Raw genomic sequence first — 144,179 nt, 5'->3', positions numbered from 1 at the left:
ACTCCACCATAAAGGTGATCCTCGCAAAACAAAAAAAGGGAAGAGGCCGCCTGACACAATCAGAGCTCAACACAACTGTATATACATACAACTTCTTGCATCTTTCAAAAAACTCTCACACTACTCCACCATGAGACATTTTGTGGCTATTCCATGGCAACCCTGGAGGGGAAATGATACCCAGGCTGGAAATAAGGACACATGGGCCATGATAAAGGACATGGCCTCAGGGAAATGGCAAGGTCCATGCAAGGTATTAATATGGGGTCCAGGGTATGTTTGTGTTTCCACAGGAAAAGGGGATGCTTGGATTCCCATCAGAAGGATCCACAGGTGGGAGCCACCATTGGAGACGATGAAGATGCCAGAAGCGAGGGGTTGGGAGGCCTCAGAAAAGGACCATGCACTGCCTGAGTCTACTGCTGATGGCCCTGACCTTGCTACCCAAAGGGGGAGTGGCACCAATCCCGACCACTACCACACCGATACAGTGCTGGGTGCTCCTGCCAAATCTACCATGGCTGGTCCTCGTTGAGTGGACCAACACGTTGCCACCTGTTGTCCATCAAGGCAACTTCTCCCAGTGGCTGAAGGAGGACTTTGACATCACAGATCCAGGATGCACGGGAATGATAAACTTTTGCATGAACTTCACAGGCTTGGCTGTGCGGCCCATTTGCATAACTCAAGGGGGTGGTAAGGTGACTATGGACACCTGTGTTGTGCTAAGAAATGAGACTTTAACACAATCCTACAGCTTGGGAAGGTGGCCCTCCACCAAGACAGTGTCCTTATTGGTACCCAACACCACTAGTCTGGATTGCTCAGTGAAGCCCCACAAACCCCCATTTCCACCATGCCCACACCTGAATTACACCTGGGGCTCTCTCCCACACTGCCTGCACTGTGCCACCTCCCATAGAGAATGTTTCACAGTGAAAAATTATACTTTTCAATCATGGCATAGAGAATTCAATCAGAATGAGACCCTGACTTTCCCAGTATGGGTGCACCCCAACGGGAGAATCAGCCCTCTCCAAGCTATATTCACTGCATTTTAATCTAACTGGGTCATTACACCACAAGATCAAGCAATATGGGGAAATAACTACACTGGTACAGGTTTGTACCAAAACGGCTCCAACAAAAATTATTACGAGGTCAAGATTAGAGCTTGCCTCACTGGCTCCCTCTATGCCTTCCTTTGGGGACTGAATGCTAGTGTCACCCCGACAGGAGGGCTGTACAATATCACCTGTACAAATTGCAACATTGGCGAATGTATAGGACCAAAAACAAACCAGAATGCCACTATCTTCTTGGTAAAACGAACACACATGACTGCCCTAATAGTTAAAGTTACAGCACCTTGGCAGGCCAGCTGGGCCGACACAGTTCTTGAACAGCTCCTGGAGAGAGTTAAGAGATGCATTAGCTGTGTGGTCTTCGGAGTGCTCCCCCTCATAGAGATAATTGTACCTTCTGCGAGCCTCGGAGAGGCCATCACCGCTGTGCAGCAGCAGCAACAGCAAGCTGCCTTCGTAGAGGAACTAGCTAGAAATGTCACTGTGGGCTTCCAGATACAGAAAAGGATAGATGATGAGGTATATAGAAACATCAGAACCATGGGCTTGGTGATCGAGGCATTTGGAGACCAGGTTGATGCAATAAATCAGAGGCTGGCGGTAAAATGCGATTACCGGTACTCCTAGATTTGCGTCACTCCCCTGGTAAATAACCAAACTATACACCCTACTTGGGAACAAATTAAGAATCAATTACATGGGATCGTCAAGGGGAAAAATCTGACCTTAGAGATAGATAAGTTACAGGATCTGATTAACCAAATGGCACAAGCCGCCCCGAGGCACATAATCGCCTTGGCCCTTCTCAGGTGGCGCAAAGCATTGCAGACCTCTTCCGCCATGAATATAACGCCTGGGGAAAATATGCTTTAAGATTAGTGATCACCCTTCCTCTTGTTGTAGTTGTTTGATACTCAGTTATTCCATTAATGGTTAAGGCAATAATCCATATGTCAAAGGCCTCCCTAACCCACTTGGCCTCCAACCGCTATTCGCTCTAAGGCCACATGCGCTCCACGCCAAACAGAAAAGGGGACATGTGAGGACACAGGCTCAGTCTCACGGGAACAGTCTTGGGTCAGGTAAAGGTGAGGGTCTCTTGAAACCACGGAGTTCTCACAAGGCCCCCCGGATTACATCTGGGAATTGAGGAAGTATGATGGGTTACATCCTGTTTTCCACCTCTTCCCTGAGGGAACACGCTGGGCAGAGCATCCCACCCTTGAGACTGGTCAGTGGTCTGAGCATGCCCTTGCTCCCTACACTCTAACTGGCTGATGGGCTGAGAGCATGCACTGTCCACAGTGAACCCTGCAGCTTTGGGGGCTTAAGTAGGGACGGGAAAGCCTGAGGGGGGTGGGGGCTCTCTCTGGGACAGCTCTCCCTACTTGATGGTATGTAGTTTTATCCCGAATAAAGCCTGCACCTCTGCTTTGCTCTGGTGGTCTCTTCTCTCGTATGTTCATCCGGCTGATCACCGAAGACCTGGTCTGTTAAGCCACCCGGCAGCCCACGGCATTAGACCAGACATCAAACACTCCTCAATATACATCCTTGCTTCGCAGAAGCTTCTCTTAAAATATAAAAGAGAAAAAGTTAAATCAAAACAGGTTTTTTTTTCCCCTATGGTGGTATTTTAGATACATTTTAAAGAATTGTATCAGCAAATGCAACACTCCTTACCTCTTTCGAGAGAAGGAAAGTGTTTCATCGTCTGTGCTCTATCTTCAAAATAGGTCGTTTACATTCATTTTTAAATAGCAGTTCATCAGAAAACTGATGGACTCTAAGCATAGAATGAAGTTCTTTTATTTTCCTCTACAGTTTTCCTCTCCCCTCCCTCCCCCACAACATGACTAATGTGGAAATGTTTTTGCACAACTTCATATACATAATGGGTATCATATTTCTTACCTTCTCAATGGATGGGGAAGGAATGGAGGGAGGGAGAAAAATGGTGCCAAAAATAAAAATGTTTTTAAATTAATAAAAAGCATTTGCAGTAGTGATTGGGGTGCTGGATTTCCATAATCCTTTAAATCCTTTAAATAAACATCCAGATAGACTCATTTAGGTCATTCCACCTCCATACATATCCCCTACTATGTGGAGCTAGTCACAGGAGGTGTGGTCATGAGAGAACACACCAACACAGACCAGGCCACATGTTTCTGTCCCGATCAGGTTAGAAACAGAATCACAGGATCCCAGAGTTAGCACTAAGGAGGACCTTAGAGGCCTGCCAGTACAGCCCCTTCATTTTTTAGATAAAAGAAACAGGCCCAGAGATGTAAAGATAACCTCACAAGGACACACACACAGTAAATGGCAGAACTGGAACTCAAACCCACAGCCCTTGACTCCAAATCCATCATTCTTTCCAATGCATCGTATAAAAATAGCTACCATTTACATAGCACTCTAAGGTTTGTAGATTGCTACAAATATTAACTCATCTGATTTTTCCAATAGCCCTGGAAGGTAAGTACTATTATATCTTATTAACAATGATATTATTACATACAGATGAGGAAACTGAAGTTGACTGATTTGTCCACAGTGAGACAGTAAGACCTCTAGTCTAAGTGTCTGGCATTCAGGTCAAGAAGACCTGTTCAGTTTCCTATCCACTGCGCCACCTAGCTGCCACTGATAAACAAGTGGCCATTGATGGGCTAAAAGATTTCTGCAACACGAAATGAAAAACTGATACAACGGTGCCTTTAAAAAACAGAAACAAAGTTACCTGCAAAAAAGACCGAATTTTTTACTTTGCCGATAAGAAATGCGGTCTTTAGTGACTCAGCTGCTGAGTAAATAAGAACCCAGAATTACTTTTTCCACATATCATTGAGTAAATACTACTTTCCTTTAACCTTTATTACAAATTCTTGAAGATGATCCTTTTCTGAAAGAAGTCAAGGCTACAAATTGATTCATGAACAGTCTGTTTGGGATTCAGAAAGTTTCAACTGTTTTCATAAGAGAAAAATCTGCAATTTGACAATAACACACTGAGGAAGAACTCTGTAGGAGAAGAGTCTTTGTAAATATGATTACCTTATTTTTAAAAAAAAATGGATCAGTTATGGGAATCACTTTCTCAACTATTGGAAATCTTGGGGGAAAGATTCAGAGGATGATGACTTCCCTGCTGTTCCAGTTTAAGTAGTGACTTATTTTTGGTGGTTAACTTTTTTCCCCAAACCAAAATAGCATTTTATTTGAATGAGATGATATTCTACAAATATTTTTTTAGAAGTTCTAATTAATGGCTCAATTCAACTACAGCTTGGTTACCTGACTAAACATCTTGTGCAAATGGGATGTCTGAATAAGAAAAAAAAGGAAAAATAGAAAATCACATCATATACTAACTCAGTTATCTGTGGTCAGCTCTAGCTTTCTTAGGATCCCATGAATGAGTTGCGTAAAAAAGAAATCAAACTGACAAAATACTTTAATATTTCAATGGATCATGATCTTACTGGTGTGGATGTTGTCTCCCTCAGCACAAATTGGTTCTTGTTTATATACTTCCATAGATCTCCCACAGAGTATCCATGTTCTTCAGGCCTTCCTTAAAATTTATAGGATCACTCAGGCTGTCCTTTCTTGTGAGGATGGTTAATTATTTCTTTTCTCATCATACTTTTCCTTGATGATCCTTTTTGACCCTTCTAGTGGTCATTGTTGAAAACATGTGGCAATTCTATTTGTGCACACCATGTGTCTCTGCATTGTCTTTTGGGTGACTGACAAAATTAATTCCTTGTAGATCATGGTGTTCAATCATCACAGTCATAAAAAATTCCCAAGAGAAGGTTGCTTTTCTGTTTTTGTTTTTGTTTATAAGGTGCAAAATTTAATTCTGCTTCAAGGAACTCTTTGAGATCATTAAAACCACTGTTCAGGTTCCCAGCTGCAATCCATCCCACCATCCCTATTTGATTCAATTCTAGGCTCAATGCATTTTCCATCTGCAGTGAATATTCCAGTATAGGCAATGATGTGCTAACCCACTGGCCAGCCAACTGCATGTTGGATGCGTCTGAACAACTGGTATGTTTCATCATAGTTTTTCCTACTTGGATTCATAGGATGATCTCTTTTAAATAATCATAGATTTCATTGAGGAAGTTTTATAATAGTCTGGGACTCAAAGCAATCAACTCAACATCACTGACAAGCACAAGAATCTGTTGGGTCTCACCATTTGTAATCTTTCTTTCATTTGGACCTTATGTAAGACATTCTCCAACATAGAGGCAAACTTTGGTGGATGTATTTCTTTCTATGGCCTACTTGACATTACTAATTGCTGTTACTGTTGTGTCATTTCAGCCCTGCCTGACTTGTCACCCCATTTGGGGTTTTCTTGGCAATGATAATGGAATGTTTTGCCATTTTCTTCTCCAGCTCATCTTGCAGGTGAGAAAAACGAGGTAAATAGGGTTAAGTGACTTGTCCAGGGTCACACGGTAAGTGTCTGAGGCTGTATTTGAACTCATAAAGATGACTCTTCCTGGTTCCAGACCCAGCGTTCTCTCCACTGTGCCATCTAGCTGCTCAGACATGACTAAATATAGACTCATTGAATGGATTTATCTTTGTGGTTGCATTTTTTTCAAGTTTGTGAAACATTAAAGAATTTTAAAATTATGGACTTGGCAGTCATCAGTATACATGGACATTTGCTTATACAAAGGAGGGGAAAAGAAGATTATCTACGAACCCAGAATCTAGCATGTATAGCTTGTTTAAGTATATGATGAGTTTAATATAGTAACACCAACATGGCCCTTCTTCTGAGTCCCTTTCTGCTTTCTTTCTTTCTATACATACATACACACACTCACATATGTATATATGTATACATATATACATACATATGTAATGATTCACTGAGGCTCTTTTCTTTCTTTTGCAACACCATCACAACCTTCAACCCCATCCCCCAATAAAAGCTCTCCCTTTCTAAGAAATGTAGTCAAGTAAAAAAAATCAGTTTTATCAGTCACATCTGAAAATATACTTTCCATTCTGTAACTACAATTTATCACATCTCAAGATGGTCAAGAGGTTGAAAACATACTTCATTACCAGTCTTCTAGAATCAGAATTGATCATTATATTGCTCAGATTTCTTCAGATTATTAAAGTTGTCCTTCACCAAGTTGCTGTCAATATGTAAATTGTTTTCCTGGTTGTGCTTACTTCACTCTGAATCAGTTCATACAAGTCTTCCCAGGTTTCTCTGAATCTGTCCCCTTCATCATTTTTTATAAGATAATAATAATTCATTATTACTATCACAATATTTTCAGTCATTTCCCAATTTTTGTTTACTTGCTTTGCTTCTACTTCTTTGCTATAACAAAAAATGTACATATATGGGTCCTTCCCCTCTGACTTTGATTGATTAGATGAATACATACAGTTGTAATACTATTGCTGGGTCAAAGGGCATGCACAATTTAGTCATTTGAGGAGATTTACTTACCATCTCTATGCTGATGATTCTTAAATTTCCCTATCCTACCCCAAACTCTCTGCAGACATCCAATTTTGCATCTCCAACTACCTTTCAAACATCTCAAACTGGATGTCCAGTAACCATCTTAAACTCAATATATCCAAAACAGAACTCATTATTTTCTCCTCTAAATGCCATTCCCACATGCACACACATTCCTATTACCATAGAGGTCAACACCATCCTCCCAGTCCCTCAGGTTCACAACATAGGAGTTATTATGGACCTGTCACTATTTCTCACTCTCCATATCAAAGCTATTGCCAAGGCCTGTTGATTTTGCTTTGCAACATCTCTCTAACACATCTTCTCTCTTCTGACATTGCCACTCTTCTAGTGCAAGCCCTCATTATCTCACCCCTGGATTATTATAATAGCCTGCTGATGGGTCTGATTCACTCAAGTCTTGAACCACTCCAATTCATCCTTCCTTCAGCCACCTCCTGGCTATTCCATGAGCAAGACACCATCTCTTGGCTTCAGGTATTTTCTCTGGCTATCCCCCATGCCTAGAATGTATTCTTTCCACTGCTCCTCCATTTACTGACCAATCTGGCTTCCTTTAAGTCCCAACTAAAATCTCATCTTCTACTGGAAGTCTTCTCCCATTCCTCTTAATTTTAAGGTCTTCCCTCTGTTAATTATTTCTATTTATCTCCCTTATTAAATTGTAAGTTTCTTGAAGGTAGAGACTATCTTTTGTTTCTTTTTATATCCCCAGCACTTAGTACAATACTTAGCACACAGTAGGCACTTGGTAAATGTTTACTGATTGATTGATTATAATTCCATATGGTTGCCTGAATGTTTTAAACATTCTTAGCCTCACCAAGAGTAGATTGACATTCCATAGTCTCTTTAACATTTGTTATTTTTCTTTTCATCTTTCTTAATATTAAGTGGAACCTCAGAGCTGTTTTAATTTGAATTTTCTCATTACTAGTTAGAGCATATTTCCATATGATTAGTTTTTAAAAATAAATTTATTTCTTATTTGTTTTTAACATTCTTTTAAAAAAAATTTTGAATTCCTAATTCTCTCCCTTCACTCTGCCCCTCCCTCACCCACTGAGAAGGCAAGCAATATAATATCAATTATACATATGGAATCATACAAAGCATATCTCCATATTAGCCATGAAAAATCATACTATAATCTTCTCTAAGAATTCATCAGTTCTCTCTCAAAGGTGGATAACATTTTTTTCATCATGAATGCTTTGGAATTGTCATGGATCATTGTATTGATCCTGTGAGCAGTTAACTCTTTCATAATTGATCATCATTACAATATTGCTGTAACAGTATACAATGATCTCCTAGTTCTCCTCAATTCATTTTGCATCAGTTCATTCAACCATTAATTCCCATAATTTTCTGTTATCATTCCCTTTGTTATTTCTTACTGCATAATAATATTCCATCACCATCATATGCTACATCTTATTCAGCCATTTTTCATTTAATAAGCCCCCCTCAATTTCTTACTATTTGCCACCACAAAAGAGCTGCTATAAATATTTTTGTACATGTAAGTCCTTTACCTTTTTCTTTGATCTCTTTGGGATGCAGACGCAACGGGGTTGCTCATAGTTATAGCTCTTTGGGCATAGTTTCAAATTGGACTCCAGAGTAGTTAGAACAGTTCATAACTCTACCAACAATTCATTAATGTACCTATTTTCCCTTAACACCTCCAGTATTTGTAATTTTTAATAGTTGTTGTCCTTTGTGCTCTAAGACAACCAAAATGACCTTGTTATATTGGGGTCAAGGTACAATGTGTCTGACTGTGGCTGATCAGATCAATACAAGCACTAATCTAATGACGTTAAGTTTTCTGGTAGCCACCCTGACTTGGGGCCACTGATTTGTTGAATGCAAATGTTTAACTTGGAGAGGATAAGTCTATGATTTGCTCAGCATTCTGTACTATATATCACCTTCATTCCTCTCACATTCTGTCTGTCTCTTCTTCTTATAATGACATAGTATATTAAATGTTTACCATAAGGATCCATCCAAAAAGTTTTATTGCATTTAGGTAAATGGAAGACAATGTTGTTGTCAGTGATGTACAAGTCTTCAGCAGTAAGTGACTATTGCTGTTGTTACATCCTATTCCATTCCTTCTAAGCACTTCTTACCATGTCTGATTGTCTGCATCTCTACTCTGGCATTAAAGTCACCCAGAATTACAAGCTTGTCCTCTTTTGGCATATTGATGATGAGCATTTTCATAAAATTTTTCTTTGACCTTTTTGAGGTCAGTCATGGTGGGAGCAAACATGTTGATAAAGGTGGCAAGGCACTTTCCTGCGGGTGGCAATCACATTGTCATGAGCCTGTCATTCACTCCTTTTGGAAGCCATAAAAGCCTGTGGACTAGATTAGCTTTAATTGCAAAACCTAAGCCAGCTCCACACTGCTTTCTATCACTGCAATTACTCAAGGAAAAAGTGTACCCAGCTCTAACTTCCATAAACTGGCCTTCATTTGCCAGTCTTGTTTCACTCAGAGCTGTTATTTGGATGTAATACTTGCAGAATTCTCTTGCAACAAGAGTTAATCATCTTTCAGGTCTACAGGTTTCTTGTTGTCCATAAGCACGCACACATTCCACATGCCAGTGGTGAGTGGAATCATCTTCATAAAAGTTTTTGTACTTTCTTTTTCATTTCAGCTGCAGGATATGATACCTGTCTGGCATGGTAAGAAACCATGGTGAGGTTAGATGAAACAGACAGTTATTAGGGCACCTTTTCTAGCTCCTTTCTCACATCAGAAAGTGCTTTTAAAAAACTTCTCAGACACTCAGAGGGCTGCTGAATCCCACTGCTGCTTCGGTCCAGTATGGCCAGAGTTGTCTGTGTGCAGGGTTGTGACTTGTAGCTCCTAGAGTACCTGTACCTGCTGTTTCATCACTTGCTCATTGTCACATAACTTTGAGGAAGATAAAAGTGGTAAAATAGTAAGGGTGATATTTTTTAACTAGTTCTTAAATTGGATTTAAGTGAGGCAGAGTTACACAAAGTTGTCAGCCTCGCTCTCTTCCAGAGTCATTGAAGTCCAATGACAAAATAAAAATCAAGACAACTGGTGATGGCTTAGTATACAGTGGATGACCCTGAAGTCTTCAATGTCTGACCAAGCTCTAAGCACTCTATAGTGCCTGCTTTCACCACCTTCATGGCCTATTGGAACAAATTGTTTACATCTTCCCATTTTGCTGAGGGGAAGTATTTACATGCTTGGAGTAGACACCCCTCTGATGCACCAAAGAGTTTGAGGACCCTCAATTACCCTCAACCTGGCTTAGTTGTTCTACTGAGACAGTTTTACTAGGGTGTGGCTGCTGCACATGCTACAGCTTCTTGGAGTCACAGGTAAGAGTTAGCTACCAGGTGGGCAGCAAAGGGCTCAGCAGTTCTCACACCAGAGGTGCCACTTTGCCTTGAATACCCCACACCCCTGTCATTTCCGATATGTTTGAAGTGGTCCCCCAGAGTTATTTTAATTTACCTTTCTCTATAGTGATTTAGAGCATTTTTTACATGACAAGTGAAAATTGCCTGTTCATGTTCTTTGACCATTTATCAGTTAAGGAATAGCTCTTATTTTTATAAACTTAACTCAGTTTCCTATAGATTTGAGTGATGAGGCTTTATCAGAGAAATTTGCTATAAAAATTTTGATAATTACTTCATAGTCTATGGTACCTTTTGGCAAAACATAATTTCTTTGATTACCTCTTTGAATTAGATCCATTTTTGCTTTTTCTTTGTCTGAGATCATGATTGTTACCCCTGCCTTTTTTAATTCAGACTAAGCAAAATAAATTCTACTCTAGCACCTTATTTTAATTCTATGTGTGGGTCTTTTCTGTTTCAAGTGTGTCTCTTTTAAACAATATATCATTAGATTGTAGTTTCTAATCCATTCTGCCATCTGTTTCTGTTTTATAAGTGAGGTCATCCCATTCACATTTTCTTCTGTTTATCCTTTTCTCTTTTTATCATGTTCCTACTCAGAAGTTTTGTTTTGCTTCTGACTACTGCCTATCTTAATTCCTTTTCTCTCATTTCCTTTCCCTCCTTTTTCCCTGTTGGGTAAGATAGATTTCTATACCCAACTGAGTGTCTGTGTATGCATATATATGTATGTTCTTTGAATCAATAACTTCTCCTGGACTCCATTAGAGCAGAATTTAAGGGTCTCTAAGGGCAACTGCTTAGGACTATCATGTGGTAGTGTAAAACAAAGTACATTTCATAATTATGCAGATTTTTTTTAATGCTAGAAGAATTCTATTTTCCATGTAATGTAGGCTTTAGATGTCTATTTGCAATTCACTGAAAGCTGTAAATCACCAGTAGACAGAGGAGCATACTTTTATGTATATATAACAATAAAGAAAATTTAATTTTATCAAGAATTCCCCATCAAAGGCAAGAGAATTCTAGTCTAACATAACAATCAATGTAGGTAGTAGGCCATCCTGCCAAAATTAAAGGATTTACTTGCCTCCTTTCTGTTAATAGTTGATAGTCTAACTTTTTTTCAGAGAATTAACTTTGTAAATGTTTTGTTTGGGTGTTTATTATGCACTTGATTTGTTGTATGAAAGCAAAATATAAAATATAATTTTTTTAAATCATTAAATGTCACCCAACACAAATGAGATGACACAAATCATTCCATAATCATACAGTGTTGAGAAATGCTTTGTGTACAAGATGGAAAAAAATATCTGAAGAGTTTACCTAAGAACACAAGTCATGTAACTGACAGTGACTCCAAGGCACTCCCTAATAGAAGAAGCAAGTTATGATTTGTACTTCTCATTTTTTATCTTCAGGCCCCAATTCTTGAAAGATATTTGGTAATCAACAAGGGAAGCACCATTTTAAATGTTCAGTCAAGCAGCAGTTTAGTGACACCAGTTATCTACCACCCCAGTTGTCAGTAAAATAAGGCTAGTGACAAATGCTTATTTATGATTGTCAAATGATGAATGGCATTCTGTCCACAATGTTTCCTAGGAGCCAAAAAAGGAGGGGATGCCTAATCATGTTGACATATTCATTCAAAATCTTCACATTTAGATTTACTTGTAAAAGTGGCTGAAAAGTTATAATATGGTTCCCCCTAACAATTAATCTAAGTAGATATTCCTGCTGGGTTTAGAATGGCATCAAAATAACTACCATTTAAGAATTTGTTTTAGAAATAAAGATGTTAAAAGAGTTGACATTCAGATTAGTGCAAGAATGGTAGAGTTAACTAGAGTTATGAAAATTGTTGCTGAAAAACAAAGTCCGTTCAGTGCCTTTCCATTGACTGTCCTCCATGCCTCTCCCTTTTTTGCCTCTCCCTCTTAAAGTCCCTGGCTTCCTTCAAGCTTTAGCTCAAATGCCACTTTTTTTTTAGGACCTTTCTTCTCCCATTCCAAAACTGTTAAAGCCTTCTCCTCAAAGGTTACCTGTCATCTAATCTGTATGAATCTTGTATGGACCTATATTTATTGACATGTCTCTCTTTAGAATTTAAAGTCTTTGAAGAAAGGGACAATTTCTACCTTTTTTTGTCTTTAGCACTTAGTGTAGTGTCTGACAATTTGCAAGCATTTAAGTAATGCTTGTTGATTGGTTGATTGTCTGTCTGCTCAGGCAGAGTAGGGATAAACAGCTATAAACTACTGTGAGTTGAAATGGAGCATAAAACATAGACCAATTTGAGCGGTTCAGAAAAAAAGGACAATTTTTCAACTACTTGATGAGATCCTTTATATGAACTGTGGGACTCAGAAGGTCTAAATAGGCTAAAGGCACTCTAGGCCCATTCTAAAAAAGTACTATAACATTGTCACTTGAAGCTCCAGTACAATTATCCCAAGTCCCAGCCTCTTTAGAAATCGGAATGTACAGAGAAGGTAACTAAAATTATCTGAGGAGCACCATAGAAAAGAAGGGAGTAGTGAAGTTGAGCTAAGGAAAGAGAATGTAAGGTTAACCCACAACTCCTGCTATGAACAGTAGAAAGCAGCAATAGATCACTGAAGCACTTGTAGGAGAGCTGGAAATGAAAAAGCAGTCAAGTACAAATCATTCACAGGGAGGAGTAAACCATAGCAATTGCCCTGTTAGAGAGGAGCAACTAAGGGTAGTACTATAAGTCGCAAAGCTTGTTTGGGTTCCTGGAGGTTGATGGAGTGAATAATCCACTGGAACACGAAGCAAGGCTCTTGACTCACAATGAGTTCAGATGTATATGCTCTTTATAGTATAGACAAAACTGTGCTATGTTTTGAAGCTTTGTGAAACTGGGTGCATGTAAGAGGAACTATTTACTCTCCTTAGAGGAATGCCAACTACTGAAGTTTCCAGGTTTCACTTAGGTGGTAAACAGATAAGTGAGAGGTCCTCCAAATGTACTGGGGATCACTGTTACATTTCAAGGAATCATAATTTTTTTAGTGGATGTACTCTTTTCACTAACATAGATTGATATCATGTCTCTTAATTTGTAGATGTTCTCCTAGTTGCTTTAGTTGGAGGAATCACAGTCTTGCAACTTGGTGACAAAACTCTCTCCTGAAGTTAGTTAGATTTATCATTGAATATCACACATGAGGGACATCACTAGGCTCATACTAAAAAGCATTCCGGTGTGAAAGAAGCTGTCAGAGTTTGTGTTCCTTGACATATGCTTTGAGAACCTGCCACTATAAACAGAGTATCTAATTTTACAAAATAACAATGAATAGTACCTTTCTGTAAGCTGTTCAATAAGTAATATAAATTAAAATATTTCACTAAGCTTAAATGATCCTCAATTGTGACTAGACATTAATGATCAAGTAAGATGTTACTTAGTACAACATAGTCCAGAAAAGAGTTATGATGTCAATTTTAAAACATCAACACCAGAATGATGAATGTGGCTTTTGAAGGTTATTGGTTTGCCAAGGACTTTTCAAGGGAAATTCAATACACTGAAATTTTATGATGTTTTACAATTCAAATAAATCATTATCTTGCTTTCCTTGTTTTCTGTTTGGGAAACAACACGCCAGTACCAGCAAATCCCCTCAAAAATGCATTCTGATTGAAAAAATTTACATCTGCAAACAAAGGATACCATGAATTCCTTGTTAATCCATAATATTCCACATTTTGAAATAAAAGTCCAGGAAAAAAAAGCAAGGAGAGAAAGGCAGAATCAATGAGAAGCAACAATTAATTTAGGGGTGTACTGGCAAATATTTAATAATCAACTGCCTCCTCTCCCCTCTCAAAATGTGCTCACAACACGTTTTTAAACATTTAATCTGCTTTACTAATATTTTCTCCATCACTTCCTTAAGTTTTGACAATCAATCAAATAATAAATCCATCCCTAATTTGTAGTTTAGTAATTTGCTGGTTTCCATGGTGTAAATGTTCATACTGAAAAGTTAGTGCAGCCAATATAAGCTCGGTCTAGTACACCACTGAATCAATTGATTCAGATGAATATAAGTAACCAGAAGTTCTTAAAGTGTGCTTTACAGAAATTTCATTTTGTGTGAAAAATTATCTGACCTAAGCCTTAAGAGTTCTAATGATAAAACTGGAAGATCTGATATTGTGCTTGGTATTATAGAACATATCATTAAAGGACAATATATCAATGCACAGCTTTGGTTTAGCAGACTATTTGTCTAAAAAGTTATCATGTTTCTGGGCAACAAAATTCAATATAAACTAATTTCTAAAATTAAAAAAGCAAAATCATGGCCACTAACAATAAGTCAAATAATTTAATATGCCATTGCAACCAATGAAAATGTTTTTGTATGATGCACATGTTCCAATTTCCTGAGGTCTAGGCTTCAGTGGACTGGATTCAGTTTGGGGAACCTGTCAAAAATAAAATATCTACTTTTTTTCCCTTTCCAGGATTTCCAAAACCTTTCCAGGGTTTTTGTGGGGGGAAAATCTCAGAATTCTAGTGGAATATAGCTCATATCTAGCTATTCGTAGGTGTGGGTAAAAGGCTCCCCCACTGCTATGTAAACTTCCAAGGTAACAAGGCTTCTGTTTGTCCTTCATTTTCAAAGATCATTGACATCACAATGGGTGATGTGTTGACTTGCCTGGCAGTTGAATTTGAGTGAGATAGAGTTGCACAAAGCTGTCAGCCTCACTCTCCCAGAGTCACTGAAGTCGTTTCAGATTTGTGAACCTTTATTCCACTCCATAAAAACCCGGAAACAAAGGACTTACAGGAACCCATAAAAAAAATCAGTGCAATTCTTTCTCTCAGGAAAGTACCACCTTTTTCCCAGGACCTTACACAGTCCCAGAGACTTCTAGTGCCACTAAGTAGTTTGGATTCCCTTTGGAAGAGAAACAGATTTAGAGCCAATAATGAGACAGTCCTCTCAAATTCACACTGTCACCTCTGGAGTACATATGAATGCCCAGTCTTAGAGTATACTAACCAAAGAGTTTTGATCGCCCCAAAAAAGAAAATAAGTTTGGATTTGTTAGAGAGTTAATTCCATTACTATTGGAGCAAGGAATTTGGAATCTAGATCCCCTTTTATAGGTCTAGCATAAAGGAATATTCAAACTCACAAGCCAAAGCTAGGCAAATCATCCCCAGTAGACCGAAGATGAGCTTAATTCTCTTGATGGAAATAGGCCCCCATGCCCTCCAAAGGGAATTTCAGTCAAAGTCCCAAAGACTTGCCTTGATGTAACCTCATGGAGTTGACTAGGGAACTTCTCTGATCATAAGATTATGAGTATAGAGCTAGAGACAGATCTTAGGGTTCATCTAGCTCAACACTCATTTTTCCGATGAGGGCATTGAAGTCCAGGAAGGCTAAGTAGCTTACCCAAGATTATGGGTAATAAGCATCCCAGACATTATTCTAACCCAGGACCTCTGACTCCAAAGTCACTATTTGTACTTGCCCATGAAAACTCAATTCTCACAAATTCTTCATAAATAGCTAGCATTTATTTAGCACTTTAAGGCTTATAAAGCCCTGTGCCTATTTAATCTCATTTAATACTCACAATAACCCTGAGAGGTCGGTGCTATTGTTATCTATACCTTACAGATGAGAAAATTGAGGCAGAGAGTGGCTGGCCCACAGTCACAAAGCTAGTAAATATCTCAAGCAGAATTTGAATTCAGCTCTTCTGATTCCAAGTCCAGTGTTCTTAACCACTGCACCATCTACTTAGAAATGAACAGCTGTTAGGAGTTCAGTGAATAGAGAAGGTAGATACAAAGGAGTGCAAGCAGATATTCTTCAGGAAAATGAGTTTGTCAGATTTCTATCACATGCCACACATAGACTTCATCTAGTGGATATAAACATAGTGTATTTCACAGAATCCTAGGATCTCAAAGTGTTATCTAAAGTAGTCTGAACCTAAACAAGATTCTCCTCAACAGCATCCCCAACAAATGGACATCCAGTTTTTTGATCAATCAGTCAATACATTTATTAAGCACCAACTATATATTGGTAATGATGCTAAGCACTGGTGATATGAAGACAAAAACAAGGCAATCCCTAACCTTAAGGAGCTTAACATATTCCAATGGAGAAGATAACATGTAGATACATAAAGGTAACAAATCTCCGGAAAGGGATTAGGTTGCTAAGAACCCTCTGGGATTTGTTGTTCTGTCCAGTTTGGAGAGGAAATAAACTTGAAATCAATCTTCAGACAGGGGAATAGATGTTTTCATGTTGGCAGAAGTTTGGGTGACTCTAGAGGGGAGAAGAAGGAAGAAGTGGGAGTTGGTTCATAGCAGCAGCTGGTGCCTATCACATCTGTCATGTTTTTCTTTAAAATCCTGAGAGACAAGAATAAAAATAAAAATAATAACTAACGCATGATGCTTAACGTGTGCCAGGCACTGTGCTAAGAATTTTACAGCTATTATATAACTTGAACCCACTTTGGGATATAGATGCTGTCATTATCCTCATTTTACAGATGAGGAAACTGAGTCAGAGAGAAATTTAAGTATCTAACCTAGAGTCACACAGCTAGTAAGTATCGGTGGCCAGATTTAAACTCCAGGTCTGGCATTTCTATCCACTGTGTTACCTAGGTATCTAAACAGACAAACTGAGAATGAATGTGTGCATATGTGCATGTGCATGCATGTGTGTGTGTCTCCTGGAGGTATGTGCCCATATGTATGAAACTGTGTCTTTTTATTCCTGTCTCTCACTCCAGTAATGAGTGCTCAGAGAAACAAGCCAGCCATCTGAGTGCTTCTGATTCCAAATAGAGCATTCTGACTGCTACACTGGACAAGTTCTCCATTTTTCAATTTCACTATAGCTGATAGAAATGGGAGAAGTGATGTTTAGCAAGGAACTTCATTGGATTTTGAATTCTTTTCTGGTTTCACACTGACAAATATATAATAGATGAAATTCAAAGGAGCAACAAACAGTCTGGTTGTGAGACAGAACAGGACTCTTACAGCTTCAAATCCTGTTTAGAGGTGGAGCACCTCAAGCATCAAATGCAGAATCTGGAATCAAAAAACAACCTTGATTCTTGCCTGCTGATATTGACCCAAAATAGAAATGATTTTGAAAAAAATTTTTTTTACTATCCAATTTAGCAACCAGTTATTTTGTTTCTAGCATGATAACAGCATTTATATAGTGCTTTCAGGTTTGCAAAAAAAAAACCTTTTATAAATATTATCTCATTTAATCCACACTATAACCTTAGGAAGTATTACAATTTTTATTTTACAGATGAGGAAACTAAGTGACTTTCCCTGGGTTACTAGAACTAAACACAACTTCTCTTTGGTCAGTTTCCTCATCTGTAAAATGAGGATCACAATAGCACTTGCATCTCAAAATGGTGAGGATCAAATTACGTAGTCTGAGGAGGGATTTGAACTGCGGTCTTCTAAACCCGGGTCCGGTGCACTATCTTCTGTACTACTTAGTTGCCTCTAGCTGCTACTATGTGGGAAACGCTGTGCTAGGTCATAGGATACAAAGATAAAACAAAATAAAAAAGCAATGAGTCAGTACATCCTTAATCTCAAAGAGCATACATTTTGACCAGAACAAAGTGATATATAAAATAAGTATGATTTAAATGAGTCAAAAGAGGGAATCAGACTAAGTACTCCAAGAAAATTTGAGGGAAGGGGGGGAAATGAGGGAAAGTTTCATGGATCAGGTGGCATCTGAAAAGATTTCAACATATGCAAAAGGAGGACGCTCCAGCCATGGGAGGTGTCCTGTGAAAATGCACAAGAGCTGGCAAAACAATACTGATCATCCAGTTTGGCTCGAATAAGTAACTTATAAAGGGGAATAATGTGAAATAAAACCAGAATTTCTATTGTTTATTGTAGCAAAGAACTGGGGGGGAGGGGGGAAGGAAATGGGTGCCCATCAATGTGGCAATGGCTAAACAAATTATGTTCCATGAACATAATGGAAGATTATTGCACCGTAAGAAACAATTAAGCGAAAGGATTCAGAGAGCTCTGGAAAGACTTGTATGAACTGATGCAGAGTGAAATGAGAAGAACCAGTAAAACAGTTCATACAAATACACTAGGGTGAAGGAAAACAACTTTGAAAGACTTAAGAACTCAGATCTGTGCAATGACCTTTTACAATTTCAGAAGACTGATGAAGAAATATGTTTCCCACCTCTTGGCAGAGAAGTGATGGACTCTAAATAAGGAATGAGAAATGACCAACATATAAAGTTGTTTTGTTTGATTATACTTTGTTACAAGGGAGCATTTTTATACTAGGGAGAGAGAATTGTCAGGGAGGCTAGTTATAGTAATGCAAATATAGAAGAAAATAAAAGAATAACAATGAAACACTTAAAAATATATAAAAGGACACAGAGGAACAAAGATAATCAGGGCAGTGTTAATGCTGTTATGATAGGTCCTTTTCAAAAACCCAAGCTACACAGGACAAGGACTCATGATTTCATGTGTATGGGTATATGTATGCATGTATACATATATACATATACACACACATATATATATATCCCTTCTTCTGCTCTTTGTATGTGGAGATGTTCATCTTGTTGATGTCTGTCAGGTCTACAACAAAATTTTGTTTTTCAATAGCAAAATAATGGGAAAGAACAAGTGATAAAAAGTCTTTAAAAGCTTCTACCAACTACTATAAATGGGAGATAAACAATTTCCTGAAATATAAATGGGTCTAGGATTATTTTCTCTCATCTCTAGGTTAGCCTTGAGAGTTAGCCTTCTCTTTTATTTTTGGTCATACTTGCTCATAACTAAGACTTCCTCCCTGGAAAGAAGCCCCATCCTTTTCAAAGACTACCTAGATTCCTTTAGGGAACAATGGGCACCATATGATCACTCCTTTGGGCATGGAATCATGGATCTGGAATAGAAAAGACTCCAGAGACCATCTAATGCTACCTCTTCATTTTACAGATGATGAAACTGAGGCCTATGCAGGATTCAGTGGACTTGTCCAAGAGTACACAGGTAATTAGAAGCTGAAATTCAAAACCAGGTCCTCTGAATTGTTAGATTTCTAGGTTTCCTAGATTCTTTCCACTACACCACAGATGTTCCCACATTCAAACACACAAAAGGAATTCATTTACATCTCAGGACAATCCTCAGCTTGGTGTCGCAATCACATAGTTCCTGTGCTTCAATCTAGGGAAGTCAAAGGTCAATTCTGCCAAGTAGCAAAGCGTGCGAACATCTTAAGTCAGTACACAGAGTCCCCAATTTATGAATGGGGTTGTGTTCTAAAAGTTCATTTGTAACATGGTAGTTTGGTATTTGGAATGCATTTCCCCATAGTAACAATGTAACTTGGTAACTTCCTGAAAACAGTTCAGAAGAATTGTCTCTGTAACTGACCTCATTGGCACTTTTTACTTTTACAGTTTATTGATTGTTAAGAGAAGGAAGGGCTGGTGGTACAGTGAAAAGAAAGTTATAGTTAGAATCAGAGAAGACAGATCCAAAGCCTGACTCTACTACTTATACTTGTACTTGTGTCTCTGGGCTTTAAATTCTCCCATCAATAAATTTAGGATGGAGGTGGGGGAGGGTGTATTCGATGACCTTTGAGGTCAGTTCTGATTCTAAATCTGCTTATGATCCCAGATCTGCTGGCAACAACCCATTTAACCCTTAGTGAACCTCAAGTATAAAGTTACTTTATGCTGACCACAATTTATAACATGGTTTCTGTGGATAAATGAGTCCTATGACATAGCATGATGTATGAGTCAGGACAAGCTGGACTTGAATCCCACCTCAGACAGACACTTACTAGTTGTGTAACCCTGGGGAGGTCCCTTAAACCCTTTGAGTCTCATTTTCTTTATCTGCAAAATGGGGATGAACACATTGCAGAGTCTTTGAGGATTAAATGAGATACTATATGTAAAATGCTTCGCAAACCTTAAAGTGAGACTATTTTTTTAAAAGCATACTGTCTTACTTTTCCTGGATGGAGGGAGGAGGAGGAAAATAATACTCTTTAGCTTGTTAACACTATTCTTGTATAAGAGAAGGTGCTTTTCTAGGTCATTCTTCAGATGTTCTGAAAAGAAATTGCTTTTTGTCTTTCTTTGTATCCCCAGTACTTAGCACTGTGCCTAGCACATACAAGGTGTTTAATTGACACTTATGGACTCTGAGAAGTAAAAGATAGTTGCCATAGTGGAGTTAGAGAAGTGGTTCTGGACTGCGTATAGTTATATCCAGAAATGCCATTTACCTTATTAGGAATTCTGGACAGCTGCTCTCCCATAAAGACAGCCTTTCTCAGACCAGAAAGACTTACTAAGCCAACGATGGAGCCTACAAGGTGGGGATGGGGTGGAAGGTACAGGTTAGAATAAAAAGGGGAGAACTTTGGGTCTTTTTCCATGATGTAATGGGGAAAACACTGAATTTGGAATCAAAGGATCTCTGCTAAATTCTCAGATCTATTCCTCACTAAGTAACATCTGAGCGCCTAGGTAATTTACTTAACATCTCTGGGCTCCAGGGTCCTCTTCTATTAAAAGAAAGGATAGAAGTAAAAAGTTTCCTAAGATCTTATAAAGTTCTCTAGCTTTCTGTGGATAAAGGTGACTCTGTTAGGATTCTTTGAACACTAGAGGGCAGTTTGGTACAATATTTGACGACTCAACTCTAGAATTTATTTTAAAATACCGAGATAGCAATCAGAGCTAACCAGAAAAATGCAATACAGTGCTCACTGGGTGAAGAAAGTCCCCTAAGAGGGAAGTCATCATGACAAAACTAGAAATTTAAGGCAAAGAAAACAGGGTTTTTTGTTTTGTTTTTCAAATCTGACAGAATTTCAGAAATTAGAATCTCACAGGGCAGAATCACAGAATATTAGGTTTATAACTGGAAGGAACCTCAAAAACCCTTCATTTTACAAGTGAGGAAGCTGAGGCCCAAGGAGTTAAGTGACTTGATCAAAGTCATATGAGTAACGTCAGAGGCAGGATCTGAACCTATGTCCTCTGACTTGAGAGCCAGTGCTATTTCTGCCCTTCCATGTTGCCTTCTAGAAAAGACCCTAATATCTGCTTTCCAAGAGTACCCTCCTATCCTCAACTAAAGGAATTTTTCTGCTATTATTGTGACACACAGTCTGTGGCTCTTATTCTAATGGAGCGTCTTGACATAGAGGCACGTTTTTATTGTTTAATTGTTGAATATATTTTATTGAAATTTTCACAAATACTCTGTGAAATAGTTGCCTTTATATCACAGTCATTTAACCGTTCCTTCTCTAAATTAAACTCTTAGGATGAACCTAACAAGGGCAACCTGTGTAATTTTTAGAAAATCTGACCTGAATGTATTAGAGATTTATTTACATACATGCATTAGGATCACACCCAACTCCTGTTCAGGGATGTGGTGATTCCTACCTTTGTGGAGAACAGGAGGGGTCTTGTCTCTAACTGGGATAGCAGTTTAGAATTATATCTTCTACTAAATAGTAGACACTTTCAGTCTGAAGGAATGCTGGGTTTTGTTTTGTTTTGTTTTTTGGAGGGGGGGAGTCAAAATCCACTTTCCCTGATCCATTGGATGGTAGTAGTCCTATTCCAGATTAAAAGGGTATTAGTTCACCTAGTCTCAGCCAGTTTAGTTTCCCTTCCACTAGACCCTTACTATGAAAAAAAAATCACAGATAGTAAGCAATAATATTTGTCAAAGCAAAGAGTAAAACAGTAACTCGGAGAGTTCTAGTGATTATTTTTGACACTAGAACACACAGAAGTCACAGGGCTCTGTGATGAAATTGTAGCTTATAAGGTGACATCTTAGCTCAACCAAGGAGAAAACAATCTCATCTGAAAAGTGTGCTTTTAGTGGTCTCTGACAGTGCTGGGAATCAAGGAATATGTTGGGGTACCATCTTTCCCCACTCACTTGAGGCTTGGGATTTCAATTAGCCACACAAAGTATGTTACTCTTCTCCCCCTCTGTCTCAAACTCTACTTTTCTCTCCCTATCCTCTTTCCTAGATAGCCATACCAATTCAAAGTCACAATTTCTCTAAATCAATCCAAAGTTTCTATTTTATGTAATCAAAGTGAGGTAAATGAGGTTAAGAGCCTTTCCCAGAGTCACACAGCTAATGGGTATCTGAGGCCAGAGATGAACCCATGATGATGAGTCTTTCTGATCCCAAGCCCAGTACTTTTCCTACTGTGCCACCTGGCTGAGCCCTATTAAGTTCAGGACTTCTCCTCTAACTGTAATTGTGAAAGATATCTCTTTTTCTGTCCCTCTAATTTGTTAATGACACAATAGTGATAAGGTCTGAACCTGTGATTTCATTGGTATAGGGCACTCCTAGATGATAAAACTCACTCTATTAATTTTAGATAGCACCTTGTCTTCATCATGTACCCTTAGAGAGTTGCCTAGGAACTGAAAAGTTAAGTGAGTTGCCCAGGGTCACACAATCAGTATGTGCCAGAGATAGGCCTTGAATCCTAGTTGTTGGTCTTTGGTTGGTTACTTTTTATTTTATTTCTAGGCCAACTCTCATATGCTGTCTCAACAGAATTTAATAAAGGCAAACTGAAGTGCAAAGGTTTATTAACACGGAATGAACCTGTTAACTAATGGCTGCCTGAGTTAGGACAAAGACCCAGAGGAGGAGATGCAACTCCTTTGTCTAAACATAGTACAAAGAACAGAACTGGGTAGGTGAAGAAAATAAAGCAGTTGGTGATGGGGTTGGCAACACAATTGGCTGGAAAATGGGAATGAGAAGCTAGCAATAACCCCCTCTTTCCCTCCTGTCACTAAGAAATGTTCTTTGTTTGTGAGTCTACCTGTAAGTTTAGAGATAGTGCACCAGATTTCTTTGGATAGCAAACCAGACATTCTTGAAGGATAGCTTGGTGGTGTGGAGATGTTAGACTAGACTCCCTGATGCCCACCTGCATCCCTCAAGGATAACAGATTTCCTTGAGGAAAGAATAAAGCAGTGATTAGCAGGAGAACTGAACTTCTAAACTTAGATCATAGGCAAAGAGACAAAGAAACGCAGCTTGAGCTGTCATACAGAATGGGGCAGTAATACAAAATAGGATCAATCACAGAATTAAATCAACTATAAAATGATGCAGAATCAATCTAATTTCTTCAATGCATGCTCTCTCTATTCATGTGATCTTTTATATCAAGGTTCTGATCCATTTGGAGCTTAGGGTAGCATATTTCACAACATCTTAGGTGTGAGATATTGTATTAAAATGAATTTCAGCCTGATTGCTTTCCAATATTCCCACCAGTTTTTAATGATTGATTATCCCAGTAGATGGCATCTTCAGGTTTCTACGCTTTTGGCCCTTGAGCTTGTGTCTGTAATCTGTCCAGCTAGGTGGTGCTGTGGGGCAGCAAGGTGGCACAGCAAGTAAAAGGCTGAGCCTCAAGTCAGAAAAACTCATCCTCTTGAGTTCAAATCTGGTCTCCAACACTTACCATCTGTGTGACTTTGGGCAAATCACTTAACCCTATTTGCCTCAGTTTCCTCATCTGTAAAATGATCTGAAGAGGAAAATGGCAAACCACTCCAATATCTTTGCCAAGAAAACCCCAAATGGGGTGACTAAGAGGCAGTCACAACTGAACAACACCAACAAGTTCCATCATGTTTACTCCTGTAATACACTTATATTCTATATATTTCTATATGCTCCCATTGTAATTGGCCTAGTTCAGACCCTTAATTCTTCTAGAAAGAAACCTGGTGTAGGTTTTTAAAGTTAGAGTACCTTACTTTGAATCCTGGCTCCATCACCTAGGTGACATTGGGCAAGTCACTTAACTTTTTATGCGTCAGTCTCCTCAACGGTAACATGAAGGGACTAGGATTATTTGGCCAAAGTTCTGTACTGTTGTAAATCTCTAATCCTAGAACAGGGGTTTCAAACCTTTTCGTGTAAGAAATAAAACAAAACAGAAGAGGTTGGGATCCTTACATGAGAGTTGTAATTAGTATTCAATGATAACTAAAACAGAAATTCATTTTAAATCATTACTGAATTCATGGGAACTAGGTGGCACAGTGGACAGAGTGCTGGGCCTGAAGTCAGGAAGACTCATCTTTCTAAGTTCAAATACAACCTCAGACACTTACTAATTGTGTGACCCTGGGCAAGTCATTTAACCCTATTTGCCTCAAGTTTCCTCATCTGTGATATGAGTTGTGGAGAAGGAAATGGCAAACCACTCAAGTATCTTTGGGAAGAAAACCCCAAATGGGGTCATGAAGGGTTGAACACAATTGAAAAATGACTCAACAACTACATTTGTTAGTATATTGTATATTGTAGTATAAAGCCTGTGCTGTCTATATACCTCACAGGAACAAGATATTGTTGCTCTTGCTTTGAGAGATTGTTGTTGTTGTGTTTGTCCTTTGTTGCCGAAGAAGACCATGCCATCAGAGAAATGATGACATGACTTGCACGTGACTTTGTTTTGAGTGAGGGAGGGCTGTTCAGGTCACCAACCTCACTCCTCCTCTGGAGCCATCTGAATCCAATGACCAGACATTCATCAGGATGACTGGAGATGACCCAGGATGAACTGTGAAACCTTGACCCCTTAGATATATTCCAATGGAATGTAAAAAAAAACCCAGTCCTTTGCTGACAGGTTTTAAATAACAGCTGAAAATATTTTGCTCTGAAATGCATCTCTTTATGTAGTCAGAGATATCATGTATTTTATCTGGGCTCTGAAGATCTATGAGAAATCTACGGAGAGGACAAAAAGGTGATAAGAATGGACTTTGTTCTTTTGAGATCTATCTTGAGTTACTTATTTCACAAGAAAATCCTATAAAAAGAAGTTTATATAAAGAGAATTTGATGAAAAGTTTGTGAAGAGTTGAAAATTACAGTATAGTTTGGAAAGACTACTTTCTGTAATTATTAAAGAGAAGATAAATGGAAAAGATGAATCTTGTTTATTTCATGAGAAACTGAATTTAACTATTATCTTGAGAAAGAATATGAAGAAAATTCTTAAGAGGATTTAAACAGTGTCTGAAGTGAATTGAATGGAGTGAGACTATTTCTAGCCAAGTGAAAAAAATGAATCTACTGTAATATTGATGGTATGTGATGATATTTGCCATTGCCAACATATGGTAAATTGTTATGTGTCTTTGAGTCATTATTGCTTTCATTTGTTAATAAATTGCATCTGTATGTATTCAAAACTTTTGATATTTATAGATAAATAAGACTACCAGTTGGAAAGTTCTCTCTAGTTAAGTAATTAATATTTAACAACCTGGGGTAGGTCAAGTTAATGCGAAAGATTACAAATTTACAAGCAAGAAATAGTTCCAACATACTAGTAGATTGTTATAGAGTTCAGGGGGATAAAATTAAGTATATAGCAACAAATCCAGTGGTAGGCTGAAGACTGACCAGATCCCATAATAAATACCTTGCTACACTGGAGAATATGTATATATGTATATCATTACCTTGTTACAGTAGTTTTTTGTAATTGTTTTTTATCAATTGCAACATCAACATACATTTGGGGGGGAGGGAGGGAGAGTAATAAAAATGTCGTAGACATGTATTTGATTTCTAACAAGTCACTTAATGAGATGATGGCTACCACTGTTTCATAGCTTTCAGAGACTAGAAGTCTGGTTAAAGTGATTAATGTTTCAAAAGTGGATCTGGTCATACATAGTCAGTAGCAGATCCCTTTTCAGTCATGTAAAGGCCTTATCAGGCATTTTCCTCTATGAAGTCTTCTCTGATTCCCCTGAATTAGGATCATTTTTTCCTTCCCCAAATCTCTCCAGACACTTTGCGTGGACCTCTTCTTTGCATTTCCATACCTCATCTCTCCCTTGTATCAGTTGTTACTGTACCTGTTTCCCCACCCTGTTTATTAGATCATAAGTTCCTTGGGTCAAAACTATCTGTGTAGACCTAGTCCCTAACAGTTTCTTATAGAGGTGCGATGATTTTATGGAAAAAGTAGCACAGAAAATAAGAAACCCTACATTTCTTTTCTAATGATTATGTTAGTTTGGGTAGAATGTTAGAGAAAATTTTTTTTAATCTGGTAGATGTTTCTTATGACACTGAGGTTTTTTAGTCAGGATTTGTTGAGTACTCCATACACACAGCTATTGTTATTTTGCTGGGAATGTACTATAGACAGAGGAAATGTTTCTGTTCTTAGGGACTTCTGACTTCTGTAGAGGGATTACAAAAATTAATAAGAATAGGTCACCAAAGAAAGAGTACAAAGGGAGATACAAAGAAAAAATTTGTTGCTACTGTGTTTAATAAACATACACATACATATGTGATCTTTTTAAAAAAGCTAACAAGTTCACCATTTCATATACATTTCTTTCTTGTTCTTTGTATATTGAAATGTCTGCTTTCAACTGATTGTTAAATTCACAGTAGGAGTTATTTATTTAAGAATAAGGAAAAACAAAAAAGGAAGGAACATTTATCGCAATTGAATAAGAAGTGCATGTAAGAATGATAGAAAAAAAATCATCTTTAATTACATTCAACAGTAGAGAAAATACAAGCAGAGAAATAAAGACCAACAGACAAGGCTTTTAACTGTCTGACGATAAGCAATACATACATCACAGATCAACAGACAGATCCAACTGTCTGACCATTACATACATACATAGTTACCAGAGAGAGAAGCACCAGCATCTGGGTTTTCAAAGCTGGGGATTCCTTAGCAGCTGCCCAGAGTCTCATCTGGTATATGAATCTTCTTCCAAAGAGTAAGCCCCTAAGCAGAACCTCACCTCAGAGTATATACAGACTTTTCAGAGCCAAAAGGTATCACAACCCTTGTGCTTCAGTGCTTAATTAACAAAAGGTGTGAGCCTTCCTACAAAACAAGCTTCCCTTAAATGACTCCACTTGAGACCTATTAATGGGTGGAGAAGATCTTTAACTGTCATTACAACCATGACCAACCACAATCACTCAATCCACACTTATTAGGTGCCTGCTAGGTGCCAGGCACTATGCTAAAGTGCTAGATTCCAAGCAGCTCATGATGAAACAGGTTATCTACCTCCAGAAAGAGAACTGATGGACTCAGAGTGCAGACTGAAGCATACTTTCTTCTATTTCTTGCTTTTTCTTGCCCTTTTTGGGGGAGTGGGGTAGGGATATAGCTAATGCAGAAATTTGTTTTGTATGTCTATACAAGTTTTTAATGAGTTTTATTTTTCTTGCTTTCTCAATAGGTAGGGGAAGGGAGAACTGAAAATAAAATTGAATTTTTAAAGAGGTAGAAGGCTAAATTTGACTCATCTACAGATATGGATCCCTGCACATAAACAGATATTCTTTAAAACAGCAAAGGCCTCTATTACTGTTCACATGGAAAACCACAGTAGTCTAATCGACCTCACTGATTCCAACTGACCCCAACCCATCCCATATCCTACTGTAATACCTTCCTACAGCATAATCCTAATCAGGTGACTCCTCTGGTCAAATACCTTTAGTAATCCTACCTCCATCCCTCTCTTCTTTGCAAATCATTAAAGGTCCTTTAAGAAGTGGTAATAATCTATTTCCAGTCTGACTTCTACTAGTGACCTTATATATAAATGATGGTCATAATTGTCTGCTCATCATACTGGACTACTTGGGCTTTCCTGCCTCCATGCCTTTGTTTATGCTGTTTTTCTCATTGGAATGCTTCCTGCCTTCTCACTTAACCTCCTTGGGTCTCAATTTCCTTGTCTTTGAGGTGATGTGGTTCAACTTGGTGCCTTTTAGCTGTAGATCCATAACCCATCCCAATTTTTTCCCAACTTCCATCTGCAACTGCTAAAATCCTATGTATCCTAAAAGGTCTCATTTAAATATCATTGACTTCAATAAGTCTTTCCTGATTCATGAACTCCAACCTCAAAGAAAGGTTAAGATGAGAGAACATGACAATCTACCTAGAAAAGCACATTTATTTTGCCTATCCCTGATTTATCTCGCTATAGAATCTCACAAGCCTGGGAATTAAGAAATCTTAATCCCAGTCCTGGCCCTGTCATTAATTAGCTACAAAGCCTTTCTAGTTGCTTTACTTCTGGAGCCGTTTCCTCTGAAATGAGGGATTAGATGATCTCTATAGATCATATAAAGAGACAGCATGAAAGAATGAATAAGGAGCAGGACTTAGAATCAGGGAGACTTTGGGTGAAGTCTGAGCTCTGATATATGTTGGCTTGTGTGACCTGGCCAAGGTTGGTACAGATCTAGAGGAAATTCCCCTAATTCTCTAACCTTATAAAATCATGTCTTTCTCTCTGTCTTTCTCTGTTTCTCTGTCTTTCAGATTAAATGACAGAGCAGTTTATGGTCAATATTTGTACAGGAAAATTCATCTTCAAGGGATCCCCTTATAAAGTCAGAGATCTGATTTTTTTTAAAAGTCCCTCAAGTCATTTTATTTCTTAGCTTCTTCATTTGTAAAGGATGCACAATATTTCATACTTACATGAAGGGTAAGGAGGACCAGATGAGATAATGTATAAAAAGTTCCTTTGTACTCCATAAAAATACTACATATTTTGGCTACTATATGATACTATGACAACATTTTTTAGGAGGTGGGGGGACTGGTAGGTGGTGCAATGGATAGAGCAATAGAGTGCTGACTCCGGAGTCAGGATGACCTGAGTTTGAGTCCTGCCTCAGATACTTACTAGCTGTGTGACCCTGGACAAGTCACTTAACCCTGTTTGTCTCAGTTTCCTCATCTGTAAAGTGATCTGGAGAAGGAAATGGCAAACCATTCCACTATCTTTGCCAAGGAAACCCCAGATGAAGTCACAGAGAGTCCAACATGACTGAAACAACTCAACAACAAAATGACCGTGTTTTATTCATCTTTGTGCCCAAATATCAGCTGAATAAATTAGTTCAAACAATCTGAAACAGGTCAGTCTCTGCTTGCTGTCTTAAAGGTCAGAAGCATTTAAAGAAAAATCACTTAACAGGATTCTCTTCTATTCCCAGGGCCTTCTACCACTCTTAGTTTATTAATTTTTCAACCCTGGGTAACTCCTACTATCTGACTCCTCTGTTCCTATTCCTGGGCTATTGAACTAAAGAAAATCATGGATCCCACTGATTTCACCCACTGTAAGTTCATGATACAAAATTTCAATTGGATACTCACTGCTGTTCTGTTATCCTTCTATGTGACTCTTATGGACACCCTATAATCTTTCCCATAGAGATGGTAACAAATCTTTTCCTTTCAATGCCAACTTTCTTCAAGTAGTTGTCTACTAGGCTCATTAATACGATGTCAATAGAGCTGCTAACTATGCTTGCTGGAAAGCAATCTAGAATTATGCTTAAACAATAAGGTGGAGAATGAGAGAAGCAGCCCATCATCCTCTCTATATAAGGTTACATAATATACATGTGTTTCAAGGAACTATAATATTCTATTTTGGCATTCACTTTCTGTCCTAGTATTAAAACTTTGAGGTCTCCAATCTGTGAATAAGATGGGCCTCATCCAGCATCCTATAGTCTGGTGTACTGATTAGTTGATGTATTGGGTAGTTTTACTGATTTTTTTCCCTTCTTTTTTTTCTTTATTATAAGGGATAGCTTTCTGAGTAGAAAAGCGGAACATATTGAGAAATGAAAGTGATATAAAAATAAAATACATGAATACAAATTTTAAACTAAATAGACTTAACAGATTTAATCCCCTGGGAAAGCCCCAATTCTCCCCTAGAGTCATTGAATCAGCTAAAACAGGGTGAGTTTTGAAAGTCTGAGGCACCACATAACAGAACCACCATGTAAGTGCTTATGTGCCAGGCACCATGCTAAGTGTGACATGAGCCTAAAATGCTGAGAGTCTTAAAAATCAGAAGTGAGAACACATGAATTTGAGAATTTATTAGCAACACAAAAAAATGCAGCATTAAATGATCGAATCTCATCATATTCTCTGTCTTATCTCTTGGTCCACTCTATTACGAAGTAGCATTGTGGGAGTCCAAGGGAAAATGATATCTACTGGCAATCTCCTGTGCTTAAACTATATTTCATATATTGATCCTTGAGGTGGCTAACATCAACAAACAAAATTAACAAGATTACATTCTCTTTCTACCAAATTAGAAATACTAATCCAGTTCATACTGGATTAGCCCTTCTATCATTCAGAATCTGCTCTGCCATGGTCCAATGCGGTTCTTAAATGTCTTCAGGGATTTGGCCATCATAGGAGCAATTTCTATAAGAAAAAAAGACATCCAATGCTAAGGTTCTCAGTCTAGGAAGGACCCTAGAGATCATCTCTTGCTCTTAACCAATGTCTCAAATGACTAGACATAATAATAAACCACCACACTTCCCCCATCAATTCCTTCAGATACTCCAAAGCAGAAGGGTGATGGAAAGTGGGATGCATTTGGAGTCAGAGGACCTAGGCTCAAATCCTGACTCCGCAGCTGTGTGAGTGAGTTACTTCTTTCTAGTCCTTAGTTTCCCCATCTCTAGAATAAGGGGGAGTTGGGCTATATGTCTTCTAAACTTCTTTCCAGTTCTAAATCTGTAATGCTAAACCAATTTCTTCATTCTGTGAAGCATGATGATTATATTTTTCCCTTACCCAACTAAAGGCAAATTTGAACATTGTTAATGAAGGACTGAAATGTTCTGCCTGCCCTGAAAGACAATAGGAGTCACGCCCAGAGTTCCAAGGTGTGGGGAAGTCAGGTGTGACTTAGCTCTCCTTGTCACCATCCCCAAGGGTGTGCTTGTCAAAAAGATATTCTGTCATGCCAGCTTGGTGACATGATCATCCAGTTGTTTGATGGACTTTTCCTCTCCATTCACGTAGTGTACATCTGGAACCCTTTATACTAACTTGAGCCATGTTTTTTTAACTGGACTTAAGATTTCAATGACATGCAGATCACAGGGTGAGGAAACTCTTATCAGTGCAGATCAGGCCTATAATCGCTATAGTCTTAGAGAATTATCTGTAGCACGAAGTGTTTAAGGGGCTTGTCCAGGATCATGAAGTCAGTAAGTGCCAGACACAGGATTTGAAGTCAGGTCACCCTGCTTCTGAAGACAGCTCTCTAACCATTGTGCAATACTCCCTCTAAATAAGAACCATAATATCTGAAAAATGTGAGGTTTGGGGAGGAAGGCCTTAGTTGAGGCAGACTTACTTTTCATCTTTTTTCCATCTTGCTGTGACCTCCCAGAAACACTGGTATTTCCTGCTGCCACACTGTCTTTTCCGGAATCATTTATCTTTCTATTTCCCAGCGTCTTTTTGCTGTAGAGAAAAAATAGATTAACTTAATTTCCCTCCTTATAAAAAAGCAGGAGGAGGATGTGATAAGAGGTAGTAATGTGTTTATTGCATGATCTCTCAAGTCAATTAGACAATTACGTATCCAGGGATTAGCCCACCTTTCTCTCATTACTTTGCCAACATCACAGTCAGAGTGGTTAGAGGACAAAGTATCTCTCCAGCCTGGACATCAAAGGTAACAACAGGTTCTCCAGCAGGGTCCAGCCTAAATTTAGAGACTCCCTAGTCAATAGGCAGACTTCATTAGCAAAAACAATGATTAGCCTAATCATTGATTTCAAATTGGAAAGATTAGGTCAAATCTCTCCAAGGTGCAGCGCAAGAAAGAGATTTACCAAGGGAGTATGTATGTGTATGTGTATGTATGTGTGTGTCTGTGTGTGTGTGTGTGAAATGAGTAGAACATTTTTCTCTTTTCTATTTTATTTTCATTTCTGATAGCTCAGAGGCTATCGAATCCAACCCTCTCATTTTACAGAGGAGAAACTGAGACCCAAGGACATTATGTGACTTGCCTGAGGTCCCTCTAGTAGTAGGCAGATTGGGATTTGAGCTCATGTCCTCTAACACTAGAGTTGACTCTACTATGCCCTATACTACTATGTACTATACTACTATACACTACTTGCTTTCCAAATATATCCCTCCATCTTCTCTTGTCCAATGAACTAGCTGGCCTTGAGGTTCCACATTTTATAGTCTAGTTGAATTTACAGTTCCACCAACAGTTTATCAGTGTTCCTGTCTTCCCAATAGCTCTTTTCATAGCATGAAAATGATGAATGTTGGAAGAATGTATGTCATCTTTTGTTTATCTAATGAATATAAGTTGAAATCTCAAGCTGTTTTAACGTGCATTTCTCTTGTTATTAGTAATTAGGCTAATTATCATTTCCCCATAAAACCAGCAATATTCAAAACATCAAAGAGAAAAAAGTAGATTGGAATAGTGGAAAAAGCACTAAAGATAGAGAAGTAGATAGTATTCCCAGTTTGGCCACTGAGTGACTTTGGGAGAATTATTCACTTTTCCAGGGCCCAGTTTTCCCCTGAATAAGGATGATATGAGATAAAGTTGTAGAGTGCTTTGTAAACTATACATTATTATTCATCAGAAAATCCTTTTCTCCTGCATAAGGATGATATGAGATAAAATTGTAGAGTGCTTTGTAAACTATACATTATCATCCACCAGAAAATCCAGAGAGAGTAGGGAGCTAAGTACTGGAGGAGGAGTTAAAAAACTCAGATGAGATCCCAGAAATGAGCTATTTTTACACTCTTCCCTCCCACCCCAATTACACTAGTGTACTCATGATACTCACCTGGGTTTGTTAAAAGGAACTCTAGATGAGCCACGGTTCTCCGGATGACCCTTGAGGTCCCTAGCAGGTTTTGCCATACCCTGAACATAGGCCGTTTGGATCTGACGCCCTAAATAAAAGGGAATCAAGAGGAGTGTTAGTCTTAATATACCATGCGGCTGGTGTAGGTTTAGGGGCCAAGGACTTTGGGCTTTTTTCTCCCCTTCTAATGTACAGAAATATAAACAGTAATTTTGCTAGCCTAGAAAAGACCTTAAGTCTTTTGCAAATTTAATCACCAAATATGAACATTTCAATATGCAAAAATAAGAAAGGACTATTTAAGAAATATGAACCTTACATAGTACAATATACAAACAAACATGCATACAAACATAAATATATAATTTATATATATATGCATATGAATTTAATAAGATAGGAAACAAAAGGCTACTAAAGGATCAAACCCAGTCTAATTTCTGGGCATTATAATATTTCCAAACAAAATATGATTACTAAAAGTGAACAGAAAGTGAAGACAAAAGATCTGACCCAAATTTGCTCTTTAAGAAAAAAGGAGGAAGGGGATTTCCAGGAAATATACTAATGTGGAAAGAGTTCTGGCTTTAGAGTCAGAAGACCTGTGCTCAAATCCTGCCTCTGATGCTACTTTTTGTGTATGACCTTGTGTAAGTCTTTTAACCTCCCTGGGTCTCAGTTTCCTCATCTTTACAATGAAGGAGTTGGGTTAAATGGGCTCTGAGAGCCCTCCTAGCTCATATTTATGAATCTATTTTTCTGTTCAATTGTTCCAGAAAAAAATTTTGCTTATAACTGGCACAAAGGAAGTTATTTTTGATGACACCTATCTGGATTAAACACTAGCTATATGGCCTTGGTGAAATCATCTGACTTCCTTCAATTTCATTTCCTTCGTTTGAAAATGGAAATTGTAGATCTAGAAGGAGGAACCCTTGAGGCCAGCTAGTCTTCAGATCTTAAGAGGTTAAAGGAATTTCTCAAGTAGTTAATAGAGCGGTCAAGATTTAAACCAATGTACTCAAGCTCCCAGTCCAGCACACTATACAGGCCTATCTCACAGTGTTATTGTGAGGCTCAAGGAAGATAATATACAGAATTTTTAAACTTTGAATCATGCATTAATTATTGCTACCATTTTCTTGGATATGCAACAATCCTAGGAACAAATAAAAAAATCTCATATGGAATCCAATAAATACTTTGGAAAAAATTTGTCATGGTACCCATTCCCCAAAAAGGGCTTAATTTAAAAATAAACTAAAAATCAGTTTAAATAATACATTAGTGGTTTGTAACTACAGTTACATGTAACAAGGTAGGGTTTTTGCAGAGGGTGGAGACGAAAGGTGAATGTTCAGTGTAGTGATAAGTGATGCCAAAAAAATGAAGAAAAAGAAAAACCTTAAAGAACCATTTAAAAATAAACAGAAGTAAGCATAAGAAAGTTCATAAGGAAATACATTTTTAAAATGAGCTATAGGAGATTCATGGTTTCATCTTTTCCTATTTTTTTATATAAGGAAATGTTCATATTGGTTGATGCTTGTCATGTTTATATTAATGAAAAGGAAAATTCCAAAAGAAGAAGACAAGTAAAACCAAAAAATGTTAATTACCTTTGGGTTTTTTAGACTGGGACAAAATTATGTTCTTTGTGAGCGTCTTCAATTTTTGCTCTTTCTGATCAAAAAACCTAAAGTACATTTCACGCCATGATTCATCATCCTGCCTCTGCTCATTTTGAAATTCTCTCTGGCAATGCCTCTCCCACAAATGATCAGCCAGTTTGATAAAGGTCTTAGAAGAGGTGAAAAGCAAAAGAATTCCATTAATAACTCAACTTTTCCCAGCTTTCTGAGACATCATTTCATTTTTTAATAACATTTTTAACCAATTACATGTAAAGATAATTTTAACATGCTTTATTTTTTAAGTTTAAGTTCCAAATTCTTTCCTTCCCTCCCTTTCCTCCCCACTGCCTGTGACGGCAAGCAATTTGATATAGATCATACATGTGCAATCATGTAAAACATATTTCTGTATTAGCCGAGACACCATTTCAATGAATAACCTCACATAGTATACTAGGTAGGGTTTATCAGACTTGTCAGGAAGACCTAGATTCAAATCTTACCTCAGACACTTAGCTAGTTCTGTGATCCTATGTAAGTCATTTAATCTCTCTCAGACTCAGTTTCCCTATGTGTAAAATGAAGGTATTGGACTGTACAACCTCTAATGCTCCTTCCAGCTTTAAATCCATAATGCTCTAATCCTTAAGGTGCCAAGTTTTGACTTTTGCCTAAATGACAAAAATCACTTTGGTGTAATGGCATTTGTAGTTCAGCGGACCTGAGTTTGACTCATGGCTTTGCTTCAAAATGATGCCTTCTGGCTCTAAAATTCTTATAATTCTGCAATTAACCAAACCATAGCACATCCTAAGCTGTATGGCCTCTTATATACAAGGTTAAAGAGGGGATTGAGTAGAGAAACCAATCTGCATTTAACTTTAGAAAAGACCCTAAAGATATTTTTGCTTTATAAATAAATTGGATCTAAAAGTAAGATTTTACTTAGACTTAGTTTTGTAAGATTATGACTCTGTAGGTGATTATTAATATCTCTACTTTATCCCTACACCTGTGAAAGATAGGATGGTAGAGATAGAAAGCAGGTCTAAGCATCAGAGGATTTGGATGCCACTTCTGACACCTAGTAGCTATGTGACACTGGGAAATCACTTAACCCCTTAGGACTCTAGGCAACATTCTAAGGCTTTATCAGTTACAGGGAAGGTGCCAGCCAGGGAAGGTTCCACACAGGCAGCTCCTTACACCAATGAATTCACAGGTTCAGTCCCTATCCCTGGCACAGAGTATGGACTTAATAAATATTGGACAGATTGAATTGAAGCATGACTAAAAATTAAACTATTTTCATGTTACACAAAGGAAATGGCCTTGATATTTTTACAGCCACATTTTATGTCAAATACCTGAGTTTTCTGTCATAATAAACATACAAAAATATTCCATAGAGGTATGGAGGTGGCACCATGGTTAGATCACTGGACCTGGAGTCAAAAAGACCTGAGTTCAAATCCTACCTTAGACACTTACTAGCTGTGTAACCCTAGACAAGTCACTTAACCTCTGCTTACCTCAGTTTATTCATCTATAAAATAAGGATTTTAATAGCACCTCCCAAAGTTGTAAAGATAAAATGAAATAAAATTTATAAAGTGCTTTGCAAACCTTTAAGTACCATATAAATTTAACTTTTATTATTATTTTGAAATAATCAATAATAACTTCATTTTGCCTTAAGTTCCTTATCTGTAAAACAGGGATAGAGCTGCATCTACATCCTAGGGTTGATGAGAGAATAAAATGAAATTGTACTTGTAAAACACTTTGCAAACTAAAAGCATTATATATAAATATTAGCTAGTGTTCTTATTCCTGTTTTTGTTACTTCTTGTTATTATTCAGTCACATCCAACTCTTCATGTCCCTGTGGACCACGTTGTCCATGGAATTGTCTTGCCAAAGACACTGGAGTGGTTTGTCATTTTCCTCTCCATTGGATTTAGGCAAACAGAGGTTAAGTGACTTGCCCAGTGTCTGGGGCCACATTTCAACTCGGGTCTTCTTGATTTCAGGTCCAGTGCTCAATCCATTGCATATCTAGCTGCCCCTGTTGCAGTTACTACTCATCATTTAAAGGAGATAGTTCTAAAAAGAATCATTGTAATAGAAATATTTGGCTCTCAGGATAGGCTGATCATAGGAAAATAAGAACAGGTAGAGCCACAGAACCACAAATAAGCTTTATTCATACTATGGTGCTAGCTCACACTGGTACAGCATTTTTGCCAACCTTAACATGTTTTCTTTACAACAGCCCTGCTGGTAGTTCAAGCATTATTATCCCTCAGTTTTCCAGATATGTAAATAGAGGGTCAGAGGGTAGAGTGAAAAAAATGTTGGATTTGGAGAATGAAGACCTAGGTTTGAATCCAGGGTCAGCAACTTACTCTCTGTGAAACCTTACTGAGTCTCATATCAGCATCAATAGTAGTGTTGTCTAGAGTGAGCGTCATGGCACCTGACCAATTGGAGTCAGAAGATGGGTCATATCCCATCCTCCTGAGATAGCCAATAATTTATTTCATCTTTGTGGTACAATGTAGAGCCCTTGCTCTGGAGTTACAGGACCTGGATTCAAATCCTTTCTCTCAAGCTTACTACCTGTCTGATCTTGGGCAAGTCACTTGAGTTTCCTCATCTGTAAAAAGAGGGCACTGAAGTGACTGAGCAATAAAACACATATCGATCTTAGGGCAACTTGGTGGCTAGAAGGGCATGGACCTGGAGTCAGAAGGCTCATCATCCTGAGTTAAAATACAGCCTCAGACACTTACTGATTGTGAGACCCTGGGCAAGTCACTTAACCCTCTTTGTCTTGGTTTCTTCGTCTATAAAATGAGCTGGAGAAGGAAATGACAAACAACTTCAGTATCTTTGCCAAGAAAACCTTAAATAGGGTCACAAAGAGTCAGATGTGACTAAAATGACTGAATTACAATAAGAAAATAACAACATAAAGGTGTCAGACTAGATGGTCTCTGAAGTCCTTTCTAACTCCCTGGAAGCTTAGGGTGACTCCCAGCTCTAGAGTTAGGATGTCATTCTTTTTCTTTTTTGTGTATGCTTTTTATAATTTACATAATAATGATGATAACTAACATTTACATGTTGCTTTACACTTTATGTGTGTATGTAAAATGAATATATGTTCTCTCATTTGATACAACCCTGTGAGGTAGGGTATTCCCATTTTACAGATGAGGAAGTTGATGCTGATAAAGGTTAAGTGCTCATGGTCACACCACTAATAAGTGGCTGAGGCAGAATTCAAACTCAGTTTCTTAACTTCAAGAACAACTAATCTCTCCACTGTAGGTATACTACATGTATACAGTTTATAAACATATATGTGTACACATATGTTGGTGGAGGCTCAAAAATTTTTACTGATGTGATCAAAAAAATTAGGAGGCATTTTAATAGCAAGTGAGGGGGGTTGAATTAGAAGTCCCTTACAGCTCTCTATGATCTTTTGACTCTAATCAGGTCTTCTAACTCTAAGTCAGACTTGACACTAGCAAACTGCCACCTAGGTAGGCTAGCACCTTGGTGAATGATGGAGCTCAGCAAAATTCAAACTGGACTTTATTCTTCTCTAAATTGTATGAATTCAGGTGATACGAAAAAACAGAGAGCTATTTAGCTCTGTCAAATTCCCCAGTGAAATATCTCCCAGTATATCAGGACTTTACTAAGATGGCTTGGGAGTGTGTAGGAAAATACTTAGAAAAGCCATAGGGATGCTGAAACCCACTATCTCTTAATTTCAGGAAAACCCAACTTCCAGTTTTCACAAGGGAAAATAAGGGGGTTGTTGTTTCTTCCCCCCGCCAACTGGTTCCATTCAAACAGTCATTAGAAAGTCAAGTCATACATCTCAGACAATGTTTACCGGATTATAATCCTCTACTTGTGACAACTGTTTGGGGGTGCAGCATTCCAACACTGGTTCAAGGATGTCAAAGGGGACACCACCAACTTCATGGAGCACTGGAAAACAACACAGAAGACTTTAGATTCCCTGAGTATTCTTCAATTCCAGTCATTATTCTACTTAATCCAGATTAGCTTTTTCTGGGGAGTACGTATGAAACAGAATGAACTCTACAGAGAAAGGATTTTGGATTGTGGACTGATGGATGGGTAACTACATAGTAAGAAACATGAAAAAATACTTACAATCAATATTATTTTGAAGTACATGGATACACTGTTTGTATAAAGAAAGCATCTGTGGGAGAGAAACCATTTTAGATCCTGAAAGAACATGCATTTTCAAAATCAGTCTCCAGCCAATGAATTGACCAGAATCACTGCCTGGACAGTGCTAAACTGCTGGTGTTAGACACCATTATGTCTCCTTTGATATTGTCCCTACTGGGGCTTCCAGGTGGCCTAGTGGAAGGAGCAGGGCCAAGAAGACCTGAGTTCAAATAGCTGTGTGACCCTGGGCAAGTCAGCTGTTTGCCTCAGTTTCCTCAACTGTAAAATGAGTATAACTGCACCTACCTCAAAGAGTCATTGTGAGGGTAAAAGAAAATACTTATAAAGCACTGTATCAGTAAGGATCCCGGCACACACAGGAGGGCCTGCTACACAGGCTCTTAGATCTGATTTTCTAAAAGGAAAACAACTTTGAGGGATCAACAATCACTTAAATCAAGCACATATATCATTCACTTAGTTCAGGGAGAAAAGTCAGCACCCTGAACTTCAGAGAAAATACAGAAAAATAAAGACCAACCAACAGACAGGGTTTCCAACTGTCCAACCATAAGCAATACATATGTAGTTACCAGAGAGAGAAGCATCAGCATCTGGGTTTTCAAAGCTGGGGGCTCCTTAGCGGCTTCCCAGAGTCTCATCTGGCACACAAACCTTCTTCCCGAAACTAAGCCCCAAAGCAACACCTCACCTCAGAGTGTACATATATATGTATATATATATATATATGTATATATATACAATATATCATATTATATATAATATGCATATTATATATAATATTATATATACAATATATCATATTATATATAATATGCATATTATATACACTCTTCAGAGCCACAGAGCAGGACCCTCTGACCCAGTGCCTCAGTGGAAATCAACAAAAGGTTTTGAGGCCTTTTAATGGATGGGGAAGGTATTTAATTCTTCTCCCCACCTTGCATTAACCTTGCATTAACATTACAAATGCTTGGCACATCCATCTTAGATTCTATATAAATGTCAATTTTCTTCCCTTCTCATTCCCTCTATCCCCTGCCCCAAGCCATAGTTAGGTCCTTGATAGATCCTTCAGTGTGGTTATAACTTAATCTAATCCAGTTAACCCACAGAGCTACATAAGTAAAATTCTGACCACCCCCACCCCCACCAATATAATTCCCCAATAATCCTATGGCACTGGCCAATAAGCCTCCCCCCATCTCAATGTACACACACACGTGCACACGTGTGCACATGCTCATACACACATTTTTCATTTTGGGTGGGAATGAGTAACTCAGGATGAGTAGGTGTGGGTGGGTTGTGATGACATCATCTTTTCTTCCAAACTCCCCTCTTTCCCATTTCCTCCATCATCCTTGATTTGAGGATCATAATCTATAATCCTATGACTTTCAATGGGATGTGTCTCTTAAGGTGTCTTCCTAATGTCTCAAACAATAATAATAGCTAGTATTTATATAGTGTTTCAAGGTTTGCAAAGCAACTAACAAATATTATACCATTTTGTTCTCACAATAACCCCTGGGAGCTAAGTGCTATTATGATCATAATTTTACAGATTAGAAACCTAAAGCAGACAGAGTTTAAGTGACTTACACAGTGTCATACAGTTAGTTACTATCTGAAGATAGATTTGAACTCAGGACTTCCTGATTCCAGGCCCAGTACTTCATCCTTGTAACATCTAGCCACAAAAAGTAACGTCCCCACACTGAGTTCATTTTCTCATCTCTCTTCCCAATTTTTTATTTGATGTTAATTGCACTAGCATCCCAATTTACCTAGGATTAAAAATCTCAGGGACATTTTTGGATGTGGGCAGGGTGGGGATGAGGTAGTGAAGGAGAAGGAAGGCTCAATCATCAACACTCATCCACTGTGCTTCTCTTAATAATAATAGCTTACACTTACATGAAGACATCTAAATGGCTCAGTCGATAGAGAACTGAACGTGGAGTCAGGAAGACCTGAGTTCAAATCCGATCTCAGACACTATTAGCTGCATGACCCTGGGCAAGTCACTCAGCTCTGCTTGTCTCAGTTTCCTTATCTGTAAAATAAGCTGGACAAGGAATTGGCAAACCACTTCACTGTCTTTGCCAAGAAAATCACAAATGGGGTCATGAAGAATCAGACATGACCAAACAGCAATTTTTGCATAGTAGTGTCTGCAAAGGACTATCTGTATTTTACTTCATTTGATTCTTACAACAGTCTTGCGAGAAAGCTACTATAATTCCCACTTTACAGGTGAAGAAACTAAGGCTAAGATGTCAATCAATTTGCCCAGGATCACACAACTAGGAAGCAACTGAGAAAAGATCCAAAACCAGATCTTTCTGATTCCAAAGCTAGAACTCCATCTACTAAGTTATCTCTGTAGTATCTCTTCTATCCATCCCTCCTCCTCTATCACACTAACACAATTCTAGTTCAAGTCCTCATTGTCTCTCGCTTAGATAAGAAAACCAGTCTCCTTGCCTCCAGTTTCTCCCCTCTGAAACTGAGACTTTGCACAGCTGCCAGTCTTCCTAAAAAAGACAGCTAATTCCAGCACTCCTCTGCTCTAAAACAAACCTTCATTGTTTTCCTCTAGAATAAACTATAAACTCCTTAGCTTCACATGAAATACTTCCATAACTTGACCCCTACTTGCCTATGAAGCTTTAGTTCATTCTTTTTTCCCTTCTGGTACTCTGTGATTCAGCCAAAGTGGATGGCCGATTGTTTTCTGATTTCCCACTGCCATCCCACCTTTATGAAGTCACATTGGTGATTCCTGCCTGTCTGTGGAAATTCTTATCTTCCTTTAAAGCCCAACTCATGTACTATTTCTACCATGAAGTCTTCCCTGATTTCCTGTCCTATTCCCCCTTCATATATCTACTTGAAAATGATTCTTTCCCTTCTCAGATATTATATGAGTTTGCCTGGACCTCTGACTTACCATTTTAAAATTCTACTTTATATCCTCTCTCCATTCTACAATATAGATTTTTAACAACATGGACTTTTAACAATTTATGTACTTATGTAACGAAAAGGACTTTTGACAATTTCTAACTACACTGGCCAATTAACGTTAGATGCGGTGTATTAAGCATCTCTGATAAGTTACCTCAAAAGTGATCATTGCTTCTGATTTGCCTATTTTAAGTGAGTCTCAGATTTTGTTTAAAGTTCTAGAAAGCAACATGAGAACTATGGATCACATGTCTAGAATTGGAAGGGATTTCAAAGGTTATCTACTCTAATTCTCTGGTTTTATAAACGAAAATTTCCAGCAAGCAGTTGACAATGAGGTTGGTACTCCAAATATAAAATCTTTGTCAAGCCAGTGAACTGAAAATCCACTAGAGGAAATTATCCTTATTCTTATGGAAACAAGTGGATCTATGAATTCAATGTTCCTTCCAACCATATGCCATCCATGAGTGCTCATTCAAAGATGATAATTACCTATATCTTGCCACTGAAGTCCGATGACTCTGGAGGAGAGAGTGAGGCTGTGTATATGTATATATTTTTATATGTGTATACATGTATGTATATATGTATATAAATATATCTGCACTTAATTGTACTTTCTTGGGGGAGGAAGGGAGGAAAAAGAATAAAGCAAAAAGTGAACATCAGAGAACAAAAGAAAACTTACAAAGAAGGAATGATGGACAGCTCTCAACATAATGCATAATATTTATTATACTGACTTCCTTGAAATAGAAATTTATTACTGTATATTTTGAATCCTCTCTTAAATTCGGCTGTGCACATGGCAATGTCTTTTTTTCTTTTCTTATTTTGTATTTAAGTTTAAAGTAAATTAATTTTTTTAAAAATCACCTCCAATTTATCCTATTTGGGGCTCTGTGTGTGTGTATATGTGTGTGTGTGTACATACACAAAAGAACTCTTAAACAGAAACTAAGCAAATACATTTTCTGCCTTTCTTTGTATTCCCAGTATTTAGTATGGCATCTCACAGATAATAAATACCTAATAAATGTTTACTGACTTGAACCTAGCAACGCTCATGGGAAATGTTAGCAATAACCACCATGAAAATAGTTGTAATTTTAAGTATCAAAACATGTTGCAGAGGATAAAGTTGAGAAATTCTGGGAAGAAATTGTCAAGATCCTTCATACTATATGTGTGTGTGTATGTATGTATACACAATATACTTATGTGTATTTTATACATATATATGTGTATGTAATAAATGTATCTTATTATTCTGCAACTTCTATTCAAGAGCAGACACCAGGAAGGATAATGAAATAGGAACCATAGTTTGGAATAAGAAATGAGACAATTCAGAGGCTTTAAGACTACTCAGAAACTTCATGAAATAAGATAAAATATTAAATTAGGAATTAATAGCACTAAAAAAGAAGATAAAGAAAAGAAAAATAAATTCACTATACCTTATTTGAAACCTGGAAAATCTATAACCTTCTACCTTCTTGATCAAATTTATTTCAGAACTAGCTGCGAAGTCAGCTCAAGTGAAGAAACTCAATGTACAACAAAGGTCAAAAGTCAATATCAAATTGATAAAAAAAAGAATTTTTTTTTTAAAATGAGAAGATGTGCAACTCTAACCTGAACCACTTAAACAAAACTTTTGTCTCTGAAATATGGCTACTGAACGATAGTCAAGACAATGGTTATAATTACTGCTATTTCTTTGTTGATTTCTTTAAACAGAAGTCTAAAGAGCCTTGGTATTAGACTTGATCTCCATGTGGAATAGAGAAAAATGGTAGCCAAGAGCAACACCGGTTCTTATTAAGAGTTGACTCACAAGGTGATCTATAAAACATTCTAGCAATTGCCAAAGACAGAAGATAATGTCAAGAAGTAGTGAATGGGAAGCCAGACCATCTCAATAACATTTATAAATGAAATTGTAAGATGGAAAAGAAGCATATTAATTCTATGTTGCTTCTTTCAAAGTTTCTATGTTGATCTATTCTCAAAATTTGATAGAACAAGTACATTTGAACTTTAATTCTTCAGTGCCCAAAATTCCCAATGATGAAGTAGAGATGACACTCAAAAAAAGAAAGAAAGGAAGAAAGAAAGAGAGAGAGAAATAGAGATAGAAAGAGAGAGAAAGAAAGAAAGAAAGAAAGAAAGAAAGAAAGAAAGAAAGAAAGAAAGAAAGAAAGAAAGAAAGAAAGGAAGGAAGGAAGGAAGGAAGGAAGGAAGGAAGGAAGGAAGGAAGGAAGGAAGGAAGGAAGGAAGGAAGGAAGGAAGGAAGGAAGGAAGAAAGAAAGAAAGAAAGAAAGGAAGGAAGGAAGGAAGGAAGGAAGGAAGGAAGGAAGGAAGGAAGGAAGGAAGGAAGGAAGAAAGGAAGAAAGAAAGGAAAAAAGAAAGGAAGAAAGGAAGGAAGAAAGAAAGGAAAAACTAGAGAAGAAGCTAGATAGAACTGAATAAATCTGTATAGAAGGAAAATTATTTCAGGCTAGAGTTGTATTCATTATCTTCTTTCTTTGAATCTATCCAGGGATAGATTCCCAAGGTCTCAGAGAGGAAGATTACCAAAGAAAAGAATAAGAAAAAAATCACAGAAGAATTAAATTAAAACATTTATTAAGTGTTATGTATTGAACATTATGCTAAGCTTTGAGGATACAAATACAAAAATAAAAACAGGCTTTTCCCTCAAGGAACCTGCATTATAATTGGGAAGACAACATACAAAGAAGATCCGTGACCAAGGAGGAACACTGTAAAGCTAAAGGAATGATGGGTAAGGCCTTAGGGGAGTAGACTGAAACTTCATTTCCAAAAATAATAGTAGTTCATTTGATCTAGATAGCAGAATGGGAAGGAGGAGAGGCATGCTTAAGTCAAGGCTATCCAGAAGATTTCTATGTATATAGGAAGAAAGAACAGTAATGTTCCTGTTTCTGACCCTTTTTATCCAATGAATGTGCTCCTGTAATGCTCTTCCAACTTCCCCATTGTCATCTTTCCTTTTAGAGTTTAATCTATTGGTTGTTTGAAGCTACAAAATCATGTGTAGTTGTCATAAGGATTCCACGGTATTAACCCCGTGTCCTATTTGCTCTGAAGAAAATTATTGTAATGACCTTTGGATGGAGTAGCTACTTTAACAATGTATAGCAATCAGTGCCCAAGATATAAAAGTTGCCTGGAAATCCCTGAATTTCCACCATAACCTTCCTCCTGGATGTTCTACCTTGCTGCCATATCTGGACTCAGCTTCCCATTAGGTATTGATAAAGCTTGATCTCAATCAGTGCAAAAAATGAATCCCCTTACTGGTTGCATTATTCAAATTCTCTCTGCATATTTCTTCTAGGATGGAGCCATTTGCCATGTTTTACATAATTATAATTTTGAATACTATATGAATTGGAATACATGCAAGCACTTCAGGGAATTCATTATTCACTCTACTGGGGACCTAGCCATACCTTCTCCCAAAAGGCACCCAAGAAATCTAATTATTCATGTATTTTTCTCATAAGCACAAAATCTGTATTAAGGGTGCCTTTTGTAGAAAAATAGAAACTGTAATAGTCAGACTTACGTAGACTATTTACTATAGAAGATCACAACTTCAAAGTCACACAATTGACTAAAGTACAATGAGTGCAGAATCTCACTGCTTGTTGATTTTTTAAAAAGAAGTGGGGAGAAAGGGAGGAAAGAAAATTTTCCTAGAGATTACAAAGTTTTTTTTAATGCTGTTTGTGGATGACCCTATACTAATTTTCTCATGTCCAAGATTACTGGAGGGTGTGTTCAATTAAATCTATCTGTGGTCACTCAAAAAATTGCTTTAATAATCTGAACAGGAAAAACAAAGGTGGCTAAAAATGTACATTCCTCAAATTATACCCAGAGGCTCCATGTCATAGAACAAAAAGTGTCAGAGTTGGTATCAAAAGCCCAAGGTTTAGATTTTGCTTCTGACGCTTGCTCCCTGTGTGATTTTAGACAAGTAATTAAACCTCTATGGGTCTCAGTTTATTCATTTGTAAAATGAAGGAGTTGACTTCAGTGACCTCCAAGGATGCTCCTAGCTCTGAATGGGTGGGATCACAGAATGAGTAGTCCGTTGAGTTAATATGTGTTTATTGTTCAGTTGTTCAGTCATATCCAACTCTTCATGACCCCATGGACCATAGCACACCAATACTGTCCATGGGGTTTTCTTGGCATGGACACCATGGGGTTCCCATTTCTTCCTCCAATTATGTATACTGAATGGCTAATTCAATATATTTGGCACAGCAGATGGAACAGGAACTGGGCCAAACATATGCAGCAAGAAAAAGGCAAGCAGTATCACATATGGAAAGCTGAATAGCACTTTTAATGATCCCAAACTGTCAAAAGCTATCTTTTAAACAATAAATGATCTTTTAGTGATGTCATAGGCCTCATAATTTTAGAGTATTAATATTTCTGAAAAATCATGATTGCAAATGACAGTGTGAGATACCATTAATGAGAACTTGGGAGAAAGAACGTAAGAGACATCACTCTAAGGCATATAATACCAGGAAAGGCAATGGGTTAGTCTTGTACCAAGAACTAATAAGTAGGATGTGGAGACATGATGGCACAGTAGCAGGTGGAAACACTGATGAGCTCCACACACCCAACCACCACCATCACACACACACTGCCTTCAAACAGATCTAGAATATGCACTAGACTGAGTGCTTATCAGAAAATTAAAGAAAAAAAAACACTCATTATTTTTGCACCCCATGTCAGCATAGGCAGAAAGATAGTGAGGTCTGAAGATACTGGGATTGAGCTATTCAGGAATGAGCAGGGAGAGGCTATGGACCCAGGCAAGGAGAGATTCTAAATATAGTAAAGAGGGACCCAATCTTGTGCGGAGCACAGAATAGATGCCAACTGGCAGTTCTGTCATGCCTTATGCAATCTTAAGACATAGATCCAGAGCTGAATGAGGAGGGGGCCTGTGCTTAGGGGTACCAATCCAGGGGGGAGTAGTCACAGGCCCTAGACTATGTACTGAGCAAGGAGCAAATTCAGAAGCAAGCAGGAGCTATATGGTTCTGACCCCAGGAGCAGATCAGGGTCTCAGTTCCAATCTCTAGCCCAACTGTAAACCTGAGATGGAAAAACCAAAGCAGGAATCCCAGACTAAAGATGAATCTACACTTCTGTCACTCTGAAACGGCAGAGCTCTCCAGAAGTCTGATAGTAGCTAAGTCCAATAGCTGTTTATTGAAACACCAACTGTGGCAAGTCCATATCAGATCCAAACCCAGGGCAGGAGTTTGCAGAGCTTAGACCAGCAGGGCATAAATTACTTGGCCTTAAACCAAATTACTTCAGGAGCACCAAAAGCTCAAAGGTTCCCAGGTCCTGACAGCCTATAATACAAAACTTAGTGACCAATGAGAGAAGAAGCAGGACAAACCCAGAAGTTCCTCTAGAAGTGCACAGAGCCCAGCCTGAATATAAAGTCCAAAGACATGAAGTAGGCTGGAAGAATAAGCGAACATAAAAAGAATGTCACCATGAAAATCTATTATGGCAACAAGGATGCTCAAGACACAAACCCAGAAGAGAATAAATCTAAAAGATCTACAAGCAAAGCCTAAAAGAAAAGCAGAGCTTGGGCATGAATCCAATAAAAATTCCTAGAAGAGATGAAAAGTTTTAAGAAGGAGTTTAAAATGTTTTTTTAATAAATAAAATGAGAACACTAAAGGAAAAAATTAGAAAAGGGTACATGGGAAGGGGAGAGGAAGAATGGCTAAAATTATCTCATAATTGGAGTACACAAGTAGAAATTGGTGACACTTGAACCTCACTCGTGAACTAATCAAAGATGGAAATACACACACACACACATACACACAGAGATAAGTACAGAAATACATTTTCCTCAACAGAGAAATAGAAAATATAGAGAAAGGGAATCAATAGGAGGAAAGCAGATTAAAGAAGGGAGCAATCCTAAACAAAATAAATTCTAAGGATTTACAAAAATATTGATAGCAGCTCTTTTGTTGTGACAAAAAATCAGAAACTGAGGATGTCGACCAATTTGAGAATGGCTAAATAAATTATAATATACAAACATGATGAAATACTATTGTGCTATAACACAGAATGAAGGGGGTAGTTAACAGAGAAACTTAGGAAAATTTGTAGGAACTGATTCAGAATGAGGTAAACAGAACCAGAACAATTTATATAATGACAACAATGTTGTAAAGACAAACATCTTTAAAAGACTTAGAAATTCTGATTAGTGTAATGACCAACCATGATTCTAGAGGACTCATGATAAAATATGCTCCCCACCTTTTAATAGAGAGATGATGGACTCAGATTGCAGACTAAATTTTTTTTCAGTGTGGCTAATACAGGAGTGTTTTGTTTGATGATTCATGTCTCTAACAGAGTTTTATTTTTCTTTCTTCCTGGGAGGGAACAATATAGGAAGGAGAAGAGTCAGATATTTATTGAAAAACATTAATTAAAAAAAGAATTGACAACTAAACCTGAGGGTTGTAATTACATTTAGGAAATTTTCAAAGATCCTGAGGAAGTCTCTTGGGTTGTTGGATCAATCATCTATGATGAATTATGAAAGGATGTGGATGATAAGTTATATAAGATGAATAAGCATGAACAAGTTGAGATCTGTATTAGCTGAGTGCAATATCCATACCCAGGGCATCACAGATTTATTTATAGATTAAATCATGCCTTTGAATATTCATCTAACAGTGAAAAATAAACGTTTCCTTTTTCCACATTTATTTGTGTAATGGGCATGTTATTACTAACCTAAAAGCTCTTTTAGCCATGATGAGTGTAAATGTAGCTGGTTATACTTTCAAAACTAGCATGGATACAAATTGTGGCTTATTATTATAAAAAATAGCTCCTTTTTACCCACTCTTGAAGTTTCAGCTTTAGTGGAGATAGATGGACTACCATGATCTATTTACCACCCACCCGTGGGCAGTAGACTTTAGCATCTAGATTTATTTAGTGCTCAATGACCCTTCTCCATCTTATCTTCCCCCTCTCATAACCACAATGGTGAAGGCATCTGTCTTTAAAGTTAAGAAGTATGCAGATAAACTTTGAAATCAATAAGACAGAATGATCAAATTCTCAGTCCCCTTGGAGACGTAGCTGTATAAATCAAGGGTAAGAAAAAAATTGGTGACTGTGGAAGGAGAGGAGACAACTTACTAGCTAACATGAAACAATCCCACCACCACATAGAATACAGAAATGCTTATTCCTTAGCAGTGAAGGTGTTTAACATAGTATCTGGCACATAGATAAATGTTTACTAATTCAATGTTGAAATTTACATAAACAAACAGGGGATGTTTAATTAGATTTTTCCTTTTAGAGTTGTATTGCTTAAATTTCATTTTTATCTTTCTGTTCCTAGAACCTGGCAAAGTGTGCCTAATATATGTTTGTTGACTGATGTAAGTTTTTAACAATAATAAGAGAGAAAAGAAGGAGTTCTAGTTTTGGATCTAATCAAGATCTGTGAGAAGATGACTATATTGATACAGGACATTGAGGAGATCCCTAGATTTTCACTCTGAGCTGGGCTCTACTTCTCTATTTTCAGTTCATCATCAAGTAACTCCAAAGTTTTTTCCTCTTAAGTACACAAGACTTTGGGGACAATGTAGGTCATGGTTAATTTTAAAATGCTGATCAAGTTATTCACACAGCAAATTCATGCTCCTTACCATTGTTTCTAAGCTTCTAAGACACAGTCTTAGCCAACAGTTATCAATACAATAACCATAATTCATCTTCATACAGACATTTAGAGGACAGGGAGATGGGAGAAATCATGCTTCCCAATCCTGAAATTACTTTGTATAAATTTTGTATAACTCTAAACTAACTCAGCCAGTCCATTACTACAAGGATTACTCTTTCACTTCTGTTCAACAGTTTTCTCACACAATAGGTAGTATGTAAGCTCCTTGAGGACAGGATCTGTCACTTTTTGTTTGTTTTCTCTGTACTTATTACTTAGTTTGACATATAGTAGATACTTAATAAATCCTTAGCTTAAAAAAAAAAAGAAATGGGGGGGAATACAGAACAAGTCTTAATTTTTATTTTTTATAGTTAAGGAAAAGAAAAAGTGATCTACAATTTGAGGATCTTACAGAAACTATTTGGGGAAAGAATACCTGATCTCCAACACTGTGTGATGACCAACTTTGATAGACTGAGCTCTTCTCTGCCATGCAAGGATCTAAGACAATTCCAAAAGACTCATGATGGAAAATTCTATCCACATCTAGAGAAAGAACTATGGAGTCTGAATGCAGATTGAAGCATATTATTTTCTTCCTTTTTTCTGCTTTTTTTCTTTCTCTTGGTTTTTCCCTTTGATTCTGATTATTCTTTACAAAATGACTAATGTGGAAATATGTTTAACATGATTGTACATGTATGCTTATATCAGATCGCACACAGTCTCAGGGAGGGGAAAGGGGAAGGAAGGGAGGAAATTTGAAACTCAAAATCTTATAAAAGTGAATATTGAAAACTAAAAATAAATAAATTTTTAAAAACCTGGTCTTTTTCCTTCTGATCAATGATAATGATTCAAGATCATTATTTTTGTTCCCATTTTGTAGAATTTAGAGACTGAGGCATATCAAAATAATGTACTTCTGCAATAACTTGAATAGTGTTTCATGTCCTTTTGTGCCCCCACCTACCTCAACTCCCCTGAAGTAATTGTTCCTGATTAGATGGCACCCTGTTTGATCTCTGCAGGTTAGACTGACCTTCAGTGGCCAAGGTCTAGCAGAACTAACCTAAATGTGTTACTTTCCAATTGCATGTCCCTTCCCCTTGGCCCCTTGACCACATTATCTATAGTAAGACACATTATTTGCATTTGGATAGATGCCTTATAGGACTGTCCTCCACCTTTCATGGTGCCGTTATATGAACAACTTCTCTCTAACACTACAACGTGAGTTATCCTTAGCACAAAATATTTACTTTTTAAAGAATGAGTCAGAACTAGATCAGGTTGGAATTTTAAAAAAATTACCCCAGATTCCCATTTGAGGACCATGGGAAATGATTTTTATCAGCTCTCATCCACTGATACCCTGTACCCTCCAGTAAGTCAAGTTGCAGATACGTGAAAATTTATAGTAAGTTCCATTTACCAGGAAGAAGGGTTATAGAAGCCCTTGTTACTGATTAATGACAGCTTACCCTTTTAAGAGACATGTCAGGCAGACCTTTTGGTTTTTATAGGGTGTGCCTACAGTTCTGGAGATGGGAGGACTCATTGTTAGGGGGTGAGCTACGGTTCTTATAAGCACCATACCTGTCTAGGATGTCCCTTTTTAGAACAGAACTTCCTTTTCCTCTTACTAGAAACTTGATCATAATTCAGACAGTGTAGGGGTCTCATCTCTCTCAGGTTTTATTATCCTGAGTTTTTTTTCCCAAGCAAAGACTCTGGAAGGGTCTCTTTATAGGCTCAAATACTTGTGGAGCCAAGGTTCTGACTTCCTCTTCCTTCTTAGCGGCTGTAAGAAAGGAAAGCATTTCAAGGGTTCTTGCTTTCATGGCTCTCTGACTGGCTAGCTTTTATCTTTTTGAATCTTGACCATCAGAGGTCTCTGAATGATCACTTTTGTGTTCTCTAACCTTGAGCCTATTAGAGGATTTTATCTTCTCCCCTTTCTGTATAGTTTCTGCAATAAACTCCTTTTCTACAGATTCTCTTCCACACAAAGTTGTTTATAGATTACATCCCCCATTAAAATGAAAGCAAGGACTGTTGTTTTTGGTTATTTTTTGTTTGTTTTGTCTTTCTTTGTAATCCCAAGGTTTAGTGCAGTGTCTGGAAGTAGCAAGTGCTTATTAAATGCTTTGGATTTGACACTTAAGTTGTGTTCCTGGAATTCCTTGTTTTGGGGAGTACCTGTAGGCTGATTTAAGAGTTGTTAAGCTTAATAGGTATGACAGTTATTAATCTTTTTGTTTGAATCCTATGACATCAGTAAATAGCTTAACTTAAAAAGGGGCAAGTTCTCCCACTGCATCCAAGACCACTGGCAGTTGTCCCTACCTGTTTTGCCACTGGACTCCAAATGACTGGAGGAGAGAGTGAAACTGATGAATTTGCACAACCCTGTGCCATTTGAATCCAATTCACTGGCAAGTCAAGACATCACTGTCCTGGTGTCTTTGGTTCTCCTCAAGATTAAAGACAAATAGCAACAATCAGTAAACTGTATAAAGTGAAATGCTGCTTGTGTGATGGATGCTATTATCCTATCCTGATATGATATGATAATGTGATCCTAACTTGATATGATTTCATGGAAATAGCATGAAGGGGAGAAGGTAGAACTTTTCCAGGGTATGAGACTAAGCTAAAGAAAAATTCACAAAGATCTCAGCCCCAGTCTAGCAAAAAAGCACAGGTGCCCAGAAAAGGGAGAGAACCAGGGAATAGGTGCACCCAGCTGTCTTTAAAAAAGTTTGGCATTTCCTTTGAGTGCCCTCTAATGTCCAATAGGAATAAATAATCACCAGGACAAGAACTTCTGGTCCCTGATCTTCATCAAGTACTGTTGTAGCAATGCTCCTGTGGATTAAACTAGTAATTACCATTCATACCCAGTGTGACCATAAAAGTAAGGTCCAAGAGCCAATGGAAAAACAAAAAAGATAAGAACTCCCTAATATATCACTGAGCCCCCTTTCTCTGAGAAGTGAAACTTGAGTTAGTTGATAATCCTACACTATTCTTAAATCATTTAAAAGGATACATAAGCACTTTGAAGGCAGGGACTACCATTTTGGTCTTCCTCTTTCCAGCTCCTAACATAATAGGTATTCAGAGCTTATTGAATGACATCACCTCATCATGTCATACTGACAATATTATCTTTATGTTTCATGACCTGTGTCAATTTAACCGCTCACCATGGCAAAAGTCCATTCTAAGTGATCACTAGGACCTGGTTAGAATATTAGCAGAACATCAAAGCTAGAATGAAAGTCACAAGATTACATATCTTTCAGGTTATGAGGCTGAAGTAGACTTAGTGTACTGAGTGAGTTAATATTTCCCTTCTGCTCCTATCTCCAACACTTATTCTACAAGCACACAGGGAGGCAGCTAGGTGGTTCGGTGGAGAGGCCAGGAGGACTGAAGTTCAGTACAGAGCTGTGTCACTCTAAACAAGCCATTTAACCTCTATCTGCCTCAGTTTTCTCAACTGGAAAATGGAGATCATAAAAGTATCACCTCACAGGGATTTTGTGAGGATTGAATGAGATCATATTTGTAAAATGTTTAGCTCAGTCATTGGCATATAGTAGATGCTTACTAATGCTTGTTCCCTCCCTCTACAAGTAAGCAACTGATCTTTAATAGATCATGAAGGAGATTTACTAATCTAGGTGCTCAAAAATGCATTAAGTGAAATGTAATTCAACAAATAATTAAAACTGAACCAATAAATACCTTCTGTTTTCTGCTAAAATAAGTTGTTTTCCATTTCTTGACCAGGACCTTAGCAAGATCTCCAAAAGTTGTACACTTCCTAAAGTCATTCAGTTTCTCTTATTCCAGTTTCCTTATGAAAACAGTGATTCCATAGCTGGACAACAATAAAACTGTATGAAGATTTTTGAATAGTATTCTTTCATTCAAAATTTTAATTCAGTGATGGGGATGAGGGCAGGGGAGGGGAGGGAACAAGGACATATTTTAGAACATGTGATTTAATTCATACTTGTAAATAAGAAAATTTAGATGGTATAGACTCTTAGGATAATTAAAAAGACAAGGATGCTAGGGTGGGAATCATAGGATCTAATCTGGAAAAGCCCTCAGAAAACATCTGGTCCAGTCCTCTTGTTGTACAGATAAGGAAATTAAAGCCCAAGGAGGTTAAGTGATTTACCTAAAGTCATGTAGCTCATTAACATCAGAGGCAGGATTTTAACCCAGGTCCTTTGACCCCAGGGATGATATTCTTTCCACTTAATCATATGCTTCCCTCTCTATAAGATAAAACAAAAAGGGTGTCTCTCATGTTTAAAAATGAGTTTATGAAAATGAAATATAACTAAATGTATCACTCACTGTCCAGCAACCCATCTAAGATGATGAGTAATATTAAACAGTTAGTTATTGCTCATAAAACAATCTAAGGTCACAAGCTCTTTTCCTTTGAGACTTCTATAATGTTTAAAACTATATCCTTTAGACCAATGGCATCAAACTTAAATAGAAAAAGATTTGAGTGGGCTACATATTGACTTAGAAAACCATAACTTAACATTTTCTGGGTTGTATTGCATTTTTATTTATTTAATTAAACCTTTCCAAAATTACATTTTAATTTGGTTCCGGTGTCCTAGGCATTTCCTTAACAGCATGAGAGGCACTCCCTCTGAGCACCTCTTGTCAAGCCGGCCATAAAATCTGTACAACCATTTGATTATTTAAGTACTATTTTTAGATGATCTCTTCTTTAACTAATTTGCCCATAAACAGTTACAAGAGCTTCCTATCTGTACATTGGACAAAGTTCATGCATGCACAAGAAAGAATTTCCTTTAGCCTCTCTATAGTTTTTTTGCTTTCAAATCAGAACATTCAATACAACTGAAGCATTTGTTAAAGTAAGGCACTGTGTTAGATGCCGAGCACACAAAACCATAAAAATAGAACAGCCCCTGCCCTCGAGAAATTTACATTCTACTGGGGGAATATAATATGTACACAGGTACATGTAAGTAAATATAACATAAATAGAAAGTGAATACAAAGTCATTAGGGAGATGAGAATGGAAAGAAATCAGGAAAGTCCTGGTGTAGAAAATGTCTTTTGAAATGAACCCAGAAGGAAGCTGAGGAATTCTTAGAGGTAGAGCACCAGATATACGAAGGACAGTAAACAACTTAAAAGGGTGAAAGTCTCTTGTGAAAATTGGGTGCTAGGTTAGTTAGAAGGGAAAGGTGTGGAAAGGGAGGCAAATTCAAAATTGACATTTGTCTAGACTTTTGATACGTTGAGGAAACTTCGGAAAAGCAAAAATCAGAGCCAGTTCTCTTCCAACTCTTAAGTCAGGCTCTCTACCATATCCCACTTTCTTCCTAAATGCTGCCAAATTTATTTAACTTTTCAGCATTATCTTACTGTGTTGAAATTTGAACATGTAGTTCTGTGATAAAAAATAGTAACCAGACAAAAAGTTCCTGAAGACTAGAAATATTTTTGTATACCAATAGCACCCAGCACAGTCCCTTATGAATGCTCAGCAAAAATTTGCAAAATGAACCTAAATAGAAATTAGAAAGATTTCCTTCTATTCCCTGATATTTTTACCGTGGACAACCCACAACCTTCCCAAGTCTCCATTTCTTCAACCAGAGAGTAAGAGAAAATTTGAGCTACATGACCTCAAAAGTCTTTTCCAGTTCTAAAAGTAGGAACTATGACAATATCAGTCAACCATGGGATGCTGAGAGGTAAGATATAAGAAGATAGAAAGCTAATTGTAGGATCAATAGCATAGATTTGATAGCAAGGTAGAGAGAAACACATTACATAACAAACAATCTTTTTTTTAGACATAAATGTTTGGGCATATGATAAGCAATTTCAGTAGCTACCTTGGTAGCTATGATGTCCAACATATTCCCAAGCAGCAGCTCAGGCCCTGAGAGGGACTGTGCCATTGGACAGATGCAGGTTATGGCACTTTACTAAAATCAAGCTTTATTGTTGAAGGGGAGCTAAGACATAAAGTACTATCATGGCACTTGGTCTATGACACAATTCTTATATTGTCATGCTTAAATACTGCTTCTCAAATAGCAGCAACTTTGAGGTAAAGATTGTGTCTTTTGCATTATGTCTTGCATCTTTCATAGAATGTGGCACATAGGTGTCTCAAGGGGATACACATTTGTTGAGTCTAGTCAATTTCTGTACATTATTTAATAAGCTAAGTTTTGTTCTTTTTTTCCAAATTCTCCAATTTATTGTCAAGGGGTAAGAGGATATCCTGATTAGGATTTAGCTTTGAACTTGCATCCATCACCTAAACTCACCTTTTTTTTGCATTCGCTACATTTCTTTTTTATTATGATTATTATTTGCTGTATAGCCAGAAGATGCTGCATCTTTTTTTAATTAAAAATTTTTTTTTTAAGTTTTGAGTCCCAAATTCTATTTTTCCTTTCTTCCTCTTCCCCCTCCCTGAGATGGTAAGCAATCTGATATAGATAGGTTCTACATGTGCAATTATGTAAAACACTTCTACATTAGTCATTTTGTATAAGAAGAGTGGAATAAAAGAAAATAATGAAAGAAAGTGAAAAATAGCATGTCAGTCCATATTCAATCAATATCAGTTCTTTCTCTGGAGGCAGATAGCATGTTTTATCATTGGTTTTTTGGGATTATCTTGGATCATTGTATTGCTGAGAAAGTTATTCACAGTTCTTCACTGAACAATATTACTGTTCCTGTGTAAAATGTTCTCCTTGTTTTGTTCACTTCACTAATCATCCTGTTTATCATTTCTTATAGCAAAGTAATATTGCATTACAATCATATACCACAGCTTGTTTAGTCATTCCCCAATTAATGGACATCCCTTTGATGTCCAATTCTTAGTCACCACAAAAAGATCTGCTGTATAAAAAGGGCCTTTTCTCTCTTTTTTTCAGATATCTTTGGGATATAGACCTAGTGGTGATATTACTGGATGCAAAGTTTTATAGCGCTTCGAACGTAGTTAGATCAGTTCATAATTCCACCAAAGTGCATTAGTGTCTCAATTTTCCTACATCCCTTCCAACATCCAATATTTCCCTTTTTTTGTCATATTAGCCACTCTGATAGGTGTGAGGTGATACCTCAGAGTTGTTTTAGTTTGCGTTTCTCTGATCAATAGGAATTTGGAGCATTTTTTCATATGACTAGAGACAGCTTTAATATCTTTGTCTGAAAACTGCCTATTCATATGATTTGACTATGTATTAATTGGGGAATGACTTGTATTTTTATAAATTTGACTCTATATTTCAATATATATTTGAGAAGTGAGGTCTTTATCAGAGGTACTTGTTGCAAAAATTTTCCGTTTTCTGATTTCCTTATATTTTTGGTTGTATAGGTATTATTTGTGCAAAATTCTTTTAATTTTATATAATCAAAATGTTCTACTTTATATTTTGTAATGCTCTCTATATTTTCTTCAGTCTTAAATTCTTCCCTTATCCATAAATCTGACAGATAAACTGTGTCAGTAAGTACCCCAACATACATGGAGGGGTTTGCTATTACAGGTTCTTAGATCTGCATTCATAAAAGTAAAGACAACTTTTGAGGAGTTAACAATCACTTTAATCAAACACGTGTATCATTCCTTTAACCAAGCACATATATCATTCACCTAGTTCAAGGGAGTCAGCACCCTGAACTTCAAAGGAAATACAGAGAAATCAAAGATCAATAGACATGGCTTCCTCTGTCTGACCATAATCAATACATACATCACAATTCAACAAACAGGTCCAACTGTCTGACCATAGTTACCAGAGAGGGAAGCACCGACATCTAGGTTTTCAAAGCCATGGGGGCTTCTTAGCAGCTTCCCAGAGTCCTCATCTGGCCAAACACTTCCAAAAACTAAGTCCCCAAAATAAAACCTCACCTCAGAGTCTTTATACACCTTTTCAGAGCCAAGGGGCATCACATCCCTTGAGAACCAGAGCCTCATTAACAAAAGGTTGTAGACCTTCCTAGAAATCTTCCCAGGCCTGACAATGGGTGGGAAAGATCCTCCTTAATCACATTATTTGGAGATACTTTTAGTAAACAAAAACAGCAAAAGATTCTACTTTGCTTGGCCTTATATAAATTAATCCATGTTCATTTAATTTGCTTTTGTTATCACCCTTTATGTGTAAATCATGTACCCATTTTGACCTTATCTTGGCATATGGTGTGAAATGTGATCTATACCTAATTGCTACCACACCATTTTCCAGTTTTCCTAGTAGTTTTTGTCAATTAGTGAGTTTTTGTTACAAAAGCTTGGATCTTTGGGTTTTTCATATTAATATTAGATTACTACAGTCATTTATTATAATGTAATTTGTATCTAATCTACTCCACTGATCCCTCACTCTATTTCCTAATTTGATAATTACTGTCCGAAATTACATTTTGAGAGCTGATGTGGCTGGATCACCTTCTTTTGCACTTTTTTCATTGATTCCTTGATATCCTTGAACTTTTATACTTCCAGATGAATTTTATAACTTTTTCTAGCTCTTTAAATAATTTTTGATAATTTAATTGGTATGGCACTGAATACATAGATTAATTTATGTAGAATTATCATTTTTATTACATTGGTTCAGCCTACCAAAGGGCAATTAATATTTTTTTCAATTGTTTAGTTCTGACTTTTTTTTGTAGAAAGTTGTATCACCAAGGCAATATTCACAGCACTGGTGGTGACTATGAATATTCCAGTGTAGCTCTCAATCACCAAGTATAAAAGACTCTCCATAAAGAAGACAGAAGAAAAACATTTATTTAAACTCCAGAAAGCCAAATTCCAGAACCAGAACACAAAATCCGTCACAGTGATGAAGAAGTTTATAAACATGATCACAGCACAGGGCAAACCCATTCTCAAACCTCCCCTCCCTCAGTCAGGACCTTCTCACTATCAACTGTCATGCTGTGTCAGTTGGCCTGCATTCTATCCTCTCTGATCTGATCCCACTCACACTCACTTCCTCCCGGTTCTGCTTCACCCTTCCTGTTCCACCTGTTCAGCAAGCTCCTCCTACCACACATGACTTAAGCTTCCAGGTGATTTAAGCAGATCATATGGGCCTATTAATTAATGAGAAAGATCTTTCCATTTAAATTACTATTACAAAAGTGTTTTATAGTTGTATTCATATAGTTCTTAGGTTTGTCTTGGCAGGTAGACTCTCAAGTGTTTTATATTATCTGCAGTTATTTTAAGTGGAATTTCTCTTTCTATCTTTTGTTGCTGAACTTTGTTGGTAACGTATTAAAATGCTGATGGTTTATATGTGTTCATTTTGCATTCTGAAATTTTGCTAAAGTTGTTAGTAATTTCAAGTAGTTTTTAGTTGATTCGCTAGGATTTTCTAAGTATAACGTTATATCATCTGCAACTAGTGATGGTTTTGTTTCTTCACTGCTATTCTAATGTCTTTAATTTTTTTTTCTTCTCTTACTGCTATAGCAACATTTCTGGTGGAATATTAAGTAATAGAGGTGATAATAGGCATCCTTGCTTCACCCCTGATTGTACTGAAAAGGCATCTATTGAGATAATCATATGATTTCTGTTTATTTTATTACTGATATGATTACAGATACTGATAGTTTTCCTAATATTGAACCAGCTGTGCATTCCTGGTATAATTCCCACCTGGTCATAGTGTACAATTCTTTTGATATATTGTTGTAATCTCTTTGCTAGTATTTTATTTTTTTTGCATCAATATTCATTAGGGAAAATGGTCTATAATTTTCTTTCTCTGTTTTGGTTCTTTCTGGTTTGGGTATCAGCGCTATATTTGTGTTACAAAAGGAATTTGGTAGGATTCCTTCACCTATTTCTCCAAATAATTTATATAGTATTGGGATTAATTGTTCTTTAACTGTTTGGTGGAATTGACTTGTGAATTCATCTGGTCCTGGGGATTTTTTCTTAGAAATTTCACTGATGGCTTGTTCAATTTCTTTTTCTAAGATTGGATAATTTAAGTATTTTATTTCTTCTTCTCTCAATCTGGGTAATTAATATTTTTGGAGATATTCATCCATTTATTTAGATTTCCTTATAGGGTAAGATAGATTTCTATATCCAACCAAGTGTGTATGTTATTCCTTCTTTGAGCCAATTTTGATGAGAATAAGGTTTAGGCTTTACTTGCCACTCTTCACCCTACCAATTTTCTCCATTATAATAGTTTTTTCATGCATCTTTTATGTGGAATAATTTACCCCATTCAATCTCCCCTCTCCTTCCAATTTTCTTTCTCACCACTTTCTTTTGTTTTCTGGATATCATCCCTTCAATATTTATTATTTCGATACTCTGTGTCTATATATACTCCTTCTAATTGCTTTTATAGCAATGAAGTTCTTAAGAGTTACAAATACTATTTTGTCATATAGAAATATAAACAGTTTAACCTTTCTTGTTTCATTTTATGTTTCCCTTGAGTCTTATATTAATTAGGAGGTCAAATTTTTTATTCAGTTCTGGTTTTTTTGTTGCAGTTTTATGATGTGTTTTGGTGGCACCGAATCAAAGTACAGGCATTTATTGAGGATTGACACCCTTCAAAAGCAGACTAGGTTCCAAGAGGAACCAGCAACTTCAGAGAAAGCAAGATGGATTTTTATAGGATAAAAGTGCAATTACATAACAGAAATAATGAATATTAAAAAAATCAAGGGGGGTTTGTCAAGGGATTAGGCAATAGGGGAGGGGTCCCTTCTATAGTTTGGTGGTCAAACATCCTGGTTGTGATGCTTTCTGACTGACTAGCTATTATGGTATTGTTTGGTCAAGACGGATAATTGGGTATTGTGGTATTCTGGGCTGGATGATGTGATTATGGCTGAGTACAAGAACATAACTGTTCAAACACATGAACTGATTCTGGGGGTCAGCGAATAGCTAGGGACAGTGGCTATATTGTATCTGGGGACCTGTGGTGTGGTTAAATTAGGACACACCAGCTATTCAGTGGGGTTCATAAGGAAGCTAGAATTAGGATTCCATCATTTTAATCAGAAATGTTTGAAAGTCCTCTATTTCATTAAATATCTGTTTTTCCCCTGAAAGATTATATTCAGTTTTTCTGGGCAGGTGTTTCTTGGTTGTAATCCTAACTTTTTTGCCTTCCAATACATCATACTCTAAGCCCTCTGTTTCTTTAATGTGGAAGCTGCCAAATCCTGTGTGATCCTGACTGTAGTTCCATGATATACGATTTTTTTTTCATTTTGGCTTCTTGCATACTTTCTCCTTGATCTGTGAGTTCTGACTATTTGTTCCTGAGAATTTTCATTTGGGGATCTCTTTCAGGCAGTGATATGTGGATTATTTCAATTTCTGTTTTGCCTTTGGTTCTAATATATAAGAGCAGGTTTCATAATTTTTTGAAAGATATTGTCCAGGCTGTTCTTTTTTAATTCTGGCTTCCAGGTAGTCCAATAATTCTTATATTATCTCTCCTGAATCTTTTTTCTAGACCAGTTTTTCTGATGAGAAACTTCATATTTCTTCTATTTTTTCTTACTTTTTAATTTTGTTTTACTGTATCTTAATGTCTCATAGAGTCATTAGTTTCTACTTGTTCAATTCTAATTTTCAAGGAATCTTTTCCTTCAGTGAGCTTTTGTACTTCCTTTTCCATTTGGCCAATTCCTTTTATAAGGACTTATTTTCCTCTGTAAATTTTTGTATATCTTTTCCCATGCTATTGATTTTTTTCATGATTTTCTTGCATTATTCTCATTTTTTTCTCAATTTTTCTTCTACTTCTCTAATTTGCTTTCTAAAATCCTTTTTAAGCTCTTCTAAGAGTTCTTTGTGGGACTGAGGCCAAATTACATTTTTCTTTGAGGCTTCATATGTTGCCATTTTGACATGTTGCCATGTTTCCATGTTCTCTTTTAAGTTTATGCCTTGATCCTATCACCACAGGAACTTCTTATAGTTGTGCTCCTTTTTTTTTGTTTTGGTTTTTGTTCATTTTTTTCTGTGTGTGTGTGTGTGTGTGTGTGTGTGTGTGTGTGTGTGTATGAGATTTGTTGTTTTTATGTGAGAGTTAGACTCAGGTCCTGCACTGTCCCAAGCTTTTTGTGCTGGGGCTCTAGATCTTACTGCTGACTTTCACTGGGCTTCAGAGCTTAGCTGCTAACTTTCTCTGAAGGGTAGCCTTTCCTTGTGGTTTTACTTGGGGGTGGGGCCTCCCTGTTGGCTCCCCCTGGGTATGGGGTTAACTGCTGGTCTGCTTGGGGGTTGAGGGTTGAGGAAGCCTTGCTGCTATATTGCTATGATAACAGAGTCTTTCTGGTCATTGGTGCTAGAGGAGGGATCTTGTTACTGGTCAGCCTGAGAGCTGGGGCCTCAATGCTGGGTTGCTATGAAAACAGGGCCTCTTTGCTAGTAGGTCCCAGGCACAGGGTCTCACTTTTGGCTAGCCCCGAAGCAGGACTTCACTACTGGTCAGCAATGGGGCAAATGGCTGGCTGTTGGCTTGTGCTGGGAATGGGGTTGCTGGAGTGGGGCCTTGCTGTGCTGCACAGACTGCTCATTTCTCTAGGTGTCTTCTGGTTTGCAGGAGGGTCCTCACTGGTGAATTGGCCCTGACCTGGAGCCTTGCTGAAGGCCTCCTGCCGTGAGGCTGTATGCACTCTTGGACCTCACTTCCCTCATATCCCAATGAAACAGACCTTTCCTAAGAGGCTAGTAAGCTGTTTCCCTGATACTAGATCAATTCTGAAGTGGTTTTCTAGTTGTTTGGAGGGGAATTTGGAGAGCTTCAGAGAGTTGCTTCCTCACTCCACCATCTTGGCACCAAAAGTCTCCTAAGTTTTGTTCTAATTTTGAAAACATAATGAAAGGAAATAATAATCTAGATTAGCAGTTCTCAAAGTATGGCCTGAGCACTCCTGGGAGTCCCTGAGGAACTTTCAGGGGGATCTGTAAGGTCAAAGCTATTTTCATAATAATACTAAAATAGTATTTACCTAGTAAAATATTGCCCCCTTTGCCGACAACATATCTCTGTGAGATCAGAGTTTCTTCATATGCTTCAGACAAAACTATGTCACAATAAATAAAATGCGGAAGCACATATGAAATTCCAGTTGTCTTCTATTAACCCAGACATTAAAGAAATTTGAAAAAATATACAAAGTAATGCCATTCTCACCAAATAATTTTTGTCTTGGAACATATAGGTTTTTAAAATCAAATATGTTAAATTATGTTTACACATACTGGGTTTTATTATTTGTAAATGAATTAACACATTACAATTTTATCAATTTTCATTTTAATATGGTAAATATCAATAGATATATCTAATACAAACAAAAGCTCTTGGAGTCCCTGATAATTTATAAGAGAGCAAGGAAAGCCTGAGGCCAAAAGTTTGAGAACTGCTGATCTGGCTCAGGAGACTGCTGAAGAAAGCAGGCTCTGTTTGCCCTAGCAAGAAAGGCACAAAGTATATTTCCTTTCCAACCATTCTCCCTCCCTGATTCCACCATCTGTTCAGTGATGTCATAACTGATCTAGGGACACCCCTGGCTGGCCTTTCCCAACAGCATATTGTCATGAGCTAAAACAAGCAATGATCCAGAGAACAAATTGGGAAGGAGTCTATGGATCTTTGCCCTTTTCCCCTGCACAAGGAGGGTATTTACACTGCAGAAATAGTATGAAAGCTGTCATCTAAATGGAGGCCATACAAGAGAAACACTTACTGGTTTCTATCCCTTGTTATGCAGGATTGTATAAATAAGCCCATACCATCTGCTTATGCCACCATCTCTGCATTCTGGTGACTGTCATCTACCTTCCTCGATAGACTTTAATATCTAGTGATCACAGTATTCTTCTCCACCCATCTCTAAGTACCATCTGGATTGAAAAATATCCATGTGGATGTCATCCTAACCACATTCCTCACCTTTCCTATAAAGGACTGACCTCCTTGATCTATACAATCTCTTTTGTAAAGATCCACAATCCATTCATATACTTTAGATCTAATTATTCTGAATGGTTCTACCTCCACCTCCTAAACATTGAGGTCTTCTTGGCTAACCACAGCCTAAAAAGACCATCTCTTTCTCCTACTCTCAGGCTTTCCTATCCTTCACAACCTCTAGACTAGGGGTGGGAAACCTGCAGCCTTGTGGCCACATGTGGCCCTCTAGGTCCTCAAGTGCAGTTCTTTGACCAAGTCTAAACTTCATAAGTTTGGCTACTTCACAAATTAGCCAGTTCCAGTTGGGATATCTTTCCTCTCACCCTTCTCTCCCTCCCTTGTTGCTCTAAATTAAAGGTATCTACTTCTATTCTCTTGGTTCTTATACCATTCTCTTATCTAGTCAGCCAGGAGGCCCAAAAAATAGAATGCTAGAATTGGAGGCTTCCATCTCAGGAAGATCTGAGATTGAATCCAGATTCAGCTACTTAATAGCTATGTTACCCAGGACCATTATGGTCTTTCCCAGAGAGTATCCACAGAAACAAACATGTCTGTTTTCATTTCATAATTTCAAAAATTAATTATCAATTTACTGAGCTATATGGAATTTATCCTTGCAATCATATGTCTTCTAACTGACCTGTAGTGAATTATGATTCCTCACAGGAAAGAACATTGTCTCAAGCAAAAAAAAAAATAGTGTGAGAATCACTGGTCTGGTCTATAGGACGCTAGCTTTGGCTTCATCGTACTTTACTCTCTTGGATCTCCTATTGCTCTGAACTCTGCCCTCTCTTCTCTTTTACTGAAGTTTCTCTTTCTGCCATGTAAATGTAGAGTTGCTCCCAAGGCTGTGTCCTATGCCCTCTTCTCTTTCTTACCTCTTCCCCAAGTAATCTCCTCTCCTCCCAAGCTTCAGTAATTACTACCATAACAAAAACTCCCAAATCCCCGTCCAACTCTGACTTCTGTCTTCAGCTTCTCATTTTACCTTCCCAGATACTTACCTTTCAGACAATCAAATGAAAAATTCTCCCCTAAACCAAGTTCTTCCTTCTCACTTCCCCCTTTCTGATAATAGCACTATTCATTTACCAGGCTCAAAAGCCTCATACATCTTTAACTCTTTTATCTGCTTTATCCTTAATATCCAGTCACCAAATCTTGATAATTGTTTCTTTGCCATATTTATGCATTCATCCCTCCATAAGATTGTATATTTAAAACTGCAAGAGACTTTTTTGTCAGAAAAAGCCTTAAAACCATATATTTTATCTTTTAGTTATACGATTTATTTGTTTTTCAGTTTTCAACATTCACTTCCACAAGAATTTGAATTCAAAATTTTCTCCCCATCTCTCCCCACCCCCACCCCAAGATAGCATGTACCCCATCCACCCCTTCCTCCAGTCTGTCCTCTCTTCTGTACCCCACCTTCTTCCACTCCCCTCCCCTCTATTTTCCTGTAGGACAAAATAGGTTTCTCTACCCCATTGCCTATACATCTTATTTCCCAATTGCAAGCTAAAACAGTTTTTAACGTTCATTATTAAAGCTTTGAGTTCCATATCCTCTCCCTTCCTCCCTCCCCACTCACTCTCATTGGGAAAACAAACAATTCAATATTGGTCATACATGTGTATGCAAAACACTTTCATAATGGTTACATTGTAAAAGACTGATCACATTTCCCTTTGTCTTATCCTGCCCTCCATTTATTCCATTCTCTCCCTTGACCTGTCCTCCCACAATAATGTTTGTTTCTGATTATCCCTTTCCCCAATTTGCTGTCCCTTCTATTATCTTCCCTCTCCTATCCCCTTCCCCCTTGCCTTCCTGCAGGATAAAATAGATTTCTATATCCAACTGAGTGTGTGTTATTTCTTCCTTAAGCCAAACCCCATGAGAGTAAGGCTCATTTATTCCTTTTCATCTCCCCCCTCTTCCCCTCTACTGTAAAAGCTCTTTCTTTCTTCTTTTATGTGAGATGATTTGCTACATTCTGCCTCTCCCATTCTCTTACTCTTAGTACATTTCTCTCAACAGTAAATTTTGTTTTTTAGGTATTCTCCCTTCATATTCAACTCACCTTGTGCCCTCTATGTATATATACACATACATACATACATGTACATATAAATACCTACACATATATAATATACACATACATGCATACCCATCCATACCTACATATATATGTATGTATATACATATATGTATACACATACACATTCCATCTAACTACCCTAATACTGAAAAAGATCTCATGAGTTGCAAATAACATCTTTCCATGTAGGAATATAAACAGTTCAACTTTAATGAGTTCCTTTTGGCTTCTTTTCCTGTTTACCTTTTCATGTTCCTGTTGATTCTTGCATTTGGAAGTCAAATTTTCTATTCAGTTCTGGTCTTTTCAACAAGAATGCTTGGAAATCCTCTATTTCATTGAAGTTCCATTTTTTTCCCCTGAAGTATTATACTCAGTCTGGCTGAGTAAGTGATTCTTGGTTTTAATCCCATCTCCTTTGACCTCTGGAATATCATATTCCAAGCTCTTCAATCCCTTAGTGTAGAAGCTGCTAAATCCTGTGTTATCCTAACCGTATTTCCACAATACTTGAATTGTTTCTTTCTGACTGCTTGTAATATTTTCTCCTAGACTTGGAAACTCTGGAATTTGGCTACAACATTCCTAGGAGCTTTCCTTTTGAGATCTCTTTCAGGAGGTGATCAGTGAATTATTTCCATTTCTATTTTGTCTTCTGGTTCTAGAATATCAGGGCAGTTTTCCTTGATAATTTCTTGGAAGATGATGTCTAAGCTTTCTTTTTTGATCATGGCTTTCAGATAGACCAATAATTTTTTTTAATTATCTCTCCTGGATCTATTTTCCAGGTCAGTTGTTTTTCCAATAAGATATTTCACATTGTCTTCAATTTTTTTTTCATTCTTTTGGTTTTGTTTCATAATTTCTTGGTTTCTCATAAAGTCATTAGCTTTCATCTGCTCCATTCTAATTTTTAAAGAACTATTTTCTTCAGTGAGCTTTTGAACCTTCTTTTCCATTTGGCAAATTCTGCTTTTTAAAGCATTCTTCTCCTCATTGACTTTTTGAACCTCTTTTGCCATTTGGTTTAGTCTATATTTAAAGGTGTTTTTTTTCCCAGCATTTTTGGGGTCTCCTTTAGCAAGCTGGTGACTTGCTTTTCATGATTTTCTTGCATCACTATCATTTCTCTTCCTAATTTTTCCTCCACCTCTCTTACTTTCAAAATCCTCTTTGAGCTCTTCCATGGTCTGAGATCATTGCATATTTTTTTTTTGGAAGCCTTGACCTTGCTGTCTCCCTCTCATTGAATGCCTTGCTCTTCCTCATCTGAAAGGATGAAAGAAAATACCTTTTAACCAAGAAAGTAACTTCTATGGTCTTATTTCTTCCTCTTTTGAGGTATTTTCCCAGTCATAGGACTTTTGAGTCCTTTGTCAAGTGGAGAGTATACCAGCCCAGGCTTCAGAGGTTTTGGGCTGTTGTTCCCTGACATGCCTCTAAGGATTTATAAGTTCTCAGTTCTTCCAAGGTGGCACAATCAAGGGAGAGGAGTTTACTCCTCTCCTGCCCTTATTTCTGTTCTAGGAGCAACCATAAGCACTCTTTTCTGTCCTGGAATTGCAAGTAAGATTCCCTCTCCACAGTCACCACCTGCTCACCATCCCAGCGCTCTTCCTCACCCCAGGACTCCCACTCAGGACTGAGACCCAGATCAGCTGCTCAACTCCCCCAAGTTCTTTAGGTCAAGAGCTCCAAAAAGTGGACACAACTACTGCAGAGGCTGCTGCTGCTCTAGGGCAGGGCTGGGGCCAGACCATGCTCCCCTCACACCCAGGTGAAAGAGTTTTCTCACTGATCTTTGAAGCTGTCTTTGGCATTTGTGGGTTGAGAAATCTGGGAACCACAGTTACTACTCATGATTCCAGACCGTGAAGCCTGCTCCAGTCCTGTCTGGGTTGCCATCAACGCTGTGCTGTGCTCTGCTCTGCTCTGAGCCAGGCGCAATAGATCTTTCCTGTCTGCCTTCCAGGCTGTCTTGGGCTGGAAATCTGCTTCACTTCTTCATTTTGTGGATTCTGCTGCTCTAGAATTTGTTTAGAGTCATTTTTCACAGGTGTTTTATGAGCTATGGGTAAGTCAAAGAGTAGAAGGCAATTAGTAGAAAGAGCAAGAAAAGGGAGACCAGCCACAAGAAAGAAAAAGTAGCATATTTATTTGCACTCAGGTGTTTCCTCATGAGAGGGCCTTCTTGGTATGGGTCAGGTCATAGGTGGAAAATGGATGGGGAAAGGGAGTTATGCATTTGGTTAACAATAGTCAGTTCTGACCCTATCCTAAAAGTAGGTGGCATCTAGGTGGTACAATGGATAGATCATTGAATCTGGAATCAGGAAGACCTGAGTTCAAATTTAGCCTCAGACGCTTATTAGCTATGTGGCAAATCACTTCACCTCTGTCTACCTTAGTTTCCTCATCTGCAAAATCGCGATATTAATAGCACCTTCTTCCCAAAGTTTTTGCAAGGATCAAATGACATAATATTTTCATAACACTTGCAAAACTCAAAGCACTATATAAATGCTAGCTCGTATGAGAAGTTGTGGCTTTTTAAAATTTCCAGTATTTCCAAAACCCTTTTCCTCCCCAGACTTTCCCCATCCTACTCTTTACATTCTTCCATTAAGGATTTGGAGGTGAAAGGAATCTGAAAGATTTAGTCCAAGATCTTCATTTTATAGATGATCCTAGAATCATAGAATCCAAGAATTTGAATAATAACTAACATTTATACAGCACTTTAAAGTTTGCTAAGCACTGTACATATGTCATCTCATTTGAACCTCGAAATCATGCTCTGAGGGAGGTGCTATTGTTATTATCTCCATTTTATAGTTCAGGGAGCCAAGAAGGAGAGAGTTTAAGTGACTTTCTTAGGGTTACATAGGTAGTAAGTGTCTGAGGTAGGATTTGAACTCAGGTCTTCCTGACTCTAAGCCTAGAGTTCCTTTCAAGGGACCTCAGTGACCATCTAGTCCAACCCAAATAGGAAAGTGTCCTCACTATAACATACCCAACAAATGGTTGTCCAGTCTCTGCCTGAAGACCTCCAAGGAGGGAGAGCCCACAGGAACCAGAGAGAAGTCTCTTAGGAGACCAGAAACAGAGGTCCAGAAGAAGGAAAACAATTTGCCTAGGGTCACACAGCAAATAAGTAGCAGAGCAAGGATGTGAACCCAAGAATTCTAATCCCAGATCTTGAGTTCCTTCCATTATTTCATGCCATATCCTCAAATACTACCCTGAAAAAGGATCTGGTAAGAACATGGTAGCCATATAAAATGGGGATAATATTAGCACCTATCTTATTATATATTTTTATTCTTACTATACCTTATGATATGGCATTATTATTATATCAGCATCTATCTTATTATATATTTTTATTCTTATTATATCTTATGATATGATATTATTTTTATATTAACACCTATCTTATTACAAGAATGCAAATAGATATTTGTAAAGTGTTTAGCACAGTGCCTGGCATACAGTAGGTGCTATATAAATGTTTATTCCCTTCCCCATCTTGTTACTTCTACCTCATCATCTAATTGAGAATAGTCAATGAGCACACATTTCTTCATATCCAGAAGCAAGTAATAGAACCATCAGTTAGGTTACAATAAAAAAGAATAAAATTTTTTATTATATTAAGAGAGAAACTTGACACAGAGTGGAAATCTGGGCTGCTTTCCTATGCTCTGTCACCACCCAGGAAACAACCACATTAAGGATCTTTTGGTTTTGGACTTGGTTATTTTACTTCTATATTCCAAATTAGGCATCTGTTGTTGCCAGATGATTTTTAACCTATTAGCTATTTTCCCACAGAAATAAATATTTCACTGATAACTAGTCTGCATGGTTATGATTTTAGCTTAGTCTATAGAATATACTTTTAACTCAGTGAGTGGTAAGTCGAAAGGCATCCTACAGAGTTGAAGGAAACCAGGTAAGCAATGAGGCAGAAGTGAGGAGGGCTAGCACTCCAAATTGGGGGGGGGGGGCATAGCATTTTGGGAGACAGTCTCCTCTGTAATAAATAGCAAGGAGGCTAGTACCACTAGATCTCAGAGTAGGAGAGGAATAAAGTGTAAGAACTCTGGAAAGGTATGAGGAGCCCAGGTTGTGAAGGGTTCTGAAAGCAAGAAGATGTTATATTTGATCCTGGAGGAAATAGGGAGCCATTGAAAGTTATTGAGTGGGAGGGAGGGGGTGATACAGCCAAACCCTACACATTAGGAAAAGGTAAGAGCTAAACCCAGGGCTTACTAGCTCTATGTTCAGTATCTTCAACTTTCTCAAAATATGTATTCAACAAATTTATGCCAACAGGTCTACTGATGGCTTACCATATCCTTTCTAACAAGACCCATTATATGAAATCACTACACAAATTATGATAGTATTTGTTAACCAAGTTTTGTTAACTGGCTAATTGCAAACTGATAACTGCCACTAGAAATAAAGGAATCCGGGGTATTTTATTATTACTGGTTTCGTTATTGTTAATAACACATTTACATTGCATTAATGGCCTTCTCTCCTCCAAAACAACATAAGGGGATGGTCTTAACCACTAGTAGAGGGATACAAAGTCTCACTGCTTCTCCAGAAATGCTGGCACAGTGGTCACTACTGGATCCTCAAACTGTCACACAGTGTCTCTCTCACTGCATTGTAATTTGGGGAGGGAAGGAGAAGAGAGGAATGGAAGAGGGCTCTCAGTTCAGACACCTTTAATAGTGGAAATAATTTCAAATGCTCCCACATGATTATGACCTTAGGCGACAAACTTTGGCCCAAAGTAACTTAAAGCTAGTCACAGATGTAGTCCATACCACACTGACAACAACAATGAATCAAGTCAGATATTCCTCTACAAGAGTCCTACAATGTCCCCTTGTGGCTCAGAGAGGACCCCAAGTTCTAAGCTGTGCCAAGAGAACACAAACTAATAGGTTTTTACAAAGTTAGAATGTTTTAAAGTACCATTCCTGAGCCAAACGGACAATTGAGTTAAGAGGTGTTTCACCAGAAGGTTGTCAACAGGTAATTCAACATTGAACATGGATTTAAATGCCTATTATGTACCAGTACTGTCCTAAATTCTGAGGAGACAAAAGCTATCTTTTCTCTCAAAAATCTTATATATGATTGCCATGGACAAAGAAAGTTACAAGATGGGCCTAAATTCCATAAAGTTTTCTACTTTGATCTACTCATCCCCCCATACCCAGAATGCACTCCTTCCTCACCTCCATCTCATAAAATTCTCCCATTTTCTTCAAGAATCACTTTAAGCGTTGTCTACTACAGTAGGGTTTTGTTTTTTTTCTTCACATTTTTGTGTCATGGATCCCCTTGGCAGTCTGATGAAGCCTATAGACCTATTCTCAAAGTGTTTTCTTTTTAGATTTCATAATGTAATGACACTAAATTTTAATTAGACATTAATGAGATTGAAAATATATACTTGTTCCTATCTGAGTTTGCAGATTCCTGAAATCTATACATAGACCCCTTGGGATGGGGTGTTTATGGACCCCAGCTTAAGAACTCTGTTCTAAATGAAGCCTTTCCTTATACTTCTGAAGGCCCTCCACCTAATTACTCATGAGCTCCCAAACAACCTAGTATTTATTTCATATGTACTTATGCATATATTATCTATTCACGTCCCAATGAATGCAAGTACCTTAAGAACAGGAACTTTTTTATTTGTCTCTCTTTGTCCAGTGCCTAGCAGAGTGCCTGGTACACAGTAGGTGCTTAATAAATGCTTGTTGAATGGTTTGGCAATTCTGGGTATAGAAAGGCACAAGGTATCAAGAATCTTCTAGTTTTGAAGAATACTAACAGAGGAATGAATTGAATGAAGCCGCAGACAACATAGCAAGGTCATTAGATAACACAGAAAAAATTTAGAAACTCAGAAATGCTTAAAATACACGTATAGTATTGCAAATATCAACCTAAGTTTTTTGTTAAGTTCTTATTGTATACTTGGTACTGGATTAAGTGCTAGGGAAAGAAAAAATTTTATAAAAAAGATTTTGTTGTTCAGTTGTATCCAACTCTTCATCAACCCATGGGGTTTTCTTGGCAAAGATTCTGGAGTGGCTTGCTTTTTCATTCTCCGGCTCATTTCACAAATGAGGAAACTGAGGCAAGCAGGGTTAAGTGACTAGCCCAGGGCCTCATAGTAAGTATCTGAGGCCAGATTTGAACTCAGGAAGATGAGTTTTCTTGACCTCTGATCTGGAACTCTATACACTCCTGGCTCCACCTAGCAGCCTCACCTAGAATGCCTTCAAGGTATTTATATTCTAATAGAAGGTAATACACAGAGGAGAGAGGTGAGTAGGAATGCTAACTGTGGCAAACTGGATGGGAAGCTAACACATGTTTTGGTGCATAAGGTTGTCCAATAGACGTAGGGGGATAAGTAGGCTGGTTTATACATATCATTAATCAAGTAGGCCAAAACCCCAAAGATGAATGGATGAACTTCCTCATGAACTAGAACCTGAGTTCATTAAACTATCAGTTGTCCAAATGTGCTGTTTGTACAACAGTAGTCAGACATCACCATCAGCACCAGAAAATGATTTAAAACGGATCGTTGTTTCTGGAAAATATTTGGGATTCTTAAAGATGCTTTACAATTTTCCTGCAGGCAATCTATCCCCTTCTCCTTTTATTTAATTATGAGTCCAACTCATTGTCTACTTATGCTGTCCATGCCAAATTTTATACACACACACACACACACACACACACACACACACACACACACACACAATCTTGCTTGGTTAGCAACATTGGCAATAGACATTAATGAATATCACAGAGAGTAATGAAGGGGTAGATGGTATATCTGAATGGGTTACAATATAATGAATAAGTGACTAAAGAGCTATAATAAAAAAAAATCATCAGGCTCTATTGTGGGGGGAATATATGGGTTGATCACAGATAAGTTAGACATCCCCAGTACTCCATTTGCATCATAATGTCGGGAAAAAGTAACAAGACCTATAGCACAGGGTCATAACCCGAATTATAAAGGGATGTGGACAAGAGTTGATAGGATGGGCTGCAATCTACATTATTGAAAAGAACATTCAAATGGATAAGATCAGAGATCCACTTAAGTATGAGTCTAAAGGTGAGATCTTTGACCAATGACAATGAAAGTATGTATGGAAGAACCATTAATATGATTATGAATTTATGAAAAATCTTGTAGATTTGACTTATAGTGAATTGAGGGCAATAGGACTGCAAGTGGGAATTGAGTGAACAACATTCACTCCATCTTGTGACTCAATCCTAGAACTAGCTTAGTATCTATTCAGTTATGGGTTTAGTCCAACTTCTGCCTTGTGAGAAAACTTTATTCAATTGTGGGAAAGGGGAGAAAACTATATTGCACTGTTTGAACCTAGACCTTTGTGACTGGGAAACTGGACCATCTCTATGTGCTGTTTAAAGACTGTACCAAGGACCTGTGTTATACTGACAGGAAACTCAGACTCAAAGGTTGTTGCAAGGAGTTTTCTCACAATTGTATATCTCAGGCAACCCATGTCTTTCGTGAAAACTGACCCCACACTGTTCAATCAATCATTGTTTCTAAGGGCACCTAGTAGGTCCTTCTGACTACTCCCACAGTTGCCAAACTTGTAGGTGAGGACTCCTGGATCGTTTGAAGAAAGCCCTCATTTCTCAATGAATGGCAAAACCCTCTGGGGACCTCAAGGTCTGTCTAGAACAGACCAAAAAGCAGCTGACATCCAGATGGGACAGCTGTCCCAAGATTTCCGGATGAGGGCTAAATATACTGTCCTAGGTTTTTTGCTTTTTTTTTTTTTTTTTTTTTTTTTTTTACCCCTCTACATTCTTGGCCCTCCTACCTGGGACACACTTCCCCAGTAGGTCCCCTCAAGACTCTAAGCTCCTCCAATAAAAATGCCATTCCATCATTGTTAAGGGGAGGGGCTAACAAATGGTTAGATCTGCCACCTTAATCCCTAAGCTCACCAACCTAAGCCTGCAGCTGTCCTTCAACTCAACATATCATCCTAGCCCAACTGGCATCTCTTGATATCTTGGTTTATACCTGTCTCTCCTTTATTGGCCAGAATGGGAAAGATTCTAAAAGAAGTGGGTTCTTTTAGACCCCCCTCCCTTTGACCAAAAAGGGGAAATGTCAGGATCCCCATGCCAAGACCACCCTTCTCTTTTAACTATTATGAGATACCATGTTTTCCAGAACTAAGGACCAGAAAGCAAACTGTATCCTGAGCCAATCCTTTGTGTCTTATCCTCTGGATGATCTCAGCCACAGCAAAATCCCAGAATTGTTTCACACTGGCACCAGGTGGTCCTTGAATTTGGACAAGTACTTGTTCCAGTAATGAAGTCTTGCTATGAATCAAACTTGTCACAGTGTTACTATAGCAGTCCTTGAGGACACAGGTTCCCCACCCCTGGTATAACCCCTCACCATCAGGGGTACAGTTTACTGCATAGCCATTGGTATAAGTACTGAGATTTGTCCACACTAAAATGGGTCTCCTATGGGAGGTGTAGGGCTGGCACATATGTGTCTAGTTTCCCTCCTCCAACAGAATAACAAAAGCTTTTTGCTTATAACCATTGTTAGCTCTTTGGTTATATCTTGTTTTGTTTTATTTTATTTTTAGAGTTCACTGAGGTTTTGATAACCTATGTGAGCTCTCTGTGGTTTTTTTAGAGTTAATATCAGTTTCAGAGATGCTGGGTTCCTTGGTCATTTGGTCAGTGTCAACAGCAGTTTAAGGATCCTTGTTCCTGTTTTATAGATGTGGTAACAGAGGTTGCAAGAAATTAAATAACTTTTAGAATCATAAAGTTCATAACAGGCATAGAAACAACTTGAATCTAGGTGCCTTTATGGGATATGCAAGGTCTTTTCCTTGGTAGGCAGCTATGTGGCACAATACATAAAGTTGCCAGGTCTGAGGTCAGAAAGACCAACGTTCAAATCCAGCCTTAGACACTTACTAGCCGTGTGACCCTAGATAATTAAATCACTTAACTGCTATTTGCCTCAGTTTTCTCATCTGTTAAATGGGAATAATAGTGGCACCTACCTCTCAGAGTTGTTGTGATAATCAAATGAGATAATAATTGTAAAGCACTTAACACAGAACCTGACTACTACGTGATATATAAATGTTAGTAATTATTATTATTTTCATTATTTCTACTGTACCACTGTGGTCACTGGCTAACTTAAGCCAATTTTTCAAGCTATCTGTTATCAACAAACCAGGCTTTTAAACCTACCCCATTCTCCCTCCTCGGTTCCAGTGACTCCTCTGCCTGCCTATTGACAGTTCCTTTCCCCTTCTCTGTAACACCTCTGCTCCAGCCTGGCAGGAGACTTCTAAGATCTGTTGAGAAATTGATAGAAAAGGTGCCAAGTGACTGATCATTAAGTTATCCTTGAAAACTCTTCACAGTTTCACAAGTAAACCAGGGAGGAGGAGGCAGAGGGGGAAGGATAGACAACAGGTCTTTACCAGTTAGGTAAGCCTCTTCCCTCTTACATCTACTCTGTTCAGTTTCTGTTTGTAGCTACTGCATTGGGTCTTCGGTGGTAGTTGAACAGCTAAGCCATTTCCCCACAAAAGTCAAGAAGAAGACTGCTAAAGATAAAGCCTCATTCAGGAAGCCTGATGAGCATGGTCCACTGACAATTTGCTAGAGTAGCTCATCCCAAGAGTTGGCCATGAGAAGCCATCAAGAACAGGGGATCTCACTATCACTGAACGTTGAGGAGTCAATGTCATGAAGGAGTATGTTTTTGTTTCCACCGATTAATTGCTAAAGAGGCACAAAGTTCTGTTAGTTTCCCTCTTCCAGTAGGTGAAAGGGCTCAAGAGATGCTTCTTTACTTGCTAGATCTTGAAATAAAGGAAGAACTATGTCAAGATTAAAACAAACATACTGAAACAGCTAACATTTACATTGCACTTTCTTGTTTGCAAGGGCAAGTAGATGACACAGTAGACGGGCCAGGAGGCAGGTAGACTCAACTTCCTGAGTTCAAATCCAACCTCAGATGTTTAGCTGTGTGACCCTGGGCAACTCACTTGACCATGCTTGCCTCAGTTTCTTTATCTTCAAAACAATTTGGAAAAGGAAATGGCAAAGCATTCCAATATTTTTTCCAAGAAAACTCCAAATGAAGTCACAAAGAGTTGGACACAGCTAAAAAAGTCTAAACAACAAAAGGTCTGTAAAGCTTTGGGCATGGTATCTCACTCGATCCTCACAATAGCTCAGAGAGATAGGTGCTATTATCACCCCCATTTTAAAGATGAAGAAACAGAGGTAGACAGGTGAAATGACTTGCCAAGAATCACAGCTAGTAAGTACCTAATGCAGGATTTGAATTCAAGTCTCCTAGACTCCCAAGTCCAAACAGATTTTCAGTCCATTGAGGGAGTCAACATCTAATTGGCTCAGAGGATAAGTGTGCTGGGACTGGAGGTAGGAAGACCTGAGTTCAAATCTATCTTAGACACTTATTAATTGTGAAGCCTGGAGAAGTCACTTCACCTCTGTCTGACTCAGTTCTCTCATCTGTAAAATGGGGGTAAAAATAGCACCTACCACCTAGTGTTATTGTGAGGCTGAAATGAAACAATACTTTGCAACCCTAAAAGAGCTATATAAATGCTGGCTACTAGTGGATATGTGTATATGAAGATATGTGCAAAATATACACAAGATACAATTTTTTGAGGGGAAGAGGTCAGGAAAGGTCCCATATAGAAGGTAGTACATAAGCAGAGTCTTGAGGAAAACTAGGGCTCCTAAGAGGCAGAGGTGAGGAATCTTCTCTTGAAAATTAAGGTTGTTGAAACAGAGGGAGATTAAATGGCTTTCCTCAAGGTCACACAGGTTATGTGTCGAAGATTGGATTTAAACCCCAAACCTCTGACCTATGAGCTAGTGCTCTTTCCACTGTAACACAATGACTCTGAAGACACAGGTAGAAAATCATAAAAGAAAGGAAAAAGGATAGTTGCCCACTTGGAACTAAGTCATATATATGACTATGGAGGCAAGAGCATCTAGTCACCTGGGTGTCATCCTTGATTCCTCACTCACCCTTCACATCCAAATAACTTTCCAATCACCATAACACCATAGTTCTGGCCCTGGTTACTCTTCATCTATACTACTGCTACAGACTAATTGGTTTCCCTGCCTCATCTCTCAACTATTGAAAACAATTTTTACATAAATTTATTTTCTTCAAAGTGCAGATCTGACCATGTAGCTTCCTTCCTCAGACTCTATTGGCTCACTGTTGATTCTAAAATCAAATACAAGCTCCTCTATTTGATATTCAAAATGATTCACATATATGATCCACTAATAACAGATGTCTAAAGATTTTACTAAAAAGTAGTCCAAACGATCACCTTAAAGTTGTCATTTGTCAGTTGTTTTTAGTCACATCTGACTCTTTGTGATCCCATTTGGGGTTCTCTTGGCAAAGGTACTAGAATGGTTTCTCATTTCCTTCTCCAGTTCATTAAACAGATGAGAAAACTGAGGCAAACAGGGTTAAGTGACTTGCCCAGGGTCATACAGTGAAAAAGTAACAGGATGTAAAATAAATCCACTTCTTTTCTCTATTTTGGCAACAAAGTCCAACAGGAAGATATAGAAGGGAATTCCATTCAAAATACTTATAGAATGTTGTATTCTACCTAGAGAATAAAGATAGAATGTGTATTCAAGATTAGACCTAGCAAGATACACACAGGGATTATAGAGATAGAACTACAGAACAGTCTCTAGAGAAAAAGACAGAATAAAAAAGCAGAAAATATGAATTGCTTATATCAGTATAAAATTGGTCAATATGAACTGGTCATATCAATATAAAAAAAGACAATATTACTTTAAGCTATTCAGTGCCATTCCAACTTACCAAAAAGTTACTCTATAGAACTAGAATGAACTAAAACACAGAGAGGAAGAGAAAGAGAGAGAGAGAGAGAGAGAGAGAGAGAGGGAGAGAGAGAGAGAGAGAGATTCCTCTGGAAAAAAAGTCAACACTCTCAAAGAAAATAATGAAAAAAAGGTAAGGAGAAAGACAGCTAGATCTCAAACTACACTACAAAGAGCAGTGATCAACAAGATTTTTCATTCTAGTTTGAAAAACAATAGGAAAGTTGATCAGTGTAACAGATGAAGCATATAAGATCTGGAAGCAAACAATCATACTAGCATAAAGTTTTAAGGTTTTTGAACAAATAAATCTAATATAGTAAGAATCAGAAGAAAAACAGGTAACTGGGGGAAACCCTTTGCAGCAAGATTCTCCAATACCAGTCTCCTTTCTAAGATAGGAACTAATTCAAATTTATACAACACTAAAAGCCATTCCCTAATAGATAACTGGTCAAAAATTATGAATAGTTCTCAAGGGAAGAAATCTAAGCTTTCAATAATCATGAGAAAATATACCATGAATCACGGATAATTAGAGAAATGCAAATTAAAGCAACTTGGAGATTCTACCTTACATCTGTCACACTGGCAAAGATGACAAAAGAGGAAAATGATGAATGTTGCGGGGGATGAGAAAAAACATGTACATTAGTACATTGTTAGTGGAGATATGAATTGGAATAGCCATTCTGGAAAGCAATTTTGAACTATGCAAACCTCGAATCCGAGAAAGAGGAAAAGGATCAATATGGACAAAAATGTTTATAGCAACTCTTTTTGTGGTAACCAAAAACTGGAAACTTAAAGGGATGCCCTATTGGGGAAAGGCTAAATGAATTTTGGCATATTAATATAACGAAATGTTATTGTGCCATAAGAAAAGATGAAATGAACAATTTTCAAGGAAACTGCAAAGACCTCTCTGAATTGATAAAGAGTGAAGTGAGCAGACCTAGTAAGACAATTAAACAGTGATAAACAGTTACAGAGGAAAACAACTTTGAAAGACTTTTAGAACTATAATCTAGTTCTAAAACCACAAGTTCAAAAGATGAAGATGAAATGTACCAGTCACCTCCTGAAAGAGAAATGATGATCTTAGAATATAGAAAGAGACATACCTTTTTACACAAGGATAATGTAAGAGTTTGTTTTGATGGACTATGTAAGTATGTACTGGGGATTTGTTTTGGGGGTGTTTAAAATCTCCTCAGTGGGGGTGTTTAAAAATTGCTTGATGGGGGTAGTACGGAGGATAGAGTAATAAAGGAAAATAAAAATAAGCACTCAATCACATTGTTCATAAGAATAAAAAAAGGTTCTCTGTGCAATAGATGTTTAAAAGTCTTACATTTCAGTCCTGTATCCTTTTAACTTTTATTTTGTAGACAATTTAAAATATATTAATACTATTACATACCTTTAAAATAGACATTTATTGGGTCAAGGTGCTAAAAAAGTTACTGATAGGTGTATGTAATCACAACAATGTGAAGATCACTGCTCAAAGGAATATTGGCATAGAAATAGGCAGTTCATTTCATAAGAACCAAAAAGAGAAATAATGGTATACTCCATGCTAAAGAGTACAAGAGGCAGTTATTTGTTGATCTGATAGTAAGTAGTAGCAGAGAAATGGCTGTTGTCTTCACCTGCATCTGGGGCATGACTGTGTGCAGAACTTGTCAAACCTGATTACTCCCTACATTTCTGGTGTTATCATTAATCCCCACAAGAATCACAAGCAAGCACCTAGAAATCCTAGGTAAGAAACTGAATCTTAGAAACACAAGTGGTATTTTCTTTGCTGCTGCTGATAGGTGGGTAAAAAGGGCTTTGGAAGAGAAAGGTAGATTCAAGAATGGAACAGAGGGTTAAAGAAATGACATCTGAGAAAGGGATTTGAATTTCTGTACCATGATAGACAAGAATAATGGGCTTTTGGCCAAGGTTAGAGAGTACCTAATGAGAGTTGGTTAAAAATATCTGCCTCGAGTCTTGTGAGTGGTGAAGAGGCTTTTAGGTGGAAAAGAAGGGGAGGGAAGGAGGAAGAGAAAGAGGTTGGGGAAAACCTACTTTTATGTACCAAACCATATACCACTGAGTAATAAATAGCTCCAACATAGGAAGAATAGCAATAGAGAACTCTAGAAATACGCAGGACGGCAGCAAAAAAAAAAATTCAATAAAAAATGACATCCAGATATCTACATACCAATGCATAAATTGTAGGTAATAGACTAGATGAACTGGGGGTAAGTTGTCAGATTTGACCTCACAGATATTACAGACTTGGCAGATGGTATTTATGTCTGGAATACAGTTCCAGGTAGAGTTGGGGGGGGGGGCGGAGCTGGCTGATAAAGTTATATAGAATTATAATTTTATTACCTTCTGAGGGTACCCCTAAGAACCTACAATTTTCTGCAAGATTATGAAAGAGACCAGTATTTTTCATAGATGGAAATTAAATGAATAACCATCTACACATTCACATTCAAAGATATCCTTTCATATTATCCCATAAGATCCTCAGATGCTGGGGTAAAGCTGAAAAAAGTTTTTGAAAAAGAGAATTTTGTAACAAAGAAAGTACTGAACCTAGAGCCAGAAAGACCTTGGTTCAAATCTCACCTGATGAAATAAACTAGATATGTCCCTAGGCTAGTCATTTTGCCTTGTAGGCCTTAGTTTCTCCATTTGTAAGATGAAGAGGTAGGACTAGATAGCCTATAAGTTCCCTTTCACCTCTAATTGTGTCAGCTGTGTTAGAGAACCTCTCTAGTTTGTCCAATCCACAACCCTTTTTTAAAAATTAGAGACATTTTTGCCACAACCAGGTTCAGTTCAATGGCCAAACCTAACAACAACCAAAAAAATTTTTAGATAGCAAATTTTAGAGATTAACTCTGTTTGAAACATTAAAAGAATCACAGAAAAATACTTTTTTTGGACATAGCAATTAAGTTACTTGCAATTTATTTGTTTTCAAAGTGCCAAAAGTTGTTCACAGAGCACCATAGTCTTCTACCAACCATTTATCCATAGGTTGTCCGAATCCCTTATAAGGTATAGCCTCCTCCTGGTCTCTAGAAAGCCTGGAATGTCTGAGTCTGCAGTGATATCAGTTACTATGTATGGCAATACCAGAGACTGGAGAGCTCCACTTACTCAGTACTATAATTGGAGGACAGAAATGCCAGCCATGGGGAAAAAGAGACTAACCCCACAACTCAGTACAACACAGAACAATGTTTAAAGAGCTTCACAGCAGCTGTGACTGAGCTCAAAACCAGGAAACAGAGGTGATTCTAGAGCACTAGCTTTCACATGTAAACTCAATTTTTCTTTTAAATTATGATCTTTAGAGAAAAGTTACAATGAAGAGACTCCACAACTGGCCTATTCCAAAGAATGGTCATTATTTATACTATAAGCAGGTAGTTAACTTAGGGAGGAATCTGACATAAAAAAATAAGAATGAACATAATAGGGGTAAAGGAAGAGTCAACAAGATAATGAGTCAATTCATGTCAATAAGTATTTATTAAGCGCCTATTATGTGCCAGGTAATAAAAGATATTGAGGCACAAGATCTCAGCTGGGAGGAGGGGAAAAGGAAAAGGAAAAGAAAAAAAACAAAAGATGTTTCATGGAGGTGTTGACATCTGACCTCAGTTTTCAAGCAGAAGATGAACAGGCAAGCAGATATAAAGAGACATTGTTTGAGAAATGGGGGAATAGCCTATTCAAATACACAAGTAGAAGAAGCATGACCATATTGGACAATATTCAAACAATCTCTTTATCTGCTCTATGGAATACATAAAGGGGAGCAATGTGAAATAAGGTTAGAAAGGAAGATTCAAGCTGTAGAAGACTTTATGCATCTTTTATTTAATACAATAAGCATTGAATAAGTGTCTACTATGTACTAAGCATTGAGGATATAAAGAAAAAAATGAAACAGCCCTATCTTCCAGAAACAAGCACTGGGGACACCATTGAAGGCTTTGAAGTAGGGCAGTGCTTTGTCAAATCTATGAATTAGAAAGAAATTTGGCAGTTCTGTGGAGAAATTGGTGATTATTGGAAGTATGGAAACTAGCTAGAAATTATTATAATCAAAGTGAGAGTTTAAAAGAGAAATTATGGAGTTAAAATTGTGGAATTAACAGGATTCAGTAACTGATTTATTCTCCCCATATATCCAAAGTGAGCTTTGAGGTTTCAAGTCATCCACAAAGATAAGGAAATTAAATGGAAAGCCTTTATATATTAAACAGACTCCCAAAAGACAAAACATAACAAAAGTTGAAAAAGTATGTTTCAATATGCATTCAGATGCCATCAGTTCCTTCTTTGGAAGTGGATAACATTTTCCATCATAAATCCTTTGAAATTGTCTTCAATCATTATTTTGCTAAGAATAGCTAAGTCATTCACATGGATCTGTGTACAATATTGTTGTTATCGTGTACAATGTTCTCCTGGTTCTGCTTACTTCATTTAGCATTAGTTCATATAAGTCTTACCAGGTTTTTCTGAAAGCACCCTGCATGCTGTTTCTTATAGCACAATAGTGTTTCATCACAATCATATGCCACAACTTGTTTGACCATTTCCCAATTGATTGGCATCCCTTCAGTTTCCAATTCTTTGTCAGCACTAAAAGAGCTGATATAAAGATTTTTGTACATATAGGTCCTTTTAATTTTTCTTTGATCTCTTTAGATTGGAGACAGTAATGGTATTGCTGGGTCAAAAGAAATGCACAGTTTTATAGCCTTTGGGGCATAATTCCAAATTGCTCTTCAGAATGGATCAGTTCCAATTGCAACACTGCGTTAGTGTCTGAATTTTTCCATACCTCCAACATTTGTCATTTTCCTTTTCTGTCATATCAGCCAATCTGATAGCTATTATGTGGTACCTCAGAATTGTTTTAGTTTGTATTTCCTCAATCAATAGTGATTTAAAGAATTTTTATATGATTATAAAAACATTGATTTCTTCTTCTGAAAACTGCTTGGTCATATCCTTTGACTATTTTTCAATTGAGGAATGATTGGTATTCTAAATTTGACTAAGTTTTCTATGTATTTGAGAAATGGGGCCTTTATCAGAAACTTTCTGTAAAAATGTATTTGGTGTTGTTTGTGCAAATACTTTATATATATAAATTAATATGTAATATAATCAAAACTATCCATTTTACATCCCATAATGTTCTTTGTTTCTTGTTTGGTCATAAATTCTTCCCCTATCTATAGATCTGACAGGTAAAATTTCCACGTTCCCCTAATTTGCTTATATCACTCTTTATGTCTAAATCATGTACCCATTTTGACCTTATCTTGGTATACAATATGAGATGTTAGCCCATACCTAGTTTTTGTCAAAGTGCTTTCCAGTTTTTTTCAGAAATTTTTGTCAAATAGTGAGTGCTTACCCCAAAATTTCAGATTTGGGGGATTATTAAACACTTCATTACTATGATTTACTATTGTGTACAGTGTACCTAATCCATTCCACTGATCCACCACTGTATTTCTTAGTCAGTGCCAGATGGTTTTGATTATTATCACTTTGTAATTTAATTACCTAGGTACTTCTACCTTCCTTCACTTTTTTTTTCATGGATGCCCCTGATACTCTTAACCTTTTATTCTTCCAGATGGATTCTGTTCTTACTTTTTCTAGCTCTATAAAACAATTTTTTAGTTAGTCTGAGTGGCATGGCACTGAATAAGTGAATTAATTTAGGTAGAATTGTCATTTCTATTACATTGGCTTAGCCTACCAATGAGCAATTAAGGTTTCTCCAGTTGTTTTAGATGTGACTTTATTTGTGTGAAAAATGTTTTATAATTGTGTTCACAAAGTTCCGAGATTTGTTTTGACAGGTAGACTCCCAAATATTTCATATTGTCTGCAGTTATTTTAAATGGAACTTCTCTTTCTACCTCTTCTAACTGGACTTTTTTGGTGATATATAAAAAAGGCTGATATTTATGTGGATTTATTTTATATTTTATAACACTGTTTAATTATTTCAGGTAGGTTTTTATCTGAGTCTCTAGGATTCTCTATACCATAATTTTGTCTGCAAAGAGTGATAGATTTGTTTCTTCATTGCTTATTCTAATTCCTTCAATTTTTTTCTTCTTTTATTGCTATACCTAACATTTCTAGTACAATATTGAATAAAAGTAGTAATAATGGTCCTCCTTGCTTCACCTCTGCTCTAACTGGGAAGGTTTCTAACTTATCTCTATTACAGACAATGGTTTATGATGTTTTTAGATAGATAATACTTATCATTTTAAAGAAAGCTCCATTTATTCCTATGCTTTCTAGTGTTTTAAATAGGAATGGGAGTTTTATTTTTATTTTTTTAAAAGCTTTATATTTTGAAATAATTATTGTTATTATAATATTTATATTTCATAATATATTATATATAATATAGTAATTATTATATTGAAATAACCATATGACTTTTGTTGTTTTGTTATTACTAAAGTCAATTATTCTAATAGTTTTCCTGATATTGAAGCAGCCCTGAATTCCTAGTATAAACCCCATCCGGTCATAATGTATGATTTTTGTGACATATTGCTGTAATTGTTGTAATCTCCTTGATAATATATTATTTAAAATTTTTGCACCAATTTTCAACAAAAAACACCAAATTGGAAATCCTGAAACTCAAAGAAGGGATTAAGAAAGTTGAAAGTAAGAAAAATCATTCAATTAATAAATAAAACTGGGACTTGAAAAGAATGAAACAATAAAAAAACCAATAAAATAGATGAACCATTTGCTAATTAGATTTTGGGGGATTTTCAATTTGTTCTTTTTCTAGTTTCTTGAATTGCATGCCTAATTCTTTGACTTGCTGTTTCTCTATTTTATTGATGCAAGCATTTAGAGACATAATTTTTCCCCTGCATCCCATAATTTGACTGCATCCCATAATTTTTTTATGATTTATTCTTTAACCTACTCATTCTTTAGATTACATAGTTTCCAATTATTTTTTAATATATGGTTCCATGACCATTATTGAATATATTTTCATTCATTATGGTATAAAAAAGATGCATTTAATATTTCTGCTTTTCTGCATTGGGTTTTGAGGGCTTTATGCCTTACTACATGGTCAATGTTTGTGAAAGTGCCTTGTGCACCTGAGAAAAGGGTATATTTATTTTTATTCCTATTCAGTTTTCTTCAGAGGCTGATCATATCTCACTTTTCTAAAATTCTATTCATCTCTTTAACTTGTTCTTTGTTTATTTTGTGGTGAAATTTATCTAGTTCTGAGAGGAATGTTGTGGTCCTCCCTAGTATAGTTTGACTGTCTATTTACTCTTGTGACTCATTTAACTGTAACTCTAAGAATTTAGATACTTTTCCATTAGTTGATATTTCTTTATTGTCTATGGTACCTTTTCCCAAAATGTAGTTTCCTTTCTCCCTTTTAATTTGGCTTAGTTTCACTTTGTCTGAGATCATGAGTGCCACCCCTGCTTCTTTGACCTCAGCTGAAGCATAACAGATTCTGCTTCAGCCTCTTATTTTTACTCTGTGTCTCTGTTTCAAGTGTGTTTTTTGCCAAGGACAAATTGTTGGATTCTGGTTTTCAATACATTCTGCTATATGCTTCCATTTTATGAGTGAGTTAACATGATGTCTTTAATAAAACATTTAAATACCAATACAAACAACTGGTAAAGAGAGAGGTAGGTTGGTATAATGGGAGGAAAAAAAGTGATGAACTTGAGTCAAAGGACTTGGGTTAAGTCTTCGCCCTGACACTTACTACTTGAGTTTTTGCTTGTTTGGGTCAACAATTTTGGTAACATCCCCCAGATTTTGATCTATTGTCTCATTGTTATTATTTATTGTTCCTGTGGTTTTTTCCTTTGACCCACATAAGATTAGGCTATTTTCATTTCTAGTTGATTTTAATACTTTTTAACATAATTTTAACACAATTTCTATCGCATTCTGGCCAGCAAAGGATTTGTATAATTCCTGCTTTTCTGCAGAATCTGTGAGGTTTTTATGTTCTAAGACATGATAAATGTCTTTAAAGGTTGCCATTTACCATTTATGCAATTTTGAAAAAGTCACTTAACCACTCTGGGCCTCTTTTGTAAAATGAGGGGATTGGATTAGATGACCACTGAGCTCCCTTCCAGTTCTAGATATATGATCCTATGGATTAAATTTAGCAACTATTTATCTTTAAATAAATTTTAATCTACAATCCATCATAATCGTTTTTCATTCTTCCCACTAAGTCACTATCAGAATTCTTTGTCCATTCTTATTCCCTGTAGATTATAGACATATGTCACTTTGATTCTGTGTTCTATTTTTAACTTTGAATTATTTTATAATAGTTCTTCTAGATTTCTCTCTAGTATTCTGCATATTTGTCCATCTTAAATATGTTATAGTACTCCATACCACAATTTAATCATTCCCATATTGTTGGACATATAGGTCACTTCCATTTTTTTTTGTTTTAAATTACACATAAAGCTTTCATGAACATCTTTGAACAAATAACTTTTGTTTGCTAATGATTCCAAGCTTCATATAGTCCCAATAACGTAATTATTCCATCAAAAGATCAGGTGATTTCCTTAAGCAGTTCATCTGTACATATTTGGCAAGAAATTAACAACCTTTCCATAAAAGTATTAAAATAGCTAACAATAATGGTTCCCATCAGTACTGCAGATCCCTGTATTTTAAACGATTAACCTTGCAGCAAAATTTAAAGAAACTCAGAAGGTCTACTTAGAATTTGTTACCACAGCTGTATTTGCAGGGTTCCAAATAAATGAGGTGGCCTTTTACTAAGCTGCTTTCTGAAAGAATTTAAAAGGCTTTGAAAAATTTATTAGAATACAACTTCAACAATTATTTCTGAGGGATTTCCGAAGGAAAATAGTTTTAAATTTTCATTAGAGTTCATTTAAATACTTGTGGGGGTAGTTTGGGGGTTTTTTTCTTTGTTTTTTAAAGGATGTAGATGTTCTTGATGATCTCTCTTCTCATTAGGGCAGAATACCAGAAACCACTGTACTTTCAAGGGTTCAACAACACTAACCTTTTTTAAAAAATAAGAAAATGGTAGAAAAAATCGAATGATGGTTGAAATGACACACCTTATTCTTTTTGCCTTTTAGAAGTAATCCTTGATACAAAGCATTGCTCATGGAAAAATAAAGGACTATTTTGCTTATCTCAAAATTCAGCTGACAAAAATTAGATTAGCTCTCAAGGTCTGAAGGAAAAGATTATTTTTAGGTCGATAATGGAAAAAACTAAGAAATAATATTAAGAAGGGATGTCTAGAAGATCTTTTGGATAATGAGAACACAGAGGTAAAATAGTGAAGCCAAGAATTTAAGAGAACTAGAAAGAAGCAGTGAGGGCAAATAGCTGGACAGAAAGGAGGCAGTAATTCAGAATAGGAAAGACCTGACTACTTACTCATTCTCCCAAAGAAGAAAAAGGAAGACTGCAAGGAGGTGACTAAAAGACAGAAGTTATATCACATCTATTTAATACACAAGGAATGTGTGATTGCTTAAAATCTAACACCATCATAAGTCAAGGAACTTTGCCCAGTAAGTAAGTTCTCAGTATGGAGGGAAAGTGGAGGGCTGTCTTCAAGCCTTACTTCATACCATACATCAAGTAAGTTTAATTGTTCATTTCAAATAAGAATTTTAGCTCTAGATGGGACCTTGGAGAGCCAATCCAACATCTCTTTTTTACAAAAGAAGAAACTGTGGCCCAAAGCATTTATAACCAGCCCAAACAAAAGTAAATAGTGGAAGTACAGAGTTATCATAACAGTTATAATAGCCACGGTAAGATCCACTTGAAACAAATTCTGTTGAGGGTGAAGTGGGAAAGAGACAGCACCCCATCCCCAGACTTCATAGGGAGAAAGAAATTCTAGGATATCAACCACTGTGGTCATAGATCCAGAGAGACAGAAAGTATAAATGGAAAAACCCACCATCTGGTAGCTTCCTATTATACTAACTATTCTTGCTACTGATAATCATTTAATAACATTTTTGGACTTTAATAAGAGCCAGAGCCTGAATTAATCAATCAGAAGAAGAGCTTGGACCTAACATCCTCTTTGTTCTCCAACCTAAACTGAGAGAATACCTCTTCCTATGTCAACAAGTCCAGACGGGGCTGATTTAGCATTCTTTATGAGACACTTAATCCAAGATACTATCTTGAATAATGGGACTTTTTCTGTATCTTAATATTCTGTGGACGTATACTGTTATGGCATGTTAATGGTAAAGAAAACACATATATCTTGAGTCATAATTTCAATTGAAACTTTGTCAACTCTCTTATCTTATTGTATTTACAACTTACTCAATTAAGAAAATCCCTTTCTCACAGTATAGTTAAACACAGAGACCATAAATCTGAAGGACACAGACGTCCTTGGATTGCCCTAAAACAGAGTTAAGCCTAGTCATCCTTGTATCAGTCAGAAGTTTCCTTCTGACTCTACGATCATGTAACTGCTTGTCGTCATCATCATCATGTTCATCCTTCGTTGCCAAAGAAGACTGTGTCATCAGAGAAATAATGACATGACTTATACCTGACTTTGTTTTGAGTGGAGGGCTGTGTAACCATTAGCTTTAAGGGAATAAACAATATGGATTTACATATCCCCTCACCTGTTTACATCTTTGACCAAACTTTCAGGTTGACACTACCTAGGTGTTCAGCTTAATAGTTTTGCTACTAAAGGATGGCAAATGCTATTAATTCCCTTTAAGTGTCAGTTAAGAGCCCTAGTGACCCCACCCTAGTTAGGGCTATCTTGACTACAGCTCAAGTCTCCTCACTCCCAAACTAGGGGAGTTTTCACTGTCACATTGCTTCTTTTTACATGTAATTAGTGTTTAGCATTAACATCATATAAAAATTATAATATTAATGATAAAAATAACCAATATCGATAACAGTGATTTAAGGTTTGTAAAGTTATATATGTATATATTTATAATTTGATAAACGCAATACTATTAAACAGGTGCTATTATCCCAATTTGGATATACTACATATTTGGGGAAACTTCACACTTGACATCCAGATAAATTTGATATGGATTCAATACATTATCCTAGCCTCTCCTGCTTGGGTTACATAATAATAATAATATTCAGGAAGAAATTTGCAAGTGGGTGAATTCACATATGAAGAACCTCCTAACAGCATTCAACATGGACATAATATAGTACTTACTGGCTCCATTTGGAGAGATTATGTGAAAAGACTGAGTTAGGATTTCCACAAAGCTGACAGCTTTGTTAGTTGGCTTCATTTAGTTTTCAAAACTGGAAGAGTGATTGGTGCACTGGAAGCATCTACAATGTGCATGGGTCTGATGATGGTAAGCACAGAAGACCTTTATCAATCATAGGATTTAGAGCTAAGAGGGACTTTATGTATCACCCAATCAAACACCTTCATTTTATTGATGAGGTTAAGGACCAGAAGAGGTTAACATTTTTCTTAAAAGTGTCAGGTTTAACCCAGAAAACTCAAATGATAAGCAATGTTGAACTAAGAGGCTATCCTATTAAAAATAATTCCTTGGTACAGATACTCTGATAGAATATAAGTTCCTCAAGGTCATAGACTATTTCATTTTTGTCCTAATATCCCCAGAGCCTAGCACAGTGCCTGACAAATGCTTAGTAAATGCTGATTAATTAGGTTGATTAATTCCCATAACTAATACATGTGTTTTTGTACAATTATAATTGCTTTTCTATCCAGTGATTCCAAGAATTTAAAAATGTTGTTGATACTTTTGTACGCAATGCCTAGCTGACACTTTTCTATATTGCCTTCCTACCCCAACTCCATAGAACTCCTTCTTTTATCCTGGATTCATTCCAGAGAACTCTCATGTGAGGAAATTTCCTCTGTCACCATAGACTGGCACCTGCTCAGTAGCTTATAGTCTGAGAGAGCTTCCTTTATTATAAGAAATAAAAACTAAACAAAATAAATTGTAAATTATTTCTCCTGGCTTCACCCTCCATCTGTTCCATTCCGGCTTCTTTCAAAGTTCAATGCCAGCACTGCATCTCATGATCTCCCATATCACTATGGCACAGGCCTCCCTTCCCCCAATATGCTATTTCAAGGAAGAAAAAGAGGGAAAGTTATAACAACCTCGATAATAGTAATAGCTCTTGTTAACATAGCACTCTAAGATATGCAAAGCACTTATAAATATTATCTCATTTGATTCTCATAACTACCCTTGAGGTAGCTGCTATCATCCCCATTTTGATGTGTTGCACTCTTTTGGGAACCATATGTTTTATGTTCTAAACAAGCTGAATACAGGTTCTGTGCATTCATTTCCCCCCCACATCCCCACCCACACACCTGTTCTGGACCTAATTTAATTTGGCACACTACATCACACCCCTAAAGACCACTTGTTACATCGTAGCCTATACCCTGCCTGGGCTCTCTGAATGGCTCTTCAAGGCTTAAGGGTAAATTAGGGTGAGGAGGATCAGCCTCCTTTCATAGGCACCTAGCATCTCCCCTACGAACATCATCCCTTCCCTCCTTGCCCATCCCTCAACCCCCATAGACCTAGAGATGTATCTAAGCTCTGGAAACTTCAGTGCCTAGAGTGAAACACTTTTCATTGACCAGTCCCAGGTTGGATGTTGTTCTCTAGTTGCCATTTGAAAAGTAACTTTAAACTTGTTTCTTCAAGTTGAAGACAAGTAGTTGCTCCCCTAACTGGAGGTCAGGACTAGGCAGTGGTGGCTAACTGTCTGTCAAAACACCAGAGACCATTCTAGACCGAACCTCCTTCCTCCCTCCCCCACTGCAACTGAATAATGCACAATAACTCGTACATAATAGGCACTTAAATGCTTGTTGACAGACTTATTACAGTAGCCCCAGTGCCGCAAAACCTTACCAGTGGCTCTAACCATTTATTTATCTGGGTTTTACACCGTCACGTCCTCGGGGAGATTTCAGATTGCCAACAGGAAGTCAAACAGAAAGCAACTTTCTGGGAATGCCATTATTAAAATACCTCCTGTACATTTCTCACCTCCATCCCCTTCTTCTTCTAATAATTTAGCTTGCCAGGAAACTTTCCCTAAGGGTCCCTACAGCAATCAGGATTACTTCACAAGTTTCTTCATCTACCCAAGGGGGGGGGCGGGTCGGAGGACTCAAGAATCTGTTAAACCCCCTTAACAGAACAGGCTCATAACTTTTGGGAATCCTGTGTCTTTTTCAGCTGCTCCTTCAATTTCAGGACCCTTCCTACAAGGTTCCCAGTTTCTATCAATCTTACAGAACCCCCCCCCTTCCCTTTCCCCCATCCTCGTGTTCCTTTAGCAGGGACCTCGAGGAAGGATGCTCCTTAGCCTCCAACCAACCTCCAGACACCTACATTGGTCCTAAGGCTCGATAAATCCGACCAGTCTCTGAAGATTGGGAACGAAGATGAGGGCTTAGAAAAGTCCTCTGAGTCTTTTTAGGAAGCTGCTAGCACCCTCCCTCAATAAACACTGACCTAGTATTCGTTTTTTTACATGTTTTGCATATACTTAGTACATATTATTTCCCCTAATAGAACGAAATCTTTCAGGGCAAAGGCTATTTCATTTTTTTCTCTCTTCACATACCCAGCACTTAGTCACTCTTTCAACAAACATTTACTAAGGTTCTACTATATAGCAGCTCTTAGCACATAGTAGGTCCTTTAACAATGTTTGTTGATCAATTGATGTTGACAAGACTATTGTCTGCCTTGTATAACCAACCCATCTGTGGACTTGATGCTTGCTCATGACCATGATGTACATTGTATATTCCTATGTAAATTTCATTTTATTTGTGTCTTGTCACAGCTAGCTGATGAGAGCTGGCCCAGGGAACTATGTGGTAACAAAGCAATGGAAAGGAAACAAGTCATCCTCTCCTCTAAAAAGCTAGCAACAATTCAGCTTGAAGTGCATTGAATGATGTGAGGAGGATCTGAAAGTGTAAATTCTAATCTCAGCTCTTTCCAGAGGTGGTTAAATAATCATTACTAGCCATTTAACTTTCTTTGCCTTAGCTCCAGTAACTGTAAAATAGATTCTTAGATCACTGAACTAGGACAGGATTTAGAAGTCTTCTGGTCTAATCAGTTCATTTTACAGGTGAGGAAACTCAAGCCTAGAGAGTCAAATAGTCCAGGGTAGGAGTAAATTAGTGGCAGAGTCGGGACTAGAAACCAGGTCTCCAGGCTGGGTCCAGCCTCTTATTCATGTTTCTGGAGAGAATGCTATCACCGCAAAAATGTGATGGTTAAACAGAATTCACATAAATATTAGCTCACTATTATATCAAGACTTAAGTTTTAGGAAGCATTTTCCTCCCAACAACTCCGTAACTTAGTGAACCTCTAGTGCTTAACACAGTGCCTTGTAAGTCAATCAACAAACATTTATTAAGAGTTTCCTATGTGCTAGGCATCATACTAGGTTCTGGGGATACTAAGAAAGGCAAAAACGAAGCTCCTGACTTCAGGTAGTTCACATTCTATTGGGAGAAAGAATAGGCAAATAACAATATACATACGAAATATATACAGTGTAAATGGGAAGTAATCCTGACAAATAGTAAGTATTTAATAAATGCTTGCTGATGATAACAGCTAGCATGTATCTAACACTTTAAGGTTTGCAAATATTATTTCATTTTATCCTTACAACAACCCTAAGACTTCCAAATGATAGGTGCTATTCTTATTGCCATTTTTTAGATGGGGAAACTAAGTCTGAAAGAAGTTAAATGACTTGCCCAAGGTCAAATGACTAGAGTCTAAAGCAGGATTTGAACTCAGGTCTTCCTGATTCCAGTTCCAATGGTCTATTCAGTTTGCCACTTAGATGCTTATTGACTATTGACAAAATGCAATGGAACCAATAAGCATTAACTACTCTCCTAACATCTGTCCAATCTATTTATGACAGATAATATCTTCCCAAGGAGCTTGTAGGGATCATCTTGCATATCTGTGAAGAGCTAACTTTTTTTTAATTCATGGGGCACTCTCCCTACCCTACACCCCCAAACCTCCACATTCTCCTAAAATGTATTCTTATCCTCAACTGAGGTCAATTGATCCCTTGACTTTTAAAAGTTGGACAGGCTGAGAAATCTAACTCCTTCCTACCAAGCCCGGTCCCTCCCTCTGGCCCTGGGTGGCCAGGACGGGTCATGTTCACTGTCCCAGAGCGCAGTCTCCAGACTCCCTTCTTCAAAGTGACAGGAAAGGGTCACACTAGAAATTGCTGCTGCTGGGGCTTGTCAGGTGGCTGTTGGCAGCTCGGGGTGGGATTTTTCCTTGTTCTTTCTTTCCCTGTGTTTCTCTCTCTTTCTCTCTCTCCCCCTTTCCCCCTTTCCCTCTGTCTCTCTCATTCTACCTTCAGGTTGCCCACCAAGAAGAGCTCAGTACAGAGGCTTCATTTTGGAACCCTGAGCCAGTACTTGGTAAGAGCTGGGGCTGCCTTCTTAGAGGGTCTGCTTCTTGTGTTCTGGGTGTGTGCCTAGTTGGGATTAGGATATACGAAGAAGTTTCACATTTTATTTTTTGTTCTAATTTTGTGGAGGGGAGACTACAGCTGGTGCAAATTAGCCATGTCTGAGATCTTAAGCTGCAGTTCGAGCTAGAGAATTGTTCCATGTAAAGTTATAGGGATCTGAAAATTTTCAGAAAATATGAATGGTGTTGAAACTCAAGTTGGTTGTTACTTGAAAAACTAAAACTAATTGTGATAAAGGTGATACCACGGTGGGGAGGGGGAGAAAGAATGATATTTTAGAGTATTTTTTTTAATCCCACATTTTCCTTCTAGTTTGAAATTCCCACATTTGATCATAGTGAATTTTTCTTCATGGCTTAATAGGAGAGAAGAATATATTGCCCTCTATAAGTGTGGTTTCCTAACTTCTAGTTAGCAGAAAGCAGAGTTTATGTTTAATATAGAGAGATATCTCAGAATGCAACTAACAGGGTACCACAGGACTCACACTTTAGATGGCAGTCAACATGGAGAACAACCCAGCTCCTTGGTTCAGCACTTATAAAACATATTGTCTTTGAATTATCATTTTGTCTTGTGCCTACATAGGTTCTTAAAGTGTGAAGGCACACTACAAAGAGGTACATAAGACACGTAAGAAGCAAATGCACCTTAAACCCGACCTAACTTAAAATGGCAAGCTGGACCAGGCCTCCTCCTATGTTACTATTCCTGGAGCTAACTCTGATAGGCTTCAACAGATGCAGCCACTGGAATGTGGAAGGGAGGGGGCAGAGGGAGCAGCTGATTCACCTCTCCAGCTATAAGACATTTTGGACACCCAGCTAGCTCAGGCTTGGGAATGACACTGACACTTTAGCACACATGGCTTTTTTATCTTGCCCTGAGTGGAGTCCCGTCCCAAGGGGCCTCTCCTTTCTTCCTTCTTCCCCGCCCTGCCAAAAGAAAGCCTAAGGGTAAACTAACCTTTCTGATAATGACTAGAAATAAATACAGGCATGTGAATATATGCATAATAATGTAATGGACAGTAAGCTATCCAGGAAGACCTAGGTTCAAATTCTGCCTTGGATCCCCTAGCAAGTCATTTAACTTTTTAGTACTCTAGCTCCCTAAGACTATGAGTTGGAGAGAAGGTGTTGACTTGCATTGGTCTCAGAGGGAGTTTCCTCACATGGGAGTTCCCTATCCCAGTGAAATCACAGACCGAGTCTCTCTCTCCCGATAGAAACAGACAGAGACAGAGCACTTTTGCTGTTCAGCCATTTCAGTCATCTCTTACTCTTCATAACCCTATCTGGGGTATTCTAGTCAAAGATACTGGAGTCGCTTACCATTTTCTTTTTTTTGTTTTGTTTTGGTTTTTTACTTTTTTTTTTTATTTTTATTTTTATTTATTTATTTTAAGTTTTCAACATTCATTTTCACAAGATTTTGAGTTTCAAATTTTCTCCCCGTCTCTCCCCTCCCCCACCCCAAAATGCCTTGCATTCTGGTTACCCCTACCACCAATCTGCACTGCCTTCTAACACCCCTCCCTTCCTTTATCCCCATCTTCTCTCTTGTCCTGTAGGGCAAGATAAATTTCTATACCCCATTACCTTTATTTCTTATTTCCCAGTTGTATGCAAAAATAATTCTCAACATTTGTTCCTAAAACTTTGAGTTCCAACCTCTCTTCCTTGCTCTCTCCCCACCCATCCCCACTGAGAAAGTAAACAGTTCAATATAGGCTATATATGTGTAGTTTTGCAAATGACTTCCATAATAGTCATGTTGTGTAAGACTAACTATATTTCCCTCCACCCTATCCTGTCCCACATTTCTTCTCTTCTCTCTTTTGACCTTGTCCCTCCCCAAGAGTGTTGACTTCTAATTGCTCTCTCTTCCCATTTGCCCTCCCTTCCATCATGCCCCCACCTTACCATTTTCTTCTGCAGCTTATTTTATAGGTGAGTAAACTGAGGCAAATAGGGTTAAGTGACTTGCCCAGTGTCACACAACTAGTAAGAGCCTGAGGCCAGATTTGAATTCAAGATGATGTGTCTTCCTAACTCTTGGCCTAGCCCTCTATCAACTGCACCATCTAGCTGTTCATTCATAGGTACATAGAAACATAGACAGACAGACATATTCCAAAAGCTTAAAACTGCTCTAACACTTTTGGGATACCTTACATACACAGGTACATATGTGAAACATAATAGTGGATAAAGAGTTGATCTAAGGTCCCCCCTCTCTAGCTTATTGGCTATATGTGATGCTGGGCAAATCATTTAATTTCTCAGTGTTCTCCAGGCAGCTCAAGACTAAAGACTAAATTTCAGAAAAGTTACAGATCTGCATAGGTAAGAAAAGTTTCTTTATTTCCAAAACTGATGAAATCACAGATTGTTAGGATCGTCGATCTTAGATTGGAAGAAATCTCAAAACACCATCTAGTCCAACCTGGTACATACTAAATACTAAATAAATGCTTATTTATTGATTGGCAAGAAAACTGAGGCTCACAGAGAGTCTGATTTGTCAGTTACCTTGCTAAGTTCAGATCCTTCCAAAAGGCACTGTGTGTTGCTAGAATTATGATAATACTAGGAGCTATGGGCAGTGGCCACACTGATAAAATCATCTTGGCTAAACCAGATTGAGAGTAACCAACAGGCCTCAAACCCATCATCAAGTTAGAGGGATGTCTACCCTAAGCATGTAAAGACTCCCCCTGGTGGAAGGGTAAATGAAAACAATTTGTTCCAATGACCATTAAGGGCTATGGATCACTTAAAGCTCAGTCAGATATCAAAGACACCAAGGTCACCCACTGCATCCTGGGCCATTGCCAGCAGTCTCTACTTGTGTCTTGCCACTGGACTCCCATGACTCTGGAAGGGTGGGGCTGATAACTGTGCAATTCTGCCTCACTTAAATTCAGTTCATGCACAAGTCAACACATCATCCTGTGATGTCATTGGTCTTCAGAAATGAAGGACGAATGACAACAAAGAGAGAGTGACTTGACTTAGGTAGGATATGTGAATATTGACCATTTGTTTAATTGTGAAAACTAGAAAGTGCCCTCATTTTTTTGGCAGGGTGATTCTCTAGGACTAAGTCATATATGTGGCAATGTTCTTTAGTTTAGCATCCTATGGATACTAACAGCTCACACTTATATACAACCCTTTAAAAGGTTAGCAAAGCAAAAATGCCTTCCCTTTGTTGGGTTTCAGGTTGCTCACCTGTAAGATGATCAAGTTAAGACTAGGTGGTCTCTCAGGTCCTTTCCAGCTCTTAAATCCTTGAATTCCATTTTCCTCATAACAAATCTGTGAGATCCATAATATGTCTATTATTACCACCAATTTATTTCTCTTCTGTAAAATATCTGAAGCTCATGAGTATGTAGGTACTTTCTCCAATAGTACAGGTAGTAATCTCTCCATGACTTAATGGATGATCTTCATGACCTGTTGTGGCAAATTAAAAGACAGATACATAGACCAGCAAATAAGCAAATACATTAGACGAGTAAGTGAACAAATAAACAAGTAGACAAATGGATGGATGGATGGGGAGAGATAAAGAGAGAGAGAGAGAGAGAGAGAGAGAGAGAGAGAGAGAAATCTTTTTGAGACCTACTCCTCCCAACTAACTGGGGTTGGTCCTCTGATAAGTATGTTGCCAGTCATGGTAACATGTCAGTCTAAGCCTTTTAGGGGAGGGATACCAAAGAGATTGCATTTCCTCCTTATCTTGCCCAGACAGCAAGTGCATCTCAAGGCCCAATCCTGCTACTGATCAACACAGGAGTTTTAATCTCCTCTGTTTACTGCCTGGACCTGTTCCCTGCTCCTTGGTCAGCCTGATGGCCTCTACTCCCAGGGGCCCACCCTATTGGTGCTGGACCTAGTATGGAGATCTGATCAAATTTAGCCCTACTACAGGTCAGAGGTCCCTAACTTCAGTGATCCAGTAGCTTCAGCCTCCCCAGCAGCAGGGTCTATCAGTGTGGGCCATCTGCCTGCTGAGTCTTTTTCTGCTATATTAAGCCCATTTATGGTTTCATCCTGGAGAGCCCCTAGGAGTTATATGCATTAACTGCTTGTGAAAGAAATACTTTACATTATTTATTTGTCCAAGGACAGGCTTCTTTAACATTTTTAATGTTCTCTGAGTCTTATATTCTAAGATCTGGATAAAAGGTTCATTTACCTTACGTACATCCTTCATGATATTACAGACTTTGGTGAGAGTTCTCTCACTCCCTAGCTTTTCATATTCTAGAGGCTAATCTCTTTAAATGAGCGGAGGAAATATTTCATCTGAGCGATAATCTGCTGTATCAAATTACGTCTAAGACACAGGTGCTAGCATAAATTCAATCTCAGTGATACATCTCTGGGAATTTGTTGGGAAAGGACAATGAATTGTCATCAGTGATCAAACCAAATAATTTGAACAATGTGAACATATATGAAAAATCATGCCCTTCCCTGTGGTTTCTAATATATTATGATGCTAATAGAGCCACAAATGTTATAAACAAGGCCAAAATGTCTATATGGCCAAAGCAAGGCTTCTTGATCTTTTGTGTACCATGGACCCAGGCATATGGGGGGGAAGTCAAGGCATTACTTCTCAAAATAACACTTTTAAATCTATAAAAATAAAATAAATTCTAAAATATTATGAATATTTAAACAAATACAAATAATAGAAAATGAATTACAAAGGATACCAATTATATTGAAATATAGTTATAAAAAATTTTTAAGCAAATTCATGGACCCCTCTTTCCTCTCCAGTAAGTACCCTTGATCTAGAGTGAATTTGGCTTATGGGCTATGAAGCAAAAATTTTCCAGGTGAAATGGTATCTCTTCTACCCCATTTCTGCCCAGGGTCTAATTTATAGGATCATAGAGTTTGAACTGAAGGCTCTTAGCGGTCATTTAGGCCTACCTCCTCATTTTATAGATGAAGCCAAGCCTCAGAGCCAAGATTTATGTCCAAAACCAGAATTCTTTCCATTGAATCCACATCTCCACTCGAGGACCTTAAGCACTGAATAAATTAGAGAGCTTATGTAAATGTAGAGATTTTATTGAATCCAGCCCTTTTATCTTGCCACTGGGAAAATTGGAGATCAAAGATAGAAGGTCCTACAACTAAAATTGGGAGTAGGACTAAGGCTTAAGTCTTTTCTCTACCATACTAGTCCTAGTATGGTGAAGCAGGTAACATATAGTCACAAATCTATAAAGTATAGCACCTGGTGTGCACAGGTATGGAGCAACCCTTCAACATAGAACTGTATTCCCATTCTGGTAGCCCAGATATGCATATGCTGGAGTAGTTCCACAAGCATCTAGCCATCTTTGGCACACATCTACAAACAACACCTACTGCCGCTGTAAAAACTCCCTTTACCACATTTTCCTCCAAAATAAATGTAGGTAGCTAGGTAGTTCAGTCAAGGAGACCTGCACAACTTGGCAGTAGGTAGGCGCCAAAATTAAAATAGGCTAAACTTCTTCCGCCACAGATAGGTTTTTAGTGGTTTAATTTCCAAGTAAAGATAACTAGAGACAAGCTGATGATGTTTGGTCGGCACAGGTCAAGTGAAAAATAGGAGACAGTACACGCGGTGGTACGCCAATCACCAAGTTACATGATAGGCACAATAGTGACCAGTGGAAGGCGGGGTAAGTGGGGCATCGACAAAGCACTTGTTACATCTTTACTTTTCTTTTATGTCCTATATATTTTTCACAGGCTGCCCAAAATCCTTTGTTGAGCTGCAAGCAGCCCATGGGCCATATGTTATATAGGTCTGAGAGAGAGTGAGGGGTCTGGGTCCAGGAAGACTCATCTTCTTCCATTCAGACACTTGCTGGTTTTGTGACCCTGGGCAAGTCACTTAACCCTCTTTACCTCAGTTTCTTCATCTGTAAAATGAGCTGGAGAAGGAAATGGCAAACTACTCCAGTATCTGTGTCAAGAAAACCCTAAATAAGGTCACAAAGAGTCAGACGCAGCCGAAACGACTGAAAAACAATAAATGTGAATGACGCAAAGTCATAGTAGCTATTTATTATAAGGATCTGGTTCTTTAAAAGTAAAACTGAGGAGACTGAGCCTGTAGCTTTATTGGGAAAGGAAGTTCCCAGCTGCAAGACAGTCTTAATGAGTTACCTGGGACACAAAGAAGTGAGATGATTTAACTGAAGTCACATAGGTAGCATTGCTCAGATTTGGAGTCTTCCTGACTCCAAGGTAAACTAACTTACTTCTCTTTTAATTAAATTATTTTATGTTATAAATTATATAATTTTAATATAAACATAGTAATCTTAAAATGACATGAAATAAGGAATAAAATCCTACATGACAATAGTTGATATATCTATAGCATTTTATATATATTATCTCATTTGAACTCCACAACAGCCATATGAGGCAAGGATAGGTATTACTATCCCCATTTTACAGATGAGGAAACTGAGACCCAGACAAATAAAATCCTACACAACAGCTGATATCTTTATAGGTTTGAATGGACACGATCTCATTTAAACTCACATCAACCCTGTGAGGTAATAATAACTACAGGTGTTATTATCCCCAAGTAATGGATAAAGAAACTGAAGATCAGATAAAATAAGGAGTAAAGACCCACATAGCTCACATTTATGTAGCACTGCATATACATTATCTCATTTGAGCCTCATAGTAACCCTGGGTAGTGGGTGTTATTACAGTTTTTAGATAAGGACACTGAAACTTGGAGAGAGAAATGACTTTTCCAAGGTCACACAGCTATTAAATATCAGAAACAAGGATATTTTAGCTATTTTAACTAGAATTTACATAGCACTTTTAAGTTTGCAAAGCCCTTTACAAACATCTCATCTTTTTCTTCACAACAACCCTGGAAGGCAAGTACTATTATTATCTCCATTTTACAAGTGAGGAAACTGAGGCAGACATAGGTTAAGTGACTTGCCCAGGGTCAGACAGCTAGGATATGTCTGAGGCTGGATTTGAACTTAAGTCTTCCTGACTTCAGGTTCAAACCCCAGTCCAAACCTAGATTTTTCTCTCCCCAAGTCTAGTATTCAAACTATTATGTTAGACTGCCCCTTTCAACCTTACAAACTTCAAAACATTTACAATTTGTTAAAAGGAAAAATATGCATGGAAGCTTTAAAAATATCCCATTTATTTTTGCACTCTCTTCCTATATCTTTCTTTTTTAATATTCTTTGTTAATTGCTGTTGCTGTTAGGGGTCTAAGCTTAAATACTGGGAGCACACGGCTAGAGCCTTCCTGAGGGCAGAAGAGAATCCTAACCCTATTATGCTTTGGAAAATGGGATTCTGGATATGGATAATCTGACCCTTCAATCAGTTTTATTGACATCTGATGACTACAGTCATTTCCCAGTATGCTAACCCTCTGTCCTACACTGATACCTCCCTCCTAGCAAAGAAAAACACTAACAAAAATGACCACAGCTAACGGTGTAGTCAACATTCCATTCCCATAGTAACCTACCTCTCCAAAGGAAGGAAATGTGGTGAATAAAAAGTTCAAAAGACATAATTTCTAGGTAATTAATCATTTTATTAATTATTGCTAGTGGATAAAATAAAAGAGTCATTTGACTGTCTCTCCTAAACTAAAGACCTCCTCATAGAACCCACTTAATGCTTAAATGACCTTGGAAGAGTAAATGTTCCTGAAGGTGGAAATCAACTCTGACTGGCTAACAAGTAACAAGAGAATGAACATTATAATGAGAGATGAGAGTCTAGGATCTCAGTCTAAAGGACTTATCATGCCACCCCTTTTAGGCTGATCTATACAAAAGGGGGAATTCTCTTCTACCTAGACCTATCTAACTAAAACACAATGGACCAAAATCCCAATTCACCTAAACTAGAATTTCTTTACCTTTTGATCAGATCTGAGTTTTCCCATTTCATCTTCTCATCAGCCCTGCCCTTCAAAGGCCAGCTGGATAGCCTATCAGGGCTGCTTCCTGAATGAGGAAATACTAAGGGGAAAATCCTTAGTTCCAATTCAATAACTGGTTATCAATATAAGAGAGAAATAATCATTTTTCTCAGAAGTATGTGTGGTCTTCACTTCTATGGTTGCAACCAAGAATGGTCATTGAAATTCATCTGAGTTTTCCTGTTTTTTAGTATTGTTTTCACTTACATTATTGCAGTCATCATATAGTTGCTTTCTTCCTTCCTTCCTTCCATAAGGAACTTCAATCTCATAGGTATGCAGAGCTCACTTCCTTCACCCAAGCAGACCAGCAACTTTTCTGTAACCTCTAGTCTGAGAGAGTTGCCTGGGGCTCTGAGAGGTCAAGTGACTGGCCTAGAATCACAGAGTTGGGATGTACAGATGATATGATTTCTTTAATTTAAAAAGGTGCAAAAAGTATAAGGAATCTAGCCTGAGATCAGAGTCCACTGCACTGGGACAACTGTTTTGTACCGCATGCTTTGAGAAGCTTGAGTTCCAGTCAGTCAGTAACTCAAAGAGAAGACCAGCTGGTGCTTAGAAAAAAAAGGTGAGAGGCTGATACGAATGCACATAATCAGTCCCTAAAACCCAATAGCCTCACTGGTGCTAAGTAAGGAAATGCCTCTCTCTCTCATAGACATCCCTTGGGCTGCCCTTCTGTGACTGCTTTTCCCTTTCAAAGCTGCCCTTAGTATTCACTTTAGTCTGATTTCATCTGTAAACCAATGCTCTGGAGTTGTTATTTGTATATATGGAGGGGTTGGGAATGGCAGGGAGAGCAGGGGTATTTTTTCTTTTGAGTCTGTATCCCCTAGGCATGGACTTGTTTAAGGTAACTAGATAATCTGCAAGCTAACTAGCTCTATTTGTCCTATATGGACTGAGGTCTCTGTTTTATTTTTACCATAACGCCTGATCCCTCAGGTAAACAGGGAGTCACCTCTGCTGACATAGGGCACTAGATACCAAACAACAGCAATCGTTTACCCTGGGCCACTGGCAGGCCCTCTAGTTTCCTTGGCTTGCTGCCTGATTGAATTGAGCAAGACCCTGGGATAGGAACAGGGGAAGTACTAAGAAGATGGAGGTGATGGGAGGTGAGAGGAGGGTAAGAGTAGGGGAAAATTGCTGAGGAAAGTAGAGAAGGCTGTAGCAGTCATCCAAGAATTAAAACATGCATCGGGGCTCAATGCAGGAAATTTTGTACTGAGGCAAAAATGGTTATAGGGTAGATGGTGATGACTAGAGAAGAGACCATTTCTCTTTTCCTACAAATACCATAAACAAGTGAAGGGAAATCTACAAGATTTGGAGCTAAAACGGAGCTTAGTGTCTACCCCTCTTATTTTACAGATGAGAGAACTGAGGCTCACTGGGGTTAAGTGACTTGTTCTGGGTCACACGTGTTGTAATGCTAATATCTGGCATTTACATGTCACTTTAAAATCTGTAATGTTCTTTACAAATATTATCTCATTTGATTTTCACAACAATCTTAGGAATTGGGTTGTTATTTTACTTATTATTATCCTTCATTATTCTCCTCATTTTACAGAAGAAGAAACCAAGGCCGATAGAGGTTAGGTAACTCACCTAGGGTCACAGAATATCTGAAGTTGGATTTGAACTCAGGATTCAAGTCTTATCTTGAACCTCTTTATTTGACTTTCTTTAATTACCTTCTTATTTAAAAGATAAGGACATTGAAGCCTAGAATGATTGAATAAAATGACAATGAGTGGAAGAGTGAATTCTGATCCTCTGATTCCAAGTCTGGTTGTTCTCCTCAAATACCCCAGCATAGTTAGTAATAGTAGAGAAAGTAGACTGGACCTCCATGCCACCTATATGAATCCATTCCAGTTATCAGTTGAGGAAACTGTGGTAAAGTGACTTGCCCAGGGTCACTCAGCTAGGAAGTATCTGAAGTCATATTTGAACTCAGGTCTTCCTTTCTCCAGGCCTGGTGTGCTACTCATCAGACCCCTGCAATCTCTGCTTTACGGCTTAACAAACACTTTAACTACCTAAGGCAGGGGTGGGGAACCTGCGGCCTTGAGGCTTGTGGCTCTAGATATTCCTCAGATCCTTGGATTCTGTCAAACCGCCACACTTGAGAACCTACAGGGCCTCACCCCTGATAAAGTTTGTAAAAAACTTTACATTTATTTTCCTCTTTGAGCCTCAAGAGAAAACTAAGGCTCAGCTACCTCAGTGACTCAGTGACCTGCTTGTCCTCACACAGCTAGTTAAGGCCCTATGAGTGTGTGTGAGTGTGTGTGATTGTCCGGGGAGTAAAGGGAGATTGTAAAGGGAGAGGAATAAATGAGGGGCCCCCAAAATATCTCTACATATGACTAGGAAGCCAAGAGGTTGTTACAATTGACTATTCCTGGTTGATCCAGGTAGAAATGGGATGGACTAATTAAAGGGTGTGTCTTAAGATACTGAATCAACTGATGAACTAGTTTACAAGCTCTTATTGCAAGAATTCCATCAGTTTCTCTCTCTAGGATTGATCTTACAGAAAGTTGATACAGACAATTGAATAGGTAATGATAATAGCTAACATTTGAGTAACCCTTCGTGCCAAGCACTTCATTAAGCACTTACATATATCATCTCATTTGATCCTCACAACAACTCTGGAAGGTAGGTGCTATTATTATCCCCATTTTACAAATAGGGAAACTGAGGGAAAGAGAATTTTTTTAATGACTTGCCCAGAGTTACACAGATCAGAAGTATCTGAGAATGGATTTGAACTCAGGTCTTCCTGACGCCAGTCCTGCCACTCTACCCACTTTACTCTCTAGCTAGTGCCCAGATGCTAGGCAGCACACCTAGCCCTAAAACATCTCCCCACAAGCCACTGTGTCAAGAGATTCTTTGTGAGTCACTTATAAATTCATAAATCTGCATTTCAAAAGGGGACTTATCTAAAGGGGTTAATAAAATAACCATCAAATCCTTAGTCTGGATTAGTTTATCAAATTAGCCAGCCAGTCTTCTAGAAGGATGCTGAGAGAAGGAACACAGAGCAGGTTATTTTTAACTGGGGGAAGAGGTGATAGAGGGGTGGGAGTATGGGCTCCCTGCTGAGGAGGGGAGTTTAGAACACAACGTTTCAGCAGAGATTCTTGGCAGTTGTTGTTGTTGTCCTCCTCCTCCTCCTCCTTCTCCTCCTCATCCTTCTCTTTCTCCTTCTCCTTCTCCTTCTTCTCCTTCTTTTCTTCCTCCTCTCCTTCTCCTTCTCCTCCTCCACCTCCTCTCCTCCTCCTCCTTCTTCTCCTTCTCCTCTTCCTCCTCTTCCTCTTCCTCCTCCTCTTTCTCTTTCTCCTTCTTTTCCTTCTCCCTCTTTGTCCTTCAAAGAGGACCAGTAACATCACAAGGCTGACATCTTGCCTTGTTCATGAATTGGATTTAAGTGAAGCAGAGATACCCAAAGTCAGCCTCAATCTCTCCTCTAGAGTCATCAAAGTCCAGTGACAAGACAAAGGTCAAGACAACTGACGATGCCCAGGATGCAGTGGGTGACCTTGGCCTTTCTAAATTAAAGTGTTTCCCAGGTTTCAGTTTGTCTGACTCCACATCTGGCCAATCAAGTGACAGCACAAAGAGTGGATGCTAATGAGGAAAAGAGAGCCCTCTGAGAAGTATAGAAGGGTGCCAAAAACCAACTTTGCCTCTTGCACAATCTTTCCTGGATTGGCTCTTGCTCATCCTCATAAAATCCATCCTCTGCCAGTCCTTTCCCTGAGACCTCATAGTTCCCCCTGTTGTCTGTATCAGTGATTTTTTTTGACCATGTATACCATCAGTTAAAGATTCTTGAGCACTCACTTCATATATTTGATGACTTATAAATCATATATATATACTACTATGCTAATGATTATGTACATTATAAAACACACAAAAATATTCAATTTAAAAGGATAAGCTAAAGATGAAATAATAATTGATCCTAGAATCAATCAAGACCCACTAGAGTTTACTGAGTTGGGGAGTGAAATGGACTTTAAGAAAATCACTTCTGCAGCAACTAGGAAGATGGCTTAGAGTGGGAAGAAACATGAGAAAGAAGAGAGACCAAATAAGGAGCTGCCCCGGTTTAGGTGAGAGGTGATAAAGGCTTGACCTGGGATGGTGCTTGTGTGGGTATAGGGTAGTGGGTGGATGTAAGAGGTATTGTGGAGGTTGAACTGATGAGATTTGGCAATTGATAAGATATTTAGATGACAATCATGAAAACTACGATTTGTGTAGCACTTTTAATATTTGCAAAGAAGAAGATGACGACTACTTAATGGTCTCTAAGGTCTCTTCTATCTCAAAATCTATGATACTGGGAAATACTATTTTCCTTTCAAGCCTTCATGTATCTCCTATAAAGACTTCCCATCCTAAGACCTCTCCCATGTGATGTTTCCCTTATTTTCCCTTTCCTTCATCAGTGTATATCATGAGGTAGCATGGCATGACAGATGGCAGGGCTTGACTGTGAAGTCAGAAAAACCTAGTTTCAAATCCTACCACATTTATGAGCTGTTTGGCCATGAGACATGTAACCTATCTTGACCTCAGTTTCCTCATCTATGTTGTTGTTGAGTCATTTCAGTCATGTCTGACTCTTTGTGACCCTATTGGGGTTTTCTTGACAGAGATACTAGAGGAATTTTTAATTTCCCTCTCCAGCTCATTTTGCAGATGAGGAAACTGAGGTAAGCAGGGTAAAGTGACTTGCCCAGGGTCATACAGCTTACAAGTGTCTGAGGCTGAATTTGAACTCAAGCCTTCCTAACTCCAGGCCTGGTGTTCTAGGCACTGCACCACCTAGCTGCCCTCCTCATCTACAAAATGGGATTAATAGCAGTATTTATTCCTCAGGGAAATGTGAGGATCTAAGGATAGAAATGTGACTTGTGCTGTACAAACCTTAAAGCACCATGTAAGCCATCTTATATTCTCTTAGCTTACAATTAGGATGAATATATTTTCTAAAACATCAATCAGACAAAGGGTCATCCTTTTACAAAGCCTTGGAGATATCCTGACAAATCAAGGATTTAGGATTACAAACTTTTACTATTTTCAAATGACTGCTTAAAATTAGACAACATCTCTTAAAGGTAGTGAAAAGAACACTGGACTTTGAGTTAGGAAAGTCTTTGCTTTGAATATCATACCCCCAGCACTTACCAGTGTCATGGGGCAAGTTGCTTTTAGCAATCTGAGCTTCAGTTTTCTTAGCTACAAAATGGGGATACTATTACCTATAATGGAAGCAGCTAGGTGACTCAGTGGATAGTGGGCTAGGCCTGGAGTCAGAGAGGCCTGAGCTCAAATCCAGGCTCAGACACTCAGTACCTGTGTGACCCTGGGCAAGTCATTTTACCCTTTTTGCTCATATTTCCTCATCTGTCAAATGAGCTGGAGAAGGAAATGGCAAACCACTCCAGTATCTTTGACAAGAAAACCCTATATGGGTCATGAAGAGTCAGAAACAACTGAGCAACATCTACATTAAGATTTACAAAGTGTTTTATAAGTCATCTGATCCTCACAACAACCCTGCACAGCAGATGCTATTAACATTCCCTATTATACGATTTAGGAAACTGAAGCTGAGAGAGGTTAGTGGGATGCCAAAGGTCAGATTGCCAAGTAAGTGTCTGAGGGAGGATTTGAACTCAGGTCTTCCTAACTCCTAGTCTAGTATTCTATCCCCTGTATCACCTAGCTGCCTCCAAGTAGGTTTTGTTATAGTAGAATATAGCTGGAATTAATTTTTAAAGCAGATTTTCTATTATTGTTATTTGAAAAATATTTAGGTTAACTTATCAACACATTCTCACATTGAATATTAAGTGCAATGAAATTCTGCTGCAGTCTTTCCCAATAGAGGATAAAACTGATTTTTAAATTAAAATGTTCATTATTCCTGACTAAGATTTGTAGTCACCTCTGTAGTCATAGGCAAGTTGGGAAGAGGGGTGGGTTATAAAGGAAAGCATGACCTGTCTTCTTACCCTCCACTAAATTGAATACTCCCCTTTGGAGTAAGGCCCTAGCCTCAGGTCCCATTCCCTTCCCCTCTCCATCTCTACTTTGGAGACCACTAGTTTTTAATAATAATAGCAAAGTACCTCACCAAGCCTGGTGGCTCATGCCTGCTGCTGGAGACACTGTGGCTAGTCAATTGGTTGAGCTTGGGGGTTGTGAGTTACAGTAGGGTTTATAGTCCATCCTGTGTCTGAACTAAGTCCAGGACCAATATGATGAAGTCCTGGGAGCAGAGGGCCACTAGACACCTAAAAAAGGGTGAGGGTGGGCAGTGAATTGGCACAGGTCGTAAACTGAGCAAATCAAAACTTCCCTGATCATCAGTAGTGGGATCAGGCTGGTGAAGGGGCAATACATTTTCAAGACTGGGTGAGATTAGGAGACCTAGTCTCAAAAAATAATAATAACAATTTTTTAAAAACCTCAATGCATACTCTGAAAATGAGAGAGATCCAATCGCATTATAGTGGTTTTATGGTTAAATTGAGAGGAGTTGGAATTGCCCTATCTATTATTACAATTGCTCAGTAACGCTCATTTTTTTAAGTATCAAAGGATCATGTATATTAGAGTTAGACCTTAGAGAGCATCTGGTTTAATGATTTCATTTTCCACATACAGAAACTGAAGACCAGAGAGGGAGAGTGTTGTAGAAAAGGAATTCTGACTCCAAAGTCAATGACTTTTCTATCCTCAAAATTCAAATTTCTTTAGAAACATCCTGGATATAATGTCCAGCAGAGTGCACCAGAGATGTGTGGCTCTAGGCTGTTTAACATTTTTATCAATATTTTGGTTGGAGGCAGAATGGAGGGAGTATCAAATGTGCAGAAAATACAAAGCTTGAAGGAAGCAGCTGGTACAGGGAGCCAACACAATGGATGCCAAAGCCAGGAACAGGAATGGAAAAGCATTTGACCAGCTAGACCGCTGGGCTAAATCTAATTAAATGAAATTCAATAAGGGATAAATTTCTTACACTAGGGTTCAAAAAATAGACTCGGCAAATAGAAGATGGTGGAGCCATGGTAAAATATTAATTTATATGAAAATTATCTGGGACTTTAGTAGATCGTAAGCTCAAAATGAGTCAATATAAATACTACCCAAAAAGTTACTATGAGCTTGGACTCCATTGAGATGAATAGCTCCCAGAAATGAGGCAGTGGCTGTATGCTGATCCAGTCAGACCACATCTGTACTGTTGTGTTCAATTCTAGGGGTCACGGGCAAAGGACATTTATAAATTGGAGAGCATCCAAAGGACAGCAACCAAAATTGGAAAGAGTCTTAATTTTTGCCATATGAAGATTAGCTGAAAGAAATGGGAGTCTTTAACCTAAAGAAGAAAAAGAATTCAAGAACTATGTTCACTTATTTGAAGGGCTGCCATGTTAATAATTAATCTTGCTCTGTCTGATACCAGGGACCAGAGATAGGAACAATCCATGAGAAGTTAAAAAGAGACAAATTTAGGCTCAATAACAGAAAAAAAAAATCTTAAATGATTAGAGATGCCACAAAGTGGAAGGGGCTACCTTGAGGCAGTGGGTTCCCCCTTATCCTAGCTCTTCACTCAGGAGCTGGATCTACCATTTATTGGATGTGTTGTAATGGGGCTTACTTTGGGGGCAAGGGTGGAGCTGCATAGTCATCTGAAATCTGTGATTCTGTAATTCAAAAGGGCAGCGAGATGGTGCAGTGGGTAGAATGCTAGAACTGGAGTCAGGAAATCCTGAATTCAAAACCAGCCTCAGATACTTCTAAACGGTGGGACTTTGGGGAAGTCACTGAGCCTCTGTTTGCCTCAGTTTCCTCATCTGTAAAAACGGGAATAATAATAGTACCTCCCTCCCAAGGTAAAGCACTTAGCATAACGCCTGGTAAGTACTATGTAAACATTAGCTGTTATTGTGATTATAGAATTTTATTACTAAGAGATCACAGCAATTATCTGTCTCCCTGCAGCCAACGCACCCTGTCGAGGCCAAAAGCAGCGACCCTGAGAGATGGCCTTCATTAGTCTACTAGTCACACACGTATACACACGTACACACAAACACACACACACTGTCACACACACACATACACACACTCACACACATACACACATACTCACAAACACACTCACACACACATATACACACACACTCACACACACACACTCACACACACACACATATACACACACATTCACATACACCACACACCCACTGCTCTTTTTCTGTGACTGCTGCCAGGTATCTTGCCAGCAGATCAGAACAGTCAGTAGTTCTAACTGAAGTAGAATATAATTTAATTATATGCTTAAATTCATTTGATCCACCCACAGGCATGCAGCCCAGGCCCTCTTCTCAACTATACCTAGTTTCATGATCCATGGATAGTTTACTATTAAAATTCGTAGCTTTGAACCCCCACTGATATATCTCTCTATCCTTCCTCAAGTCAGATAATATCTAAATTCAAAGCAAAAACACTTAATTGAAAGAGAATGGCATGGTATTAATAAAGAATTTGGTATTAAATGGTCTCTGCAACCATTCCCAAATGACTGCCAAGACAATGCTTTTACCAGTAACAGACACAGTTACTGGAAGAGTTGGGACTAAAAGTAGGCCATAATTGGAGTGGGGAAACTAGAGCTTTGACCTAGGGCACTGAAACTTAAATTGCTCTGAAATTTAGAATGCACTAATTACACTTATTCTCCATCAGCAGCACAGTTGTAGGAAACTATTTAACTCCAGATCATCCCTTATGTCTCCCTAATGCAGTTAGGTTAGCTCTTGGAAAGGTATTAAAAGAATCTTTTGCAACAGAGGTAGTGATAATGCTATTTTCTTGGCACAGCAACTAGAAAGCATTATCTTCTCTCGGTATTACAGTCACTTCTATTGTCTGTGCTAATGCAGGTACGGTCTTTCCTCTGTCTCTTGTATTCCTAATAACCATTTCTTTTAGAAGACTCCAATATACTTTTAAACTGTGAACACCAGTATCTACCCAATCTGAGTCTATGCTGGGTGATGTTGCCATGTTTTAGAATCTATGTACAGGTTTCTTAAAGGTGTACTTCAAAGAAAAGTTCCTCCAATAAGAAGGGAGTCTCTCAGCTCCATGCTTTAAGGAAACATGGGGTTTGTATATAAATATACCTTCCTACCTCTTCCTAGTCAATACAAAACTTATAGTTCCTGCAAATCATCCTAGGTACCCAGGCACATCTGTAAACTTAAACCACAAATACTCATAAATTGGCATATAGCATAGTAAAAAATGGAGGGAGGAACCTTGCTATTTCATTATCTCAAAGTGAAAGTCTTTATTATGGACCTGAATGCATGCATTTTATTGTATTTGTGTTTTGTTCGCTTGTTTATTTAGCAAGCTCTTGCTTGTGACGTCCTGTTGCAGTCATGGCGCCCAAAAAGAAGACTGTTAAAAAGAACAAGGGAGAGGTCAACGAGATGACGATAATTGTGGAAGATAGCCCACTCAGCAAACTGAATGCTTTAAACAGTTTCCTAGAAGGAGGCAATGGATTGAATTGTATCTCATCAGAAGTGACCGATGCCTCATATGGACCCAACCTCTTGGAAGGATTAAGCAAAATGAGACAGGAGAACTTCCTTTGTGACTTAGTCATTGGCACCAAAACCAAATCCTTCAATGTTCACAAGTCAGTGATGGCCTCCTGTAGTGACTATTTTTACAACATATTAAAGAAGGACCCTGCCACTCAAAGAGTAGATCTCAACGATGTGTCACCACTTGGCCTGGCTACTGTGATTGCTTATGCCTATACTGGAAAGCTGACTCTTTCTTTGTACACAATAGGGAGCATCATTTCTGCTGCTGCCTACCTCCAGATCCACACCCTTGTGAAGATGTGCAGTGACTTTCTAATACGAGAAATCAGTGTTGAGAATTGTATGTATGTCGCTAACATAGCAGAAACCTATAATCTAAAAACCACGAAAGCAGCCGCCCAGAAATTTATCCGGGACAATTTCATCGAGTTTTCAGAAACTGACCAGTTCTTAAAACTTACTTTTGAGCAGATCAATGAACTCCTGGTGGATGACGACTTGCAACTGCCTTCTGAAGTAGTTGCGTTCCAGATAGCAACAAAATGGTTAGAATTCGACCAAAAGAGAGTGAAGTATGCTGCTGATCTCTTGAGCAATATTCGCTTTGGTACCATCTCTGCTCAAGATCTAGTCAACTATGTTCAGTCTGTACCCAGAATGATGCAAGATGCAGATTGTCACAAGCTTCTTGTGGATGCCATGAATTATCACCTCCTTCCCTACCACCAAAACACATTGCAGTCTAGGCGTACAAGAATCCGAGGCGGCTTTCGAGTTTTAGTCACTGTTGGAGGACGGCCTGCCCTCACTGAAAAGTCTCTTAGTAGAGATATCTTGTATAGGGACCCTGAGAATGGATGGAGCAAGTTGACTGAAATGCCTGCCAAGAGTTTTAATCAATGTGTGACTGTGATGGATGGATTTCTGTATGTGGCTGGTGGGGAAGACCAGAACGACGCGAGGAACCAAGCTAAGCATGCAGTCAGTAATTTCTGCAGGTAAATGATCTCTCTTTTTGAACTGAAAAGGTTAATATTGTAGAAAAATAGACTTTACATAGCAGTATGCTAGCCATGCCTGGGTTACCTCAGTCCATGGAATCAGAGAATGAAAGAAATTGGTCCAGGGCTAATAGAACAGGTAGGTTCTGTTGGGAAAGTCAGAGACGAATACTTTCACTAATACGTTATCATTAATGTATCATTAATTTAATATAATTGTTGTTGTTTTAAGTGACAACCTCTCACTCCATCAGATACATCACTGATGCATCCAACATCTAGTAAAATGCCTAGCACACAGTAGGTGTTTACTAAATGCTTGTTGAATGTTGATTCATAACAAGGAAAAGAGATGGACTAACTGACATTCAAGTTGATTTCTAATATTTATATGAAAAGATAAATAAATTGTAGCAAAACTATATGGGGGAGCACAGATGCTTTTAGAGGCCTCCACTTATTTCACAAATGTCACTGTAGTTACATGGTTACTGAGAGAGCAAAGACAATGTCTTTTCATCATCCTTTCATTTAAATCCTATGTACAGCAAATCATGTGTAAACAGTAGTAGCTTTGTAAAATCAATAGGAATCATTGAAAGAAAAGTAAAGCAAGAGAGGAAGAAAGGGTTTCCACAAATGTCTGCCCTGTTCAATATAGGAAACAAGTTCAAGAGTGTTTCACATAGGGAATGAACATACCTACCTGGGGACAGCTGGTGTTTGCTGGAAGCGTTTATAACCTGACTCCTTGCCGTTGGAGATTGTTGGTGACCACCCCAATGGAGGTTCTTCCAAAGCCAAATACAGATTGTATCAAATAGGTAAAGGGAGAGAATAGGCAGTAACTTTAGGCCCAGAATATCAGTGTGGTTCTAAGGCAATAGGAATCCCCAGGTCCTAACTGTACTGTGCAAGTTTGTGTGGCTTCCCAGAGGTTCAACCAACATGATGTTCTCCTAGGGGTCCCATTGGTTTTGTAGGACTGGGGTTGAGGGACACCATCGGGGAGGGAGAAGGTGTGGTGAGGGACAGCGCCAATATCATCTCCTTGAACTACTGGAGGCAATGAGTTACTCTTCAGGCCTAGTTTTTACACAAGAATTATCTTTCCTGATCTGTTCTCCTTCCTATATGGTAGGTAGCAACTACAAAAGAAGAAACCATTCTCTTTGAAAAAAATCTTTTTGTTCTTTCTCTGTATTTCTTATTTTAATGAACATTTGTACTTTGTCTATAGGACTTTATAATGAGATTGTATGGAGAGAAGGTGAATGTTAGGAAGTGAATAAGTAATTTCTATTACATCTACACTAATTTTGTGCCAGCCAGTTCTACAGAGGTGTCTCAAAAAAGGGAGTTTTGGTGTCTCACACTATTATCTTTTTCTGATGCATATTATTCAATAGTTACATATATATTTGCCCCTCAGAATCATTGGTTAAATGACTAGAAAAGATATCTTAAAATAAAAATGAACATACTAATGAACACAAGAAGTAACATTTAATTCTCTCTTTTTAAGGTTTAAGGCAGCAAAATCAAACTAACTGAAAGACCAGGGCAGTGTAAGGGGCATAGGAAAGATGTGAAATCCTAAAAGGGAAAAATGATACACCCCAAACAACAGTCTTTCCTCTTGATGGAAGATAGGGGTGTGTGTGTTGATAATTAGCTATGGATGAGTGGATGTTTGTGGGGACACAAGATTAAGAGTGAAGGTGGGAGATTTGTCTCCCTTCTTTCCACTACCCATAAATATCCAATATCATCCCAAAACCTCACAAACATCCCTCTCCTGAGTAGTCTGAATTTTCAGACACTGCAAGTGAAGGTGAACCAGCCATCTACTTTTATTGGAGCTCTTTTCCCAGGTGTCTGTGGACCAGAGGAGGGCAGGGTTCCATTGGTAATCAATGAGGAAAGAGATCTGCTGAGTAAAACCCCTAAGTCCGGGGTTGTATAACCCAAAAATGCCTGTCTTGTACTTAGTCATTGATGGAATGGATAAAGCACTGAATCAGTAGTAAAAGGTTGTTGTTAAGACCGTTTTTAATTGTGTCTGACTCTTTGTGACCCCATTTGGGATTTTCTTTGCAAAGATACTGGAGTGGTTTGCTGTTTCCTTCAGCTAGCAGAGGGTCTTGGGTTCAAATCCCTGTTCTACAACTTACTACATTTGTGACTTCAGGAAAGTGAACTTCTCAGGCTTCACTTTCTTCATTTATAAAATGGAGAGGATTGAATTACATTATCTCTAAGGTACCTTGCTGCTCTAAATTCTATGAATTTTTTGTAGTTGTTAAGTTTTACTCTCTTTGCTTGTTGGTTATTTTCTGACGTCACAATTTCTGCTTAACGGTGTGGGAGGAAGGAAAGAAGTCTTACTCAATGAACTCTTTCCCTAGTCTCTTTTCCATGGATATTATCATGCTTAGTTCAGAAAAGTTCAAAAATTAGCTTAAATTCCTCAGGAACAACAGAGAAGTGTAACAGGACATCTTTAACATTTTCAGATATGATCCCCGTTTCAACACTTGGATACACCTGGCAAACATGAATCAGAAACGCACCCATTTCAGCCTCAACGTTTTCAACGGGCTCCTCTTTGCAATAGGCGGCCGCAACTCCGAAGGCTGCCTGTCTTCCATTGAATGCTACGTGCCTTCCACCAACCAGTGGCAGATGAAGAAGTCGTTGGAGGTGGCAAGGTGTTGCCACGCTAGTGCTGTGGTCGATGGCAAGATCCTAGTGACTGGAGGCTACATCAATAGCGCCTATTCCCGTTCAGTGTGTATGTATGACCCTGCTAATGATGACTGGTACGATAAGTCTATCCTTAGCACTCCACGAGGCTGGCACTGCGCCATCTCTCTCAGCGAGAGGGTCTATGTCATGGGGGGAAGCCAGGTAGGGCCCAGAGGGGAAAGGGTGGACGTGATCCCAGTCGAGTGCTACAATCCTTATACCAGTCAGTGGAGCTATGTCGCTCCTCTTCAGACGGGAGTCAGTACAGCGGGGGCTTCGACACTCAATGGGAGGATTTACTTGGTGGGAGGATGGAACGAAATAGAAAAGAAATACAAGAAATGCATTCAGTGCTTCAATCCCGACCTTAATGAATGGATTGAGGACGACGAGTTGCCAGAAGCAACTGTGGGAGTATCGTGCTGTACTATTTCTATGCCCAACAATATGGCCCGGGAATCTAGGGCTAGCTCAGTGTCCTCTGTACCAGTCAGTATTTAAATGTAGCGAGAAGGAAGAGAAAAAATACATTTGTAAAGTTATGTAATTAACCCTTTGGCCACTTTGTAAAAAAAAAAAAAATAACCACAATGGACAATGTATAAACTTCCCCTACCATGACTGCATTTTAAGCTATAATAGTGAGTCAAGTTGGAGGCAGAGGCAGAGCAGTGGTTAAGTCAGGCCAGTGGGTTCACAACCCAGCTTTGCCACTTACCTGCCTGTATGACCTTGGGCGAGTCATTGAATTCACCTGAGATCTGAGTCTCAGTTTCCTAAGATGAAGAGGAAGGGAATGAGCACCTACAATGTGCCAGGCATTGCGCTATGCGTTTTTTAAAAAATCATCTTATTTGAAATTCAATTCAATTCAATAAACATCAATTAATCACATACTATGTGCCAGGAGCTGTGATATGCGCTTTACAAACGTCATCTCATTCGAGATACAGTTCTATTCTATTAAAATATATATATATTATATATATATATATATATATACACATATATATATGAGCACCTGCTATGTGCTAGACACTGCTAAATTCTGGGAATTCAAAAAGATGCAAAGACATTCCCTTCCCTCTTACGATTCAATGCATAATAACGACATGTAACTTCCATGCCATGATATTTTAAAATCTCGAAAGTCACTTAATCTACGGTAGTGACTCGCCTCGGGACAGCATTCACAATTAGAATTTGAACAAAAAACTAGCGCTTCAGCCAAAGCAGTAAAGTGGCAGCAGTTCCCAAAATGGCCACCGGGTGGCGGATATGTCTTGATTTGTTGCTTTTTTCTGGAACTGTGAATTTTCCAATTCATTTCTGACTTTACATTAAAGTTTAAGAATAATTCTGCTCACATATAGTTGCATAGAATTGGTCCAGTTCTAAAATATTTTAAAATGCTTCGTTTATGCGTATTTTACATTATCACTCAATACTTTGTTGCACATTAGATAGAAAACAAATGCTTATAACCACAGAATTCCCATGGAAGCAAGGAATTCATTTCTGCTCAAAAGTTACTCTGGGATTTTTTTCCCTTCATTTTAAGCAATTTCAGTTGTGCATATGGTATTTATAAGTTCATTCTTTTTTGGAAAATTGATGTGCCCCCTTACCTCCCCTCCCATCATCCTCTTTCCAGCTCTCTAGTTTTGGAAAGACTTGAGGCAACTTGGTCATCATTTAAGAGTGTCATTTTATTTTCCTAGTTAGTGCTAAGTAATGGGTATCCTGAGGTGGTCTACATGTAAAAAACTTGCAAACACGAGTTGGCTCCATTACCCATCCCTCAGAATGAGGTCTGAAAGGAAAAGAACAAGGATCCTTAATTGAGACTAACCCAGACAAAATCATAGATAAGTTTTGATTTTGATATTCCTGGATTTGCCAGTTCTTTTCTCCTTCTGGGTAGCCTATGGCATCACTTTGTCCTTCCTAATTCAGGCAAGTATAATCTCTTCTCAACTATCAAAACCTGCTCTCAGGAAAAGAATCTAACATGGGCCAGTTATGCCTCAGTATGAATTTGTCAAAGAAACAAGGTTGCATAGTGGTTAGAGAGCCAGACTTAGACCCAGAAAAGCCTGGATTCAAGTTTCACCTCTGAAATATAAAAGGTATGTCAGTACGGGGAAGCCAATGAAATTCTCAGTGTTCTAGTCCACTCTCCAAGTCTTAAGTTCTAGAGAAGGTACTGACTTGAATTGGTAGAAATATTCCTTATCATCGAGTTCCCTATACCAATGACATGACAAATCCAGTCCTCATCCCCAGGATTTGGACTGCACAACACCTCTATTTATAGAACAAGAGATTTTTCTATTTATTCACAAGACAAAATTTGGCAAGTGAGTCATAAATGCTGAGCCTAAACCTCTTACTATGAAGGCAGTCTCTCTAGTTATTTTTAGGCAAATTGACCACTCATAATCCTGGATGATAATTATAGATGATAGTGTCTATAATCTGAAACATTAGAGTGCATCTCTGATCCAAATAAGACTAGACTGAAGTTCTGTCCAGTATAATTATTCCCTAGTCTTCTCAGGGAATGGTAAGTGACTAATTTTCCATAAAGGCCCCATGAAGAATCCTATGATTCTTTTTGAATTCTGCCCATTAAAGACAGGCCAAAGCTTCTGTACTCCCAGAACAAGGTTTAAAAAGCATGTCTACTATGTTACTGTCCACTGGAATGCCAAGGCTTCACAACTCATATAACTTGACTTACCACTTATAGATCTTTACCACAGGATTTTTTAGCATTATAGATATGTTATTTATAAATGTAGCCAGTTGATACACATTTTCGTATTGGTCAGGTTGGAATGTGCTCAGAATTCTGTTTTCATTATTTGGAAAGAAAGTGTTCTCATCAATTATGAGATGTACGTAATAAAAAAAAAAACAAGAGATATCTGAAGGGTTAAAAAATGTGAGATATGAAAAAATTATAATTGTGTTTTCATTCATCCCTTGGTCCATCTTGTATTGGATTATTGCTGGAAATTGTGACATTTTTGGTGTTTTCTTAAAAATTTCATTGAACTGGGAAAGCAGATTTATACTTTGCATTTTCATGGGTCAATTTTATAATGTTGTCCCTTGATGGCATTCTAGTCTCTCAGCATTTAATTATAACGCCTGAAGAGGGGTCAGTGGTTTTAAAAATATGTCTAAATTCAGAAAGGATGTCACCAACTAAGCATACTTGGCTCTTGTTCTCCCTTCCTATATAGCAGCCCTGGGAAACCTCTCCAAACATAATTCCCCTTGACTTCAAAGAGAGCCCTGCTCCCTTGGCAACTTGGCTGCCAGGGCTGAGTTATAAAACAACACAAGAGTCAAGCCTGTTGAGGAAGTTCAGTATCTAAAATGCTTTAAAATCACAGATGGCTCCCCCTATATCAACATCTCTTCTTAGCAGTAATGGCAACAGTGGAGGAAATGGGGATTTTATGAAGTTAGCACAATGGTCGGCATGCTGCAGAATCTGACACAATGGGACATTAAAATAATGACATTCCACATCTGTGGTTCCTGAGCAGCAGTTTATAAATGGTCAGTGAAGAGAACTGTGGGTACATGAATTCTCATAGAAGACAGAACACGCTTCAGGAAATCATTATTTGTGTAAAGATATCTAGCATTTACATAGTGTTTTAAAGTGCTTTCTACATGTTTTTCATTTGATCCCCCCAGCAACGTTAAGGTAAGTGTTATTGTTATTTCCACGGTATAGATGAGGAAGCTATGGCTCACAGAGGTTAAAAGGACTTGCTCAGGGTCACAAGAAAAAGTAAATGTCTGGGGAAGAATTTGAACTCGGGTCTTCCAGTGAACTATACACTGTGCCTCCTTGGATCACAGTTAAAGAAGAGTAAAATACTTCCCACATGCAGAAATAGTGTGGTACAGAGGAAGGAACACAAGCTCCAGTGTCAGAAGACTTTCCTTTAGGTAAGACTGTTAACCTATGTGGGACTCAGCTTACTCCTCTATAAAATGACAGGATTGGACTAGATGGCTTCCTTCCAGTTCTAGACTTGAGATTCTAACCCTCAGTCACTCAAAAACAAAGTCAAGTGCAAGTCATGTCATCATTTTTCTGATAGCATGGTCTTCTTCAGCAATGAAGGACAAACACACACACAGACTTGAGATTCTCTGAATTAGGGGTAGATAGTGAATATGGGATTTCATTGGTATAGGAAGCTCCCCCAGAAGGAAATTTCCTCTACCATTGTAAGTTGGTCCCTTTCCTGCAACTTCTAGTCATAGAGAATTGTCTGGAGAACTGAGGGGATATGTGACTTACCCAGTGCCACGTAGCCAGAATGTTTCAGAGGTGTCATTTGTACCCAAGTATTCCTGGCTTCGAGGCCAGCTCTCTATCCACTACAGTATAATGCCTCACAATCTTACAAATTAGACTGGAAAATATGTCTTCCCTATCTTTATGTGCATCCTTTGCTGAAGAAATCATTTCAAAGCATTGCAAGATGCCTAGCTGTATAGACTTAAGTTCACTTCGTGGAAGGAAACATCACTGATGATCATTTTTTGGTAGTTACATAATGACAGACCATCGCTGTATGTGAATAAGGACAAAGCAACCAAACAAAACAAAATGAAAATTCAATCTAAGGACCTCTAGGCATTGCCACCAACCTGGTCACTGCACCCTTGGGAATACTGTGTCTTGTCATCTGCCCTGCTGCTAAACTTTGCCCAATGTGTTGTTTTCCTCCATCAGAATGGGAACTCCTTGAGAACAAGGGCTGTCTAGCTTTTTCTATTTGTACCCCTTAGAACTTAACTCAGTGCGTGGCATACAGTGAATATTTGATCAATGCTTTTTCAATCATTCAGTCAATCAAGTGGGTCATTAAGCATCCCAAAGCTCTATCTGCAGGTTTCTTACCTAGACTCTATCTCCGTAAATAGCCCCTTCAAAAGATCTTAGAAGGGAAGAAACTGAAATCAATAATATGGTGGTTCTTAAGAGAGCCCTATCAAGTTCATCCTAATCCATCCTAATTGACCTCTATCTCCTAAGTCAACAAGCATTCATTAAGCCCCTACTATATGCCAGGACACTGTACTAGCTTCTAGAGATAAAAATACCCTATCTCCACTCTAATTTCCACTCCCATCCTTCTTGTCAGCTAATGCCTGATTGAACAAGTGGTTGGAATTTATTGACAAATGTTCAGGATCACCCCTTGAATAAAAAGCATAACTAGAACTACAGTGATCCCCCCAAACACTAACTCACTCAGAGCTCAAGGAAGTTGAACCATAAGTATTTTCCTTGAAAAATATTGGTGATGTTTATTTAGCATCACAAACAAGTACTTCACTCAGATATTTTTGGTCAGTTTCCCATATATACAGCCCATAGATTTCATTTTTCCAATATGTTGTTTCAACACAATCTATGATGGTTTTTGTGAGGAGACTATATTGTCTATCCTAGAATTTCTGCTGGATCCAATGACAGGTATTTAGTAAAACCTGAGTGTACTGCTGACAGATTCAAAGGTGATAACATTCTTGTTAAGTTAGAAAAAGCTGCTAAATGTGGGCATGCTAGAGGATTCCCTAGTTCATGCCAACAGGGACAGATCCCATTGACTTGTAAGGATCCTTGCATGCAAAAGAGTTTCATGGGCTTGTAATAAAAGAAGAGGCATGTCTTGTAAAGTTGCCTGTGTCTTAGAAGGGGATAAGGAGAGATGGTGAAAGTGGAGTTCTTTCACCTGTAAATGTGTGATAATGGATTAGTTTGTGGGAAAGAACTGGTAGTTGGTTTCTGTGGTGAAAATTGAGATACATTTGAGTTAGATAAGCCATATTAAAGTACTAATCTCCCAGTTTACAAATTGCCAGTATGAAGACTGAGAAAGCATCCATAGCTGCACTTTGCTGTTTCCCAGTGTATCATTATCCTGTATCTTGCTTCAACAAGTAGCTTGCTGAAATCAAGACAATTATGAACTGGAATGCTGTAACAACTGACTTAATTCACTCAAAGCAAGCAGGAAATTGCGTAAATTGAACGTTCGGATTTTGAAAGCTATAACACAGAACACCTTAGGAGGAAGCAGGTTAGCATTTGCCATTGCTTCTTTCTGACCTGTTTTTTGCAAGATATGCAGAGATATAGATCAAAAAAGGTATGTGTTTTATTTATTAGGTGATAAGTGAAAAAAAAAACTACGCAGTTTTGGGACAATGTTCTTCAGGATGATTTGAGAAGTTCTCTTTGAAGGTTCTTTTATTTTCTTTTTAAAAATTTCCCAACTGAAAATTGCTTCATTTTCGTTATGACTTAACCCTTCATTCAGTTATGTTGTCAGATGTTAAGGGGCCAACCAGTCAAGGACTTCTTTTCACTCTTCCTCATGAAAAATACTTGCTTATATCTTAGGAAAACTGGCAGTTCATGTTAGAAAGGCCATTTAAGTAAGTACATAGAAAGCATTATTATTTGACTTACTAAGGATAAAATTCAAGCTCTCCTTTCTCTAACTGGGTGGGAAATGGAAGAGAGAAGCTACTGTCCTGAAGCATAGAAAATTACCAGAATTAAGGAACTAATGGATTCCATACATTGATAGTAATACGATTTAATATCTAGGAACTTTCCTTGGGCTAACTGGATTCCATAAAAATTTATTAAGCAACCAAACTATGGGGATGTAAGTAAGTGAGATGCCAGAAGGAGGGAGGATATTGAAGGTTAGGTGTGTGAAAAGATAAAGCTAAATCCTTACCCTCAAGGATCTTACAATCTAATAAGGAGATGAGATGGGTACATGTCATTAACCAAATAGAACAGAATGTGCACAAGGTGATGATACATGGGATTCCAAGAGAAAGAGAAAAATTTGGTGCTGAGCCATTTTTTTTAAGAAGTGGAAGGTGTTGGCCAAAGTCATTGAATGTAGTGTTTCTGTTTTGTTTTGTTTTGTTTTTTCCTCTACTGTGTTAAAGAATGGTTGTGAGTTGTGATATGATCAGTGATTTCAGAGTCATTTCATTTTAGGTTCTGATTAGAAAGTGGTAGAATGTGACAAGCTGATTGAGGTTATAAAAAGTAAGGCATGATAGTAAAAGTTGTGTGAATTAATTCTAGCAAACACATTTGTAAATATGAGTGTAAATAAATTAGTCCCTAGAAATGTGCAAACACAAACAGATCAATTCTTTACTTTCTGTACTGGACAATTATTTCTTTAAAACCCAGAAAAGTGCCTAGATGGAAGAAACTGAAGCAATTTCAACTGTATGTATTTATTTTTTTCTAGCTATAACTAAATTAATTCATGTAACTTCCTCTTTGAATCTGCCTAGGCTTAGAGGAATAAAGTCTCTGCTAGATTAATAAAGTTTACCAAACTCCAGGATAATTACGAATGACCTTCCAAAATGTTACATGGTTATGCATGAAATAAAATTAACTTATTGGTAAATTTTCACAAAAATGTCTATTTTTATATGACTGGTACTACATAATAAAAACTTATGCAGTGGTATGTAGCTTCTTTGTTATCCTTAAGGGTATTTTCAATAAGAATCAAATTAAATATATGAGGATCATTCTGATTCTATTTATTTATTTGGTAATGAGGGATTTTGTTTCCAGTATCATTGAAAATGAAGTACAAAAAGCCCACAAAACTTCAGGAATAGTTGAAACATTGCAATAGAAGCTGTAAAAGTCTGGTAAATAGTATATAAAGTTTGAAAAAATAAGTAAGTTTCTGAGTGGGTGAGCTTGTCATTCAAACTCAGTGCCCCAGATAGCTCTCTGAAAATAAAAATCACAGGCCAGATGCACATCAAGATTGGTAATAGATCTTCAACCAAGAACTGCAATCAGGTCTGAAAATATAGGTCCAGCACAAGTAAAGGGTCAATAGTAACTTGCTATGGAAATATCAAGCAAAAACATATCATTGGAAACATCTTATAGAATGGTCTTCTACAAGTGATAAAATTTAGTTCCCAACTCCACAGTGATCATGACCAGCGGGGCGTAATAAAATGAGGACTTAATTTGAATTCAGAAGAACAGATCAACCACACTATCTCTGGGACCTTGAACAAATCACCTAGTCTCTCAGAGTCTCAGTTTCCTTACCTATAAAATAAGCAGAAAGAACTAAATGGCCTTTGTCATCCCTTTCAGGGCAGCTAGGTGGTGTAGTTGATTGATAAAGTGGAATCAGAAGGATCTGAGTTCAAATCTAGCCCCAGACATTTCCTAGCTGTGTAATCTTACACAAGTCACTTAACCCTGTTTGCCCTCAGTTTCCTGATCAGTAAAATCAGCTGGAGAAGGAAACTGTAAGCCATTTCAGTATCTTTGCCAAGAAACCCTAAATGGGATCACCAAGAGTCGGACATGACTGAAAAACAACAAAATCATTCCTTTCAGCTCAAAATCTATACATATTTACAGTGGACTCTCAATTTTTAAAAGAATAATTATACTGCTATATAAGATCATAGATCAAGAGCTAGAAAGGATCTTTTCATGGAGATCATAAATGGCAGAGATATAATTTGAATGCAGGTCTTCTGAACCTAGATCCATAACGCTTTCCACTCCACCATCCCACCTCCTATGTTAAGTCCTCATACAAATGCCATCAATCAATCAACAAGCATTTTATTAAGTATCTATTACGTACCAGGCTGTCCATGGAGCTGGGCTTGTTACAAAGACACATTTTAATAGAGGAGATAACAAATTGTATGTGTGCATGCATGTATGTATATGCACATATATATGTGTGTATGAAAATAAATACATGGTTATATTTTATAGAGCAAAGCACTGGTATCAAAGAAATCATCCAGAAGGTAGCCAGTGAGCTAAACTTAATCCCGTGAATTCAGGAACAGGGAAGGGGCTAAGGAAAAGGGAAAGGAATAAGCATTTATATTCCATGTGCCAAGCACTGTGCTAAGCATTTTTACAAATATTATCTCCTTTGATCCTCACAACAACCTGAGAGGTAGATGCTATTAGTACTATTCCTATTTTACAGTTGAGGAAAATGAGGCAAACAGAGGTTTAATGACTTGTGCAGGATTGCACAGCTAATAAGTGTCTGAGTCTGGATTTGAACTTAGTTCTTTCTGATATCAGGTCCAGTGCTCTGTCCACCAGCTGCCTCTGTGTGACATGGGTGGCCTTGGGGAAGTTACTTCTCCTTCAGTCTTAGTTCTCTCATCTATGTAGCCCAAGCTCTGGATTGATTGTCCCAATCTGTGGTCTCACTCATGATCTGCATCCCTGAAGCATAGTTAGCCCTGAGGAATGGAGAGTAACTTTTCTAGCTTACATGCCTCCACCAGAATCCTCCCCTCATGATTATTAGTTAATATCAATTAGTCAGACAAATTTAATTAGCTTTTACAGAGGAATATTTACTAACAGAGGTGAGTAAGAAGATGGTTGAAAACATCTAGTCAAATGTCTATGAAACATCCTAGTGGTACAGTGGTAAATACAGGGCTGGAGTCAGGAAGACCTGAGTTCAAATCCAGGCTCAGACACTTACTAGCTGTGTGACCCTGGGCAAGTCTATTTACCTCTATTTACTTCAGTTTCTTAACAATAGCACCTACCTCCCAAATTGCTGTGAGGATAAAATTAGATAATATTTATAAAAGGGCTTAGTACAGAGCTTGGCACATAATTGGTGGTGGTGGTGGTGGTCATTGTCCTTTGTTTTCAAAGAGGACCAATGATATCACAGGATGATGGCTGGGCCCATGTATGAATTGGAGTGAAGTGAGGGTAAGTTGTACAAAGTCATCAGCTTCTATTCCTCTTCCAGAGTCATTGAAGTGCAGAGGCAAGACAAAAGTCAAGAAGACTGGTGATAGCTCAGGATGCAGTGGATGGCCTTGGTGTCTCCAATGTCTGATGAAGTTCTAAGCCCTTCATAAGGCTTCAGCTTCGGTCACCTTCATAGCTGTTGGAACAAATTGTTCTCATCTGTCCATTCCTATGGTTATGGCTTCTCTTCTGGACTCTCTATGGAGCCTTGAAGCTGCCTTTCCTCAGTGTTTCTAGTTTGTTCTTGGCTTCCAATATAATCATTGGAAACCAGCTTTATAGGATGCTGCTAGGACTAGAACATTGATGGGAAAATTTAAATTCACTCATCTTTCAAAGTTTACATGGCCCTTCTCTAATTAAGGGAGGGGAATAATACGGATGCTGAGGTCAAGGTGCTCTCCTCTCCCCTAAACGACTTCTTCTTAGGGAGATTACAGTAAATAAGAGAGTTTCATTTCCCCATTATTGTATGTATTGATAGTAAGGGAATTTTCCAGAAAATGAGTGGAAAATAAATGGATACCCTAAAAATAGAACCAGATGGAATAATGATCAAGAAGTTCAATAAACAACCATAGTAAGTGATTTCATTCACCTCAGAACTGCACGAAAAGTCAGCCAGAAGTCCACAGGCAATAGGAAAGGGAACCTGCCAGATTGCTATTGTCCACATTCAGGCAAACAACTTAGTTTTGTCAATACAGCTGTGTTTTCCCAACAGGCAGCTATATTTAGGGAAGTAAGTGGAACTCCTTTTTCCATAGCTGATTTGAGCCTAGATCTTCTGTAGATGATGACATATATTTCATGGCCGTGGCAGATGGTTCTAATTGGAACTGGTAAGTATCATACTTGTGAGTCAAACATATAAAGGCAGCAGTTGTACTGTATGTACTTATTAAACACCCTTTATATCAGTAACCCTTGAATTCCTTGCTTCAAACTTTTGAATGAGCCAAATGCATTTAATAAATGGGCTAATTAATTGTTTTTTAGAATAAAATAATTAAAATCAGAGATTTAAAGCTAGAGGGAATATATGTCCAACCAAGATGGCTGCCTAAATGAAGGCATACAACCCAGTTCTAAGATTCCTACTCTAAGGGGAAAAGAAAACCTAAAAATAGTACCAGATGTAATAATCAAGAAGCTCATTAAACAGCTATAGTAAGTGATTTCATTAACCTCAGAACGGCACAAAAGTCAGCCAAAAGTTCACAGGCAACAGGAAAAGGAATCCTCCACAGAAGCTATTGTCCAGACTCAAGCAAACAAGCTGGTGCTTTCTTAGCACACCAGACATAGATAATGCCTTCAAGGGTCAGGAGCACAGAGAATATCCCTGAGAAAGACTTGAGGTTGTCTGAAATCCACAGCATAGACCTTAGAAGCAACCAGAAGCAGTACTGACCAATGTGCTGTAATTGGTTTGATGAAGTGCTCATACCAGGACAGCCTGGGCCCCTGGGCTCGAAAGACCCCAGTAGTCTGTTGTGAGACGTTAATACACAGGTCCTGAAGATTCAGCGTTCTGAACCTGTAAGGTCCAAGGGGGCTTAACAACCATGGGAGGTAGGGGTCAGTATGTGACTTAGGCCCAAACCAAACCACCTCACCCTCAAGTACAGTAGGCATTGAACCTGCACCTGGAACAAAGCCCAAATACAAGAACTAAGGCTGTAGATAAGGGTAAACCAAGGAAAACAATGTAAAGGATTATAAGTGCAAAGATGCCCCCAAACTCCAACTAGAAGAAGAAAGTAACTCAACAACAACTGTAGAAAGATACCCAAAGGAGAAGGGGGGATGAGTTTTTTTTTTTACAAGAACTACTTGTTCTTGTAAGAGACTAAAATAAAAAAAGTGAGCCAAAAAATAGTTCTACAGGAAGGACAATAAAACAGCTTAGAAGGGAAAACGGTAAACCTTATCCAAGTAACGGACTCCAAGAAATTTAGAATAGACCAGAAAAAATCAATAGTTCATGAAATAACTTAGAAGAAAATAAAATTTTTTTTACAAAGAATAAGAAATTATAAATGAAAAATAGAAACAGAGGTTGAAGTAAAACCTAGAAAGAATCTCCCAAGCGGCTCCTGAAAGAAACTTCCCACAAGGAAAAGTTCCAGGAATGTCACGGCCAAATTCAGAGCTTCCATATTAAAGAAAAACAGTACAGTTAGTATCTGGTACTTCCTATCATAGTAAGCATCATAGTATCACAGAAGACCTGATTTCTTGTTCTATAAATGAGAGGGAACCTTGGAATACAGTATTCCAACAGTCAAGAGACAGACTTAAAACCAAGAATAATTACTCAGTAAAACTGAGAATCATTCTCTGGGTTGTATGAGAAGAAGGGGAGGAGGAACGGCCCTTTAATGGAATAGAGAGTGTTCAAGCATTTCTGATAAAAAAGACCACTTGAAATACAAACAAACGAAACCTAGGATGACAGACTTATTTGAACAATTAAAAGAGGTTATATGATGATACAGTGTTGACATTCTATTAGGGAGGGAAGAAACAAGTATATCTTCAGACTCCTGATGAGCTAAGAGAGTATGGAGGGAGTGAAATCAGAAAAACAGAATTCTTGGGAGTGAATTGGTTTTGTTGAGATGCTGAAAGAGAAGAGAGTATAAAGGGAAAAACATTAGAAAGGAAAAGGAAAAAGAAGGGGAGTGATCCTCATTTTTATCTGAAAGGGACAAAGGAGAGAGAGAGAGAGAGAGAGAGGGAGAGAGAGGGAGAGAGAGGGAGAAAGAGGAGGGAAGATGAGGGGAGGGGAGGGGAGGAGAGATAGTTTGGTATAGAAATATACAAAATTCAACAGAGAAACAAGTAGGGGTGAGAGTGAGGATAATACTAAGAAGAGAATCGTTAACAAGAAAAATGAATTTTGTAATTCTGAAGGGGGAGCTGATGATGGAGACATTAAGTGACTTTTCCAAGGTCACACAGGCAGTGTGAACCTGACAAAGTCAGGATTTGAATCCAAATCACTTAACTTCAAAAATCAGCACTCCTATAATGTTATACCACAGTTGTACTCAAAGCTGTATGAAATGTGCTGGGAGAGATATAAATTTTATGTAAGATATAATCCCCCACAGAAATGATAATCTAGTTACAGAGGTTCTTGGGCTTTTCTGTGACATGATTACCTTTGACAGTTTGGTGAAGTCTGTGGATCGCTTCTCAGAATGTTTTTTAATACATAAAATAAAATACATATAATTACAAAGAAAATCAATTATACTGAAACACAGTTATCAAAATATTTTAAAAATTAGTTTGCAGACCCCAGTTAAGAACTGTTAGCTAGGATCATAAAGCACAGGATTTTTTATTTAGACTTCTAGAATTCATTAATTATTCAGTCTGTTCCAACCCCTCTTTATTTTACAGATCAAGAAACAGGAGATAAAATGATTTAATGAAGATCACACAGGTAATAAATGACAAAACATATTTGAACCCAGTTTCCTCAGACCTGAAATCTATTTTTTTCAACCTTGCATCATCCCTCATAAGAAGTAAAAGAACAAACCTAAATAATCATGATACACCACATTACATAAATGAGGCAGCAGGTGGTATAGTGCATAGAGTACTATGCCTAGAGTCAGGAAGATTCATCTTCCTGAGCTCAAATCTGACCTCACACACTTACTTGCTGCTTGACCCTGGGCAAGTCACTTAACCCTGTTTGCCTCATCTTCCTCATCTATAAAAATGAGCTGGAGAAGGAAATGGAAAATCACTCCAGTATTTTTGCCAAAAGAAACCCCAAATGGGGTCATGGAGAATCAGACACACAACTTTAAAAATGACTGAAATACTACAGTGAAAAGGCAGCAAAAGAAAGAAATGTTGTAAAAATTCAGAGTGGGAAGATCAATAGCCAGGTGAATTAGCAAAGTAAGTTCAACCTGCCCTTCAAGACGTAGTCGTTCTTATAAGCAGTAGTTCTTATCTTGTAGACTGTGAACATATTTTTAAATGAACCTTCTCCCCTCAAAGGGATCCATGACTCAGAAAAGGCTAAAACACTCTGCTTTAAATGATAGGTTGGAATTCAGCATTCCTTATGTCGAGCATATGAATGTGAAATCAAAATTTTCAACATTTGTCTCTTCATATCTGAGCAGGAATCAACTAAGATAAGTATTTAGTGCAAGAAGCATCGGACACCTTTCAGAAAGGGCAGCCAAGTCTTCATTTTAGTCAGTCTAATTTAAGTACCAGTAACGCAGCTTAGCATTCAGATGGCTTCTCTCCATATTTAACTTAATTACTGCTGCATGTAATGAGGCAGATTTTTTAAAACACTTAAAGAGTATCATCTAAAATGAAACTAAAATGAAAATCATACTGGTTAGTGTGTTCCTTGCTCTTATCTGTGCTTTTTGGAAGTCTAGGCAGCAGAAGAAAAGAAAGGACTCCTTTCAGGGCTGAAGGAGATGACAAGACCAGTGAAGATAATGAAGGAACCATGAGGTTAGAGCCTTGGAGGTTTTGTCCACAGAGACTAAACTCAGCTCCCAGGTCAGCTCCCCAAAAAAGAAGACTTCCTGGCTAGAGTCTGTCACTGATATTTCTTGTAAGGCTAACTTTGCACCATCAACACTTGAGAATAGGGTTCTATGTCATATCAAAAAAAATAATGTAATTAAAGTGCTTTGGAAGAATAAAGTCCTATAGTAACATGAATTAGAAGAATGATCACATTTCTCCCAATGCATGATCTCTAGTGTAGCATATTCACATACATTACAACATATTTACACTTATTGTGAGATGCAGAAACTCTTTGATGACAGTATTAGGGAATCTCATAGTGTATTAGAAAGAAGACTAGACTTAGAGTTGCAGAAGACGTCAGTTCAGATCCCATCTTTACCACTTAATTAATGTGTGACTCCAAGAAGCTATAGCATGACCATGGCCATACCTTGGGAAAACCATCTCAGCAGATGGGTGGAACCAGGTTGAGGGTAACCAATGAGCCTCATATCTGTTGGTGAGTTAGGCGGGTGTCTATCCCAAGCATGTGAAGATTTCCCCACCCCCAACGGAATGGGCAGATAAGAACAATTTGTTCCAGCAAATGCCATGAAGGTGACTGAAGCAGACACTGTGAAGGACTGAATTTGGTCAGACATCAAAGACACCAAAGTCACTCGCTGTATCCTGGGTCATCATGGCCAATCCTCTTCACTTTTGTCAATGGATTTTGATGACTCTGGAAGAGAAGGTAAGGCTGACTACTTTGTATAGCTCTGCCTCACCTAAATCCAATTCATGTGCAAATTCAGACACCACCCCATAACGTCACTGTCCTCTTTGAAAAGGAAAGACAGACCACAACCAAAACAAGAGTGGAATACTCAGAGCCGAGGAAGTTTATAGGGGACTGGTTCCCTCTGGTTCTTTGACCTCCAGGGCTTGCAACTCTAGAAGCTACTGAGAGTAGACTTCTTCTGGGTGAGATCATTCATTTTTCTCTCCTAGTTTGAGCTGAAACCTTATCTCACTCTCAGCTGAAAAGTTCCCTTAACTTGTAGACTCTTTGATATGTTTATGTTCTAATCTATAGAATGTATTTGATTACTATTTGCTGTAGTGTTTGGATAAATGGGTTTGTGATAAATGGATAAATAATCATTTGTGATGGTCTTTTGTGTAACCAGTATTTTTTAGGAAGGGATTAAGCTGGTGAAGGTAATAATAATGATATAACTAACATTTAGATAGTGCTTACTATATGTCAGGCGCTGTCCTAAGTACTTTATAATTATTTTCTCATTTGATCCTCACAACAACCTTGTGAAGTAGGTGCTATTTTTATCACCATTTTGCAGATGAGGAAACAGAGACAAACAGAGGTTAAGTGACTTGCCCAGGGTCACCAGTCACCAAAGATCTAAGTCTGGATTTGAACTCAAACTTTCCTAACTCAAGACAGGCACTCCATCCACTGTACCATCCAGCTGCCCTTAGGTGACTATCCTCTCTCATAAGAGTTATCAGGGAAGTGGTTTCATTCTAAAACTTTAAAAATGAAACCCCTGGCCTAGAAATATTCAAGGAGATGGAAGGTAGATATAATTCTAACCCTATGCCCCTCTTGGAGATATAACAGCTCTTTCAACCTTGGAGATCCTTAAAACTTACCCATCCCCAACAGTAAGGCTGTCTCAGGTACAGAGCTAGGCCACAATTAATGCAAACAAATAAATTCCCTAAAGTAGTCTCATGCATTCATACTCACACTATTTGAAGTTATAATTATGTAATATATGGTCATTGGTTCCAGCCCAATGAGAATATACAATGTGAATTCAAATTATGTGACTGGGAAATCATTATTCCCACTAATATGGACTTAAATGCATAGCCATACCCTCCACCTGCTTTTCACAGAGGTGGGTTAGACCTCAGATGTTATCTAGATATTCCATTGCAAGTCTTATTTATAAATTTTATGTGTCTATATGTGTGTATATATATATGTATATATGTGTATGTGTGTGTGTGTGTGTGTGTGTGTGTGTGTGTGTGTGTGTGTGTGTGCAATATGCTGCCCTTGCTTTTCTGAACTGGGGCAGAGGCAGGAGGGCAGAGCTCTTGGTCTAGCTGCAGAAATTCAAAAAATATTGTCATCTCCTGCCCCTCTAGTGTTTTGCTAAATGAGGATCCAGTATAATTTGCATGGCCCAGATACTAACTTCGGGGGACATTATAGAAAGTAAAAGGAATGTGTTCACTCCGACCCAATCTTCAAGCCTGGAAGATTTCTGCTGATGGAAAACTCAAAGTCAACAAAAATACAGACTAGACTCGAGGGACTTTTATCATGCTCGATGGGTGTGACTATTAGACTGATTTTCAGAAGATGTGAAATAATCCTAAGGCTATGGGTTGGCTCTAAAAGGGGTTGGCTCAAGAGGGAACCAACTCAAAATATAAACATCCTCCTGAGGGGGAAAAACTGCCTATCATTTGCTGTTCAACAGAGAGGCAATAGATAGCAAAAGCAACTTATCATGAAACTGCCAATGGCAGGTCAGTCAAAAAAAAAAAAGTCTATAGGTGACAACGAAACTCTCCAAGTAAGCAACATATGGCAAGCTCAGAGTGAGAAAAGTGTTCCAACTGGGAAACAACCCAGGCAATGTAAGTTGCCTGGGCTATGAATATTCCCTTTTCCACTAGAAAGAACAATTTGTGGCAGAGTGTGTATAGGAGTAGGGGCAAATGTTTTCCTCATTATTGTTCTTAGTTGTATCTGTCTCTTCATGACCCCATTTGGGGTTTTCTTGGCAAAGATATTGGAGTGGTTTGCCATTTCCTTCTCCAGTTCATTTTATAGATGAAGAAACTGAGGCAAATAGGGTGAAGTGACTTGCCCAGGGTCACACAACTCCTAAGTTTCTGAGACCAGATTTGAACTCTGAATCCAGGCCTGGAACTCTATCCACTGTGCCATCTTGCATTTTACCTTATGATCTATTTTAAGTAAATGTTCTTTGGTTTATTACAATGTCATCTGTGCTATCAAAGTAATTATCCTAAACTGCAGTTTTGATCCTGTCACCTCCACCCTTCTGTCCCCATTGATAAACTCTGTTGGCTCTAGGATCAAACATAAAATCTCCTTTTTGGCTTTTAGAGCCCTTCACAAGCTGTCTCCCCTCCACCTTTTCAGCTTTCTTATACTTTACTCTTCTCCATACAAAGTATGATCCATTGACCCTGACTTCCTTGCTGTTTATCCTACAAGATACTCCATATCCCAGGTCCCTGCATATTCACTGGTTGTCTTTCATGCCTGGAATACTCTCTCTCCTTATTTCACAGGAATTATGGGTATGTTTATAAATTCAAAAAAATATTTCTAATCACCCTCTATGGAGCACCATAACAGGCACTGAAGGAGATACAAAATTGAAATAAAACACTACCCTCATGGACCTTACAGTGTAGTAGGAGGGAAAGATACAAACACAGGTAACTAGGGGATTTCACCTCATGATGCCGGTCTACAAATTATCCATGTAGAAGATTGGTTGTTAGCATTATTTTCCCAGGTCTACCCTTGACCATTTTGTGAAAAATAAATGCAACACTGAAAATTACTTTGCAACTTACAGAGTATCATATAAATGTATAGGAACATAATAATAACAGTTAAAAATTCATCAGCATGCAAGAGAACCACATAAGAGACAAAATTAAAATGATTTACTAAAATTTAATTCAACATTTTTTCTTTTTATTCTTTTCTTTATTTTTATTTCTATTTTCTTATCTATTTCTTTCTTATTTTGTTCTATTTACTTCTTTTTATTTTATTTCTATTTATTCTTTTTTTCTTTTTATTCTTTTTTTTATATTCTTATTCTTATGATTTCATTGGTTTCAGGAATCCCCCAGGAAGGAAATTCCCTCCATCAATGCAAATAGTCTTGGAGAATCCCCTAGAGCACTAAAAGTCAAAATGCAAGTCAATATTTCTTAGCTACCTACTGTTTTAAGTTGGGAGAGAGATATAGTCTTTGTGCATGGGGAGCTTACAGTCGTGGTACAGAGGATTCTTAACCTTTTATGTGTTGGTGCAACGACTAGTAGTAAGAACTCTAGACTTAAAGTCAAGAAGACCTGAGTTCAAATCCTGCCTCAAATATTTACTAGCTGTGTGGCCCTAGGCAAGTCACTTAATCTCTTCAACTTCAGTTTCCTTATCTGTGCAAAGAGGTTAACAGTAAAAAATATCTCACAAGGTTGTTGAGCTGATCAAACTTTAAAGCACTGTATAAAGGCTACTGCTGCTGATAGATCCCCTTCGGCAATCTGGTGAACCTATTGAGCCCTTCTCAGAATGTTTTAATTGCATCAAATAAAATATGTGAGACTACAAATGAAACCCATTATATTGAAATATAGTTATCAAAATACTAAAAAAAAAAATTTAAATTCACTAACTCCCTGACATCTACACAGACTCCAGCTTAAGAACCTTTAGTCTAGTAGAAAGAAGTAAATAAGTAAACAAGATAGAAAACTGCATCAACACAAGATTCATCTAGACTATACCTAAATGTTAATAAGACATTGAAAGCAAGATTTGTTTCAATAATCAGAAGAACTGACTTCATGCCACTAATAACAGAATAATGATAGTTCTTAACAGTCATTCAGTCCATGAATTTTCCACAGCGCTCAGCATCTCAGAGTTGAAATCAAAAATGACAAAAGTAGATTGTTCAAATTTGCTAAAAACCTAAGCTGAATCACAGTGCTTCACATTATTATATGCACTGGTCCAATTCACATCTAAATTGGCCATAGGATTTGAGTTGTATTAAAAAAAAAGTTCAATTAAGTCTAATTGACTGAAGAAAAATCTTCTGAAGAACAACAAAAAATAAAAAGAAAACCTTGTGAATAATTAACATTCCTTCTTCACACTTTAAATAACTGGGTCACATCTAAATGAAATCCCCTTAATCAAAGTTAAGACTATTATTTTCCATATTAAACTCACAAAGAGGATAACTCCTTCAAGAATTAAAGTAATCACTATAGGACCCTGGCATCCACCATGAAGTATGGCAGCCCTTCTGACCCCAGATGATCTTCCTGAAATTTTCGGCAAACAATTTTCTAAAACTATTTTAACTAGGACATGAGAATCAATAGCACAACCAATCTCCTCACAAACACCATTAGTACACCCAACCACGGCCAGAAACAACACCACCAAAGCTGAATGAAGACTGTCCTTTTGAAAATCTCATTGGAGGTCTTTCCAAAGGACTGGATGGTCACAAATCTGGGATGCTGTCAAAGATGCTGACCCTTGGTCAGGATGTGGTTGGACCAAGAGATCTGAACTGTCTTCCAACTCTTCAGTCTGAGATCCTTTGATTAAAATCCTGGCCCTTCCTTGGGCAAATCACTTCACCTCTCTGAGTCACAGTTTTCTTCACTGTAAAATGAAAGATATTGACTAAGATGATCTCAAAGATCCCTTCTCTCTCTAAATCTATGATCCTATGAGTCCACAATTCTGTGACTAAGCATTTATGGAAAGCTTCAAATATCTGCTCACATTTCCAAGATGTTCAAGAAGGCTTGCCAAATATAATGGCACCAAAAACACTTAAATTTTTATTTTTTATTTTTTTGTAATCTTGGGAAAAGGTTACCAAAATGATACCAACCAGGAATCAGGATAAAAACCTTTAGGATCAGAATGGTACTGTCAAAAATAAAATTATTTCCTACCCTACCAGCCCTAGGGAATCAGAACTTCCTTGGGATAGACTTTTAAATAAAAGCATCTCTCTAATCACACCCCAAGGATCACGGTGTTAGAGGTGGGACTTAATCAGGCTGGTACCCTGTTAGCTCAAAAACCATCTTTTCTTTTCCAGTCCCCTTAGCTGCTAGAGCCATCAGATTTGTATATATCTTGTAGATACATACATTTGTATGTATTTATACATACAAATGTATCTACAAGATATGTATCTATGCATACAAATATGTATATACACATAGAAATTATATTTATCTATATAGATATCTTATCAAGAAGGTAAGCTTCTTGAGGATTTGCTTTGGATTTGCTTTGCATCCCTGATACTTACTACACAGTGCATAGCACAAATTAAGTCCTTATTTCTCATGAACTGAAGGAAGAAAAACATCTCTTCATGAGCTCAATACTGATCATAATGACAACAATGTCCTGGTTGGGCTGCTAGGAGCTGTATCAATGCAGCAAAAAACAATAATTTCATGGTATTACCTAGTGCCCTGTGAATCTGTTCAAGGGGGTCTTTAAATTAGAAAGGAAGTAGATATGAGGAAGAAAACCACATATTTTCATCTACCAAGCCCATTATATCAGAGTAACCAAGGAAATTAGGTGGTATAAAGGAAAGAGTGCTGAGCCTGGAATCAGGAAAACCTGAATTCATCAAACACTTCCTAGCTGTGTGACCCTAAGCAAATCACTTAACCTCTGTTGCCTCAGTTTCCTCAACTGCAAAATGGGGATAATAAATGCACCTACTTCCTAGGGTGGATGTGCAGATCAAATGAGACTATAAAGTCTTTAGCACAGTGCCTAGAACATAGTAAGTGCCATATAAATATCAGCTATGATTATTGTTAGCTATTATAGAGTGTATTATTCAAAAGGAACAAATTAGGTACAAGGAGTCATGGAGTAGCAATGAATGTTAAGATACACTCAAGTGAGACTTGGAATGACCCAATCCCACAGTTGTAAGAGTGTTCGCCTTTCAGTGGCTGTGTAGCCCAAAGAAAGAGGCTCCTTCCATCTTGTCCCACTAGCAGAGTCCTATATATTCACGGACCTAGGCAATCCAAAGCCCAGCCCCAGGTACATTCTTTCCTCATTTGGAATTTTTTCATTCCTCCCCAAATAGGCAGGAGTGAATCTGAAGCAGTATTTGTCCCCAATTCAGAATATTCCCCTGGAGAGACATAAACAGTGTCCTCTCATTGGCTTCTCTAGTGCTACACAATAAAGTCTCAAAACAGTTAACGTGGCATGATTGCATACAATACCACATATACAGACAAAAATCAGTTATCACCAAATGCAAAATTTTGCAGATTCAACAAAAGAAGGAACATTTTGCAAAGTTTACCAAATGTTTTTACTCGATTAGCTGTAGCCTTACATGACTTAGCCCACAAACAAAAGAAAACAAAAAGTCAAAGAAAACTGGCTTCCCATCTCAGGCAGAAACCAGATCCAAACTGAGTTTTCTAAAACTATATGGAGCTCTCCCCATAAGGACTTGGGACATGGGGTCAGTGCAACTACACCTCTTTCTTAGATTAAAAAAAAACACTGTCCTGTCCTGATTCCATCAGTGCCTAAGCCATCCAACTTCAGTCTAAATAAAATGCATCCCTTTCAACAAATGACACATCAAAATTATCTAGGGGTCTCTACTCAATAGGCAATCTCTATTGACATCCAGGTAAATTTCTTGTGGAACCTTATTCCAAAGGGCAGCTGAAATTCCCCCTTGAAACTCGGATACTTTAAGTATAAACCTAACAGAATTGTAAACTCACTTGTGAGGACAAGACAATTAGGTTCAGTTAGAGAAAGAGGAAAGAATATCAACTACCTAAGGATTTTAGACACAGGCATCCCATGCTGTTCTAGGGCATTTTGTTCTCACAGAAGGCAATTAATACATTTCTATTAATACAAAGATAACATGAGGACAGCTAGGTGGTGCTGGAGACAAGAGGACAGGAATTTAAATTGGGACTCAGACACCTACTAGCTGTATGACCCTGGACAACTCACTTAACCCTGAATGCCTCAAAAGAAAAAACAGAACAATGTGAACATTTCCACTAGGCTACATAGCATTCTAGTGACATAAACTCCTGAATTCTCACATTGAACTCAACATCAATCTTTATACAGGGTTGAGTAATACAGAAAGTATTGGTATTTAAACAGTCAAACAATTGACAAACGAAAAGTTTACAAAATTACATCAGTGGAACTGTCTTGTGAGGAAATACACACCGGGAAAAAGACAATCAACTACACATTTACAAGCAAAAAATAAATTTTTCCAATTTTTCTAGAATCTTAAAGTCTATGTTATCTAAAATTAAAAGTCTCACTCAGAGAATCTCTTCAAGAGTCTCCACAAATGTAAAGGGTCCAATTTCATCCCAAACAAGGCCCAACATGTAACAGTAATCACCTGGGCTCCTACTGTCTGAAAGTCAGGTATGTTACATCTCACTCCTCCTCCAGAGTTCTCCAGTAACCCTCAAGGAGGCTTGGGGTATCTAAGCTTTCTGACACTGGCTTCAATCTCCACAAGTGGAGTTCCCCCCAATTGTACAGGGTCCTGCTTTATCCCAGTTTTATTTAACCACTTAACAGTAGGATTAACTTTTACTTTAAAACTATAAGAAAAACTATATACAAACTTATGCCCCAACTTGTTTGGGGAATATCTCTTCCCATGAACCACCTCATACTCTTGGAGGGGAGAAGGGGATTAGGTTTACAATTTAGCTCAGTTCTCATGTAGCACAGTTCGAGATTACAAGCCCACTTTGAACTCAAGTCCCAGACACCTTGATTTCTCAAGGCTCCTCTTCCAGGCTGGTAGATGGTTCAATTTGAAGAGGACAAATGAAACAAAATAAAACATAACCCAATCCCAAGCCAATTTCGTGCGGCCACTGGAAAAAGGGTGGAAGAGGAAAAAAGAACCTTTCCTCCCTCATTAGCTCAGTTCATGGCATCCATGTTATTGAATGAATTTAGGTCTTCACCCTTTCTGGATGCTTCAGGAAAGAAAACCAGTCCCACAATTTTAAAGATTTAGCTTATTCCGACAATACAGTCAATAGGAAGCAGCTACTCCCACCTACATGGTAGGAAACATAGGATATCTTTTCCCAGAAGCAGAGTGCCCCCATCTTAGGTGATCTGGGCATGCTCAAAGCCAAGCCAAGCCCCAATGGTATTTGTAAAAGGATTAGAAAAGGAGGTTAAGGATTAGTTAAGATAAATAGACTTTTCCATGATCATGGAGACAGTGAAAGCAAACAGCAGAATTAGTCCTGAGGAAGAAGTTCCAGAAGAGAGAGAGTTTGGCACGCTAGACCAGAAGTCTTGTTGTTGAAAAGATAGACAGCCTTAGGGCCAACGCTCTGAGGGAGCCAACCTGGGGAAATTTCCCCCTTGTCGCAGATAAGAGTACTAATTGTTTCTGCAGAGTCTAGCAGCATCCTTAGCCAAAGATTTCAGTTTAGGCAAAAGTTGAAGGCTGAAGAAACTCTAGCCAAACAATGGAGTTGTGTGCTCTTTAGAGAACAGCTCCAGTGAGTACAACAGAGCAACATGTCTAGCCAAGACACTTCTCCAAGTAAGAGGCAACATGAGGATATCACAAGATATTAGGGGACTGTTGCCCATGCACACATATTCCTCTATTGTGGTGGTCCCTTCTGCATAATCTCTGTCCTTGATCTTTCTTCTTATTGATGATGGTGTGTGTGTTTGTAGGAGACTACACTATAAGTGAGGGAGAAGCAGTTTTCTATTGTAAATCTTCTTACTATAGTATTCTAGTAAATGCCTTTTTTTGGAGGTTAATTGCATTCTGTGGCTTACTCCTGAAAGGTAGAAAAGGGGTTATCCATTCATTGAGGAACGACTGAATTAACTATGGTACATGAATGTGATGGAATGCTGTTAAACTGGAAAAAAAATGAGGAAATAGATTATTTTAAAGACATTAAAAGACTTAGATGAACTGATGCAGAGTGAAGTAAGCAAAACCAAAAGAACAGTTGGTGCTAAAACACCAAAATTATAAAAAGGAATGCTATTGGAGACTTTTTTTGAAATGAGCAGAACCAGGAGAATAATTTACAATAGCAGCATTGTAAAAATAGCTTTGAAATCTGAAAGAACTATGACCAATACAACGACCACTGGTGATTTCAGAGTACCAATGATGAAACATACTATACATTACAGAGAGGTGATGGATTTAGGATGCAGAATATGTTTGCTTACTGCCTTTGAGGGAATTTGTTTTTCTTAATTATGCTTACTTGTTACAAAAAACTTGTGTTTCTTTTCTCTTTTATTTCAATAGGGTAGGGAGTGGGAGAGAGAGAAAGAAAATAACTTTCTGTTGACTTAAAAAAATAAATAGGTGAATGGGTACTACAGATATGAAATGTTGCACCATTTCAGATGAGTTTATTGTATTATTATTTTTACTTAACTGTTTTACTTTGTTACAAGAAACTTTTCATGAAGTAATTTGTAAATGTAATGTAAAACCAAAATTTCAATAAGTCTTTTTTAAAAGATGTAATTAGGTGGTTCAGAATTCAAAGAATAGTGATTAATGAATCAATGTTAACCCAGCTGAAGCTCTCCAAAAGAGTGCTTCATTGATGTGCCCTTAGCCTTGTTCTAGTAAACATTTTTATTTGTGCCTGGGATAAATGAAAAGGCAAAATATTTAACAGATTTACAAATAGCACAATACTGAAAAGGGCATTGAATAACAGACCTGAAATCCAAAGGCCAGAATGATGGATAACTCTAATAAGCTGAAATGTACTCAGAACAAATTTTAGGCTAGAATGGTGGGTTAATCTAGTAAGATGAAAATTTCTAGGGATAAGTGTTTAAAACCTCCTCCTGAGTTCCAAAATTAAACAGCATATAAAAACAGGATTGGAAAGGCACATCTAGACCTTCTCCTGTGTGAAAAAGATCTGGGAGGTTCAGTGGACCAATAAAGAACTCAACATGTCAACAGTGTGACACAGCAACCAAAAACCTTCTACTGAAGACCTGCAAAAGAAAGTTCTTGCCACCAAAATCCTAGGCAATGTCAAATGGTTCTTAATCAGAAACTGATAGAATTTTATCAATGGAAACAAAAAGAAAAGGCATCTTACCTCTGCACCATGGGACCATAGGACCTCTCCATCTGACTTGGAACTGAAACCTTCCACATGGGCTATCTCCCAGAATGTGAGCTCCTCAAGAACAGGGACCACCTCACTTTTCTATTCATACTCCCAGTGCCTAGCACAGTGCTTTGCACATAATAAGCATGTAATAAATCCACCAGTCCCTACCAGTGCAAGAGGGTTAGATACTTCGTTATACCAGTATAAGGAGAGAGAGTAATCAGGCCAATTGGTTGACTGAGTATTGGACTTGAAGTTAGGAAGACTTGAGTTAAATTCCTGCCTCAGACACTTACTAGATGTGTAACCCTGGGCAATTCAATCTGTCAGCCTTAGTTTCCTCATCTGAAAAATGGGGCTAATGGTGTCTAATTGGACACTATTAACGAAATAGCATATGTAAAGTATTTTATATGTATATATGTATATTCTTTTATGTAGCACCTAAAAGTGCTATATAAATATTATCTGTGACAATTATCATCGGGAGAAACCTGATCTGCTGGAGCTCCTATGGGAGTAGACCTGAGTTCTGGATCTGGAGTATCCTCATTTCCATTTCACAGACTCCAGGAGGGGCTATGAATAGAGTTCAAGCCATGTTCTAGTTGGCAGAGCTGTAATTTGAAGCAAGCTCTTTAGTCTCCTAGACTGGTGCCTGTCCCCCTACCCTCCACAGATGCTCCTAGAGAGTAAGATGAAAAGTGACAGGAGCCACAGAAAGAACTCATCTTCATGAGCTGTGATCAGAGGTGATGATGTGATCAGATCTTTCACCCAAAGTTTGAAAATTGGGCCGCTGAGATTTGTGTTAGAAATGTGTGCCTCCTTATGTTATTATCTGTTCAGAAGAAGTTGTAAGCCTTTACTAGAACACATCTATTTATAAAATAAGCCCTTCCATGCCACTGAGGGCAGAATTTTCCAGCATTAAAAACACAGGAGTTTATAAAAAGAAATATTAAAAAGTGTCTTCACCTGGTCATCCTCCTCCATCTTCCCCCTTAACATCTGCCAGTTCATCTCTTTCGAGTCCTGAGTCTGTTACTTTCATATCCAACCTTGGTAAAAGCAGGTGCCAGGGCTAAACTACTGTAGGGGTGGAGACCTCCCAAGAAGTGACTGAGATCGCAGGTTTCCCATTCAATTCAATTCAACCTAACAAGTATTTATTGACAATCCACCATGTGCAAGGGATTGTGGTAGAGGCCCAAGATACAAAGATTAAAATTAAAAAGCATTTTTTGGCCTCGAGGAGTTTCCGTTTTCCTGGGACAATGTAATTTGTGCACAGGTAAATAAATACATATAATTTGCAGGACAAGAGAATGTGGGTCAGTGCTAACGTTTTCATCCTGGCTGAATAAGAACATTGTCAACCCACTGCAGGTTGGTGGAGGCATCCACTTGGACCTTTCTTTAATGTTTTTCAAATCAATTTGCTCATCATCTATTTTTTTTTTGAACCAGAAGAGAAGAACTTCAGTCATAGGACAACAATTCTCTTGCTCCCTTGCCTCCAAAACTCCCACAATCTCCCCTCTCCATCCTAGTGTTGGCCACTCCACCTAGCTCACTTGAAGCAAGGTTACTAAGTTGTAAATGTGTTAATTAAGAATACTTCTGTTTTAAGAATTAAACTTAAATCATCATTCAAATGAATGTTTTGCAAATAGCTCTGCCTTATTCTCTGTTGAATAAACACAATATAATTTTCTTCAACATCCGTTCATCCATTAAGTCCAACATCCATCCACAAATATTTAAGTACTTTTGGCCTATCCTTATATTACACTAGAGGGCAGCAGAATAGAATCTATAGCCCAGCTTAACACTAAGACTAATCCAACCTAGCCAGAAGTCAAAATTAATTCTTCTTACCAGGAAATATACAAGGGAGAGAGTTGTGCAATAAAGTCTTTCACATAAAATGCTGGTAATATCTTGGAAGTTATTTCCCTATTGAAAAAAAATTGCAAGTTTTCATTTAACTGACAAGGCTCTTAAAAGCAAGCTTAGACAAGCTCCAGTTTTCTTTCTTTCCTTCTATCAACTCAGCAAATATTGATTAAGCATTTACTGTGTTCAAGAAATTAAGATAGGTGTGGAAGACACAAAGACAGAAAACAGGTAGTCTCTGACCTCAAGAATCTTTCTGCTTTTTCTTTCCTTCTTCCCTTTTCTCCCTCACCTCCTTCCCTCCTTCTTTCCTTTTCTTCCTCCCTTCCTTCTTTCCTTTCCTCCCTTGCCTTCTTCCTTTCATCCCTTTCTCATTTCTTTCCTCCCTTCCTTCCTCCCTTCTCTCCTTCATTTCTTTCTCTCTTCCATTCTCCCTTCTTTCCTCCCTCCCATTCTTCCTCCTTTCCCATCTTTTCTCCTTTTGGTCCTCCTGCCTCCCATCCACCTTTTCTTCCTTCCTTCCTTCTTTTTTTCTATCTTCCTTTTTTTCTGTCTTTCTTCCTTTCTTATCCCTGTGGTCCCTCCTACCTCCCATCCATTCCTTCTTTCTTTCCTTCTTATTCCTCCTCATTTGAAAGTTAATTCTTCCATTTAATAAACTTCTGCCAATTGCAAGAATTAATGACTATTTTTATTCCAAAGATCAACTCCATCCAAGTCTGAAATAAAGATCCAGGAAAAAATAAATGAATGATCCAGTACCCCATGTTTGTATCCTAAGATGACTCCATGCTATTTTCATCACCTAACCCTAAAAATAGCATCATTCATGCAGTTATCATCCAGTGATTGTCCTAGATGGGTTGCCTCAAAGGGCAATCAGACATTTGCTAATGACCTATGAGAATAGCATGTTTCCAAGTTAGAAGGGAAGCAGCAGATAGCCTGCTCTACCTCGAAACTTCTTAATGAATTGATCATAATAATAGCTGCTCACATTTGTGTCCTTTTTAATAGATATGTGTTTTCCATTTACTATTTTATTTAATCCCTGTAAAATAGATAATGCTATTACCCACATTTTACAGATAAACAAACTGAAGTTCAGAGAATTCAGTGATTTATCCAACCTCACATAGCTCAAATATGCAAATGGTTCTGTGATCTCCTCAATTTGGGATGCAGATTGCATTCTATCCATGCATATCTATCCTGTGTCAGTCTGGTCTATCTTTTCCTAAAAGTTTAGCAGAGGGAGGGAGTTTCCCAACTGCCTGAAGCCTTCTTACTGTCTCCTGGCATTAGGTATGTACCAGTGGGATACCCTGGGAAGGTATGTGGCACAGTGGATAAAGCACTGGGCTTGGAATCAGAAAGGCTCATCTTCATGCATTCAATTCTGGCCTCAGACATTTAGTAGATGTGTGACCCTGGGCAAATCATTTAATCCTGTTTGCCTCATTTTCCTCATCTGTAAAATGTGATGGAAAAAGAAATGGCAAGCCATTCCAATATTTTTGTCAAGAAAACCCCAAGTAGGGTAACCAAGAGTCACATACAACTGAAAAATGACCGAGCAACAACAAAAACTGGCATACTCTGGTTGCCCTCCTCCTATCCTTCACCCTGGCTTCATAAGCAATGCATCTCTTCCTAGCACACAATTCTTCAATGGGACATTTTACCTTTTTTTGGAGTTTCCTATTGGTTCTACGTTGAAGCCTGCTGGTATCCATCATTCATCTCTCCATTTCTCTCCGTATGATATTCACTTTCAGTTCTTCATATGTTGTATTCTAGATCTTACTCTCATTCAGCAATATAGTAGACTAAGACTTTTATTAGAATGAAAGTTCCTTGGTAATAGGGATAGCCTTGCTTTGGAATCCCCAGGTTTTAGCACAGTACTTTGCACATAGTAAGTAAATGTTCTTTCATTCATTCATTTGTTCATAGGAAGTTTGGTATCCATAGGGAGTTTTCAGTTTCCTGAAAGCAATCAAGATG

The 144,179-nt window shown here is 37.9% G+C and overlaps 2 protein-coding genes across 8 annotated transcripts; one reads left to right on the top strand and one right to left on the bottom strand.

Moving 5' to 3' along the window:
- Positions 1-24,829: 24,829 nt before the first annotated feature.
- On the top strand, positions 24,830-122,418 carry KLHL31 (kelch like family member 31). 7 transcript variants are annotated; one of them, XM_072642479.1, is made up of 4 exons: positions 58,624-58,719; positions 105,429-105,575; positions 110,911-112,114; positions 114,634-122,418. In XM_072642479.1, exons 3-4 carry the CDS (start codon positions 110,943-110,945, stop codon positions 115,364-115,366), a joined length of 1,905 nt encoding a protein of 634 aa, XP_072498580.1. In that variant the 5' UTR covers positions 58,624-58,719; positions 105,429-105,575; positions 110,911-110,942; the 3' UTR covers positions 115,367-122,418. The 7 variants fall into 7 exon arrangements, with proteins under 7 accessions (XP_072498583.1, XP_072498582.1, XP_072498579.1 ...); XM_072642480.1 differs by lacking the exon at positions 58,624-58,719 and adding an exon at positions 93,117-93,364; XM_072642482.1 differs by lacking the exons at positions 58,624-58,719; positions 105,429-105,575 and adding an exon at positions 24,830-24,963.
- LOC140526341 (elongin-A-like) lies at positions 30,118-41,546 on the bottom strand. Its single transcript, XM_072642484.1, has 7 exons — positions 41,460-41,546; positions 38,750-38,801; positions 38,463-38,560; positions 34,535-34,715; positions 32,895-33,003; positions 31,421-31,530; positions 30,118-30,474 (listed from the first exon to the last, which is right to left on the bottom strand). The coding sequence occupies exons 2-7, from the start codon at positions 38,799-38,801 to the stop codon at positions 30,401-30,403; spliced, it is 624 nt and encodes a 207-aa protein (XP_072498585.1). The 5' UTR covers positions 41,460-41,546; the 3' UTR covers positions 30,118-30,400.
- Positions 122,419-144,179: the final 21,761 nt, after the last annotated feature.

Source organism: Notamacropus eugenii, chromosome 2 (assembly GCF_028372415.1).
Source record: "Notamacropus eugenii isolate mMacEug1 chromosome 2, mMacEug1.pri_v2, whole genome shotgun sequence".
Classification (NCBI taxonomy): Eukaryota; Metazoa; Chordata; class Mammalia; order Diprotodontia; family Macropodidae; genus Notamacropus; species Notamacropus eugenii.
The sequence above is the reverse complement of the archived record's forward strand: the minus strand, read 5'-3'. Positions and strand labels throughout refer to the sequence as shown.

Excerpts from the sequence above, each read along its gene's own strand:
- LOC140526341 (XM_072642484.1), bottom strand. The coding sequence starts at position 38,801 with ATGCTTTCTTTATACAAACAGTGTATCCATGTACTTCAAAATAATATT. Across the intron at positions 34,716-38,462 it reads AAGTAGAGGATTATAATCCG|ACCTTTATCAAACTGGCTGA; the intron begins GTAAACATTGTC and ends ACCTCTTCTAAG. Across the intron at positions 30,475-31,420 it reads AGATGGAAAAAAGATGAAAA|AAATTGCTCCTATGATGGCC; the intron begins GTAAGTCTGCCT and ends TTTTTCTTATAG.
- KLHL31 (XM_072642482.1), top strand. The coding sequence starts at position 110,943 with ATGGCGCCCAAAAAGAAGACTGTTAAAAAGAACAAGGGAGAGGTCAAC. Across the intron at positions 112,115-114,633 it reads GCAGTCAGTAATTTCTGCAG|ATATGATCCCCGTTTCAACA; the intron begins GTAAATGATCTC and ends TAACATTTTCAG.